Raw genomic sequence first — 142,538 nt, 5'->3', positions numbered from 1 at the left:
TAAAAAAAATTCTTTGCTACGAAAGATACTGATGAAATAGAAAGTGGTAACATAAATCCGTTCAAAAAGAAATCCACATTCAATTCCAGTCATATGAAGGGATGCTTCATCAATGCCTTTCAAAAGATTGTGAATGATGAAATCCGCTCTCTTAAGGATAACCTCCCAGCCCACAAACATAACCTGTCCACTAAAGAGAGGAATGCTTTAAAAGCTTTAGAAACAAACAGTGAAATTATAATTAAACCCACCGATAAAGGCGGGGGGTTTGTTATCTTAGACCGAATCAAATATATGGAAGAGGTGTTTAGACAACTGAAGGATGGGAAGACTTACAAAAAATAAAGAACTGATCCCTCCCAAAAAGTTTTTAAGAATTTTAAAATTTTTATTACCACATATTGAGTTGGGGACTATTACCAGCGATGTAGCAGACTTTCTAATAAAAGAGGACTATTCAGTCCCAGTAATTTATTTACTCCCGAAAGTCCACAAAAGCCTTACAGAACCACCCGGCCGTCCAATCATCGCTGGAACCAACTCCATAACTTCCAACTTGTCATATTTTATTGATCATCACCTACAACCCCTTGTGGTCTGCAATAAATCTTATTTACAGGACACCAAATATTTTTAAATAAAATCAAGTGTCCATTGGGAGGAAAATTATTTTCTTGTAACAGCTGATGTGACGTCCCTTTACACAATCATCAACCATAGGGACGGCATCGAGGCAATAAAAGAGACATCAATTTTATTCTCCATAACAATTATTTTAATTTCGATGGATCATTTTATAACCAAGAAATTGGTACTGCAATGGGGACCAGGTTTGCCCCCAGTTATGCCAATACCTTCATGGCCCGCTGGGAGGACAAAATGGTGTGGCGTGGCGTGGCCATGAATGGGGGGCAAACCTGGTTAGGTGGTGGAGATGTATTGATGACGTTCTTTTTATTTGGAACGGCGAAGAATCCGTTTTAAATGATTTAAATGATTTTTGTGTTTTTTTTAAATTCCAATTCCCTCAATATAAAATTGTCTTTTAATATTAGCAAGACTACTGTTGATTTTCTGGATTTAAAAATATATGTCGAGAACAACTCTCTGGAAACCTCTGTTTTTATAAAACCCTCTGATTCCAATACTTTCATTTACCCTAAAAGCAACCATCTCAAAAGATGGCTTACTAATGTTCCGAAAAGCCAATTTATTCGTTTAAAATGGAATTGCTCAAAAAAAAAAAAGAGTCATATGATAGTAGTAGTATGGTAATGAAACAGAATTTTTTAAATAAAGGTTATAGGAACCAAATATTGGATAATGCCTTAGAAGATGTGGCAAAACTCCCAAGAGAGGAATTATTAGCCCCTAAGGAATCTAGCGACTCAGGAAATACTAATCTTAATGTGCCGATTACTCTACAATATTCTTGTCACCATAAATATGTGGAACAGATTTTCCAGAGGAATTGGAACCTTTTTTTAAAAGACCCTGCCCTAACTACCATTTTGCCACCGAGACCCCGTTTTATATATCGCAGAGCCCCGACAGTCAAAGATAAAGTCGTATCAAGTGCCTTTATGAGCAAAATCTATAGGGGGCCAAATCAGAAGTCAGGGCTTCCATAGATGCGGCGACTGCTCTATGTGTAAAGCCTGTAGTACCACTGAAAAGAAAACCACGGATCTCATTTTAAATAATCAGAATTTTAAGATCAAACAGTTTTTAACTTGCAACTCCAAGTATGCCATTTACGCCATAATGTGCTCATGTAATAAGATATATATAGGGAAAACCACAAGGACCCTTAAGATACGGTGATCGGAACACATCCGTAACATTAAAAGGGCACATATGGACCATCCGTTTTCGATGCACTTTAAACCCCACCACCAGAGTTCACCTAATGGCATTATGGGTTTCTGGGGTCTAGAGCAAGTTAGGGACAATTGGAGACACAATACTAAAGATATCCAATTAGTCAAAAAAGAAATGAGGTGGATCTATGATCTAAACACCCTGTCACCCCATGGTCTTAACTCTGATTTTGAATTAAAATGTTTTTTATAGGTTTTTTAATCATTTTAATGTCTTACTGTTTTTACATTGTTTTTATATGTGATAATATATGCATCTATATATCTTTGTAAAAGTATTGGTATTTATTAATGGTTTGCTTTTCCTACACATATCCCCTTTTTTATATATATATAAATCCTTTCTTGATATTTATATTTGCTCATTTGCACAACTATTATAATAATGCACTTTAGTAAAGCACCCAACTTTAGCATTAATACGCTTTTGGGTTATGCTTGTATTTATTATGTCCCTGCATCTGAGATATTAGGAAGCGATGGATGCGCTCCATTTGCGTTCCATTGGCTTACTTCCGGCATCCGGGATATGAGCACAGACTCAGCACCACACAGACGAGCGGCGTAAGTGACGCATGACGCTAGCGTGCGTGTCACCCGCCGCTCTGTTATGCCCCAAGTGCTAGGTACATCAGAGACTAACGGGGAGGAGGAAAGTGTGCGCTTCAACATGCCGGGTGCGTACATGCGTAGCTTCCGGTACCAGGAACCACTACGGATTGGCCTGTTACATTAGCGGGAGTGACGTATGCGCTCCACGTGCGTGTCACTGGCCGCTTCCGGGTACGCTCTATTAGCCCTAAAAACGGTGATACGTTTAAATTTATTCACCCTAATGCTTATCATTTATTACACTAGGATTAGCGATATGCTTACATCCATTGTGTTGTGGATGGGTACTTATTTGACTAGAGTTCCCAAGTAATATTGGGAACTTCCGGGTTTATCCCCTCCCCATTGTGGGAGCTACCGGTAAGATTGAACTACTGGTATAAATACCACTACTTAGCACATCTTCTCTCCAGCCTTGAAAAAGACAGTGGATCTGTGGAAACGCATTGGTGGAGAGGAGCTGTGCACCTGTATTACCTGTACCATCTGGGGACTACCTGGCTAGCAGTGGATGGCCATACATTGCCTGTTCAGGTATTGCTCCCCTTCTTTGTATATCCATTTGGTGCAGTCTGTTTTTATGCACACTACCCCTGTTATATCCCAATAAAATATTATCTGTACTGAGAGAGAATATATCTGTACTGAGAGAGAACCTTGTTTCCTTTCATGTGACACCGGGAACATTGGAGGTAACCATTGAAATCCCAATAAACATACTGGGACCTAAAGATACCTCGATAGGCTCATCACCACTTGTGTATATGTGAGTACGGTACGAACCTATTGAAAACCCATTCCTATGCACGGAGGGGTTTTCTGAAGAATCCAAAGATACCTTGATGTGGATGTACACGCAGTGTTTCGTGTGAGTGAGGGTACGATATCCTCTTGGGAATCTTTTCTGTTGATCCCCCCCAATCTCTCTATTATTCATATACAGACCCCATACTGATTGCTGTCTTTTTGTTTTCCTCATAATCACATATGAGCCATTGGACAGCCGCCACCTTATTGGGTCAACAGGAATCCAGCGCCCCTTTCACACTGGTTATCTTCCTACGGTTCTGTCCGGATCGGCCGCTACAGACTCAGTGTTACATTTTCTCTGGTGCGAGAAGCCACAAGTGTGACACTCTGATCGCAGCTCCCCCATTGGCTGCATTCTCCGTGTCTATATAATCTCTGGATTTTGTTGCTTTCTAATTGGTTATTAATGTGCCCACTGCTCCTGCTGCAGTCAGGGCACCAGGATGCCCCCCGTTCCCCTAGAGGCCAGGCATCCTGTCACATCTGAGAAATGGCTCCTCCCTCTCTCGATAAATCATTCTCACTCACGGACACCTTCTGTGAGCGCCACGCTGTGGGCAGAGGTGGGGGGCACAGAGATGTGCCGTCCACCTCTGCCCATACCTATGTCAGACCCAGCACAGATTTACTTCTTATAACTGAGGTTCTCAAACTTCGTGTCCAAGACATCCTAATTAGGACCCCAACCATCTGCGCTTAACCATGGATATCCGTATAACCTGGAGCGTTAGGACAGCGCTAGTGATAGAAGCAGAGCCTTTGCTGTGGTACTGATCACTGGAACAGACTCCACATTCCTGCACAAACATTTCTGGGGCCTGGGCCAGAACTTCATGACGTCTCGTTATAGAGGAAGTCTCTACAGAACCCCCAGCACACCCATTACCCCAGGGATATACACATTGATTTCATTGTATAAATACAATACAATACAATTTAATATAATTATACACACAGACACTGGCACAGCCCGCCTCACACACAGACACTGGCACAGCCGGTCACACAGAGCGCTTTATTAGACAGAAAAAAGTCAGTCAATGAAGAGATTGTTCCAGCCCAGCCGGTACGGGAAGCTTGCGTTCCATTCCGTACAGGTCACAGCAGCGGCGCAGGTTTACCTGAAAGTAAAGTAATCAAATTAAAAATGAAAGAAAATAAAGATTAAAAACCTCCACATTACACTGTAAAGCAGACATGTCAAATTTTTGTGGCCTGCAGGATCAAGCGCAAAGCCCCTTTCCAGACGATGAAGCCAGGAGAGGCTTCAGAAGAAAATGTGCGGTAAAACTGCCTCTCCTGGATTAGGCGTTCCCAGTAGTGCATTGTGCGGGTGCACGTGTGACGTCACCGCGCAGGACGGAGGCGGGAAACAGGTGGAGGCGAGTGGCTGCATTGAGAGGGGTCAGAGCGGCCTTAGGAAACCCCCTGCTGGAGGCAGCAGCAGAGAGCAGTGCCAGCGGTAAGATGTCTTATGGGGGCATAGGTGTTACCTGGCGCCGTGGGGGCATAAGTGTTATCTGACGCCATGGGGAGAATTCTGTGTATCAGGCACTGTCAATGGTGGTATATAAGGGGGAATAACAGCCCCTGGCACACACTGATATATAGTATTATTATTGGTACTTGTGTATTATCTGGGCGCCCAATATTTTCATCGGGTCGGAAAAATCGAGTCAATCGCATTGCATGCAACCAAATCGCATGCGATGAATGCGATTTTTCCATAGGAATCAATGTTAAATGGTCCCTGAGACCATTAGGGTCAATGAAATGCCCCCCAGTTGTTTCTATGCCCCCTCATTGTTAATTCCACCCCACCATCAACACCAACCTGAAGCGTGGCAAGCGCAGCGAGCCCGCAAGGGGCGGTGGTACGCGTCCTCCGACCTTTTCATACCCCCACTATCCACGTCGAGTAGATTTTATATAGCGTGGCGAGCGCAGCTAGACCCGGAGGGGACCCGCATTACTTCACTGGTATTACGCGTGCGCTCGCCACGCTTCGGGATCGGTGGCTCACCACACTATATAAAATCAACTTGACGTGGATAGTGGGGATACGAAAAGGTCAGAGGACCCGTACTGCTGCGCTCGCCATGCTTCGGGTTGGCGTTGATGGTGGGGTGGCGTTGATGGTGGGGTGGCGTTAACAATGAGGGGGCCTGGGGGGCATTTCACATTGACCCTAATGGTCTCAGGGAGGGCTAGAGGGCCATAAGTTTGACACTGCTTGTAATGTATGGTGTGTTAGGTGTCAACTGACATTCCCTGTGTCAAATGTGGATTTTGTTTACTCATTCCCTGGGTCAGAATGTGAACCCTAAATAGACACTGATATATAATATAGAGGAGGCGACTGTACAGTGCTGACAATGGGTATATAGGACAATTGAATATAGAACTCTTTTTTTTTTCTTGCGGCCCACACAAGACCTTGGTTATTCGGCCCAGTTGGTATTTTGAGTTTGACATGCCTGCTGTAAAGTAACCAAATCTATTCATAGATTATCCCTTACCATACAGGAAAGGGAAGATTGTAGGGTCTAAGAACTATAAATCTGATCATCCACCTTAAAGCGCAAGTACACACTAGACAGGAGACGCGTATCGGAGGGACAGATCTTGTACGTGGTCTAGTGTGTACACATGATATGCAGGACATCCCGCCGGCCCGGCCATAGCGTGTCACATGACTCCCCCCATGTGACCAAGAATCAGGGAGAGAGCATGAGCTTGCCGCATGCTTGGTCCCTTCTGCGGCAATATTAGGATGGGTACACATTACTACCCCGCTTAACAAGAGTTACTTTTAATTACATTGTGTCCTCGTTACTGTGAGATATCCGCTAAAAATTCCAGTGCCGCTCACAGCGACTTAACCGTATATGTATTTGTTTATACCACAAGAACAGTCGCTGGGAGCGGCGCTGGCATTTCTAGCCGATCTTTTGAGGATTGTTCCCAGCAACATTGAAGGGGTTAATGAACTGCAAGATGGATACTTCTCATAGAGACCGTGTCTGGGATTTCTATAACCTCCCCCCGGAGGGGCAGAGAGAGGCCTCAAACCGTCCCAGGGCTGATCTAGCAGAGTCTACAGGAATGGACGGGCGCAAGCCGGGCCATGCTGGAAGACCTGCCCGTGGTGACGGGGGAGGGGTATAATACGCACCTTGTTTCCAGCCCAGACGCCATCCACCACACGGGCGACTGACGGACGCTCTTCCTGACCTGACAGATAATAATACATGTAAATGTAGAGAAGTGCGCGCACCACTGGGAACATGGCGGAACCAGATCCTGACTGTACCCTTCTCTGCCCCAGTGTCCACAGCAGTCTGATGGGGGTCCCAGTAATTACAGGTACATATGATGAGACTGCGCTGGCCACCACCAGGGATCACACCGCCTCACGCACAATCCTACAACGGGTGGGACAATGTTCTGACAGGGACCTTTAGTGTTCCCATGGATGAAGGGTCTATGACCCGGGGGCCACAGTAACAATGTCTGTAGCCTAGTTACTGATATATTCTGCGGATAAAAGCGCAATGTCTGATTCTTCCATTGGGAACCGTCACCTGTAAATATCGCACTACCGTCTAGGGATGACCATCGATGACTTGAAATCAGGTTATACCTACTCCATGAGCCCCGTGCTGCACTCAGGCGATACAATAATTGGGGGTGATGACTCCATTACTCTAGCCTAGTACATATAATGTGAGGGTCTATGTATAGGACCCCAGGAATGTAAGATGCGTGATAGCGCCAGTAGGAGGAAAGGGGAGGCCGGCGGTGCACCGTATATAGGTGATTATATACAGGATACTTACACCGGGGGTCTGTGCACCGTATATAGGCGGTTATTATACACAGGTTACATACACCGGGGGGTCTGTGCACCGTATATAGGCGGTTATTATACACAGGATACATACACCGGGGGTCTGTGCACCGTATATAGGTGGTTATATACAGGATACATACACCGGGGGTCTGTGCACCGTATATAGGCGGTTATTATACACAGGTTACATACACCGGGGGTCTGTGCACCGTATATAGGCGGTTATTATACACAGGATACATACACCGGGGGTCTGTGCACCGTATATAGGTGATTATATACAGGATACTTACACCGGGGGTCTGTGCACCGTATATAGGCGGTTATTATACACAGGATACATACACCAGGGGTCTGTGCACCGTATATAGGTGATTATATACAGGATACTTACACCGGGGGTCTGTGCACCGTATATAGGCGGTTATTATACACAGGTTACATACACCGGGGGTCTGTGCACCGTATATAGGTGATTATTATACACAGGATACATACACCGGGGGTCTGTGCACCGTATATAGGCGGTTATTATACACAGGTTACATACACCGGGGGTCTGTGCACCGTATATAGGTGATTATATACAGGATACATACACCGGGGGTCTGTGCACCGTATATAGGCGGTTATTATACACAGGTTACATACACCGGGGGTCTGTGCACCGTATATAGGTGATTATTATACACAGGATACATACACCGGGGGTCTGTGCACCGTATATAGGTGATTATATACAGGATACATACACCGGGGGTCTGTGCACCGTATATAGGCGGTTATTATACACAGGTTACATACACCGGGGGTCTGTGCACCGTATATAGGTGATTATTATACACAGGATACATACACCGGGGGTCTGTGCACCGTATATAGGCGGTTATTATACACAGGTTACATACACCGGGGGTCTGTGCACCGTATATAGGTGATTATATACAGGATACATACACCGGGGGTCTGTGCACCGTATATAGGCGGTTATTATACACAGGTTACATACACCGGGGGTCTGTGCACCGTATATAGGTGATTATTATACACAGGATACATACACCGGGGGTCTGTGCACCGTATATAGGTGATTATATACAGGATACATACACCGGGGGTCTGTGCACCGTATATAGGCGGTTATTATACACAGGTTACATACACCGGGGGTCTGTGCACCGTATATAGGTGATTATATACAGGATACACCGGTCCTGTAATACAGACATAGATTAGTGTTATGGTGCTGACGCACTGCACCAGTGGCCCCCAGTAAAGACATTGGGCCCCAGGAACTATTTGAAATAGTCGATGGTTTATGGCCAATGTCAAATACTTTTGCCATCGATAGGGAGAAACAGATGGTTTCCCTCCATCAATGGCACAGCAAAACCAATGTTTTGCTTTTGTTTTTTTTCAATGTGCAGTGACACCCGAGAAGCCCGCCCTTGTTTTGATTGGCCCATAGGCAAATCAGTCAAAATAATGGATGACCATCGATAGATACAAATATGGATCCATTGCATAGTTTAACACCATCGATGGCCATCCTTACTTCCATCTACACACAACAACGCGTTCCTCCTCTCACGTCTTCTATCACCGGCCGTACAGAGCCAATTACTCCTCTACCAGTGTCCCCCTGGCTTCCCCCATCAGACCTAGCACCAGCGCCTGCCACCTGATTGGTCCCTTCTGCAGCGATATTGGGATGGGTACACATTGCTACCCAGCTTAACAAGTACTACAATATACAGTAAGTGTCCCAGCGCTGTTCAATGAACTGCAAGATGGATCCATTTCTACCCCATAAAGACAGTGTCTGGGATTTCTATAACCTCCCCCCGGAGGGGCAGAGAGAGGCCTCAAACCGTCCCAGGGCTGATCTAGCAGAGTCTACAGGAATGGACGGGGCTACCGCAAGCCGGGCCATGCTGGAAGACCTGCACATGGTGACGGGCACACAGGAGGGTGTGCCCGTGAGGTTTTTTTTTTACTTATTATACTTGAACTGTACATTCGAGTGGGCATCAACTGGGAACAGTAGAGCGCAGCGTGACACCTTCCCTGAAACTTGGCAAGGGACGTGGTATACTAAAAACTCATGTGGACTTTATCATGGACCGACCACTGTCTCCTCCACCTTGTGTCTATGTCAACCATTTGTGACGAATTATTGACAGTCAATTCTTTATAGCAGAACTTAACGGAGAGTATGGGGCAATACGCACCTTGTACCCAGCCAAATCCTCATCCGCTACTGGGGAAACCGAAACAACGTCCTGTGGGCAGGGAACAGAGTATAAGAGTCACAATCATCCGCCACCAGGGAAACACAAACCCCTCGTCCTGTGGGCAGGGAACAGAGTATAAACGTCACAATCATCCGCCACCGGGGAAACACAAACCCCTCGTCCTGTGGGCAGGGAACAGAGTATAAGAGTCACAATCATCCGCCACCAGGGAAACACAAACCCCTCGTCCTGTGGGCAGGGAACAGAGTATAAGTGTCACAATCATCCGCCACCGGGGAAACACAAACCCCTCGTCCTGGGGCAGGGAACAGAGTATAAGTGTCACAATCATCCGCCACCGGGGAAACACAAACCCCACGTCCTGGGGCAGGGAACAGAGTATAAGTGTCACAATCATCCACCACCGGGGAAACACAAACCCCACATCCTGGGGCAGGGAACAGAGTATAAGTGTCACAATCATCCGCCACCAGGGAAACACAAACCCCTCATCCTGTGGGCAGGGAACAGAGTATAAACGTCACAATCATCCGCCACCGGGGAAACACAAACCCCTCGTCCTGTGGGCAGGGAACAGAGTATAAACGTCACAATCATCCGCCACCAGGGAAACACAAACACCTCGTCCTGGGGCAGGGAACGGAGTATAAGTGTCACAATCATCCACCACCGGGGAAACACAAACCCCACGTCCTGGGGCAGGGAACAGAGTATAAGAGTCACAATCATCCGCCACCAGGGAAACACAAACCACGTCCTGTGGGCAGGGAACAGAGTATAAGTGTCACAATCATCCGCCACCGGGGAAACACAAACCCCTCGTCCTGTGGGCAGGGAACAGAGTATAAGTGTCACAATCATCCGCCACCAGGGAAACACAAACCCCTCGTCCTGTGCTCAGGGAACAGAGTATAAGAGTCACAATCATCCGCCACCAGGGAAACACAAACCACATCCTGTGGGCAGGGAACAGAGTATAAGAGTCACAATCATCCGCCACCAGGGAAACACAAACCACGTCCTGTGGGCAGGGAACAGAGTATAAGTGTCACAATCATCCGCCACTGGGGAAACACAAACCCCTCGTCCTGTGCTCAGGGAACAGAGTATAAGTGTCACAATCATCCGCCACCAGGGAAACACAAACCCCTCGTCCTGTGGGCAGGGAACAGAGTATAAGTGTCACAATCATCCGCCACCAGGGAAACACAAACCCCTCGTCCTGTGGGCAGGGAACAGAGTATAAGTGTCACAATCATCCGCCACCAGGGAAACACAAACCCCTCATCCTGTGGGCAGGGAACAGAGTATAAACGTCACAATCATCCGCCACTGGGGAAACACAAACCCCTCGTCCTGTGCTCAGGGAACAGAGTATAAGTGTCACAATCATCCACCACCGGGGAAACACAAACCACATCCTGTGGGCAGGGAACAGAGTATAAACGTCACAATCATCCGCCACCAGGGAAACACAAACCCCTCGTCCTGTGGGCAGGGAACAGAGTATAAGTGTCACAAGTTTTGCATCATCAGAATGGACTGTAACAAACTGTAAGGGAAGATCTCACAGATTCCACTCACGTTCCTCTGCCACCCAGCGTTACATGCCACCATATCACAATGAGATTGTGCTGCAGAGCTTGCACTCTACCCATCTGGCTTCAGACGCTCGGCTACAAGAGATGCACACACAGTCCTAAAGCTGAGCTGTGTGCCGGGAATATGCCGGAGACCGTTCTATGGAGGAAGTGACGGCTATCTTGTGTCCCATATCAGTAATACGGTTATTGTCCAATAACATCAGTAAGATCCGGGACCTGACCGGTGTATATTATGGAACAGACTGCTCTATAAGGCCCCTTACCTGTGCCGGATGCCTACGGTCCTCCCTGTACCCTATGGGGGTGTATGACATCAGCGACATCTTCCCGGACAGTGCCCTATATACCGGGTGCAGTCCAATGCTGTTATTCTACCTCCAGCTACCGGTGTGCCCCCAATACACAGAGGACACACAGATGCCACCTCCAGCCCTGACCCCATTTCTACTAATCAGGATCTCTCTCACCCCAAACAGTAATTCTCTTACCCAGGTTACAGCCAGAATATATACATGGGTCTCAATCATTCCAACCAGAGAGTCACCTACGTCTGGGGCATTTACTGTCCTACCAGTGTCTGGGATTTCTATAACCTCCCCCCGGAGGGGCAGAGAGAGGCCTCAAACCGTCCCAGGGATGATCTAGCAGAGTCTACAGGAATGGACGGGGCTACCGCAAGCCGGGCCATGCTGGAAGACCTGCCCGTGGTGACGGGGGAGGGGTATAATACGCACCTTGTGTCCAGCCCAGACGGCATCCACCACACGGGAGACTGGCGGCCGCTCTTCCTGACCTGACAAAATAATAATACATGTAAATGTAGAGAAGTGCGCGCACCACTGGGAACATGGCAGAATCCTTAGTGTTTATTCTAGCACCCGCCATATTTGAAAATCCATGCAGTTCCTGTTCCCTGCCTGGGGTGTCGCTGTCTGCTGTGGTGTTTCTAGCACAGGTCTGGTTTGCACATCAGTGCTGATATATAGACCACACTGTGCTAAAAGCACTACAGCGACACCCCAGGCAGGGAACAGGAACTGCATGGGTTTTCACAGATAGAGGGTGCTAGAATGAACACTAGATCCTCACTATACGCTTCCCTGCCCCCGTGTCCAGAATGGTCTGATGGGGGTCGCAGTAATGACACAGGTACATACGTGTGATGTGTAACAGCGCTAGTTACACGGAGACTGCGCTGGCCACCACCAGGGATCACACCGCCTCACGCACAATCGTACAACGGGTGGGACAATGTTCTGACTTGGGAATACACATTGCTACCCAGCTTAACAAGTACTACAATATACAATAAGTGTCCCAGCACTGTTCAATGAATTGCAAGATGGATCCATTTCTACTCCATAAAGACAGTGTCTGGGATTTCTATAACCTCCCCCCGGAGGGGCAGAGAGAGGCCTCAAACCGTCCCAGGGCTGATCTAGCAGAGTCTACAGGAATGGACGGGGCTACCGCAAGCCGGGCCATGCTGGAAGACCTGCACATGGTGACGGGCACGCAGGAGGGTGTGCCCGTGAGGTTTTTTTTTTTTACTTTTTATACTTGGAACTGTACATTCGAGTGGGCATCAACTGGGAACAGTAGAGCGCAGCGTGACACCTTCCCTGAAACTTGGCAAGGGACGTGGTATACTAAAAACTCATGTGGACTTTATCATGGACTGACCACTGTCTCCTCCACCTTGTGTCTATGTCAACCATTTGTGACGAATTATTGAGTCAGTTCTTTATAGCAGAACTTAACGGAGAGTATGGGGCAATACGCACCTTGTATCCAGCCAAATCCTCATCCGCTACTGGGGAAACCGAAACAACGTCCTGTGGGCAGGGAACAGAGTATAAGAGTCACAATCATCCACCACCGGGGAAACACAAACCCCTCGTCCTGTGGGAAGGGAACAGTGTATAAGTGTCACAATCATCCGCCACCAGGGAAACAAACCCCACGTCCTGGGGCAGGGAACAGAGTATAAGAGTCACATTCATCCGCCACTGGGGAAACCGAAACAACGTCCTGTGGGCAGGGAACAGAGTATAAGAGTCACAATCATCCACCACCGGGGAAACACAAACCCCTCGTCCTGTGGGCAGGGAACAGAGTATAAGTGTCACAATCATCCGCCACCGGAGAAACACAAACCACGTCCTGTGGGCAGGGAACAGAGTATAAACGTCACAATCATCCGCCACCGGGGAAACACAAACCCCTCATCCTGTGGGCAGGGAACAGAGTATAAACGTCACAATCATCCGCCACCGGGGAAACACAAACCCCTCGTCCTGTGGGCAGGGAACAGAGTATAAGTGTCACAATCATCCGCCACCAGGGAAACACAAACCCCTCGTCCTGTGGGCAGGGAACAGAGTATAAGTGTCACAATCATCCGCCACCGGGGAAACACAAACCCCTCGTCCTGTGGGCAGGGAACAGAGTATAAGTGTCACAATCATCCGCCACCAGGGAAACACAAACCCCTCATCCTGTGGGCAGGGAACAGAGTATAAACGTCACAATCATCCGCCACTGGGGAAACACAAACCCCTCGTCCTGTGCTCAGGGAACAGAGTATAAGTGTCACAATCATCCACCACCGGGGAAACACAAACCACATCCTGTGGGCAGGGAACAGAGTATAAACGTCACAATCATCCGCCACCAGGGAAACACAAACCCCTCGTCCTGTGGGCAGGGAACAGAGTATAAGTATCACAGGTTTTGCATCATCAGAATGGACTGTAACAAACTGTAAGGGAAGATCTCACAGATTCCACTCACGTTCCTCTGCCACCCAGCGTTACATGCCACCATATCACAATGAGATTGTGCTGCAGAGCTTGCACTCTACCCATCTGGCTTCAGACGCTCGGCTACAAGAGATGCACACACAGTCCTAAAGCTGAGCTGTGTGCCGGGAATATGCTGGAGACCGTTCTATGGAGGAAGTGACGGCTATCTTGTGTCCCATATCAGTAATACGGTTATTGTCCAATAACATCAGTAAGATCCGGGACCTGACCGGTGTATATTATGGAACAGACTGCTCTATAAGGCCCCTTACCTGTGCCGGATGCCTACGGTCCTCCCTGTACCCTATGGGGGTGTATGACATCAGCGACATCTTCCCAGACAGTGTCCTATATACCGGGTGCAGTCCAATGCCGTGATTCTACCTCCAGCTACCGGTGTGCCCCCAATACACAGAGGCGGCACAGATGCCACCTCCAGCCCTGACCCCATTTCTACTGATCAGGATCTCTCACCCCAAACAGTAATTCTCTTACCCAGGTTACAGCCAGAATATATACATGGGTCTCAATCATTCCAACCAGAGAGTCACCTACGTCTGGGGCATTTACTGTCCTACCAGTGTCTGGGATTTCTATAACCTCCCCCCGGAGGGGCAGAGAGAGGCCTCAAACCGTCCCAGGGATGATCTAGCAGAGTCTACAGGAATGGACGGGGCTACCGCAAGCCGGGCCATGCTGGAAGACCTGCACATGGTGACAGGGGAGGGGTATAATACGCACCTTGTATGGTCACTGCTGACAGGATCCACCATCATCTGGGAGTCTATAAAACAGACAGGTTGAGGTCAAATTAGTGACATAGAACATTTCCCGTCTCTCGAAGTCACGTAACAGAATGTGCAATGCGTTAGTCACTGCTGTCACCTGCTGGTGGGAAATGCCTATCTACGCGTGAGCCGCAGATGTCACATTTAACAATCTGAGGGGAAACCCTTCCATTCCCATTACACAATAACCCCCTCAGTTCTAGAAAACGGGCACAGTCAGGATTTACTAACATCTTCCAAAACCCACCTGAAGGTGATCTCGGTGGTGTCAGGTGATGGCTGCTGCATTGTGTCAGTGGGTTCCTGTGAGGGGTCTTAAAAAAACATTTTCTAGGGTGTCATTACACGCTGCCGGGGACCCCCACATTTCCCTCCTAGTTACCGCCACCAGCTGCCTGCAGCTACGCCACTGGGTTCAGACCTGGTCCCACAGGGAGAACGCTGGACATGGGAGAACACACAATGAATACGGTGACACATTTATAGGGATAGTGCTTATAACGAAACAAAGTATTTAGGCCTCAGTGTCTGGGATTTCTATAACCTCCCCCCGGAGGGGCAGAGAGAGGCCTCAAACCGTCCCAGGGCTGATCTAGCAGAGTCTACAGGAATGGACGGGGCTACCGCAAGCCGGGCCATGCTGGAAGACCTGCCCGTGGTGACAGGGGAGGGGTATAATACACACCTTGTGTCCAGCCCAGACGCCATCCACCACACGGGAGACTGACGGACGCTCTTCCTGACCTGACAAAATAATAATACATGTAAATGTAGAGAAGTGCGCGCACCACATGGCAGAATATTCTAGCACCCGCCATATTTGAAAATCCATGCAGTTCCTGTTCCCTGCCTGGGGTGTCGCTGTCTGCTGTGGTGTTTCTAGCACAGGTCTGGTTTGCATATCAGTGCTGATATATAGACCACACTGTGCTACAAGCACTACAGCGACACCCCAGGCAGGGAACAGGAACTGCATGGGTTTTCACAGATAGAGGGTGCTAGAATGAACACTAGATCCTCACTATACGCTTCCCTGCCCCCGTGTCCAGAATGGTCTGATGGGGGTCGCAGTAATGACACAGGTACATACGTGTGATGTGTAACAGCGCTAGTTACACGGAGACTGCGCTGGCCACCACCAGGGATCACACCGCCTCATGCACAATCGTACAACGGGTGGGACAATGTACTGACGTGGGAATACACATTGCTACCCAGCTTAACAAGTACTACAATATACAGTAAGTGTCCCAGCGCTGTTCAATGAACTGCAAGATGGATCCATTTCTACCCCATAAAGACAGTGTCTGGGATTTCTATAACCTCCCCCCGGAGGGGCAGAGAGAGGCCTCAAACCGTCCCAGGGCTGATCTAGCAGAGTCTACAGGAATGGACGGGGCTACCGCAAGCCGGGCCATGCTGGAAGACCTGCGGAACACACACGCAGCGCTGTTACCCAGATGCAGCACAATACAGGAGATGGGCGGACGACTAGAACGATCCTGGGGGCCGGGCTGTACCCAGTGTATAGATGGTTATTAGAGGAGTCTACTGATATCAGACTTCCCTAGACTGCTCCATAAGCCCCGTGCTGCACTCAGGCGATACAATAATTGGGGGTGATGACTCCATTACTCTAGCCTAGTACATATAATGTGAGGGACTATGTATAGGACCCCAGGAATGACTGTATCGGGACTTTATGTAGGGAATGTAAGATGCGTGATAGCGCCAGTAGGAGGAAAGGGGAGGCCGGCGGTGCACCGTATATAGGCGGTTATTATACACAGGATACATACACCGGGGGTCTGTGCACCGTATATAGGCGGTTATTATACACAGGATACATACACCGGGGGTCTGTGCACCGTATACAGGCGGTTATTATACACAGGTTACATACACCGGGGGTCTATGCACCGTATATAGGCGGTTATTATACACAGGTTACATACACCGGGGGTCTGTGCACCGTATATAGGCGGTTATTATACACAGGTTACATACACCGGGGGTCTGTGCACCGTATATAGGCGGTTATTATACACAGGATACATACACCGGGGGTCTGTGCACCGTATACAGGCGGTTATTATACACAGGTTACATACACCGGGGGTCTATGCACCGTATATAGGCGGTTATTATACACAGGTTACATACACCGGGGGTCTGTGCACCGTATACAGGCGGTTATTATACACAGGTTACATACACCGGGGGTCTGTGCACCGTATATAGGCGGTTATTATACACAGGTTACATACACCGGGGGTCTGTGCACCGTATATAGGTGGTTATTATACCCAGGATACATACATACACCGGGGGTCTGTGCACCGTATATAGGTGGTTATACACAGGTTACATACACCGGGGGTCTATGCACAGTATATAGGCGGTTATTATACCCAGGATACATACACCGGGGGTCTGTGCACCGTATATAGGCGGTTATTATACCCAGGATACATACACCGGGGGTCTATGCACCGTATATAGGCGGTTATTATACCCAGGATACATACACCGGGGGTCTGTGCACCGTATATAGGCGGTTATTATACCCAGGATACATACACCGGGGGTCTGTGCACCGTACATAGGCGGTTATTATACACAGGATACATACAAACACCGGGGGTCTGTGCACCGTATATAGGTGGTTATACACAGGTTACATACACCGGGGGTCTGTGCACCGTATATAGGCGGTTATTATACACAGGATACATACACTGGGGGTCTGTGCACCGTATATAGGCGGTTGTTATACACAGGATACATACACCGGGGGTCTGTGCACCGTATATAGGCGGTTATTATACACAGGATACATACACTGGGGGTCTGTGCACCGTATATAGGCGGTTGTTATACACAGGATACATACACCGGGGGTCTGTGCACCGTATATAGGCGGTTATTATACACAGGATACATACACCGGGGGTCTGTGCACCGTATATAGGCGGTTGTTATACACAGGATACATACACCGGGGGTCTGTGCACCGTATATAGGCGGTTATTATACACAGGATACATACACCGGGGGTCTGTGCACCGTACATAGGCGGTTATTATACACAGGTTACATACACCGGGGGTCTGTGCACCGTATATAGGCGGTTATTATACACAGGTTACATACACCGGGGGTCTGTGCACCGTATATAGGCGATTATTATACACAGGATACATACACCGGGGATCTGTGCACCGTATATAGGCGGTTATTATACACAGGATACATACACCGGGGGTCTGTGCACCGTACATAGGCGGTTATTATACACAGGTTACATACACCGGGGGTCTGTGCACCGTACATAGGCGGTTATTATACACAGGTTACATACACCGGGGGTCTGTGCACCGTACATAGGCGGTTATTATACACAGGATACATACACCGGGGGTCTGTGCACCGTATACAGGCGGTTATTATACACAGGATACATACACCTGGGGTCTGTGCACCGTATATAGGCGGTTAATATACACAGGTTACATACACCGGGGGTCTGTGCACCGTATATAGGCGGTTATTATACACAGGATACATACACCGGCGGTCTGTGCACCGTGTATAGGTGGTTATATACAGGATACATACACCGGGGGTCTGTGCACCGTATATAGGTGGTTATATACAGGATACATACACCGGGGGTCTGTGCACCGTATATAGGTGGTTATATACAGGATACATACACCGGGGGTCTGTGCACCGTATATAGGTGGTTATATACAGGATACATACACCGGGGGTCTGTGCACCGTATATAGGTGGTTATACACAGGATACATACACCGGCGGTCTGTGCACCGTATATAGGCGGTTATTATACACAGGATACATACACCGGCGGTCTGTGCACCGTATATAGGCGGTTATTATACACAGGATACATACACCGGCGGTCTGTGCACCGTATATAGGTGGTTATATACAGGATACATACACCGGGGGTCTGTGCACCGTATATAGGTGGTTATATACAGGATACATACACCGGGGGTCTGTGCACCGTATATAGGTGGTTATATACAGGATACATACACCGGGGGTCTGTGCACCGTATATAGGTGGTTATACACAGGATACATACACAGGGGGTCTGTGCACCGTATATAGGCGGTTATTATACACAGGATACATACACCGGCGGTCTGTGCACCGTATATAGGTGGTTATATACAGGATACATACACCGGGGGTCTGTGCACCGTATATAGGTGGTTATACACAGGATACATACACCGGGGGTCTGTGCACCGTATATAGGTGGTTATACACAGGATACATACACCGGGGGTCTGTGCACCGTATATAGGTGGTTATATACAGGATACATACACCGGGGGTCTGTGCACCGTATATAGGTGGTTATATACAGGATACATACACAGGGGGTCTGTGCACCGTATATAGGTGGTTATATACAGGATACATACACAGGGGGTCTGTGCACCGTATATAGGTGGTTATATACAGGATACATACACAGGGGGTCTGTGCACCGTATATAGGTGGTTATATACAGGATACATACCGTACATACACAGGGGGGTCTCCAGCCTCATCTTGCCTGGCTCAGCCGCAGGTCACCGGTCCTGTAATACAGACATAGATTAGTGTTATAGTGCTGACACTGCACCAGTGGCCCCCGGTAACAGCACGGGACGCACCTGTGACCCCCCCAGTAACGGCACGGGGCGCACCAGTGACCTCCAGTAACGCCACAAGCCGCACCAGTGGCCCCCAGTAATGACCCCAGTGGCCCCCAGTACCGGCATGGGCCGCACACCCAGGCCCGGGTCCCCGCCTCGCTCTTACCTCCGCATGTAGCAGCAGCCGGACTCCAAAAGCCGCATGGATGGATGAGCCACGTGAGCACCACGTGACGCCCAGACCCCTCCCCGGCCTGCACCATGTATCCCCGGCACCTGCCGCTGCACACGGCTCGTTCTCCGCAGTACCGGGACCCCCGGTGACCGGATATTATTATTATTACCCCGCTCTGTACGATCCTATCATCACAATGACCGAAAGGAGAGCCGAGGGGCGGCGGTATAATGAGGAAGCTCCCCCCGGCACATGGTTCCGTCCGAGGCAGCTGCAGTGCTCCCGGTGTACAGCAGGTGGCGGTGTCCCCACATCACTGTAATGTGGCTCTATAGAGAGTGGCTGCAGTGCTCCCGGTGTACAGCAGGTGGCGGTGTCCCCACATCACTGTAATGTGGCTCTATAGAGATCAGCTGCAGTGCTCCCGGTGTACAGCAGGTGGCGGTGTCCCCACATCACTGTAATGTAGCGCTATAGAGTGGCTGCAGTGCTCCCGGCGTACAGCAGGTGGCGGTGCTCCCACATCACTGTAATGCAGCTCTATAGAGATCAGCTGCAGTGCTCCCGGTGTACAGCAGGTGGCGGTGTCCCCACATCACTGTAATGTGGCTCTATAGAGAGTGGCTGCAGTGTTCCCGGTGTACAGCAGGGGGCGGTGTCCCCACATCACTGTAATGTAGCGCTATAGAGATCAGCTGCAGTGCTCCCGGTGTACAGCAGGTGGTGGTGTCCCAACATCACTGTAATGTAGCGCTATAGAGATCGGCTGCAGTGCTCCCGGCATACAGCAGGTGGCGGTGTTCCCACATCGCTGTAATATGGCTCTATAGAGATCAGCTGCAGTGCTCCCGGTGTACAGCAGGTGGCAGTGTCCCCACATCGCTGTAATGTGGCTCTATAGAGTGGCTGCAGTGCTCCCGGCGTACAGCAGGTGGTGGTGTCCCCACATCACTGTAATGTGGCTCTATAGAGATCGGCTGCAGTGCTCCCGGTGTACAGCAGGTGGCGGTGTCCCCACATCACTGTAATGTGGCTCTATAGAGATCAGCTGCAGTGCTCCCGGTGTACAGCAGGTGGCGGTGTCCCCACATCACTGTAATGTAGCGCTATAGAGTGGCTGCAGTGGTGGCGTACAGCAGGTGGCCGTGTTCCCACATCACTGTAATGTAGCACTATAGAGTGGCTGCAGTGCTCCCGGCGTACAGCAGGTGGCGGTGTCCCCGCATCACTGTAATGTGGCTCTATAGAGATCAGTTGCAGTGCTCCCGGTGTACAGCAGGTGGCGGTGCTCCCACATCACTGTAATGTGGCTCTATAGAGAGTGGCTGCAGTGCTCCCGGCGTGGAGCAGGTGGTGCTGTCCCCACATCACTGTAATGTGGCTCTATAGAGATCAACTGCAGTGCTCCCGGTGTACAGCAGGTGGCGGTGTCTCCACATCACTTTAATGTAGCTCTATAGAGAGTAGCTGCAGTGTTTTCCCGACGTACAGCAGGTGGCGGTGTCCCCACATCACTGTAATGTGGCTCTATCTAGATCAGCTGCAGTGCTCCCGGCGTACAGTAGGTGGCGGTGTTCCCACATCACTGTAATGCAGCTCTATAGAGAGTGGCTGCAGTGCTCCCGGTGTACAGCAGGTGGTGGTGTCCCCACATCGCTGTAATGTGGCTCTATAGAGTGGCTGCAGTGCTCCCGGCGTACAGCAGGTGGTGGTGTCCCCACATCACTGTAATGTGGCTCTATAGAGATCGGCTGCAGTGCTCCCGGTGTACAGCAGGTGGCGGTGTCCCCACATCACTGTAATGTGGCTCTATAGAGATCAGCTGCAGTGCTCCCGGTGTACAGCAGGTGGCGGTGTCCCCACATCACTGTAATATAGCGCTATAGAGTGGCTGCAGTGCTCCCGGCGTACAGCAGGTGGCGCTGTCCCCACATCACTGTAATGTGGCTTTATAGAGTGGCTGCAGTGCTCCCGGCGTACAGCAGGTGGTGGTGTCCCCACATCACTGTAATGTGGCTCTATAGAGATCGGCTGCAGTGCTCCCGGTGTACAGCAGGTGGCGGTGTCCCCACATCACTGTAATGTGGCTCTATAGAGATCAGCTGCAGTGCTCCCGGTGTACAGCAGGTGGCGGTGTCCCCACATCACTGTAATGTAGCGCTATAGAGTGGCTGCAGTGGTGGCGTACAGCAGGTGGCCGTGTTCCCACATCACTGTAATGTAGCACTATAGAGTGGCTGCAGTGCTCCCGGCGTAGAGCAGGTGGCGGTGTCCCCACATCACTGTAATGTGGCTCTATAGAGATCAGCTGCAGTGCTCCCGGTGTACAGCAGGTGGCGGTGTTCCCACATGACTGTAATGTGGCTCTATAGAGAGTGGCTGCAGTGCTCCCGGCGTAGAGCAGGTGGTGGTGTCCCCACATCACTGTAATGTGGCTCTATAGAGATCAACTGCAGTGCTCCCGGTGTACAGCAGGTGGCGGTGTCTCCACATACCTTTAATGTAGCTCTATAGAGAGTGGCTGCAGTGTTCCCGACGTACAACAGGTGGCGGTGTCCCCACATCACTGTAATGTAGCTCTATAGAGAGTGGCTACAGTGCTCTGGCGTACAGCAGGTGGCGGTGTCCCCACATCACTGTAATGTGGCTCTATCTAGATCAGCTGCAGTGCTCCCGGCGTACAGTAGGTGGCGGTGTCTCCACATCGCTGTAATGTAGCTCTAAAGAGAGTGGCTGCAGTGCTCCCGTCGTACAGCAGGTGGCGGTGTCCCCACATCGCTGTAATGTAGCTCTATAGAGAGTGGCTGCAGTGCTCCCGGTGTACAGCAGGTGGTGGTGTCCCCACATCGCTGTAATGTGGCTCTATAGAGTGGCTGCAGTGCTCCCGGCGTACAGCAGGTGGCGGTGTCCCCACATCACTGTAATGTAGCGCTATAGAGTGGCTGCAGTGCTCCCGGCGTACAGCAGGTGGCGGTGTCCCTACATCACTGTAATGTGGCTCTATAGAGAGCAGCTGCAGTGCTCCCAGTGTACAGCAGGTGGCGGTGTCCCCACATCACTGTAATGTAGCACTATAGAGTGGCTGCAGTGGTGGCGTACAGCAGGTCGCGGTGTCCCTGCATCACTGTAATGTAGCTCTATAGAGAGTGGCTGCAGTGCTCCCGTCGTACAGCAGGTTGCGGTGTCCCCACATCACTGTAATGTGGCTCTATAGAGAGTGGCTGCAGTGCTCCTGGCGTACAGTAGGTGGCGGTGTCTCCACATCACTTTAATGTAGCTCTATAGAGAGTGGCTGCAGTGCTCCCAGTGTACAGCAGGTGGCTGTGTCCCCACATCGCTGTAATGTAGCTCTATAGAGAGTGGCTGCAGTGCTCCCAGTGTACAGTAGGTGGCGGTGTCTCCACATCACTTTAATGTAGCTCTATAGAGAGTGGCTGCAGTGCTCCCAGTGTACAGCAGGTGGCGGTGTCTCCACATACCTTTAATGTAGCTCTATAGAGAGTGGCTGCAGTGTTCCCGACGTACAGCAGGTGGCGGTGTCCCCACATCACTGTAATGTAGCTCTATAGAGAGTGGCTACAGTGCTCTGGCGTACAGCAGGTGGCGGTGTCCCCACATCACTGTAATATGGCTCTATCTAGATCAGCTGCAGTGCTCCCGGCGTACAGTAGGTGGCGGTGTCTCCACATCGCTGTAATGTAGCTCTAAAGAGAGTAGCTGCAGTGCTCCCAGTGTACAGCAGGTGGCGGTGTCCCCACATCGCTGTAATGTAGCTCTATAGAGTGGCTGCAGTGCTCCCGGCGTACAGCAGGTGGTCGTGTTCCCACATCACTGTAATGTAGCTCTATAGAGAGTGGCTGCAGTGCTCTCGGTGTACAGCAGGTGGTGGTGTCCCCACATCGCTGTTATGTGGCTCTATAGAGTGGCTGCAGTGCTCCCGGCGTACAGCAGGTGGCGGTGTCCCCACATCACTGTAATGTGGCTCTATAGAGTGGCTGCAGTGCTCCCGGCGTACAGCAGGTGGCGGTGTCCCCACATCACTGTAATGTGGCTCTATAGAGAGCAGCTGCAGTGCTCCCAGTGTACAGCAGGTGGCGGTGTCCCCACATCACTGTAATGTAGCACTATAGAGTGGCTGCAGTGGTGGCGTACAGCAGGTGGCGGTGTCCCCGCATCACTGTAATGTAGCTCTATAGAGAGTGGCTGCAGTGCTCCCATCGTACAGCAGGTTGCGGTGTCCCCACATCACTGTAATGTGGCTCTATAGAGAGTGGCTGCAGTGCTCCCGGCGTACAGCAGGGGGCGGTGTCCCCACATCACTGTAATGTAGCTCTATAGAGTGTGGCTGCAGTGCTCCCAGTGTACAGCAGGTGGCTGTGTCCCCACATCGCTGTAATGTAGCTCTATAGAGAGTGGCTGCAGTGCTCCCAGTGTACAGTAGGTGGCGGTGTCTCCACATCACTTTAATGTAGCTCTATAGAGAGTGGCTGCAGTGCTCCCAGTGTACAGCAGGTGGCGGTGTCTCCACATACCTTTAATGTAGCTCTATAGAGAGTGGCTGCAGTGTTCCCGACGTACAGCAGGTGGCGGTGTCCCCACATCACTGTAATGTAGCTCTATAGAGAGTGGCTACAGTGCTCTGGCGTACAGCAGGTGGCGGTGTCCCCACATCACTGTAATATGGCTCTATCTAGATCAGCTGCAGTGCTCCCGGCGTACAGTAGGTGGCGGTGTCTCCACATCGCTGTAATGTAGCTCTAAAGAGAGTAGCTGCAGTGCTCCCAGTGTACAGCAGGTGGCGGTGTCCCCACATCGCTGTAATGTAGCTCTATAGAGTGGCTGCAGTGCTCCCGGCGTACAGCAGGTGGTCGTGTTCCCACATCACTGTAATGTAGCTCTATAGAGAGTGGCTGCAGTGCTCTCGGTGTACAGCAGGTGGTGGTGTCCGCACATCGCTGTAATGTGGCTCTATAGAGTGGCTGCAGTGCTCCCGGCGTACAGCAGGTGGCAGTGTCCCCACATCACTGTAATGTGGCTCTATAGAGTGGCTGCAGTGCTCCCGGCGTACAGCAGGTGGCGGTGTCCCCACATCACTGTAATGTGGCTCTATAGAGAGCAGCTGCAGTGCTCCCAGTGTACAGCAGGTGGCGGTGTCCCCACATCACTGTAATGTAGCACTATAGAGTGGCTGCAGTGGTGGCGTACAGCAGGTGGCGGTGTCCCCGCATCACTGTAATGTAGCTCTATAGAGAGTGGCTGCAGTGCTCCCGTCGTACAGCAGGTTGCGGTGTCCCCACATCACTGTAATGTGGCTCTATAGAGAGTGGCTGCAGTGCTCCCGGCGTACAGCAGGGGGCGGTGTCCCCACATCACTGTAATGTAGCTCTATAGAGTGGCTGCAGTGCTCCCAGTGTACAGCAGGTGGCGGTGTCTCCACATCACTTTAATGTAGCTCTATAGAGAGTGGCTGCAGTGCTCCCAGTGTACAGCAGGTGGCTGTGTCCCCACATCGCTGTAATGTAGCTCTATAGAGAGTGGCTGCAGTGCTCCCGGCGTAGAGCAGGTGGCGGTGTCCCCACATCCCTGTAATGTAGCTCTATAGAGTGGCTGCAGTGCTCCCGGCGTACAGCAGGTGGCAGTGTCCCCACATCACTGTAATGTGGCTCTATAGAGATCAGCTGCAGTGCTCCCGGCGTACAGCAGGTGGCGGTGTCCCCACATCACTGTAATGTAGCGCTATAGAGTGGCTGCAGTGCTCCCGGCGTACAGCAGGTGGCGGTGTCCCCACATAACTGTAATGTAGCGCTATAGAGAGTGGCTGCAATGCTCCCGGCGTACAGCAGGTGGCGGTGTCCCCACATCACTGTAATGTAGCGCTATAGAGAGTGGCTGCAGTGCTCCCGGCGTACAGCAGGTGGCGGTGTCCCCACAACACTGTAATGTGGCTCGGTACTCTTTACCTAGCACGGCGCCCATTGCGGTCATCGCGGGCATTGAATGCACTAAAAAATCTGGTGCGACGCGACCGACGCGATGCCCGCGATTTCCCATAGGGACCAATGTTAAATTTCTCAATTGACCGATTTTACTGTTCAATGCCTCAATTGACACGATTTTTCCATAGGAAACAATGTTAAATGGCCCACAGAGGCTAAATAGGCACCCTGAAGTGTGAAATGGCCCCCACAATTGTTAACGCCACCCCACGATCAACGTGAACCCGAAGCGTGGCGAGCGCAGCGAGCCCGCGAGGGGCGGCGGTACGCGTCCTGCGACCTTTTCATACCCCCACTATCCACGTCGGCGTGGAGTTGAGAATAGAATAGTGTGGCGAGCGCAGCGAGCCCGAAGCGTGGCGAGCCCCGCGAGGGGACGAGGATACCTGTGAAGCCCGCGAAGGGACGCGTTTACCTGTGAAGGTATCCGCGTCCCCTCGCTGCGCTCACCACACTATTCTATTCTCAACTCCACGCCGACGTGGATAGTGGGGGTATGAAAAGGTCGTAGGACGCGTACCGCCGCCGCTCGCCACGCTTCGGGTTGACGATCGTGGGGTGGCGTTAACAATTGTGGGGGCCATTTCACACTTCAGGGTGCCTATTTGGCCTCTGTGGGCCATTTAACATTGTTTCCTATGGAAAAATCGTGTCAATTGAGGCATTGAACAGTAAAATCGGGTCAATTGAGAAATTTAACATTGTTCCCTATGGGAAATCGCGGGCATCGCGTCGGTCGCGTCGCACCCGATTTTTAGTGCATTCAATGGCCGCGATGCCCGCGATTTTTTTACCTGCGATGCCCACGATCAAAATCGTGGGCGCCGTGCTAGGTAGAGTACCTGTGGCTCTATAGAGATCAGCTGCAGTGCTCCCGGTGTACAGCAGATCGTGGTGTCCCCACATCACTGTAATGTAGCTCTATAGAGAGTGGCTGCAGTGCTCCCGGTGTACAGCAGGTCGCGGTGTCCCCACATCACTGTAATGTAGCTCTATAGAGAGTGGCTGCAGTGCTCCCGGTGTACAGCAGGTCGCGGTGTCCCCACATCACTGTAATGTAGCTCTATAGAGAGTGGCTGCAGTGCTCCCGGTGTACAGCAGGTGGCGGTGTCCCCACATCACTGTAATGTGGCTCTATAGAGATCAGCTGCAGTGCTCCCGGTGTACAGCAGGTGGCGGTGTCCCCACATCACTGTAATGTAGCGCTATAGAGTGGCTGCAGTGGTGGCGTACAGCAGGTGGCCGTGTTCCCACATCACTGTAATGTAGCACTATAGAGTGGCTGCAGTGCTCCCGGCGTACAGCAGGTGGCGGTGTCCCCGCATCACTGTAATGTGGCTCTATAGAGATCAGTTGCAGTGCTCCCGGTGTACAGCAGGTGGCGGTGCTCCCACATCACTGTAATGTGGCTCTATAGAGAGTGGCTGCAGTGCTCCCGGCGTGGAGCAGGTGGTGGTGTCCCCACATCACTGTAATGTGGCTCTATAGAGATCAACTGCAGTGCTCCCGGTGTACAGCAGGTGGCGGTGTCTCCACATCACTTTAATGTAGCTCTATAGAGAGTAGCTGCAGTGTTTTCCCGACGTACAGCAGGTGGCGGTGTCCCCACATCACTGTAATGTGGCTCTATCTAGATCAGCTGCAGTGCTCCCGGCGTACAGTAGGTGGCGGTGTTCCCACATCACTGTAATGCAGCTCTATAGAGAGTGGCTGCAGTGCTCCCGGTGTACAGCAGGTGGTGGTGTCCCCACATCGCTGTAATGTGGCTCTATAGAGTGGCTGCAGTGCTCCCGGCGTACAGCAGGTGGTGGTGTCCCCACATCACTGTAATGTGGCTCTATAGAGATCGGCTGCAGTGCTCCCGGTGTACAGCAGGTGGCGGTGTCCCCACATCACTGTAATGTGGCTCTATAGAGATCAGCTGCAGTGCTCCCGGTGTACAGCAGGTGGCGGTGTCCCCACATCACTGTAATGTAGCGCTATAGAGTGGCTGCAGTGCTCCCGGCGTACAGCAGGTGGCGCTGTCCCCACATCACTGTAATGTGGCTTTATAGAGTGGCTGCAGTGCTCCCGGCGTACAGCAGGTGGTGGTGTCCCCACATCACTGTAATGTGGCTCTATAGAGATCAGCTGCAGTGCTCCCGGTGTACAGCAGGTGGCGGTGTCCCCACATCACTGTAATGTAGCGCTATAGAGTGGCTGCAGTGCTCCCGGCGTACAGCAGGTGGCGCTGTCCCCACATCACTGTAATGTGGCTTTATAGAGTGGCTGCAGTGCTCCCGGCGTACAGCAGGTGGTGGTGTCCCCACATCACTGTAATGTGGCTCTATAGAGATCGGCTGCAGTGCTCCCGGTGTACAGCAGGTGGCGGTGTCCCCACATCACTGTAATGTGGCTCTATAGAGATCAGCTACAGTGCTCCCGGTGTACAGCAGGTGGCGGTGTCCCCACATCACTGTAATGTAGCGCTATAGAGTGGCTGCAGTGGTGGCGTACAGCAGGTGGCCGTGTTCCCACATCACTGTAATGTAGCACTATAGAGTGGCTGCAGTGCTCCCGGCGTAGAGCAGGTGGCGGTGTCCCCACATCACTGTAATGTGGCTCTATAGAGATCAGCTGCAGTGCTCCCGGTGTACAGCAGGTGGCGGTGTTCCCACATGACTGTAATGTGGCTCTATAGAGAGTGGCTGCAGTGCTCCCGGCGTAGAGCAGGTGGTGGTGTCCCCACATCACTGTAATGTGGCTCTATAGAGATCAACTGCAGTGCTCCCGGTGTACAGCAGGTGGCGGTGTCTCCACATACCTTTAATGTAGCTCTATAGAGAGTGGCTGCAGTGTTCCCGACGTACAGCAGGTGGCGGTGTCCCCACATCACTGTAATGTAGCTCTATAGAGAGTGGCTACAGTGCTCTGGCGTACAGCAGGTGGCGGTGTCCCCACATCACTGTAATGTGGCTCTATCTAGATCAGCTGCAGTGCTCCCGGCGTACAGTAGGTGGCGGTGTCTCCACATCGCTGTAATGTAGCTCTAAAGAGAGTGGCTGCAGTGCTCCCGTCGTACAGCAGGTGGCGGTGTCCCCACATCGCTGTAATGTAGCTCTATAGAGAGTGGCTGCAGTGCTCCCGGTGTACAGCAGGTGGTGGTGTCCCCACATCGCTGTAATGTGGCTCTATAGAGTGGCTGCAGTGCTCCCGGCGTACAGCAGGTGGCGGTGTCCCCACATCACTGTAATGTAGCGCTATAGAGTGGCTGCAGTGCTCCCGGCGTACAGCAGGTGGCGGTGTCCCTACATCACTGTAATGTGGCTCTATAGAGAGCAGCTGCAGTGCTCCCAGTGTACAGCAGGTGGCGGTGTCCCCACATCACTGTAATGTAGCACTATAGAGTGGCTGCAGTGGTGGCGTACAGCAGGTCGCGGTGTCCCCGCATCACTGTAATGTAGCTCTATAGAGAGTGGCTGCAGTGCTCCCGTCGTACAGCAGGTTGCGGTGTCCCCACATCACTGTAATGTGGCTCTATAGAGAGTGGCTGCAGTGCTCCTGGCGTACAGTAGGTGGCGGTGTCTCCACATCACTTTAATGTAGCTCTATAGAGAGTGGCTGCAGTGCTCCCAGTGTACAGCAGGTGGCTGTGTCCCCACATCGCTGTAATGTAGCTCTATAGAGAGTGGCTGCAGTGCTCCCAGTGTACAGTAGGTGGCGGTGTCTCCACATCACTTTAATGTAGCTCTATAGAGAGTGGCTGCAGTGCTCCCAGTGTACAGCAGGTGGCGGTGTCTCCACATACCTTTAATGTAGCTCTATAGAGAGTGGCTGCAGTGTTCCCGACGTACAGCAGGTGGCGGTGTCCCCACATCACTGTAATGTAGCTCTATAGAGAGTGGCTACAGTGCTCTGGCGTACAGCAGGTGGCGGTGTCCCCACATCACTGTAATATGGCTCTATCTAGATCAGCTGCAGTGCTCCCGGCGTACAGTAGGTGGCGGTGTCTCCACATCGCTGTAATGTAGCTCTAAAGAGAGTAGCTGCAGTGCTCCCAGTGTACAGCAGGTGGCGGTGTCCCCACATCGCTGTAATGTAGCTCTATAGAGTGGCTGCAGTGATCCCGGCGTACAGCAGGTGGTCGTGTTCCCACATCACTGTAATGTAGCTCTATAGAGAGTGGCTGCAGTGCTCTCGGTGTACAGCAGGTGGTGGTGTCCCCACATCGCTGTTATGTGGCTCTATAGAGTGGCTGCAGTGCTCCCGGCGTACAGCAGGTGGCGGTGTCCCCACATCACTGTAATGTGGCTCTATAGAGTGGCTGCAGTGCTCCCGGCGTACAGCAGGTGGCGGTGTCCCCACATCACTGTAATGTGGCTCTATAGAGAGCAGCTGCAGTGCTCCCAGTGTACAGCAGGTGGCGGTGTCCCCACATCACTGTAATGTAGCACTATAGAGTGGCTGCAGTGGTGGCGTACAGCAGGTGGCGGTGTCCCCGCATCACTGTAATGTAGCTCTATAGAGAGTGGCTGCAGTGCTCCCATCGTACAGCAGGTTGTGGTGTCCCCACATCACTGTAATGTGGCTCTATAGAGAGTGGCTGCAGTGCTCCCGGCGTACAGCAGGGGGCGGTGTCCCCACATCACTGTAATGTAGCTCTATAGAGTGTGGCTGCAGTGCTCCCAGTGTACAGCAGGTGGCTGTGTCCCCACATCGCTGTAATGTAGCTCTATAGAGAGTGGCTGCAGTGCTCCCAGTGTACAGTAGGTGGCGGTGTCTCCACATCACTTTAATGTAGCTCTATAGAGAGTGGCTGCAGTGCTCCCAGTGTACAGCAGGTGGCGGTGTCTCCACATACCTTTAATGTAGCTCTATAGAGAGTGGCTGCAGTGTTCCCGACGTACAGCAGGTGGCGGTGTCCCCACATCACTGTAATGTAGCTCTATAGAGAGTGGCTACAGTGCTCTGGCGTACAGCAGGTGGCGGTGTCCCCACATCACTGTAATATGGCTCTATCTAGATCAGCTGCAGTGCTCCCGGCGTACAGTAGGTGGCGGTGTCTCCACATCGCTGTAATGTAGCTCTAAAGAGAGTAGCTGCAGTGCTCCCAGTGTACAGCAGGTGGCGGTGTCCCCACATCGCTGTAATGTAGCTCTATAGAGTGGCTGCAGTGCTCCCGGCGTACAGCAGGTGGTCGTGTTCCCACATCACTGTAATGTAGCTCTATAGAGAGTGGCTGCAGTGCTCTCGGTGTACAGCAGGTGGTGGTGTCCCCACATCGCTGTAATGTGGCTCTAAAGAGTGGCTGCAGTGCTCCCGGCGTACAGCAGGTGGCGGTGTCCCCACATCACTGTAATGTGGCTCTATAGAGTGGCTGCAGTGCTCCCGGCGTACAGCAGGTGGCGGTGTCCCCACATCACTGTAATGTGGCTCTATAGAGAGCAGCTGCAGTGCTCCCAGTGTACAGCAGGTGGCGGTGTCCCCACATCACTGTAATGTAGCACTATAGAGTGGCTGCAGTGGTGGCGTACAGCAGGTGGCGGTGTCCCCGCATCACTGTAATGTAGCTCTATAGAGAGTGGCTGCAGTGCTCCCGTCGTACAGCAGGTTGCGGTGTCCCCACATCACTGTAATGTGGCTCTATAGAGAGTGGCTGCAGTGCTCCCGGCGTACAGCAGGGGGCGGTGTCCCCACATCACTGTAATGTAGCTCTATAGAGTGGCTGCAGTGCTCCCAGTGTACAGCAGGTGGCGGTGTCTCCACATCACTTTAATGTAGCTCTATAGAGAGTGGCTGCAGTGCTCCCAGTGTACAGCAGGTGGCTGTGTCCCCACATCACTGTAATGTAGCTCTATAGAGTGGCTGCAGTGCTCCCGGCGTACAGCAGGTGGCAGTGTCCCCACATCACTGTAATGTGGCTCTATAGAGATCAGCTGCAGTGCTCCCGGCGTACAGCAGGTGGCGGTGTCCCCACATCACTGTAATGTAGCGCTATAGAGTGGCTGCAGTGCTCCCGGCGTACAGCAGGTGGCGGTGTCCCCACATAACTGTAATGTAGCGCTATAGAGAGTGGCTGCAATGCTCCCGGCGTACAGCAGGTGGCGGTGTCCCCACATCACTGTAATGTAGCGCTATATAGAGTGGCTGCAGTGCTCCCGGCGTACAGCAGGAGCGGTGTCCCCACAACACTGTAATGTGGCTCGGTACTCTTTACCTAGCACGGCGCCCATTGCGGTCATCGCGGGCATTGAATGCACTAAAAAATCTGGTGCGACGCGACCGACGCGATGCCCGCGATTTCCCATAGGGACCAATGTTAAATTTCTCAATTGACCGATTTTACTGTTCAATGCCTCAATTGACACGATTTTTCCATAGGAAACAATGTTAAATGGCCCACAGAGGCTAAATAGGCACCCTGAAGTGTGAAATGGCCCCCACAATTGTTAACGCCACCCCACGATCAACGTGAACCCGAAGCGTGGCGAGCGCAGCGAGCCCGCGAGGGGCGGCGGTACGCGTCCTGCGACCTTTTCATACCCCCACTATCCACGTCGGCGTGGAGTTGAGAATAGAATAGTGTGGCGAGCGCAGCGAGCCCGAAGCGTGGCGAGCCCCGCGAGGGGACGAGGATACCTGTGAAGCCCGCGAAGGGACGCGTTTACCTGTGAAGGTATCCGCGTCCCCTCGCTGCGCTCACCACACTATTCTATTCTCAACTCCACGCCGACGTGGATAGTGGGGGTATGAAAAGGTCGTAGGACGCGTACCGCCGCCGCTCGCCACGCTTCGGGTTGACGATCGTGGGGTGGCGTTAACAATTGTGGGGGCCATTTCACACTTCAGGGTGCCTATTTGGCCTCTGTGGGCCATTTAACATTGTTTCCTATGGAAAAATCGTGTCAATTGAGGCATTGAACAGTAAAATCGGGTCAATTGAGAAATTTAACATTGTTCCCTATGGGAAATCGCGGGCATCGCGTCGGTCGCGTCGCACCCGATTTTTAGTGCATTCAATGGCCGCGATGCCCGCGATTTTTTTACCTGCGATGCCCACGATCAAAATCGTGGGCGCCGTGCTAGGTAGAGTACCTGTGGCTCTATAGAGATCAGCTGCAGTGCTCCCGGTGTACAGCAGATCGTGGTGTCCCCACATCACTGTAATGTAGCTCTATAGAGAGTGGCTGCAGTGCTCCCGGTGTACAGCAGGTCGCGGTGTCCCCACATCACTGTAATGTAGCTCTATAGAGAGTGGCTGCAGTGCTCCCGGTGTACAGCAGGTCGCGGTGTCCCCACATCACTGTAATGTAGCTCTATAGAGAGTGGCTGCAGTGCTCCCGGTGTACAGCAGGTGGCGGTGTCCCCACATCACTGTAATGTGGCTGTATAGAGATCAGCTGCAGTGCTCCCGGTGTACAGCAGGTGGCGGTGTCCCCACATCACTGTAATGTAGCGCTATAGAGTGGCTGCAGTGGTGGCGTACAGCAGGTGGCCGTGTTCCCACATCACTGTAAATGTAGCACTATAGAGTGGCTGCAGTGCTCCCGGCGTACAGCAGGTGGCGGTGTCCCCGCATCACTGTAATGTGGCTCTATAGAGATCAGTTGCAGTGCTCCCGGTGTACAGCAGGTGGCGGTGCTCCCACATCACTGTAATGTGGCTCTATAGAGAGTGGCTGCAGTGCTCCCGGCGTGGAGCAGGTGGTGGTGTCCACACATCACTGTAATGTGGCTCTATAGAGATCAACTGCAGTGCTCCCGGTGTACAGCAGGTCGCGGTGTCCCCACATCACTGTAATGTAGCTCTATAGAGAGTGGCTGCAGTGCTCCCGGTGTACAGCAAGTGGTCAGTGTTGCCTTTGTTTTATACTGTACTGTGTGGTCAGGGGCAGCAAGGCGCCCTTGCACAATTTGAAAGCGCTAAATCAAGCCTGCTGGTGGCGGCGAAACTCATAGGGGGACTCGTGTGTCCAAAGTAAACCCCAGTCATGGCCGGAGCTGCTCAGATTGACGTATGTGAGTCCGTGACACTGACCACAGACTGTCGACATGAACTATCAACCAGAAGCAATGGGCGAATACCCGGTCCTGAGGTGTTGCCCTCTGTGCTGCCAAACAAGCAGTTCGCCCCCAGTGCCTCGTATCCCATATGTGCCCATTAGATGCCCCCGGTGCCCCTTATCCCATATGTGCCCTATAGATGTCCCCAGTGTCTCATATGCCATATGTGCCCAATAGATGCCCCCAATACCTCATATCCTGCATGTGCCCAACAAATTCCACCAGTGCCTCGTATCCTGTATGTGCCCAATATCCCGTATGTGCCCAACAAATTCCACCAGTGCCTCGTATCCTGTATGTGCCCAATATCCCGTATGTGCCCAACAAATTCCACCAGTGCCTCGTATCCTGTATGTGCCCATTAGATGCCCCCAGTGCCTCGTATACTGTATGTGCCCATTAGATGCCCCCAGTGCCTCGTATCCTGTATGTGCCCAAAAGATGCCCCATATCTCGTATGTGCCCAATAGATGCCCCATATCTTGTATGTGCCCAATAAATGGCCCCAGTGCCTCATATCACGTATGTGACCAATAGATGCCCCCAATACCTCATATCCTGCATGTGCCCATTAGATGCCCCCAGTGCCCCATATCCCGTATGTGCCCAACAAATTCCACCAGTGCCTCGTATCCTGTATGTGCCCATTAGATGCCCCCAGTGCCTCGTATACTGTATGTGCCCATTAGATGCCCCCAGTGCCTCGTATCCTGTATGTGCCCAAAAGATGCCCCATATCTCGTATGTGCCCAATAGATGCCCCATATCTTGTATGTGCCCAATAAATGGCCCCAGTGCCTCATATCACGTATGTGACCAATAGATGCCCCCAATACCTCATATCCTGCATGTGCCCAACAGATGCCCCCAATACCTCATATCCTGCATGTGCCCAACAGATGCCCCCAGTGCCTCGTATCCTGTATGTGCCCAATAGATGCCTATCCCATATATGCCCAACAGATGCCCCCAGTGCCTCATATCCCGTATGTGCCCATTAGATGCCCAGTGCCTCATATCCTGTGTGTGCCCAACAGATGCCCCCAGTGCCTCATATCCCATATGTGCCCAATAGATACCCCCAGTGCCTCATATCATGTACATGCCCAATAGATGCCCCCAGTGCCTCGTATCCCGTATGTGCCCAACAAATGCACCCAGTGTTGCAGACTGTACTATCCAGCATCATCTCCCAATCTCTCCTGTGACCCCACCACCTGCAATGCTGCTGCAATCCCCAGCGCCGTGACCCCACCACCTGCAATGCTGCTGTAATCCCCAGTGCCGTGACCCCACCACCTGCAATGCTGCTGTAATCCCCAGTGCCGTGACCCCCCCCCACCTACAATGCTGCTGTAATCCCCAGTGCCATGACCCCCCCCCACCTACAATGCTGCTGTAATCCCCAGTGCCGTGACCCCACCACCTGCAATGCTGCTGTAATCCCCAGTGCCGTGACCCCACCACCTGCAATGCTGCTGCAATCCCCAGCGCCGTGACCCCACCACCTGCAATGCTGCTGTAATCCCCAGCGCCGTGACCCCCCACCTGCAATGCTGCTGTAATCCCCAGTGCCGTGACCCCACCACCTGCAATGCTGCTGTAATCCCCAGTGCCATGACCCCACCACCTGCAATGCTGCTGTAATCCCCAGTGCCGTGACCCCACCACCTGCAATGCTGCTGTAATCCCCAGTGCCGTGACCCCACCACCTGCAATGCTGCTGTAATCCCCAGTGCCGTGACCCCACCACCTGCAATGCTGCTGTAATCCCCAGTGCCGTGACCCCCCCACCTACAATGCTGCTGTAATCCCCAGTGCCGTGACCCCACCACCTGCAATGCTGCTGTAATCCCCAGTGCCGTGACCCCACCACCTGCAATGCTGCTGCAATCCCCAGCGCCGTGACCCCACCACCTGCAATGCTGCTGTAATCCCCAGCGCCGTGACCCCCCACCTGCAATGCTGCTGTAATCCCCAGTGCCGTGACCCCACCACCTGCAATGCTGCTGTAATCCCCAGTGCCGTGACCCCACCACCTGCAATGCTGCTGTAATCCCCAGTGCCGTGACCCCACCACCTGCAATGCTGCTGTAATCCCCAGTGCCGTCACCCCACCACCTGCAATGCTGCTGTAATCCCCAGCGCCGTGACCCCACCACCTGCAATGCTGCTGTAATCCCCAGTGCCGTGACCCCACCACCTGCAATGCTGCTGTAATCCCCAGCGCCGTGACCCCACCACCTGCTGTAACCCCCAGTGCCGTGACCCCACCACCTGCAATGCTGCTGTAATCTCCAGTGCCGTCACCCCACCACCTACAATGCTGCTGTAATCCCCAGTGCCGTCACCCCACCACCTACAATGCTGCTGTAATCCCCAGTGCCGTCACCCCACCACCTACAATGCTGCTGTAATCCCCAGCGCCGTGACCCCACCACCTGCTGTAATCCCCAGTGCCGTGACCCTCCCCCCCACCTGCAATGCTGCTGTAATCCCCAGCGCCGTGACCCCACCACCTGCTGTAACCCCCAGTGCCGTGACCCCACCACCTGCAATGCTGCTGTAATCTCCAGTGCCGTCACCCCACCACCTACAATGCTGCTGTAATCCCCAGTGCCGTCACCCCACCACCTACAATGCTGCTGTAATCCCCAGTGCCGTCACCCCACCACCTACAATGCTGCTGTAATCCCCAGCGCCGTGACCCCACCACCTGCTGTAATCCCCAGTGCCGTGACCCTCCCCCCCACCTGCAATGCTGCTGTAATCCCCAGCGCCGTGACCCCACCACCTGCAATGCTGCTGCAATCCCCAGCGCCGTGACCCCACCACCTGCAATGCTGCTGTAATCCCCAGCGCCGTGACCCCACCACCTGCTGTAATCCCCAGTGCCGTGACCCTCCCCGCCCACCTGCAATGCTGCTGTAATCCCCAGCGCCGTGACCCCACCACCTGCAATGCTGCTGTAATCCCCAGCGCCGTGACCCCACCACCTGCAATGCTGCTGCAATCCCCAGCACCGTGACCCCACCACCTGCAATGCTGCTGTAACCCCCAGTGCTGTGACCCCACCACCTGCAATGCTGCTGTAATCCCCAGTACTGTGACCCCACCACCTGCTGTAACCCCCAGTGCCATGACCCCACCACCTGCAATGCTGCTGTAACCCCCAGTGCCGTGACCCCACCACCTGCTGTAATCCCTAGTGCCGTGACCCTCCCCCCCACCTGCAATGCTGCTGTAATCCCCAGCGCCGTGACCCCACCACCTGCAATGCTGCTGTAATCCCCAGCGCCGTGACCCCACCACCTGCAATGCTGCTGTAATCCCCAGCGCCGTGACCCCACCACCTGCAATGCTGCTGTAATCCCCAGCGCCGTGACCCCACCACCTGCAATGCTGCTGTGACCCCCAGCGCCGTGACCTCACCACCTGCAATGCTGCTGTAATCCCCAGTGCCGTGACCCCACCACCTGCAATGCTGCTGTAATCCCCAGTGCCGTGACCCCACCACCTGCAATGCTGCTGTGACCCCTACCACCTGCAATGCTGCTGTAATCCCCAGTGCTGTGACCCCACCACCTGCAATGCTGCTGTAATCCCCACCACCTGCAATGCTGCTGCAATCCCCAGCGCCGTGACCCCACCACCTGCAATGCTGCTGTGACCCCACCACCTGCAATGCTGCTGCAATCCCCAGCGCCGTGACCCCACCACCTGCAATGCTGCTGTGACCCCACCACCTGCAATGCTGCTGCAATCCCCAGCGCCGTGACCCCACCACCTGCAATGCTGCTGTGACCCCACCACCTGCAATGCTGCTGTAATCCCCAGTGCTGTGACCCCACCACCTGCAATGCTGCTGTGACCCCCACCACCTGCAATGCTGCTGTAACCCCCAGCGCTGTGACCCCACCACCTGCAATGCTGCTGTGACCCCACCACCTGCAATGCTGCTGCAATCCCCAGCGCCGTGACCCCACCACCTGCAATGCTGCTGTGACCCCACCACCTGCAATGCTGCTGTGACCCCACCACCTGCAATGCTGCTGCAATCCCCAGCGCCGTGACCCCACCACCTGCAATGCTGCTGTGACCCCACCACCTGCAATGCTGCTGTAATCCCCAGTGCTGTGACCCCACCACCTGCAATGCTGCTGTGACCCCCACCACCTGCAATGCTACTGTAACCCCCAGCGCTGTGACCCCACCACCTGCAATGCTGCTGTATCTGGATCTCTGGTTGTTACATAGAGTCCTCAAGGCCCCCTAGCAGTCCAGGTATTAAGGATATCTATGCTTGAGCACAGATAGTGAAGAGTAAACCGATTGAGGTACTAATTAAGCCACCTGGGCTGAAGCAGGAGATCCTGAAAACCTGGACTGTTAGGTTTCCCTGAGGACGGACTGTGGAAACCCTGCACGACCTGCGATATTCCGATGTTCTCTCAGATTAGATAAAATCACAAAGGTTTATTCCAACGCCACAAATCACATTAAAATGCTCACATATGACACGCAGACCCCAGAAGCATGTGTCAGTACACGAGAGCTACATACGTGCTGCCAGAACATGTATCCTACATGTCAGCATATAATATACCATTTCATGTACACACAGACAGACTCGTCCAGTGCAGGCCGGCCGCATGGAGATTACTGTCTATGGCGCCCCCACTGGCAGGAAATGTGTACTACACAGTTCAAACTGAAATGTCCATGGTTCTGTGACCCAAGGCCTGGCCAAGACCCTCACGATCACCTCTGTCCCCGATGGCTGCAGCTGCATCGCCCCCCCCCCCCCAGAGAGACCCAGCGATCTGCGGCAGATGGGACAAGGGGGTTACAATTCAGAGTTCCATGTTTCCCCTGTAACCCTCCCCTACCCGCAGACGCTGCAGATACAGGGCCCTTGAGCCATGCAGCCGTCGCAGGATACTCGCTCACATCGGGCCATCGTCTCATCATTGCCGACAGAATCTCGCTGGGCTCGGCTACATTGTAATACACGGTATAAGCAGGACCGGGGTCAGGCATTGTAGTGAATGCGGCTGCAGGCATACAGACAAAGGCAGCGATCTCATCATGGCAAGCCAATGGATTTGCTGGTCCTTCACAGATCTACTAGATCATCCACTGGTCCTGGTCCTGCTCCGCTCCCTCCATGTCGGCCTAGGGAAGAGGAGAGAACGTTAGTCACAGACCCCAGCGCTGGATGTACATCGCTTCCCTATAGGTGAGATTCACGCACCTCGATCTCCCCGTCATCTGGAGACTCATTATAATCATTCATCTCGTCCATGTCCTGCATGTCTTCATCATCCTCAGAGTCTTCCTCACTGTCTTCATCATCCTCGTCATCTTCCTCTTCCTCCTCGTCATAAGGCTGGGAAACCGAGGAAAGCCAAGTTACTACCCGGACTAGAGGGGACTCCCGGTTCTGGGATAGACCATGTTTAGGTGGACAATACCACAATCAACCACTAGGGGTGGAAGGCGTCTAGTTAGACCGTGACGGGAGATCGACGCCTGCAAATGATCAACAGGAACAAGGTCCACAGTAGCACGTTCAAGGTTTTCTGGTGCCGAACGTCACAGGGGGCCCCGTGGACACCGTGTATGTGCACAGTGTCCCCCTCACTGCGGTCGCCACGTCCACTCGGATAGTAAACGATGAACCAAAAAAAAAAAAAATGAGTGTGGACCACTTTCCCGTTGATCATTCACAGACGTCACTGTCGGCAACCAAGTCTAGACCTCTAGTGGTCAATCATGGTATTGTCAACCTAAACATGATCCGTCCGCTGCCCAGATACGGGAGGTCATTCTGGATGACAAATTTTGCTGCTTTACGAGCAAACGCCACCCTCTGCCTGCACGTATGCCCTCCCCCGCTGGATGGCGAATGTCCTGCAGGCGTGTGAATGGAACTTGTGCATAAACTTCCATTTGCAGCCTCCCGGAAATAATTTGATTGGCGCTGACCATTGAATGATTTCTGTTTGTGGACAGGGCAGGAAGCTGACACCCGGTGACGTCACCCATGGAAGGCTGGAAGCCGTCCCTGTTTGTATGGGGACCAGCGTTTTCCTGGTGCCAGTGTCACTGAGGAGGCGGGGGGGGGGGGGGGGGGGGGGAGAGAGAGACAGGAAGACTGGGGGTAAGGACAGTGCAGGGGAAGGTACAGCAGGTCTGGGGAGCAGATAGTGTCAATGAAAGGGGGGGGGGGGGGGGGGGAGGGAGGGCACAGCAGCTCTCAGTGACCCTGTACCCAGCGTATGGGGGAGCAGCCAGTGTCACTGAGGGGGAGACAGGAGCACTGGGGTAAGGATAGTGCAGGGGGAGGCACAGCAGCTCTCAGTGACCCTGTACCCAGCGTATGAGAGAGCAGCCAGTGTCACTGAGGGGGAGACAGGAGCACTGGGGGTAAGGATAGTGCAGGGGGAGGCACAGCAGCTCTCAGTGACCGTGTACCCAGCGTATGGGGGAGCAGCCAGTGTCACTGAGGGAGAGACAGGAGCACTGGGGGTAAGGACAGTGCAGGGGAAGGCACAGGAGCTCTCAGTGACCCTGTACCCAGCGTATGGGGAAGCAGCCAGTGTCACTGAGGGGAGACAGGAGCACTGGGGGTAAGGATAGTGCAGGGGGAGGCACAGCAGCTCTCAGTGACCCTGTACCCAGCGTATGGGGAGCAGCCAGTGTCACTGAGGGGGAGACAGGAGCACTGGGGGTAAGGATAGTGCAGGGGGAGGCACAGCAGCTCTCAGTGACCCTGTACCCAGCGTATGGGGGAGCAGCCAGTGTCACTGAGGGGGAGACAGGAGCACTGGGGGTAAGGATAGTGCAGGGGGAGGCACAGAAGCTCTCAGTGACCCTGTACCCAGCGTATGGGGGAGCAGCCAGTGTCACTGAGGGGAGACAGGAGCACTGGGGGTAAGGATAGTGCAGGGGGAGGCACAGCAGCTCTCAGTGACCCTGTACCCAGCGTATGGGGGAGCAGCCAGTGTCACTGAGGGGAGACAGGAGCACTGGGGGTAAGGATAGTGCAGGGGGAGGCACAGCAGCTCTCAGTGACCCTGTACCCAGCGTATGGGGGAGCAGCCAGTGTCATTGAGGGGGTGACAGGAGCACTGGGGGTAAGGATAGTGCAGGGGGAGGCACAGCAGCTCTCAGTGACCCTGTACCCAGCGTATGGGGGAGCAGCCAGTGTCACTGAGGGGAGACAGGAGCACTGGGGGTAAGGATAGTGCAGGGGGAGGCACAGCAGCTCTCAGTGACCCTGTACCCAGCGTATGGGGGAGCAACCAGTGTCACTGAGGGGAGACAGGAGCACTGGGGGTAAGGATAGTGCAGGGGGAGGCACAGCAGCTCTCAGTGACCCTGTACCCAGCGTATGGGGGATCAGCCAGTGTCATTGAGGGGGTGACAGGAGCACTGGGGGTAAGGATAGTGCAGGGGGAGGCACAGCAGCTCTCAGTGACCCTGTACCCAGTGTATGGGGGAGCAGCCAGTGTCACTGAGGGGGTGACAGGAGCACTGGGGGTAAGGGTAGTGCATGTATAGGTACAGCAGCTCTCAGTGACCCTGTATCCAGCGTATGGGGGAGCAGCCGGTGTCACTGAGGGGGAGACAGGAGCACTGGGGGTAAGGATAGTGCAGGGGAAGGCACAGCAGCTCTCAGTGACCCTGTACCCAGCGTATGGGGGAGCAGCCAGTGTCACTGAGGGGGAGACAGGAGCACTGGGGGGTAAGGATAGTGCAGGGGGAGGCACAGCAGCTCTCAGTGACCCTGTACCCAGCGTATGAGGGAGCAGCCAGTGTCACTGAGGGGGAGACAGGAGCACTGGGGGGTAAGGATAGTGCAGGGGGAGGTACACCAGCTCTCAGTGACCCTGTACCCAGCGTATGGGGGAGCAGCCGGTGTCACTGAGGGGGAGACAGGAGCACCGGGGGTAAGGATAGTGCAGGGGGAGGCACAGCAGCTCTCAGTGACCCTGTACCCAGCGTATGGGGGAGCAGCCAGTGTCACTGAGGGGGAGACAGGAGCACTGGGGGTGAGGATAGTGCAGGGGGAGGCACAGCAGCTCTCAGTGACCGTGTACCCAGCGTATGGGGGAGCAGCCAGTGTCACTGAGGGGGAGACAGGAGCACTGGGGGTAAGGATAGTGCAGGGGGAGGCACAGCAGCTCTCAGTGACCCTGTACCCAGCGTATGGGGGAGCAGCCAGTGTCACTGAGGGGGAGACAGGAGCACTGGGGGTAAGGATAGTGCAGGGGGAGGCACAGCAGCTCTCAGTGACCCTGTACCCAGCGTATGGGGGAGCAGCCAGTGTCACTGAGGGGGTGACAGGTGCACTGGGGGTAAGGATAGTGCAGGGGGAGGCACCGCAGCTCTCAGTGACACTGTACCCAGCGTATGGGGGAGCAGCCAGTGTCACTGAGGGGGAGACAGGAGCACTGGGGGGTAAGGATAGTGCAGGGGGAGGCACAGCAGCTCTCAGTGACCCTGTACCCAGCGTATGGGGGAGCAGCCAGTGTCACTGGGGGGGGAGACAGGAGCACTGGGGGTAAGGATAGTGCAGGGGGAGGCACAGCAGCTCTCAGTGACCCTGTACCCAGCGTATAGGGGAGCAGCCGGTGTCACTGAGGGGAGACAGGAGCACTGGGTGTAAGGATAGTGCAGGGGGAGGCACAGCAGCTCTCAGTGACCCTGTACCCAGCGTATGGGGGAGCAGCCAGTGTCACTGAGGGGGAGACAGGAGCACTGGGGGTAAGGATAGTGCAGGGGGAGGCACAGCAGCTCTCAGTGACCCTGTACCCAGCGTATGGGGGAGCAGCCAGTGTCACTGAGGGGAGACAGGAGCACTGGGGGTAAGGATAGTGCAGGGGGAGGCACAGCAGCTCTCAGTGACCCTGTACCCAGCGTATGGGGGAGCAGCCAGTGTCACTGAGGGGGTGACAGGAGCACTGGGGGTAAGGATAGTGCAGGGGGAGGCACAGCAGCTCTCAGTGACCCTGTACCCAGCGTATGGGGGAGCAGCCAGTGTCACTGAGGGGGAGACAGGAGCACTGGGGGGTAAGGATAGTGCAGGGGGAGGCACAGCAGCTCTCAGTGACCCTGTACCCAGCGTATGAGGGAGCAGCCAGTGTCACTGAGGGGGTGACAGGAGCACTGGGGGTAAGGATAGTGCAGGGGGAGGTACAGCAGCTCTCAGTGACCCTGTACCCAGCGTATGGGGGAGCAGCCGGTGTCACTGAGGGGGAGACAGGAGCACTGGGGGGTAAGGATAGTGCAGGGGGAGGCACAGCAGCTCTCAGTGACCCTGTACCCAGCGTATGAGGGAGCAGCCAGTGTCACTGAGGGGGTGACAGGAGCACTGGGGGTAAGGATAGTGCAGGGGGAGGTACAGCAGCTCTCAGTGACCCTGTACCCAGCGTATGGGGGAGCAGCCAGTGTCACTGAGGGAGAGACAGGAGCACTGGGGGTAAGGGAAGTGCAGGGGGAGGCACAGCAGCTCTCAGTGACCGTGTACCCAGCGTATGGGGGAGCAGCCAGTGTCACTGAGGGGGAGACAGGAGCACTGGGCGGTAAGGGAAGTGCAGGGGGAGGCACAGCAGCTCTCAGTGACCGTGTACCCAGCGTATGGGGGAGCAGCCAGTGTCACTGAGGGGGAGACAGGAGCACTGGGGGTAAGGACAGTGCAGGGGGAGATACAGCAGCTCTCAGTGACCCTGTACCCAGCGTATGAGGGAGCAGCCAGTGTCACTGAGGGGGAGACAGGAGCACTGGGGGTAAGGGAAGTGCAGGGGGAGGCACAGCAGCTCTCAGTGACCCTGTACCCAGCGTATGGGGGAGCAGCCAGTGTCACTGAGGGGGAGACAGGAGCACTGGGCGGTAAGGGAAGTGCAGGGGGAGGCACAGCAGCTCTCAGTGACCTTGTACCCAGCGTATGGGGGAGCAGCCAGTGTCACTGAGGGGGAGACAGGAGCACTGGGCGGTAAGGGAAGTGCAGGGGGAGGCACAGCAGCTCTCAGTGACCGTGTACCCAGCGTATGGGGGAGCAGCCAGTGTCACTGAGGGGGAGACAGGAGCACTGGGGGTAAGGACAGTGCAGGGGGAGATACAGCAGCTCTCAGTGACCCTGTACCCAGCGTATGGGGGAGCAGCCAGTGTCACTGAGAGGAGACAGGAGCACTGGGGGTAAGGACAGTGCAGGGGGAGGCACAGCAGCTCTCAGTGACCCTGTACCCAGCGTATGAGGGAGCAGCCAGTGTCACTGAGGGGGAGACAGGAGCACTGGGGGTAAGGGTAGTGCAGGGGGAGGCACAGCAGCTCTCAGTGACCCTGTACCCAGCGTATGAGAGAGCAGCCAGTGTCACTGAGGGGGAGACAGGAGCACTGGCGGTAAGGATAGTGCAGGGGGAGGCACAGCAGCTCTCAGTGACCCTGTACCCAGCTTATGGGGGAGCAGCCAGTGTCACTGAGGGGGAGACAGGAGCACTGGGGGTAAGGATAGTGCAGGGGGAGGCACAGCAGCTCTCAGTGACCCTGTACCCAGCGTATGGGGGAGCAGCCAGTGTCACTGAGGGGGAGACAGGAGAACTGGGGGTAAGGACAGTGCAGGGGAAGGCACAGCAGGTCTGTGACCCTGTACCCAGCGTATGGGGGAGCAGCCAGTGTCACTGAGGGGGTGACAGGAACACTGGGGGTAAGGACAGTGCAGGGGGAGGCACAGCAGCTCTCAGTGACCCTGTACCCAGCATATGGGGGAGCAGCCAGTGTCACTGAGGGGGTGACAGGAGCACTGGGGGAGGCACAGCAGCTCTCAGTGACTCTGTACCCAGCGTATGGGGAGCAGCTAGTGTCACTGAGGGGGAGACAGGAGCACTGGGGGTGAGGATAGTGCAGGGGGAGGCACAGCAGCTCTCAGTGACCGTGTACCCAGCGTATGGGGGAGCAGCCAGTGTCACTGAGGGGGAGACAGGAGAACTGGGGGTAAGGATAGTGCAGGGGGAGGCACCGCAGCTCTCAGTGACCCTGTACCCAGCGTATGGGTGAGCAGCCAGTGTCACTGAGGGGGTGACAGGAGCACTGGGGGTAAGGATAGTGCAGGGGGAGGCACAGCAGCTCTCAGTGACCCTGTACCCAGCGTATGAGGGAGCAGCCAGTGTCACTGAGGGGGAGACAGGAGCACTGGGGGTAAGGGAAGTGCAGGGGGAGGCACAGCAGCTCTCAGTGACCCTGTACCCAGCGTATGGGGGAGCAGCCAGTGTCACTGAGGGGGAGACAGGAGCACTGGGGGTAAGGATAGTGCAGGGGGAGGCACAGCAGCTCTCAGTGACCCTGTACCCAGCGTATGAGGGAGCAGCCAGTGTCACTGAGGGGGAGACAGGAGCACTGGGGGTAAGGGAAGTGCAGGGGGAGGCACAGCAGCTCTCAATGACCCTGTACCCAGCGTATGGGGGAGCAGCCAGTGTCACTGAGGGGGAGACAGGAGCACTGGGGGTAAGGACAGTGCAGGGGGAGGCACAGCAGCTCTAAGTGACCCTGTACCCAGCGTATGGGGGAGCAGCCAGTGTCACTGAGGGGGAGACAGGAGCACTGGGGGTAAGGATAGTGCAGGGGGAGGTACAGCAGCTCTCAGTGACCCTGTACCCAGCGTATGGGGGAGCAGCCAGTGTCACTGAGGGGGTGAACTGAAGAACAGGAGGGAGGGTTAGCCCGGTACATCCCTATGGCAGCGCCTTACCTCAGACGTAGGCTTTCCTATAGGCACTAGGTTGTTGTCCTTCTCGGCTATGCTCTGGAGCTGTGGGACACACACAGATTAGGGGCTGAGGGTACAATACTCCCTAGGATGCCGTTGGGCCTATGACTCACCCAGGCCTGGTGCTGCTGCTCCTGCTGTTGTAGCTCATTCTCATCTACACAGGGACGATCCAGGTTAAACCACAGGGACTCGGTGACTTGTGGGAACAGTGACGGAAACAGCGTGGACATGATCTGTAGGAGAGAACCACGTATCAGCCACGGTTATGGGACATGGCTTCCCTGCTAGAGGTACCACAGAATAGGGACCGACTGCACCTCCTGTATACGGGAAAGCCCCCGAGTGCAGGCGTTACTGTCCGATACACACGTGTAACACAGAAAGTGCATAGATCAGGCATGTCCAAACTATGGCCCTCCAGCTGTTGTGAAACTACAAGTCCCATCATGCCTTGCCACAATTTTGCTATTAGGGAATGCTAAAACCATGGCAAGGCATGCTGGGATGTGTAGTTTCACAACCTCTGGAGGGCCACAGTTTGTACATGCCTGACATAGATGTAACATGCTCCATTGTATGAGCATATACATGGGTATAATGGGGCAGAATAGTGATGTTTGTGCCTATGAAATGTATAGATGAGCACATACATGTAACATTATCACTGGAAGCACATATATGTAACGTGGAGACACTGAGAGCACATACATGTAAGACCATCATTAGAAGCACATATATGTAACATGGATACACTGAGCACATACATGTAACACCCTAACTGGAAGACATACATGTAATACAAAAACACAGCACATACACATGCAACAATGGGACACTGTATGAGCACATACATGTGATATTACACTGAGCCCATGCATATAACATGGGTACATGTTATATAGATACACTTTGGGAGCACATGCATGTAACATGGAGACACTGAGCACATACATGTAATACAGATACAATGACTTACATTACACAGGGTATTTCTCCCGAGTCCAGCTGCTCCCCTGCCTCCAGCAAGATGGCGGATAACGGCCGCCAAGCCACGCCCTCCTACAGACACTGACGATAGAGCGGTGATGGGATAGACCGCCCCACTACTGCCCGTGTGCTGACGTCAGTCCTCCCAGCCACTCCCTCTCTATCATACACAGGCGGACCCCCCGCGCTGCATGCTGGGAAAGCTACACCCAACATGGCAGGATACTTGAAAAAAGTGTTGGGCGGCCGGCTGGCGGATCTTACCGGGGAGGAGTCCGGCTCCTGGGAGTGATGCTGAGTCCGGGACCCGGGGCACCATCAGGCGAGTGTGTGTTACTATTGTTACACTAGTAGTGTGCCTCACCATCACTACCTGTGCCCCCGCCCCTTTATCACCAGTGTGCCTCACCATCACTACCTGTGCCCCCGCCCCTTTATCACCAGTGTGCCTCACCATCACTACCTGTGCCCCCGCCCCTTTATCACCAGTGTGCCTCACCATCACTATCTGTGCCCCGCCCCCTTTATCACCAGTGTGCCTCACCATCACTACCTGTGCCCCCGCCCCTTTATCACCAGTGTGCCTCACCATCACTACTAGTGTCCCCGCCCCTTTATCACCAGTGTGCCTCACCAACACTACCAGTGCCCCCCTCCCCTTTATCACCAGTGTGTCTCACCATCACTACCTGTGCCCCCCCCCTTTATCACCAGTGTGCCTCACCATCACTACCTGTGCCCCGCCCCTTTATCACCAGTGTGCCTCACCATCACTACCTGTAACCCGCCCCTTTATCACCAGTGTGCCTCACCATCACTACTAGTGCCCCCACCCCTTTATCACCAGTGTGCCTCACCATCACTACCTGTGCCCCGCCCCTTTATCACCAGTGTGCCTCACCATCACTACCTGTGCACCCACCCCTTTATCACCAGTGTGCCTCACCATCACTACCTGTACCCCCGCCCCTTTATCACCAGTGTGCCTCACCATCACTACCTGTGCCCCCGCCCCTTTATCACCAATGTGCCTCACCATCACTACTAGTGCCCCCGCCCCTTTATCACCAGTGTGCCTCACCATCACTACTAGTGCCCCCGCCCCTTTATCACCAGTGTGCCTCACCATCACTACCTGTGCCAAGCCCCTTTATCACCAGTGTGCCTCACCATCACTACTAGTGCCCCCACCCCTTTATTACCAGTGTGCCTCACCATCACTACTAGTGCCCCCACCCCTTTATCACCAGTGTGCCTCACCATCACGACTTGTACCCCGCCCCTTTATCACCAGTGTGCCTCACCATCACTACCCGTGCCCCTGGCCCTTTATCACCAGTGTGCCTCACTACCAGTGCCCCCGCCCCTTTATCACCAGTGTGCCTCACCATCACTACCTGTGCCCCCGCCCCTTTATCACCAGTGTGCCTCACCATCAATACCTGTGCCCCCGCCCCTTTATCACCAGTGTTCCTCACCATCACTACCTGTACCCCGCCCCTTTCTCACCAGTGTGCCTCACCATCACTATCTGTGCCGCCACCCCTTTATCACCAGTGTGCCTCACCATCACTACCTGTGCCCCCGCCCCTTTATCACCAGTGTGCCTCACCATCACTACCTGTGCCCCCGCACTGCCCAGACACAAGCTACAGGGTCACAGAGCGGGCACTGCCCAGACACGCGCGTCAGGGTCACAGAGCGGGCACTGCCCAGACACGCGCGTCAGGGTCACAGAGCGGGCACTGCCCAGACACGCGCGTCAGGGTCACAAAGCGGGCACTGCCCAGACACGCGCGTCAGGGTCACAGAGCGGGCACCTGGTTCTAAAAAAAGCCGGGTGCGACTCGGCGTTTTGGTGTAAAAGGGGTATAACTGTACCCTGCCCCTTTCTCATCAGTGTTCCTCACCCTCACTACCTGTACCCCCGCCCCTTTATCACCAGTGCGCCTCACCATCACTACTTGTGCTCCCGCCCCTTTATCACCAGTGTGCCTCACCATCACTACCCGTGCCCACGCCCCTTTATCACCAGTGTGCCTCACCATCACTACCTGTGCCCCCGCCCCTTTATCAGCAGTGTGCCTCACCATCACTACCTGTGCCCCCGCCCCTTTATCACCAGTGTGCCTCACCATCATTACTTGTACCCCTGCCCCTTTATCACCAGTGCGCCTCACCATCACTTCCCGTGCTCCCGCCCCTTTATCAAGAGTGTGCCTCACCATCACTACCCGTGCCCCCGCCCCTTATCACCAGTGTGCCTTGCCATCACTACCCGTGCCCCCGCCCCTTTATCACCAGTGTGCCTCGCCATCACTACCTGTGCCTCTGCACCTTTATCACCAGTGTGCCTTGCCATCACTACCCGTGCCCCCGCCCCTTTATCACCAATGTGCCTCGCCATCACTACCTGTACCTCCACATCTCTGTGACCCTGTAGCGTGTGTCTGGGCAGTGCCCGCTCTGTGACCCTGACGCGCGTGTCTGGGCAGTGCCCGCTCTGTGACCCTGACGCGCATGTCTGGGCAGTGCCCGCTCTGTGACCCTGACGCGCGTGTCTGGGCAGTGCCCGCTCTGTGACCCTGACGCGCGTGTCTGGGCAGTGCCCGCTCTGTGACCCTGACGCGTGTGTCTGGGCAGTGCCCGCTCTGTGACCCTGACGCGTGTGTCTGGGCAGTGCCCGCTCTGTGACCCTGACGCGCGTGTCTGGGCAGTGCCCGCTCTGTGACCCTGTAGCTTGTGTCTGGGCAGTGCTCACTCCGTGACTGTTATTTCTCTCTCCCGGTCACACATTTTACACTATTGTCTCTTATTTTTCAGATTTTCCTAGTACACACCATGTGTGAGCGTCTTCATCTGATTTTCCCATTGCTGTGCCAGTAATCCGCATCCTCCAGGCCGCCCTTTCCTGCTGCTATCTCTGCCACCTACGGGTTCCTCGTTCCTACAGAGTCCTACCTGCAGCTGTGGGGGTGCAGGCATGTCATTGCATCCCCCAACACGGGAGACAGCGACACCACCTCCCTCCTCTCCCCACCTAGCATCTGCCCCACAGGATCGCAGGAGGAGGAAACTCTGCAGCTGAGAGATGGAAGATGACGGCAAGAAGGGGAAAAAGGTAAGAGTCTTTATCTCCTCCACACCTCATATTCTCAGATGTGCCCTGGTGAGGTGACACGTGTGTGTCATGTATCAACTGCTGATTCCTGAATCCCCCTTTCACACCAGCCAAAATTCCCGGGTTGGTCCCTGGAACAACCCTGGACTAGTGCTGGTGTCAAATGGTCCATGATTGAACCCTGCTAGCTACCAGGGTTGGTCCAGGAACCTTCCAGGGTTACTGTCTGGTGTGAAAGGTGCCTGGACATGTCCCTCCTTCCCGTGTTGCCTCTGCTAATGCTGATTGGCTATGCAGGGTAACTTCCTGTTGTGGATTTCCAGAGACACTTAGAAGCATCACACATTAAGATGCTGTGTAAGCTCTGAGGCACAACAGATCCCAGAAATGCTATTTAACCTCAGCCTGCAATGTCTGCAAAGGCCCGCCCCCCCTTCCTCCCTCCTCCCTCTCCGTCCCCCTCCCTCCCCTCCCCCCCCTCCCTCCCCTCCCTCCCCTCCCCCTCTCTAATGACCTCATCTTTGTGGGCCTAAAAAAGTCGATGACATTCTCATAGAAATGCAGGGTCATCCCAGATTCAGTATGAAAGGTGCCAACCCGAGATGTCCCTGCTTCAAAAGCTAGGGTAAACGGGGAACCCAGGAATGTCCCTGCATGTCCTGGAATTTAATTCCCGGGTTGGTCTCTGCATTTCTGGTGTGAAAGGGGTATTACCAGGTGCAGAGGCAGTGACAGTGAGAGAACCATAGTCCCCAGCAGCACAGAGTATATCAGGAGATGAGGGATGTGTCAGTGAGGACAGGGCTGCATGTGACAGGGGCAGTGACATGATGTGAGGAGGGGAATGGAGGCAGCAGGAAGCCACAGACTGAGAGTTATATAGTGGGAGGAGCAGGGTCCCCAGCAGCACAGAGTATATCAGGAGATGGGTGATGTGTCCATGTTTCACTAGAAGGTAGTCGTCTGCCCCACAGCTATGAAACACTTCCTATTGTAAAGTGCACAGATGTTAGGGCATTCTAAAGCTGTGGCAGGGCATGCTGGGATGTGTAGTTCACAGCAGCTGGAGAGCCACTGGTTGGCCAAGCCTGTAGTAGTGAACCTTGTGTGTCGGGAATATTGGTTGCACATACAAAATGACCAGCAGCAGGTGACCAGTCCACAGTGAGACCACCAGTAATGCCAGCCTGGGAACTGGAACCCACGTGACGTGACTACGTAGAGGGACAGCGCCAGAGTGACTGTATACACCTTGGCCTTGTCTGTGTCACTTCTCTGAGGTAGATGTCCGTGTTTCCTGCAGGCTGCGGCCTGGGATTACCTGACCCTCGCTCACGTCTATGCTTTACCTTGTATGGCGGATGTCTTTGTGTATGTCTGTGGCCTGTACATATCCTGGAAGGTAGATTAGATGTCAGGCTGTGCAGGGCTATCAGTGCCTGGTCCTATAGATGTGGGAGGAGCCTCACTGACACAGCAGCACAGAGTGACTGCAGACTGCATGACCTGCATATCACATACTTGCCGACTTTTTTGGCTGTGCAGCCAACTCAGTGGGGCGGGGCCATCGCCGGGAGCTGTGGGCCCGCTTGGTTGGTACAGGGAGCTGTGGGCCCGCCTGGTGAGTGTGGGGAGCTGTGGGCCCTCTTGTTGGTGCAGGGAGCTGTGGGTGCGGGGAGCTGTGGGCCCGCCTGGTGGGTGCGGGCCGCTGTGGGCCCGCCTGGAGGGTGCGGGGAGATTTTTGTCCGACTGGTGGGTGCGGGGAGCTGTGGGCCTGACTGGTGGGTGCGGGCAGCTGTGGGCCCGCCTGGTGGGTGCGGGCAGCTGTGGGCCCGCCTGGTGGATGCGGGCAGCTGTGGGCCCGCCTGGTGGGTGCGGGGAGCTTTGGGTTCGCTGGTTGGTGCCCACAGGATGAATATTATCCCGGGGACAATACCATAACGCCATATATATCCTGGTCTCTCTGGGATGCTGATGATAAACCTGCTAGTGTTTGTGTATATATAATGTATAGCTTCAGTAAGATATACGTAACTGGGCTCTATCACACTGGCACCGGGGGTGACGGGCGCTTCGATACATTGTGCTGAGATATTGTGTCAGCGCCCAGTCTCCTCCCTGAGATACATTGTTCTATATGAGATACTGTGTCAGCGCCCAGTCTCCTCCCTGCGATACATTGTTCTATATGAGATACTGTGTCAGCGCCCAGTCTCCTCCCTGAGATACATTGTTCTATATGAGATACTGTGTCAGCGCCCAGTCTCCTCCCTGAGATACATTGTTCTATATGAGATACTGTGTCAGCGCCCAGTCTCCTCCCTGCGATACATTGTTCTATATGAGATACTGTGTCAGCGCCCATTCTCCTCCCTGCGATACATTGTTCTATATGAGATACTGTGTCGGCGCCCATTCTCCTCCCTGAGATACATTGTTCTATATGAGATACTGTGTCAGCGTCCAGTCTCCTCCCTGCGATACATTGTTCTATATGAGATACTGTGTCAGCGCCCAGTCTCCTCCCTGCGATACATTGTTCTATATGAGATACTGTGTCAGCGCCCAGTCTCCTCCCTGAGATACATTGTTCTATATGAGATACTGTGTCAGCGCCCAGTCTCCTCCCTGAGATACATTGTTCTATATGAGATACTGTGTCAGCGCCCAGTCTCCTCCCTGCGATACATTGTTCTATATGAGATACTGTGTCAGCGCCCATTCTCCTCCCTGCGATACATTGTTCTATATGAGATACTGTGTCAGTGCCCAGTCTCCTCCCTGAGATACATTGTTCTATATGAGATACTGTGTCGGCGCCCAGTCTCCTCCCTGCGATACATTGTTCTATATGAGATACTGTGTCAGCGCCCAGTCTCCTCCCTGCGATACATTGTTCTATATGAGATACTGTGTCAGCACCCAGTCTCCTCCCTGAGATACATTGTTCTATATGAGATACTGTGTCGGTGCCCAGTCTCCTCCCCGCGATACATTGTTCTATATGAGATACTGTGTCGGCGCCCAGTCTCCTCCCTGAGATACGTTGTTCTATATGAGATACTGTGTCGGCGCCCAGTCTCCTCCCTGAGATACATTGTTCTATATGAGATACTGTGTCGGCGCCCAGTCTCCTCCCTGAGATACGTTGTTCTATATGAGATACTGTGTCGGCGCCCAGTCTCCTCCCTGAGATACGTTGTTCTATATGAGATACTGTGTCGGCGCCCAGTCTCCTCCCTGCGATACATTGTTCTATATGAGATACTGTGTCGGCGCCCAGTCTCCTCCCTGAGATACATTGTTCTATATGAGATACTGTGTCGGCGCCCAGTCTCCTCCCTGAGATACATTGTTCTATGTGAGATACTGTGAAGGCGCCCAGTCTCCTCCCTGCGATACATTGTTCTATATGAGATACTGTGTCAGCACCCAGTCTCCTCCCTGTGGCACTGTGGGTACTAGTTGGAGAACGTGGACTGTTAATGTGGTAGTTGCTCTGTGTCCTGGTCTCCCCTCTCCTCCCCCTGTGGCACTGTGGGTACTAGTTGGGGAATGTGGACAGGTAATGTGGGAGTGGCTCTGTGTCCTGGTCTCCCCTCTCCTCCTTCTGTGGCACTGTGGGTACTAGTTGAGGAACGTGGACCGGTAATGTGGGAGTGGCTCTGTGTCCTGGTCTCCCCTCTCCTCCCCCTGTGGCACTGTGGGTACTAGTTGGGGAACGTGGACAGGTAATGTGGGAGTGGCTCTGTGTCCTGGTCTCCCCTCTCCTCCTCCTGTGGCACTGTGGGTACTAGTTGAGGAACGTGGACAGGTAATGTGGGAGTGGCTCTGTGTCCTGGTCTCCCCGCTCCTCCTCCTGTGGCACTGTGGGTACTAGTTGGGGAACGTGGACAGGTAATGTGGGAGTGGCTCTGTGTCCTGGTCTCCCCGCTCCTCCTCCTGTGGCACTGTGGGTACTCGTTGGGGAACGTGGACAGGTAATGTGGGAGTGGCTCTGTGTCCTGGTCTTTCCTCTCCTCCTCCTGTGGCACTGTGGGTACTAGTTGGGGAACGTGGACCGGTAATGTGGGAGTGGCTCTGTGTCCTGGTCTCCCCTCTCCTCCCCCTGTGGCACTGTGGGTACTAGTTGGGGAACGTGGACAGGTAATGTGGGAGTGGCTCTGTGTCCTGGTCTCCCCTCTCCTCATCCTGTGGCACTGTGGGTACTAGTTGAGGAACGTGGACCGGTAATGTGGGAGTGGCTCTGTGTCCTGGTCTCCCCTCTCCTCCTCCTGTGGCACTGTGGGTACTAGTTGAGGAACGTGGACCGGTAATGTGGGAGTGGCTCTGTGTCCTGGTCTTTCCTCTCCTCCTCCTGTGGCACTGTGGGTACTAGTTGGGGAACGTGGACCGGTAATGTGGGAGTGGCTCTGTGTCCTGGTCTCCCCTCTCCTCCCCCTGTGGCACTGTGGGTACTAGTTGGGGAACGTGGACAGGTAATGTGGGAGTGGCTCTGTGTCCTGGTCTCCCCTCTCCTCCTCCTGTGGCACTGTGGGTACTAGTTGAGGAACGTGGACCGGTAATGTGGGAGTGGCTCTGTGTCCTGGTCTCCCCTCTCCTCCTCCTGTGGCACTGTGGGTACTAGTTGAGGAACGTGGACCGGTAATGTGGGAGTGGCTCTGTGTCCTGGTCTTTCCTCTCCTCCTCCTGTGGCACTGTGGGTACTAGTTGGGGAACGTGGACCGGTAATGTGGGAGTGGCTCTGTGTCCTGGTCTCCCCTCTCCTCCTCCTCCTTCTGTGGCACTGTGGGTACTAGTTGGGGAACGTGGACCGGTAATGTGGGAGTGGCTCTATGTCCTGGTCTCCCCTCTCCCCCCTGTGGCACTGTGGGTACTAGTTTGGGAACGTGGACAGGTAATGTGGGAGTGGCTCTGTGTCTTGGTCTCCCCTCTCCTCCTCCTGTGGCACTGTGTGTACTAGTTGGGGAATGTGGACCGGTAATGTGGGAGTGACTCTGTGTCCTGGTCTCCCCTCTCCCCCCTCTGTGGCACTGTGGGTACTAGTTGGGGAATGTGGACAGGTAATGTGGGAGTGGCTCTGTGTCCTGGTCTCCCCTCTCCTCCTCCTGTGGCACTGTGGGTACTAGTTGAGGAACGTGGACCGGTAATGTGGGAGTGGCTCTGTGTCCTGGTCTCCCCTCTCCACCCTGTGGCACTGTGGGTACTAGTTTGGGAACGTGGACCGGTAATGTGGGAGTGGCTCTGTGTCCTGGTCTCCCCTCTACTCCTCCTGTGGCACTGTGGGTACTAGTTGGGGAACGTGGACAGGTAATGTGGGAGTGGCTCTGTGTCCTGGTCTCCCCTCTCCTCCTCCTGTGGCACTGTGGGTACTAGTTGAGGAACGTGGACTGGTAATGTGGGAGTGGCTCTGTGTCCTGGTCTCCCCTCTCCTCCTCCTGTGGCACTGTGGGTACTAGTTGGGGAACGTGGACCGGTAATGTGGGAGTGGCTCTGTGTCCTGGTCTCCCCGCTCCTCCTCCTGTGGCACTGTGGGTACTAGTTGGGGAACGTGGACCGGTAATGTGGGAGTGGCTCTGTGTCCTGGGCTCCCCTCTCCTCCTCCTGTGGCACTGTGGGTACTAGTTGGGGAATGTGGACCGGTAATGTGGGAGTGGCTCTGTGTCCTGGTCTCCCCTCTCCTCCCCCTGTGGCACTGTGGGTACTAGTTGAGGAACGTGGACTGGTAATGTGGCAGTGGCTCTGTGTCCTGGTCTCCCCTTTCCCCCCTGTGTGGGTACTAGTTGGGGAACGTGGCTCGGTAATGTGGGAGTGGCTCTGTGTCCTGATCTCCCCTTTCCCCCCTGTGTGGGTACTAGTTGTGGAACGTGGCTCGGTAATGTGGGAGTGGCTCTGTGTCCTGGTCTCTCCTTTCCCCCTGTGTGGGTACTAGTTGGGGAACGTGGCTCGGTAATGTGGGAGTGGCTCTGTGTCCTGGTCTCCCCTCTCCTCCTCCTGTGGCACTGTGGGTACTAGTTGAGGAACGTGGACCGGTAATGTGGGAGTGGCTCTGTGTCCTGGTCTCCCCTCTCCACCCTGTGGCACTGTGGGTACTAGTTTGGGAACGTGGACCGGTAATGTGGGAGTGGCTCTGTGTCCTGGTCTCCCCTCTACTCCTCCTGTGGCACTGTGGGTACTAGTTGGGGAACGTGGACAGGTAATGTGGGAGTGGCTCTGTGTCCTGGTCTCCCCTCTCCTCCTCCTGTGGCACTGTGGGTACTAGTTGAGGAACGTGGACTGGTAATGTGGGAGTGGCTCTGTGTCCTGGTCTCCCCTCTCCTCCTCCTGTGGCACTGTGGGTACTAGTTGGGGAACGTGGACCGGTAATGTGGGAGTGGCTCTGTGTCCTGGTCTCCCCGCTCCTCCTCCTGTGGCACTGTGGGTACTAGTTGGGGAACGTGGACCGGTAATGTGGGAGTGGCTCTGTGTCCTGGGCTCCCCTCTCCTCCTCCTGTGGCACTGTGGGTACTAGTTGGGGAATGTGGACCGGTAATGTGGGAGTGGCTCTGTGTCCTGGTCTCCCCTCTCCTCCCCCTGTGGCACTGTGGGTACTAGTTGAGGAACGTGGACTGGTAATGTGGCAGTGGCTCTGTGTCCTGGTCTCCCCTTTCCCCCCTGTGTGGGTACTAGTTGGGGAACGTGGCTCGGTAATGTGGGAGTGGCTCTGTGTCCTGATCTCCCCTTTCCCCCCTGTGTGGGTACTAGTTGTGGAACGTGGCTCGGTAATGTGGGAGTGGCTCTGTGTCCTGGTCTCTCCTTTCCCCCTGTGTGGGTACTAGTTGGGGAACGTGGCTCGGTAATGTGGGAGTGGCTCTGTGTCCTGGTCTCTCCTCTCCTCCCCCTGTGGCACTGTGGGTACTAGTTGAGGAACGTGGCTTGGTAATGTGGGAGTGGCTCTGTGTCCTGGTCTCCCCTTTCCCCCCTGTGTGGGTACTAGTTGGGGAACGTGGCTCGGTAATGTGGGAGTGGCTCTGTGTCCTGATCTCCCCTTTCCCCCCTGTTTGGGTACTAGTTGGGGAACGTGGCTCGGTAATGTGGGAGTGGCTCTGTGTCCTGATCTCCCCTTTCCCCCCTGTGTTGGTACTTGTTAGGGAACGTGGACCGGTAATGTGGGAGTGGCTCTGTGTCCTGGTCTCCCCTTTCCCCCCTGTGTGGGTACTAGTTGGGGAACGTGGCTCGGTAATGTGGGAGTGGCTCTGTGTCCTGGTCTCCCCTTTCCCCCTGTGTGGGTACTAGTTGGGGAACGTGGCTCGGTAATGTGGGAGTGGCTCTGTGTCCTGGTCTCCTCCCTGTGGCACTGAGGGTACTAGTTGGGGAACGTGGACCGGTAATGTGGGAGTGGCTCTGTGTCCTGGTCTCCCCTTTCCCCCCTGTGTGGGTACTAGTTGGGGAACGTGGCTCGGTAATGTGGGAGTGGCTCTGTGTCCTGGTCTCCCCTTTCCCCCCTGTGTGGGTACTAGTTGGGGAACGTGGCTCGGTAATGTGGGAGTGGCTCTGTGTCCTGGTCTCCCCTCTTCCCCCTGTGTGGGTACTAGTTTGGGAACGTGGCGCGGTAATGTGGGAGTGGCTCTGTGTCCTGGTCTCCCCTTTCCCCCCTGTGTGGGTACTAGTTGGGGAACGTGGCTCGGTAATGTGGGGGTGGCTCTGTGTCCTGGTCTCCCCTCTCCTCCTCCTGTGTGGGTACTAGTTTGGGAACGTGGCGCGGTAATGTGGGAGTGGCTCTGTGTCCTGGTCTCCCCTTTCCCCCCTGTGTGGGTACTAGTTGGGGAACGTGGCTCGGTAATGTGGGAGTGGCTCTGTGTCCTGGTCTCCTCCCTGTGGCACTGAGGGTACTAGTTGGGGAACGTGGCTCGGTAATGTGGGAGTGGCTCTGTGTCCTGATCTCCCCTTTCCCCCCTGTGTGGGTACTAGTTGTGGAACGTGGCTCGGTAATGTGGGAGTGGCTCTGTGTCCTGGTCTCCCCTTTCCCCCCTGTGTGGGTACTAGTTGGGGAACGTGGCTCGGTAATGTGGGAGTGGCTCTGTGTCCTGGTCTCCCCTTTCCCCCCTGTGTGGGTACTAGTTGGGGAACGTGGCTCGGTAATGTGGGAGTGGCTCTGTGTCCTGGTCTCCCCTTTCCCCCCTGTGTGGGTACTAGTTTGGGAACGTGGCGCGGTAATGTGGGAGTGGCTCTGTGTCCTGATCTCCCCTTTCCCCCCTGTGTGGGTACTAGTTGTGGAACGTGGCTCGGTAATGTGGGAGTGGCTCTGTGTCCTGGTCTCCCCTTTCCCCCCTGTGTGGGTACTAGTTGGGGAACGTGGCTCTGTGTCCTGGTCTCCCCTTTCCCCCCTGTGTGGGTACTAGTTGGGGAACGTGGCTCGGTAATGTGGGAGTGGCTCTGTGTCCTGGTCTCCCCTCTCCTCCCCCCTGTGTGGGTACTAGTTGGGGAACGTTGACCGGTAATGTGGGAGTGGCTCTGTGTCCTGGTCTCCCCTTTCCCCCCTGTGTGGGTACTAGTTGGGGAACGTGGCTCGGTAATGTGGGGGTGGCTCTGTGTCCTGGTCTCCCCTCTCCTCCTCCTGTGTCTGGGATGTCTGACCACTGCCTGGACGTGGATACATGGCCATACTGTGCTGTATCTGGGCTTCCTCTGACTGTCAGGGTGGGGCTGGGAAATAGATTTCGTTCTCACTGGTGAGTTCCTGGGAATTGTCTTTTCCTGCGGTCACAGAAGTGGGGGCTCTTCACCCCCCTCTGCTCCTGTGTATAAGGCCAGGCTGTGCTTACTGTGGAGGGAGAGGATCCAGCTCACTCCGGTGTCCCGCTAGTATTATGGTACGTCTGTCACCATTGGTAGATTACTGCTCCTGCGGCATTGGGGTATATAGGCTCTGCAATGTTGTGTGTATGGATGCAGCCAGGAATGCTCTGCTGCAGAGCATTCACCCAGCCTGGGCTATTGGCTTTCTGCCGCATTAGTAAGACATATGGCGGTTATAGGAGGGAGAGCGGGAATCGCCGCGTGGCGCTGTGACGCCATTGTACACCTGTATATACTGTGATAGGAGCAGTCTGTATCCGGGGAAACCCAGTGCATGGATCCGATCAGGGTTCTCTGCTGCAGTTCACAAATTACAGGCCATGTTTTCAGGATTTCTATCAGCGGAAATGTGTGGTCATTATTGACCAAGGAAAGTGGATGAAATCACCTAAAGAAAACTGAAAACATGACCTGTTGGGGTACAGTGTCTGGCACAATGTTATCCGTATCGCCTGAATGCGCGTATGGACAGAGACTGGCACGCCAAATCTCTGTATGGGCATATGGACAGAGACTGGCACGCCAAATCTCCTGTAGGCTACGTATGGGCAGAGACTGGCACGCCAAATCTCCTGTAAGCTGCGTATGGGCAGAGACTGGCACGCCAAATCTCTGTATGCGCTATATGACCACTAACCTCTCAGCTGTTGTTTAATCCCCCCCCCTCCCCCCCCCCTCCAAAGTAATTTTATAGTCCGCTGAGCAACGTGAGGACACAGCTTCTCCCCAAACTTGGGATATGGTGGAACAAGATGGAGAAACCAAACCTTACTTGGGGGGGTGATAACTGAGATGCCCTGTGACAATGCTAACCACTGTGCCACCATGCTGCCCGTATCACCATGTAGACAGCACTGTGACGTAATCCAGTCCTACAGTCCCACAGGTTCAGGAAAACTAAGGGGTGACCCCAGCGATCTGGCTGCTATTGGGGTGACGCCACGGTGGTTATCTGACATTTATCCCGGGATGTCACAATGAAATCGCAGCTGATAATAAGTCTCTGGAGTGGGCACACGGTGTGACGCCAGGTGCCTGGTACACGTACAGGGATCTGCTGTGATGCACAGGAGACAGGTGGCGTGTTGCCGGAGGAAGCTGTGGTCACCCCCCCCCCTCTGCGCAGTGAGCACTGCCAGACCTGCACGTCTATGTGACTACACACTGCTGCATCTATACCCTCGCTGCAGATGGACGGAGAGGTAGGAGGTACTGCCTGCCTCCATAGCAGGTTGTTGTGTAGGGATTTGGGGAGTCTGAGAGCCGCCTGTCCTCGCAGAGCTCTATCCCTCCGTCTCTCAGCGTGTATGTGGCTGCATGTTGTCATGTCACCTCCCTGTAACTCCTGGTGTCTCTTCCTCTATTTGGTGTGTGTCAGGTGGGGGTCACCCTGGTATACTGCCCACATCCTCAGCTGGCAGGCACCAGGGTACCCCAGGGAGTGGGCGGCGGTGGGAACAAGTTGTAGCCTCTGGGCTGCGGTTTCTCATAGTGACAGACGGAGTCTCTGCGTCCTGTGCGTTCTCCTCGCCTGCACAGATGTGTCTCTGCCTCTCATACGTGGTCAGGCGGCTCGGGTCTCCACGTGGCGGGTGTGTTTGTAGTTCCGCAGCGGCCTTGTGACGCCCGTCCAGTCGATGGTCACCAGGCGGTCGGAGTGTTAGACTCCATGACAGTCCGCTGTGCAGGGGAAGCGGTCATCTATTAGAATTAACTTAGGTCTACAGTCATTAGGTCGACCCCACTAGGTCGACTGGCAGGAAGGTCGACCTGACTTAAGGTCGACATGGGCCAAGGTCGACATGACTTAAGGTCGAATTTGCATAAAGGTCGACATGAGGAAGGTCGACTGGTCATAAGGTCGACATGGGTTTTTCACTGTTTTTTGAGCCGACATGTGCCGACAGGCGGTATTTCATGCACTACCATCCACTAGGGCGTGGTGGGAGAATAAAATAGTGTGCCGCACGCAGCGAGGCACCGTGCCCGAAGCATCGCGAGCGATGTGAGGGTCCGATTCTCATTGCCAACTGTGTCCATGTCGACTGTGTCGACATTCGGATAAAAAAAAACCAGTGAAAAACCCATGTCGACCTTATGACCAGTCGACCTTCCTCATGTTGACCTTTATGCAAATTCAACCTTAAATCATGTCGACCTTGGCCCATGTCGACCTTAAGTCAGGTCGACCTTCCTGCCAGTCGACCTAGTGGGGTCGACCTAATGACTGTAGACCTAAGTTCATTCTGACAGATGTCCCGATTCCCTGTGCAGGGTGACTATTCTGGTCACAGGGAGCAAGGCACGGAGTCTATGGAAGTTTATGGGGGAGATGTACTAAGCCCCAATATAGTGGAGAGAGCGATAAAGTACCAGCCAATGACCCCTCATCACCTTCTAATTTGAAAAATAACCGTAGCTGATTGGTAGGTTATCTCTCCCCAAGGCCCACTCACCAGCCTGCCCAGCATGACCAGTGTACCTTGTCCAGTGGGAGAGTCATGCACTCACCTGTCTGGTGTAACTCTCCAGTGTGTGCGCTCCTGGGAATCCACGTAACCTTACAGACGGTAGAGTCCAGGTCACACAGGTGCTGTGGTAATGGCCGACTGTCCTCTCTCCCAGCAGCCTGGAATTGTGTCCCCATTCAAACGGGTCTTCCAGAAGGGTGAGAAGGGGCGAGACAAGAAGGCGCAGGAGAAGGTGACGGAGCGGCGGCCTCTGCACACTGTGTCCGTGTCCCAGCCCGAGCATTGCGTGGAGCCGGATCTTCTGCTCAACGACTACATCGAGAAAGAAGTCAAGGTAAGGCGGCTCCTGTCAGCCATACTGCCCTCTCTGTGCTAGAACAAGCGCTAAGTCTCATGTTCTCGTATCTCTCTCCCGCCAGTATTTAGGGCAGCTCACCTCTATTCCCGGGTACCTCAATCCTTCCAGCCGGACAGAGATCCTGCAGCTCCTGGACAACGCCAAGGTGGGGGAGCGCTATGGACGCTTATTACAGACCTTCTGGAAAGTTCCATTCTCATACACCGCCTGATATACTAAGCTTTGGAGAGAAATAAAGTATCGGCCAACAGGCTCCAAACTGCCATTTTTAACTTTTGCATGTAACATGACAGTTAGTAGCTAATTTGGCTGCTACCTTATCTCTCTGCAAGTACACTTCCCCAAAACTTTTGTGAGTTTCGATTGGCTACTCAGAGGTGGGAGACCCGATTAGCCGCACCTTTATTTGTCCACCTTCCACACTATGCTCCCTGGGAGTCTGTGGCCAATATATCAGGTGTGGCCCCTATGGGGCCCACTGTATAAAGCATATTATACCTGTATCAAAGTTATGGTTCTCTGTTTGTTATGACAGGGATGGGGAACCCTCGGTCCTCTATCTTTTGTACTACACATCCCAGCATGCCCTGCAACAGTTTGAGCATGGCCAAATCGCAAAATGGTAGCAGGGCATTCTGGGATGCGTAGTCCAACAACAGCTGGAGGGCTGACGGTTTCCCAATCCTGTTCTATGATGTATTTGTGGCCCAATAACTGCTGTGTGTCCTGACACCTGATTTGCTGCTCTGCGTCGGCTCCTTTGGTTGGTTCCCCCTGGTAATGTGCGCAGTGACTTAGCTGTTGCTGAGATATTTGGGAAGCCATAATAACGAATGTTTATATAACTGTAATATGTAGTGTACAGCGCGCGCTGCCTGACGTCTGTAATACCCGGGGCTGATGAAACGGGTCACATAATACATCAGGTAAGTAATAGTTCTCGGGGGTCCTCGGCTGTGCGACACCTTATTCCCCCGTAATCAGAGGAGACGTCACATAGAACCGAGGTGAAACGCGTCGCTGCGCTGTATTATATACATGCAGATTGCCTTGGTACACGCTGTCCTCTAATAGATATCCGTATGTACTGATACCGGGTAACGCAGCGATATATGGAGTGAAATAGGATCTGTATGTTCTGTGCTCCCCACAGAGGAGACGTCACACAGAACCCTGTTCCTCACAGGTGAAACGCGTCGCTGCGCTGTATTGTATACATGCAGATTGCCTTGGTACACGCTGTCCTCTAATAGATATCCGTTTGTACTGATACCGGGTAAGGCAGCGATATATGGAGTGTAATAGGATCTGTATGTTCCGGGCTCCCCACAGAGGAGACGTCACATAGAACCCTGTTCCTCACAGGTGAAACGCGTCGCTGCGCTGTATTGTATACATGCAGATTGCCTTGGTACACGCTGTCCTCTACTAGATATCCGTTTGTACTGATACCGCGTAACGCAGCGATATATGGAGTGTAATAGGATCTGTATGTTCCGGGCTCCCCACAGAGGGGTCCCCCGGCCACCTGCAGTGCTGCGGATTTATCCTACCGATCTACTGTAATAGAGGGTGAGATTTTCAGAAAGTGAGAGATTTGGTGAGAAATCTCCAGGTTTTTTAAAGCGGCGATCATTTACACTGCAAAATCAAACTGATTTTGCACTATAAATGATTGCCGCTTTAAAAAAACTGGAGATTTCTTACCGAATCTCTCACTTTCTGAAAATCTCATCCTATTAAATCTCACCCCCTGTGTCATGTACTGTCAGTGGGTATAATCTCTACAGCTCCCTCCAATCCATCCCCCGTGTACATGCGTCACCCGTGGTAACGGATCTCACTCTGACTGAGAACGTGCTCGCCAGACGTACCATGGTACTTGTCCGAAAGGTCTGTTGCTATTGAAAACTGCTCGGTACTTGTGTAATATCTGGGCGCCCGATTTTGTCATTGTATTGCATCGCATGCAATATAGTGGCATACAATTCATGCAATGCGATTTTTCATTGTAAAGACCAGATATTTAATTGTATAGTCACCCATGGGTGATTTCATACCCCCACTATCCAACTACACATGGAGTTGATTTTATATAGCGCGGCGAGGGGACGCAGAATACATGTAAAGTAATCCGCGTCTGATCGCCACGCTTCGGGCTCGGTGGCTCGCTGCGCTCGCCACACTACATAAAATCAACTCCAGGCGTAGTTGGATAGTGGGGGAATGAAATCACCCATGGGTGACTATACAATTAAAAATTGGGTCTTTACAATGAAAAATCGCATCGCATGCCTTATGTAGTGACATGCAATGATAAAATCGGGCGCCCAGATAATACACAAGTACTGACTGCTCTGCTGGTGGTCCCAGGAACCCCGGTGAGGAGGGGACGTACAGATCCTGTTACACACTGTATTAGGTGTTAGGTATTAGTCCTGTTTACATGTTCATAGATACACAGGCCCTAATTCTGGTTCACTTGCAAAGGCAAATTCCTTCTCAAATGGACAAAACCAGATGTAACATGTGCCCCCCAGCCACAGCAGACCTCTGGTGAGCCCCCCCCCCCAGCCACGGCAGACCTCTGGTGAGCCCCCCAGCCACGGCAGACCTCTGGTGAGCCCCCCCCCCAGCCACGGCAGACCTCTGGTGAGCCCCCCCAGCCACGGCAGACCTCCGGTATTAATTGGTATTAATTATAATTTAATACCATAAGTAGATGCTAACTCACCTGCAATCACCCCTGGAATCAGCCCTGGGGCACTACATGGAACAGCATACCTGCCACTACTGATCATTGTAGTGAGAATTGTCTGTACAGTTGGCGTACGGGGTAACCTCACCCGCTTGCAGGCAGCTCATCCTAGGATATATTGTGTGTAAATCACCAAAGGAGGAAACGCAGACCAACATAACAGGGCAATCCTGAGGGGCTGGTAATGCAGCGAGATGCCCTATTACTGTGATGTATTGTGTGACCTGAGGCTTATTACATACACACCTCAGTACATTTATACAGCAATCGGTTTTTGTGTGTGTTTATCCAGGCGCGAGTGTGTGTGTTTTCCGCGAGTGTGTGTGTGTGTTATGTGTGTGTTATGTGTGTGCGCTCAGTAAGACGCGTACAGAATAACTCTGCGGGAAACTATCGTCTGACCGCGACTTCTCCTAGGCTGATACGTTTGTGTCATTAACCCCTGATGTGCTCTGTACACAGAGACTGCACCAGCTCCCCGCACAGCTGACCCAGGAACATGACGCCGTTATCAGCCTGTCTGCGTACAACGTCAAAGTGGTGTGGCGGGACGGGGAGGACGTAATACTCCGAGTTCCCATTCATGACATCGCTGCCGTCTCCTACATCCGGGACGACTGTCTGCATTTGGTGCTTCTGAAAACGGGTGAGTCGCTGCTTTGTCTTGGGCGTGGAAAGGAGACTGTGTCCCAGGCATGGCGCAGGTCCTGGGGTCTGTGTCCCGGGTGCGAGTGGTGGGGCCCGTGTCCCCAGCTGTGGGTGGCGGGGCCCGTGTCCCAGGCATGCTGCGGATGCTGTCATGGTGGAGGCTGTGTCCTGGGCGTAGCGCGGGGCCTGTGTACTGGGAGTGGTGGGGCTGGTGTCCCGGGCGTGGCACGGAGGCTGTGTCCTGGGTGTGGCTTGGGTCCTGTGTACTGGGGATGGCGCGGGTGGTGCGGGCCCTATGTCCTGGGCGTGGCCTTGAGCATCTCCATAGTGACATCACTGTAGTGGGATTATCGTGGGCTGGGAATTGGAGCATGATATATAGTTTGGATTAGATGCCCAGTGTTGTACTAATGATTATGGAATTGGCGCATGTGTATTACTCCAAACCGCTCTTCTCTTCTACCTCTCGTTGCATGTTAATATTAAGGTGCAAATTGGGGACTATCCTATAGATATAAGGCTATAATAATGCATATACAGACGCTGGTGTGTAACCCATGTGAGAGCGCCTACACAGCGCCAGGTCTCCCGCCAAATGCCGCACGCGGGACCGGTGGACGGGACAACTCTGTAATGTCGCTGGAGGTCCTGTGCCCGGTGCCGCCGTCTAACCACCGATATCTCTCCTTCCGTACAGCACAGGATCCCGGGATCTCTCCCAGCCAGAGCTTGTCCGCCGAGAGTGCCAAAGTCCTCACCTCCGGATCCCTGTGTGAGTGCGGGACGGGCCCGGTAGAATCGTGCTGTCTGGTTATCCTGGCTACTGAGAATAAAGTAATGGCCGCCTCCTTCTCCCAGTGTTACCAGTGTCAACACTGACTGGTCTGCCCAGTGACCGCTCTCCTGTGTCTTCTCTCCCGCAGGCGGCTGCAGAGGAGCTGTGCTCGCTGCTGGGCCAAGTCTTCCAGATCGTCTACACGGAATCCACCATAGACTTCCTAGACAGGGCTATATTTGATGGTGCGTCCACACCCACCCGCCATATGTCCTTACACAGCGGTACGTGAGCAGAGACCGCTCCTCATACTGTACAGAACCGAGCCCCACTTTCTATAATCACATTCATGTTGCTGGAGTTGGGAAGAGCAGCCTGTAGCTGTCATGTCCCGGCTGTTAGTGCAGTGTGTGGGGCAGATGCGGTGTGAGGGCACCAGGACCTGTCCCGGCTGTTAGTGCAGTGTATGGGGCAGATGCGGTGTGAGGGCACCGGGGCCTGTCCCAGCTGTTAGTGCAGTGTATGGGGCAGATGCAGTGTGAGGGCACCAGGACCTGTCCCAGCTGTTAGTGCAGTGTATGGGGCGGATGCGGTGTGAGGGCACCAGGACTGTCCCAGCTGTTAGTGCAGTGTGTGGGGCAGATGCGGTGTGAGGGCACCAGGACCTGTCCCAGCTGTTAGTGCAGTGTGTGGGGCAGATGCGGTGTGAGGGCACCAGGACCTGTGCCAGCTGTTAGTGCAGTGTATGGGGCAGATGCGGTGTGAGGGCACCAGGACCTGTCCCAGCTGTTAGTGCAGTGTAAGGGGCTGATGCGGTGTGAGGGCACCAGGACCTGTCCCAGCTGTTAGTGCAGTGTATGGGGCAGATGCGGTGTGAGGGCACCAGGACCTGTCCCAGCTGTTAGTGCAGTGTATGGGGCAGATGCAGTGTGAGGGCACCAGGACCTGTCCCAGCTGTTAGTGCAGTGTGTGGGGCAGATGCGGTGTGAGGGCACCAGGACCTGTGCCAGCTGTTAGTGCAGTGTATGGGGCAGATGCGGTGTGAGGGCACCAGGACCTGTCCCAGCTGTTAGTGCAGTGTAAGGGGCTGATGCGGTGTGAGGGCACCAGGACCTGTCCCAGCTGTTAGTGCAGTGTATGGGGCAGATGCGGTGTGAGGGCACCAGGACCTGTCCCAGCTGTTAGTGCAGTGTATGGGGCAGATGCAGTGTGAGGGCACCAGGACCTGTCCCAGCTGTTAGTGCAGTGTAAGGGGCTGATGTGGTGTGAGGGCACCAGGGCCTGTGCCAGCTGTTAGTGCAGTGTATGGGGCAGATGCGGTGTGAGGGCACCAGGGCCTGTGCCAGCTGTTAGTGCAGTGTATGGGGCAGATGCGGTGTGAGGGCACCAGGACCTGTCCCAGCTGTTAGTGCAGTGTGTGGGGCAGATGCGGTGTGAGGGCACCAGGACCTGTCCCAGCTGTTAGTGCAGTATATGGGGCAGATGCGGTGTGAGGGCACCAGGACCTGTCCCAGCTGTTAGTGCAGTGTATGGGGCTGATGCGGTGTGAGGGCACCAGGACCTGTCCCAGCTGTTAGTGCAGTGTATGGGGCAGATGCGGTGTGAGGGCACCAGGACCTGTCCCAGCTGTTAGTGCAGTGTATGGGGCAGATGCGGTGTGAGGGCACCAGGACCTGTCCCAGCTGTTAGTGCAGTGTATGGGGCAGATGCGGTGTGAGGGCACCAGGACCTGTCCCGGCTGTTAGTGCAGTGTATGGGGCAGATGCGGTGTGAGGGCACCAGTACCTGTCCTAGCTGTCAGTGCAGTGTATGGGGCAGATGCAGTGTGAGGGCACCAGGACCTGTCCCAGCTGTTAGTGCAGTGTATGGGGCAGATGCGGTAGGACTGTGAGGGCACCAGGACCTGTCCCAGCTGTTAGTGCAGTGTATGGGGCAGATGCGGTGTGAGGGCACCAGTACCTGTCCCAGCTGTCAGTGCAGTGTGTGGGGCAGATGCGGTGTGAGGGCACCAGGACCTGTCCCGGCTGTTAGTGCAGTGTATGGGGCAGATGCGGTGTGAGGGCACCAGGACCTGTCCCAGCTGTCAGTGCAGTGTATGGGGCAGATGCGGTGTGAGGGCACCAGGACCTGTCCCAGCTGTTAGTGCAGTGTATGGGGCAGATGCGGTGTGAGGGCACCAGGACCTGTCCCGGCTGTCAGTGCAGTGTACGGGGCAGATGCGGTGTGAGGGCACCAGGACCTGTCCCGGCTGTTAGTGCAGTGTGTGGGGCAGATGCGGTGTGAGGGCACCAGGACTGTCCCAGCTGTTAGTGCAGTGTATGGGGCAGATGCGGTGTGAGGGCACCAGGACCTGTCCCGGCTGTTAGTGCAGTGTATGGGGCAGATGCGGTGTGAGGGCACCAGGACCTGTCCCGGCTGTCAGTGCAGTGTATGGGGCAGATGCGGTGTGAGGGCACCAGGACCTGTCCCAGCTGTTAGTGCAGTGTATGGGGCAGATGCGGTGTGAGGGCACCAGGACCTGTCCCGGCTGTCAGTGCAGTGTATGGGGCAGATGCAGTGTGAGGGCACCAGGACTGTCCCAGCTGTTAGTGCAGTGTATGGGGCAGATGCGGTGTGAGGGCACCAGGACCTGTCCCAGCTGTCAGTGCAGTGTATGGGGCAGATGCGGTGTGAGGGCACCAGGACCTGTCCCAGCTGTCAGTGCAGTGTATGGGGCAGATGCAGTGTGAGGGCACCAGGACTGTCCCAGCTGTTAGTGCAGTGTATGGGGCAGATGCGGTGTGAGGGCACCAGGACCTGTCCCGGCTGTTAGTGCAGTGTATGGGGCAGATGCGGTGTGAGGGCACCAGGACCTGTCCCGGCTGTTAGTGCAGTGTGTGGGGCAGATGCGGTGTGAGGGCACCAGGACTGTCCCAGCTGTTAGTGCAGTGTATGGGGCAGATGCAGTGTGAGGGCACCAGGACCTGTCCCAGCTGTTAGTGCAGTGTATGGGGCAGATGCCGTGTGAGGGCACCGGGGCCTGTCCCAGCTGTTAGTGCAGTGTATGGGGCAGATGCAGTGTGAGGGCACCGGGACCTGTCCCAGCTGTTAGTGCAGTGTATGGGGCAGATGCGGTGTGAGGGCACCAGTACCTGTCCTAGCTGTCAGTGCAGTGTATGGGGCAGATGCAGTGTGAGGGCACCAGGACCTGTCCCAGCTGTTAGTGCAGTGTATGGGGCAGATGCGGTAGGACTGTGAGGGCACCAGGGCCTGTGCCAGCTGTTAGTGCAGTGTATGGGGCAGATGCGGTGTGAGGGCACCAGGACCTGTCCCAGCTGTTAGTGCAGTGTAAGGGGCTGATGCGGTGTGAGGGCACCAGGACCTGTCCCAGCTGTTAGTGCAGTGTATGGGGCAGATGCGGTGTGAGGGCACCAGGACCTGTCCCAGCTGTTAGTGCAGTGTATGGGGCAGATGCGGTGTGAGGGCACCAGTACCTGTCCTAGCTGTCAGTGCAGTGTATGGGGCAGATGCAGTGTGAGGGCACCAGGACCTGTCCCAGCTGTTAGTGCAGTGTATGGGGCAGATGCGGTAGGACTGTGAGGGCACCAGGGCCTGTGCCAGCTGTTAGTGCAGTGTATGGGGCAGATGCGGTGTGAGGGCACCAGAACCTGTCCCAGCTGTTAGTGCAGTGTAAGGGGCTGATGCGGTGTGAGGGCACCAGGACCTGTCCCGGCTGTTAGTGCAGTGTGTGGGGCAGATGCGGTGTGAGGGCACCAGGACTGTCCCAGCTGTTAGTGCAGTGTATGGGGCAGATGCGGTGTAAGGGCACCAGGACCTGTCCCAGCTGTTAGTGCAGTGTATGGGGCAGATGTGGTGTGAGGGCACCAGGACCTGTCCCAGCTGTTAGTGCAGTGTATGGGGCAGATGCGGTGTGAGGGCACCAGGACCTGTCCCGGCTGTTAGTGCAGTGTATGGGGCAGATGCGGTGTGAGGGCACCAGTACCTGTCCTAGCTGTCAGTGCAGTGTATGGGGCAGATGCAGTGTGAGGGCACCAGGACCTGTCCCAGCTGTTAGTGCAGTATATGGGGCAGATGCGGTGTGAGGGCACCAGGACCTGTCCCGGCTGTCAGTGCAGTGTATGGGGCAGATGCAGTGTGAGGGCACCAGGACCTGTCCCAGCTGTTAGTGCAGTGTATGGGGCAGATGCAGTGTGAGGGCACCGGGGCCTGTCCCAGCTGTTAGTGCAGTGTATGGGGCAGATGCAGTGTGAGGGCACCAGGACCTGTCCCAGCTGTTAGTGCAGTGTATGGGGCAGATGCGGTGTGAGGGCACCAGGACCTGTCCCGGCTGTTAGTGCAGTGTATGGGGCAGATGCGGTGTGAGGGCACCAGGACCTGTCCCGGCTGTCAGTGCAGTGTATGGGGCAGATGCGGTAGGACTGTGAGGGCACCAGGACCTGTCCCAGTTGTTAGTGCAGTGTATGGGGCAGATGCGGTGTGAGGGCACCAGTACCTGTCCTAGCTGTCAGTGCAGTGTATGGGGCAGATGCGGTGTGAGGGCACCAGGACCTGTCCCAGCTGTTAGTGCAGTGTGTGGGGCAGATGCGGTGTGAGGGCACCAGGACCTGTCCCAGCTGTTAGTGCAGTGTATGGGGCAGATGCGGTGTGAGGGCACCAGGACCTGTCCCAGCTGTTAGTGCAGTGTGTGGGGCAGATGCGGTGTGAGGGCACCAGGACCTGTCCCAGCTGTTAGTGCAGTATATGGGGCAGATGCGGTGTGAGGGCACCAGGGCCTGTGCCAGCTGTTAGTGCAGTGTATGGGGCAGATGCGGTGTGAGGGCACCAGGACCTGTCCCAGCTGTTAGTGCAGTGTATGGGGCAGATGCGGTGTGAGGGCACCAGGACCTGTCCCGGCTGTTAGTGCAGTGTATGGGGCAGATGCGGTGTGAGGGCACCAGGACCTGTCCCAGCTGTCAGTGCAGTGTATGGGGCAGATGCAGTGTGAGGGCACCAGGACCTGTCCCGGCTGTCAGTGCAGTGTACGGGGCAGATGCGGTGTGACTGTGAGGGCACCAGGACCTGTCCCAGCTGTCAGTGCAGTGTATGGGGCAGATGCAGTGTGAGGGCACCAGGACCTGTCCCAGCTGTTAGTGCAGTGTATGGGGCAGATGCGGTGTGAGGGCACCAGGACCTGTCCCGGCTGTTAGTGCAGTGTATGGGGCAGATGCGGTGTGAGGGCACCAGGACCTGTCCCGGCTGTTAGTGCAGTGTGTGGGGCAGATGCGGTGTGAGGGCACCAGGACTGTCCCAGCTGTTAGTGCAGTGTATGGGGCAGATGCAGTGTGAGGGCACCAGGACCTGTCCCAGCTGTTAGTGCAGTGTATGGGGCAGATGCGGTGTGAGGGCACCAGGACCTGTCCCGGCTGTTAGTGCAGTGTATGGGGCAGATGCGGTGTGAGGGCACCAGTACCTGTCCTAGCTGTCAGTGCAGTGTATGGGGCAGATGCAGTGTGAGGGCACCAGGACCTGTCCCAGCTGTTAGTGCAGTGTATGGGGCAGATGCGGTGTGAGGGCACCAGGACCTGTCCCGGCTGTCAGTGCAGTGTATGGGGCAGATGCGGTAGGACTGTGAGGGCACCAGGACCTGTCCCAGCTGTTAGTGCAGTGTATGGGGCAGATGCGGTGTGAGGGCACCAGTACCTGTCCTAGCTGTCAGTGCAGTGTATGGGGCAGATGCAGTGTGAGGGCACCAGGACCTGTCCCAGCTGTTAGTGCAGTGTATGGGGCAGATGCGGTGTGAGGGCACCAGGACCTGTGCCAGCTGTTAGTGCAGTGTATGGGGCAGATGCGGTGTGAGGGCACCAGGACCTGTCCCGGCTGTCAGTGCAGTGTATGGGGCAGATGCGGTAGGACTGTGAGGGCACCAGGACCTGTCCCAGCTGTTAGTGCAGTGTATGAGGCAGATGCGGTGTGAGGGCACCAGGACCTGTCCCGGCTGTTAGTGCAGTGTATGGGGCAGATGCAGTGTGAGGGCACCAGGACCTGTCCCAGCTGTTAGTGCAGTGTATGGGGCAGATGCGGTGTGAGGGCACCAGGACCTGTCCCGGCTGTTAGTGCAGTGTATGGGGCAGATGCGGTGTGAGGGCACCAGGACCTGTCCCGGCTGTTAGTGCAGTGTGTGGGGCAGATGCGGTGTGAGGGCACCAGGACTGTCCCAGCTGTTAGTGCAGTGTATGGGGCAGATGCAGTGTGAGGGCACCAGGACCTGTCCCAGCTGTTAGTGCAGTGTATGGGGCAGATGCAGTGTGAGGGCACCGGGGCCTGTCCCAGCTGTTAGTGCAGTGTATGGGGCAGATGCAGTGTGAGGGCACCAGGACCTGTCCCAGCTGTTAGTGCAGTGTATGGGGCAGATGCAGTGTGAGGGCACCAGGACCTGTCCCAGCTGTTAGTGCAGTGTATGGGGCAGATGTGGTGTGAGGGCACCAGGGCCTGTCCCAGCTGTTAGTGCAGTGTATGGGGCAGATGTGGTGTGAGGGCACCAGGACCTGTCCCAGCTGTCAGTGCAGTGTATGGGGCAGCAGCAGCAGCTTTATTTATAAGGCGCCGCAAAGTGTCCGCAGCGCCGTACATAGCAAGCAAAAAACAAATTACAAGGTAACGTACAGGGTGTGTTGAAAAATACAGTATGAATAGGGGTATAGCTGGTAAAACTAAAATCAGCATCAGTTCAGAAGTAGGTGTCAAAATTGTCGAGGAGACTGAAGATGAAGTAGAGGAAGGGAAGAACAGGACAGGAGGACAGGTGAGGTAAAGAGGTAGGGTGAGTACGTGAGGCAGGAGGACCCTACTCATAAGAGATAACATACTAAAAATAGGTGGGTGGACGAACGAAAAAATATAGGATAAGTAGGAACGGAGGGGAACGGAGGCAGGATAGGAGGATCAAAAGAGGTTAGGAGGAGGGATAGGCTAGTCGAAAAAAGTGGGTTTTGAGGGAGCGCTTGAAGGAGGTAAGGGAATCAGAAAGCCTGATGGGTGGCGGGAGGTTGTTCCAGTGCAGGGGGGCAGCGCGAGAGAAGTCTTGGACACAGGAGTGGGAGGAGGTGATTAGGTGAGAGGTCAGTCGGCAGTCAGCGATGGAGCGAAGAGGACGTGAGGGAGTGTGGATAGAGATCAGTGGAGAGGGGTAAGGAGCGGTGGAGGAGGAGAGAGCCTTGTAGGTGGTGGTGAGGAGTTTAAAGAGAACTCGGAAAGGAATGGGGAGCCAGTGAAGAGATAAACAGAGGGGGGAGGCGGAGGTAGAGCGGCGGGAGAGGAAGATGAGCCTAGCAGCAGCGTTAAGAATGGATTGGAGAGGTGCGAGGCGGGTGAGAGGTAGCCCAGAGAGAAGGATGTTGCAGTAGTCAAGGCGGTGTGAGGGCACCAGGACCTGACCCAGCTGTCAGTGCAGTGTATGGGGCAGATGCGGTGTGAGGGCACCAGGACCTGTCCCAGCTGTTAGTGCAGTGTATGGGGCAGATGCGGTGTGACTGTGAGGGCACCAGGCCCTGTCGCATCTGTCAGTGCAGTGTATGGGGCAGATGCGGTGTGAGGGCACCAGGACCTGTCCCAGCTGTTAGTGCAGTGTATGGGGCAGATGCAGTGTGAGGGCACCAGGACCTGTCCCAGCTGTTAGTGCAGTGTATGGGGCAGATGCGGTGTGAGGGCACCAGGCCCTGTCCCATCTGTTAGTGCAGTGTATGGGGCAGATGCAGTGTGAGGGCACCAGGACCTGTCCCAGCTGTTAGTGCAGTGTATGGGGCAGATGCGGTGTGAGGGCACCAGGCCCTGTCCCATCTGTCAGTGCAGTGTATGGGGCAGGTGCGGTAGGTCTGTGAGGGCACCAGGGCCTGTCCCAGCTGTTAGTGCAGTGTATGGGGCAGATGCGGTGTGACTGAGGGCACCAGGGCCTGTCCCAGCTGTTAGTGCAGTGTATGGGGCAGATGCAGTGTGAGGGCACCAGGCCCTGTCCCAGCTGTTAGTGCAGTGTATGGGGCAGATGCGGTAGGTCTGTGAGGGCACCAGGCCCTGTCCCATCTGTCAGTGCAGTGTATGGGGCAGATGCGGTAGGTCTGTGAGGGCACCAGGGCCTGTCCCAGCTGTCAGTGCAGTGTATGGGGCAGATGCGGTAGGTCTGTGAGGGCACCAGGGCCTGTCCCAGCTGTTAGTGCAGTGTATGGGGCAGATGCGGTGTGACTGAGGGCACCAGGGCCTGTCCCAGCTGTTATTGCAGTGTATGGGGCAGATGCAGTGTGAGGGCACCAGGCCCTGTCCCAGCTGTTAGTGCAGTGTATGGGGCAGATGCGGTAGGTCTGTGAGGGCACCAGGCCCTGTCCCATCTGTCAGTGCAGTGTATGGGGCAGATGCGGTAGGTCTGTGAGGGCACCAGGGCCTGTCCCAGCTGTTAGTGCAGTGTATGGGGCAGATGCGGTAGGACTGTGAGGGCACCAGGGCCTGTCCCAGCTGTTAGTGCAGTGTATGGGGCAGATGCGGTAGGACTGTGAGGGCACCAGGACCTGTCCCAGCTGTTAGTGCAGTGTATGGGGCAGATGCAGTGTGAGGGCACCAGGCCCTGTCCCAGCTGTTAGTGCAGTGTATGGGGCAGATGCGGTAGGACTGAGGGCACCAGGGCCTGTCCCAGCTGTTAGTGCAGTGTATGGGGCAGATGCAGTGTGAGGGCACCAGGCCCTGTCCCATCTGTCATTGCAGTGTATGGGGCAGATGCGGTAGGTCTGTGAGGGCACCAGGGCCTGTCCCAGCTGTTAGTGCAGTGTACGGGGCAGATGCGGTAGGTCTGTGAGGGCACCAGGGCCTGTCCCAGCTGTTAGTGCAGTGTATGGGGCAGATGCGGTAGGTCTGTGAGGGCACCAGGGCCTGTCCCAGCTGTTAGTGCAGTGTACGGGGCAGATGCGGTAGGTCTGTGAGGGCACCAGGGCCTGTCCCAGCTGTTAGTGCAGTGTATGGGGCAGATGCGGTAGGACTGTGAGGGCACCAGGGCCTGTCCCAGCTGTTAGTGCAGTGTATGGGGCAGATGCGGTAGGACTGTGAGGGCACCAGGACCTGTCCCAGCTGTTAGTGCAGTGTATGGGGCAGATGCGGTGGGACTGAGGGCACCAGGACCTGTCCCAGCTGTCAGTGCAGTGTACGGGGCAGATGCGGTGGGACTGAGGGCACCAGGACCTGTCCCAGCTGTCAGTGCAGTGTATGGGGCAGATGCGGTAGGACTGTGAGGGCACCAGGACCTGTCCCAGCTGTCAGTGCAGTGTACGGGGCAGATGCGGTAGGACTGTGAGGGCACCAAGGATTGTCCCATCTGTCCGTGCAGTGTACGGGGCGGATGCGGTCGGACTGAGGGCACCAGGACCTGTCCCAGCTGTTAGTGCAGTGTACGGGGCAGATGCGGTGGGACTGAGGGCACCAGGACCTGTCCCTGCTGTTAGTGCAGTGTATGGGGCAGATGCGGTAGGACTGTGAGGGCACCAGGACCTGTCCCAGCTGTTAGTGCAGTGTATGGGGCAGATGCAGTGTGAGGGCACCAGGCCCTGTCCCAGCTGTTAGTGCAGTGTATGGGGCAGATGCGGTAGGACTGAGGGCACCAGGGCCTGTCCCAGCTGTTAGTGCAGTGTATGGGGCAGATGCAGTGTGAGGGCACCAGGCCCTGTCCCATCTGTCATTGCAGTGTATGGGGCAGATGCGGTAGGTCTGTGAGGGCACCAGGGCCTGTCCCAGCTGTTAGTGCAGTGTACGGGGCAGATGCGGTAGGTCTGTGAGGGCACCAGGGCCTGTCCCAGCTGTTAGTGCAGTGTACGGGGCAGATGCGGTAGGTCTGTGAGGGCACCAGGGCCTGTCCCAGCTGTTAGTGCAGTGTATGGGGCAGATGCGGTGTGAGGGCACCAGGACCTGTCCCAGCTGTCAGTGCAGTGTATGGGGCAGATGCAGTGTGAGGGCACCAGGACCTGTCCCGGCTGTCAGTGCAGTGTACGGGGCAGATGCGGTGTGACTGTGAGGGCACCAGGACCTGTCCCAGCTGTCAGTGCAGTGTATGGGGCAGATGCAGTGTGAGGGCACCAGGACCTGTCCCAGCTGTTAGTGCAGTGTATGGGGCAGATGCGGTGTGAGGGCACCAGGACCTGTCCCGGCTGTTAGTGCAGTGTATGGGGCAGATGCGGTGTGAGGGCACCAGGACCTGTCCCGGCTGTTAGTGCAGTGTGTGGGGCAGATGCGGTGTGAGGGCACCAGGACTGTCCCAGCTGTTAGTGCAGTGTATGGGGCAGATGCAGTGTGAGGGCACCAGGACCTGTCCCAGCTGTTAGTGCAGTGTATGGGGCAGATGCGGTGTGAGGGCACCAGGACCTGTCCCGGCTGTTAGTGCAGTGTATGGGGCAGATGCGGTGTGAGGGCACCAGTACCTGTCCTAGCTGTCAGTGCAGTGTATGGGGCAGATGCAGTGTGAGGGCACCAGGACCTGTCCCAGCTGTTAGTGCAGTGTATGGGGCAGATGCGGTGTGAGGGCACCAGGACCTGTCCCGGCTGTCAGTGCAGTGTATGGGGCAGATGCGGTAGGACTGTGAGGGCACCAGGACCTGTCCCAGCTGTTAGTGCAGTGTATGGGGCAGATGCGGTGTGAGGGCACCAGTACCTGTCCTAGCTGTCAGTGCAGTGTATGGGGCAGATGCAGTGTGAGGGCACCAGGACCTGTCCCAGCTGTTAGTGCAGTGTATGGGGCAGATGCGGTGTGAGGGCACCAGGACCTGTGCCAGCTGTTAGTGCAGTGTATGGGGCAGATGCGGTGTGAGGGCACCAGGACCTGTCCCGGCTGTCAGTGCAGTGTATGGGGCAGATGCGGTAGGACTGTGAGGGCACCAGGACCTGTCCCAGCTGTTAGTGCAGTGTATGAGGCAGATGCGGTGTGAGGGCACCAGGACCTGTCCCGGCTGTTAGTGCAGTGTATGGGGCAGATGCAGTGTGAGGGCACCAGGACCTGTCCCAGCTGTTAGTGCAGTGTATGGGGCAGATGCGGTGTGAGGGCACCAGGACCTGTCCCGGCTGTTAGTGCAGTGTATGGGGCAGATGCGGTGTGAGGGCACCAGGACCTGTCCCGGCTGTTAGTGCAGTGTGTGGGGCAGATGCGGTGTGAGGGCACCAGGACTGTCCCAGCTGTTAGTGCAGTGTATGGGGCAGATGCAGTGTGAGGGCACCAGGACCTGTCCCAGCTGTTAGTGCAGTGTATGGGGCAGATGCAGTGTGAGGGCACCGGGGCCTGTCCCAGCTGTTAGTGCAGTGTATGGGGCAGATGCAGTGTGAGGGCACCAGGACCTGTCCCAGCTGTTAGTGCAGTGTATGGGGCAGATGCAGTGTGAGGGCACCAGGACCTGTCCCAGCTGTTAGTGCAGTGTATGGGGCAGATGTGGTGTGAGGGCACCAGGGCCTGTCCCAGCTGTTAGTGCAGTGTATGGGGCAGATGTGGTGTGAGGGCACCAGGACCTGTCCCAGCTGTCAGTGCAGTGTATGGGGCAGCAGCAGCAGCTTTATTTATAAGGCGCCGCAAAGTGTCCGCAGCGCCGTACATAGCAAGCAAAAAACAAATTACAAGGTAACGTACAGGGTGTGTTGAAAAATACAGTATGAATAGGGGTATAGCTGGTAAAACTAAAATCAGCATCAGTTCAGAAGTAGGTGTCAAAATTGTCGAGGAGACTGAAGATGAAGTAGAGGAAGGGAAGAACAGGACAGGAGGACAGGTGAGGTAAAGAGGTAGGGTGAGTACGTGAGGCAGGAGGACCCTACTCATAAGAGATAACATACTAAAAATAGGTGGGTGGACGAACGAAAAAATATAGGATAAGTAGGAACGGAGGGGAACGGAGGCAGGATAGGAGGATCAAAAGAGGTTAGGAGGAGGGATAGGCTAGTCGAAAAAAGTGGGTTTTGAGGGAGCGCTTGAAGGAGGTAAGGGAATCAGAAAGCCTGATGGGTGGCGGGAGGTTGTTCCAGTGCAGGGGGGCAGCGCGAGAGAAGTCTTGGACACGGGAGTGGGAGGAGGTGATTAGGTGAGAGGTCAGTCGGTGGTCAGCGATGGAGCGAAGAGGACGGGAGGGAGTGTGGATAGAGATCAGTGAAGAGAGGTAAGGAGCGGTGGAGGAGGAGAGAGCCTTGTAGGTGGTGGTGAGGAGTTTAAAGAGAACTCGGAAAGGAATGGGGAGCCAGTGAAGAGATAAACAGAGGGGGGAGGCGGAGGTAGAGCGGCGGGAGAGGAAGATGAGCCTAGCAGCAGCGTTAAGAATGGATTGGAGAGGTGCGAGGCGGGTGAGAGGTAGCCCAGAGAGAAGGATGTTGCAGTAGTCAAGGCGGTGTGAGGGCACCAGGACCTGTCCCAGCTGTCAGTGCAGTGTATGGGGCAGATGCGGTGTGAGGGCACCAGGACCTGTCCCAGCTGTTAGTGCAGTGTATGGGGCAGATGCGGTGTGACTGTGAGGGCACCAGGCCCTGTCGCATCTGTCAGTGCAGTGTATGGGGCAGATGCGGTGTGAGGGCACCAGGACCTGTCCCAGCTGTTAGTGCAGTGTATGGGGCAGATGCAGTGTGAGGGCACCAGGACCTGTCCCAGCTGTTAGTGCAGTGTATGGGGCAGATGCGGTGTGAGGGCACCAGGCCCTGTCCCATCTGTTAGTGCAGTGTATGGGGCAGATGCAGTGTGAGGGCACCAGGACCTGTCCCAGCTGTTAGTGCAGTGTATGGGGCAGATGCGGTGTGAGGGCACCAGGCCCTGTCCCATCTGTCAGTGCAGTGTATGGGGCAGGTGCGGTAGGTCTGTGAGGGCACCAGGGCCTGTCCCAGCTGTTAGTGCAGTGTATGGGGCAGATGCGGTGTGACTGAGGGCACCAGGGCCTGTCCCAGCTGTTAGTGCAGTGTATGGGGCAGATGCAGTGTGAGGGCACCAGGCCCTGTCCCAGCTGTTAGTGCAGTGTATGGGGCAGATGCGGTAGGTCTGTGAGGGCACCAGGCCCTGTCCCATCTGTCAGTGCAGTGTATGGGGCAGATGCGGTAGGTCTGTGAGGGCACCAGGGCCTGTCCCAGCTGTCAGTGCAGTGTATGGGGCAGATGCGGTAGGTCTGTGAGGGCACCAGGGCCTGTCCCAGCTGTTAGTGCAGTGTATGGGGCAGATGCGGTGTGACTGAGGGCACCAGGGCCTGTCCCAGCTGTTATTGCAGTGTATGGGGCAGATGCAGTGTGAGGGCACCAGGCCCTGTCCCAGCTGTTAGTGCAGTGTATGGGGCAGATGCGGTAGGTCTGTGAGGGCACCAGGCCCTGTCCCATCTGTCAGTGCAGTGTATGGGGCAGATGCGGTAGGTCTGTGAGGGCACCAGGGCCTGTCCCAGCTGTTAGTGCAGTGTATGGGGCAGATGCGGTAGGACTGTGAGGGCACCAGGGCCTGTCCCAGCTGTTAGTGCAGTGTATGGGGCAGATGCGGTAGGACTGTGAGGGCACCAGGACCTGTCCCAGCTGTTAGTGCAGTGTATGGGGCAGATGCAGTGTGAGGGCACCAGGCCCTGTCCCAGCTGTTAGTGCAGTGTATGGGGCAGATGCGGTAGGACTGAGGGCACCAGGGCCTGTCCCAGCTGTTAGTGCAGTGTATGGGGCAGATGCAGTGTGAGGGCACCAGGCCCTGTCCCATCTGTCATTGCAGTGTATGGGGCAGATGCGGTAGGTCTGTGAGGGCACCAGGGCCTGTCCCAGCTGTTAGTGCAGTGTACGGGGCAGATGCGGTAGGTCTGTGAGGGCACCAGGGCCTGTCCCAGCTGTTAGTGCAGTGTATGGGGCAGATGCGGTAGGTCTGTGAGGGCACCAGGGCCTGTCCCAGCTGTTAGTGCAGTGTACGGGGCAGATGCGGTAGGTCTGTGAGGGCACCAGGGCCTGTCCCAGCTGTTAGTGCAGTGTATGGGGCAGATGCGGTAGGACTGTGAGGGCACCAGGGCCTGTCCCAGCTGTTAGTGCAGTGTATGGGGCAGATGCGGTAGGACTGTGAGGGCACCAGGACCTGTCCCAGCTGTTAGTGCAGTGTATGGGGCAGATGCGGTGGGACTGAGGGCACCAGGACCTGTCCCAGCTGTCAGTGCAGTGTACGGGGCAGATGCGGTGGGACTGAGGGCACCAGGACCTGTCCCAGCTGTCAGTGCAGTGTATGGGGCAGATGCGGTAGGACTGTGAGGGCACCAGGACCTGTCCCAGCTGTCAGTGCAGTGTACGGGGCAGATGCGGTAGGACTGTGAGGGCACCAAGGATTGTCCCATCTGTCCGTGCAGTGTACGGGGCGGATGCGGTCGGACTGAGGGCACCAGGACCTGTCCCAGCTGTTAGTGCAGTGTACGGGGCAGATGCGGTGGGACTGAGGGCACCAGGACCTGTCCCTGCTGTTAGTGCAGTGTATGGGGCAGATGCGGTAGGACTGTGAGGGCACCAGGACCTGTCCCAGCTGTTAGTGCAGTGTATGGGGCAGATGCAGTGTGAGGGCACCAGGCCCTGTCCCAGCTGTTAGTGCAGTGTATGGGGCAGATGCGGTAGGACTGAGGGCACCAGGGCCTGTCCCAGCTGTTAGTGCAGTGTATGGGGCAGATGCAGTGTGAGGGCACCAGGCCCTGTCCCATCTGTCATTGCAGTGTATGGGGCAGATGCGGTAGGTCTGTGAGGGCACCAGGGCCTGTCCCAGCTGTTAGTGCAGTGTACGGGGCAGATGCGGTAGGTCTGTGAGGGCACCAGGGCCTGTCCCAGCTGTTAGTGCAGTGTATGGGGCAGATGCGGTAGGTCTGTGAGGGCACCAGGGCCTGTCCCAGCTGTTAGTGCAGTGTATGGGGCAGATGCGGTAGGACTGTGAGGGCACCAGGACCTGTCCCAGCTGTTAGTGCAGTGTATGGGGCAGATGCAGTGTGAGGGCACCAGGCCCTGTCCCAGCTGTTAGTGCAGTGTATGGGGCAGATGCGGTAGGACTGAGGGCACCAGGGCCTGTCCCAGCTGTTAGTGCAGTGTATGGGGCAGATGCAGTGTGAGGGCACCAGGCCCTGTCCCATCTGTCATTGCAGTGTATGGGGCAGATGCGGTAGGTCTGTGAGGGCACCAGGGCCTGTCCCAGCTGTTAGTGCAGTGTATGGGGCAGATGCGGTAGGTCTGTGAGGGCACCAGGGCCTGTCCCAGCTGTTAGTGCAGTGTACGGGGCAGATGCGGTAGGTCTGTGAGGGCACCAGGGCCTGTCCCAGCTGTTAGTGCAGTGTACGGGGCAGATGCGGTAGGTCTGTGAGGGCACCAGGGCCTGTCCCAGCTGTTAGTGCAGTGTATGGGGCAGATGCGGTAGGACTGTGAGGGCACCAGGGCCTGTCCCAGCTGTTAGTGCAGTGTATGGGGCAGATGCGGTAGGACTGTGAGGGCACCAGGACCTGTCCCAGCTGTTAGTGCAGTGTATGGGGCAGATGCGGTAGGACTGTGAGGGCACCAGGGCCTGTCCCAGCTGTTAGTGCAGTGTATGGGGCAGATGCGGTAGGACTGTGAGGGCACCAGGGCCTGTCCCAGCTGTTAGTGCAGTGTATGGGGCAGATGCGGTAGGACTGTGAGGGCACCAGGACCTGTCCCAGCTGTTAGTGCAGTGTATGGGGCAGATGCGGTGGGACTGAGGGCACCAGGACCTGTCCCAGCTTTCAGTGCAGTGTATGGGGCAGATGCGGTAGGACTGTGAGGGCACCAGGACCTGTCCCAGCTGTCAGTGCAGTGTATGGGGCAGATGCGGTAGGTCTGTGAGGGCACCAGGCCCTGTCCCAGCTGTCAGTGCAGTGTATGGGGCAGATGCGGTAGGTCTGTGAGGGCACCAGGCCCTGTCCCAGCTGTCAGTGCAGTGTATGGGGCAGATGCGGTAGGTCTGTGAGGGCACCAGGACCTGTCCCAGCTGTCAGTGCAGTGTACGGGGCAGATGCGGTAGGACTGTGAGGGCACCAAGGATTGTCCCATCTGTCCGTGCAGTGTACGGGGCGGATGCGGTCGGACTGAGGGCACCAGGACCTGTCCCAGCTGTTAGTGCAGTGTACGGGGCAGATGCGGTGGGACTGAGGGCACCAGGACCTGTCCCTGCTGTCCGTGCAGTGTACGGGGCAGATGCGGTGGGACTGAGGGCACCAGGACCTGTCCCGACTGTCAGTGCAGTGTATGGGGCAGATGCGGTGGGACTGAGGGCACCAGGACCTGTCCCAGCTGTTAGTGCAGTGTACGGGGCAGATGCGGTGGGACTGAGGGCACCAGGACCTGTCCCAGCTGTTAGTGCAGTGTACGGGGCAGATGCGGTCGGACTGAGGGCACCAGGAGCTATGTGTGACCCTTGTACTCTGCTTATTGCAGATGACTCGTCCAGTAAGATGGAGGGGAAGGAAGCCTACGATGAAGTCGGTGCCTTGTAAGTAACGTTATTATCACTACACACCAGCGGGTTCTATAGTGGTGGCCCCTGTGCACCGATTTTGCCAGGTCGCTCGGCTGGATGTATGACACCAGGAACGCTATATTGATGTGGCGGGTTCTGATTGGTGTACAGCTTCGTACAGGGCTGCATATAACAAGTTTTACCAAGCAGAACGGTCAGATGGATGTCGGCCATGTTGCTCTGCCTGTGACACTTGTGTGGCAATGGGGCCACTATTTTTTGTGCGAGTAGACAGAGTTCCACGCTGCTCTGAGGGCGAGGAAGGGGCAGCCACGGCAGCACAGGGTACGGAATGTGGTGGTTACGGCCGTCTAGACGTACACAGGCGATCACTGTCGCACGGATATGGAGCCTAATTCCCACCTGATCGCAGATCAACTTTGTTCTCAAAATGGACACAACCATGCTGCACTGCAGGGGGGCAGATTTAACATTTGCAGAGAGTTAGATTTGGCGGGAGTTATGTTGTTTCTGTGCAGGGTAAATACTGGCTGCATTATTTTTACACTGCATTTTTAAATTTCAGTTTCAACACACCCCACCCAAATCTAACTATTTCTCTGCACCTGTTACATCTACCCACCTGCAGTGCAGCATGGTTTTGTTCTGAGATCAGGTCTGAATTAGGCCCTTGAGGTAGGCGCGCAGCATCCCTGCTTACAGTCAAACATGCACATGGGCACAAATGACCAAATTCCTCCACCAGACCCCTCCTGTGTGTATGCCTGTCCCGGGGTGTGGCCCTCGTCCAGGTGCTGACTCCGGTGTAATCTGCTTTCCCGCTGTGTTCCCTGCAGCTCCTTTCAGGGCTCCGTGGATGGTGACAGGAATTCTCCTCATAACAAGACGGCCAGTGAGAGTGAGCTGAGCGCCACGGCGGCGGAGCTGCTGCATGACTATATGATGACGGTAAGGCCGCGTACACCGGACAGGATAGGCCGCTGTAAGGTCACATGACTGCTACAGTCCGCGCCTTCACCTTATTTCTAGTGTCCTACAACCTGCTGCAATGGGAGCCCAAATCCTGGTGATACCTGCGACGCCCTAGGGTGGATCCACCGGTCGTAGTGCCACGGGATCCACGGGGTCTCACCACAGGCTGCGTCTGGTCGCTGATCTTTGTGTTCTGATTTCACAGTTAAGAACCAAACTTTCCTCACAAGAAATCCAGCAGTTTGCGATGCTCATCCACGAGTACCGGAACGGTGCCTCCATCCACGAGTTCTGTATCAATCTGCGCCAGCTGTACGGGGACAGCAGGAAGTTTCTGCTGCTCGGTAAGTATAGAGCGGTGCTCGGCGACTAGTGGCTTGTGGCCGCTGCTTAGCGCGTGTGGATTCCTGGAGCAGGGATGGGGCCGTGGGAGAGAGAGGGGAGCAGGGACTAGGCCGTGGGAGGGAGCAGGGACTAGGCCGCAGGAGGGAGAGGGGAGCAGGGACGGGGCCGCGGGAGGGAGAGGGGAGCAGGGACTAGGCCGCTGGAGGGAGGGAGCAGGGACGGGGCCATTGGAGGGAGAGGGGAGCAGGGACTAGGCCGCTGGAGGGAGGGAGCAGGGACGGGGCCATTGGAGGGAGAGGGGAGCAGGGACGGGGCAGGGATGGGGCCACAGGAGGGAGAGGGGAGCAGGGACTAGGCCGCAGGAGAGAGCAGGGACTGGGGCCGCGGGAGGGAGAGGGGAGCAGGGACGGGGCAGCGGGAAGGAGAGGGGAGCAGGGATGGAGCCGCGGGAGGGGGGAGCAGGGCCGAGGGAGGGGGAGGAGGGACGGAGCTACAGGAACCTTTGGAGAACTTGTGTTTCAGGGGGTTGGGATCATTGGTTTGACCACAGGAAGGTCCACAGGCTTTAGGTCGTCACCCTCAAAAGGTCAATATGGGTTTAGGTCAACAGGGTCATTAAGTCGATGCAAGTATAAGGTGGGTTTTTCCATGTCCCCCTCACCCCCCCCCCCCCCCCCCCCCCAAATGTTGACACAGTTGGCATGGACAATGTGTCAGGCACGGTGCCCACTCGCCATGCTTCGGGCATGGTACCTCGCTACACTTGGCACACTATTTTATTCTACCTCCATGCCCTAGTGTCCGTCTGTTGACCGTCTTGTGGTGGGCCTAGTGAGCGTATACCGGTCCTGTGGTGGGCCTAGTGAGCGTATACCCGTCCTGTGGTGGGCCTAGTGAGCGTATACCGGTCCTGTGGTGGGCCTAGTGAGCGTATACCCGTCCTGTGGTGGGCCTAGTGAGCGTATACCCGTCCTGTGGTGGGCCTAGTGAGCGTATACCGGTCCTGTGGTGGGCCTAGTGAGCGTATACCGGTCCCGTGGTGGGCCTAGTGAGCGTATACCCGTCCTGTGGTGGGCCTAGTAATTGTATTCCCGTCCTGTGGTGGGCCTAGTGAGCGTATACCGGTCCTGTGGTGGGCCTAGTGAGCGTATACCGGTCCTGTGGTGGGCCTAGTGAGCGTATACCCGTCCTGTGGTGGGCCTAGTGAGCGTATACCCGTCCTGTGGTGGGCCTAGTGAGCGTATACCCGTCCTGCGGTGGGCCTAGTGAGCGTATACCGGTCCCGTGGTGGGCCTAGTGAGCGTATACCCGTCCTGTGGTGGGCCTAGTGATTGTATACCCGTCCTGTGGTGGGCCTAGTGAGCGTATACCCGTCCTGTGGTGGGCCTAGTAATTGTATTCCCGTCCTGTGGTGGGCCTAGTGAGCGTATACCCGTCCTGTGGTGGGCCTAGTGAGCGTATACCCGTCCTGTGGTGGGCCTAGTGAGCGTATACCCGTCCTGTGGTGGGCCTAGTGAGCGTATACCCGTCCTGTGGTGGGCCTAGTGAGCGTATACCTGTCCTGTGGTGGGTCTAGTGAGCGTATACCTGTCCTGTGGTGGGTCTGGTGAGCGTGTACCCGTCCTGTAGTAGGTCTGGTGAGCGTGTACCCGTCCTGTGGTGGGTCTGGTGAGCGTACGCCCGTCCTGCGGTGGGTCTGGTGAGCATATGCCTGTCCTGTGGTGGGTCTGGTGAGCGTGTACCCGTCCTGTGGTGGGTCTGGTGATTGTATGCCCGTCCTGTGGTGGGTCTGGTGAGCATACGCCCGTCCTGTGGTGGGCCTGGTGATTGTATGCCCGTCCTGTGGTGGGTCTGGTGAGCATACGCCCGTCCTGTGGTGGGCCTAGTGAGCGTATACCCGTTCTGTGGTGGGCCTAGTGAGCGTATACCCGTCCTGTGGTGGGCCTAGTGAGCGTATACCCGTCCTGTGGTGGGCTTGGTGAGCGTATACCCGTCCTGTGGTGGGCCTGGTGAGCGTATACCCGTCCTGTGGTGGGCCTGGTGATTGTATACCCGTCCTGTGGTGGGTCTAGTGATTGTATACCCGTCCTGTGGTGGGCCTAGTGAGCGTATACCCGTCCTGCGGTAGGTCTGGTGAGCGTATACCCGTCGTGGGCCTAGTGAGCGTATACCCGTCCTGTGGTGGGTCTAGTGAGCGTATACCGGTCCTGTGGTGGGTCTAGTGAGCGTATACCGTCCTGTGGTGGGTCTAGTGAGCGTATACCGTCCTGTGGTGGGTCTAGTGAGCGTATACCGTCCTGTGGTGGCCTAGTGAGCGTATACCCGTCCTGTGGTGGGTCTAGTGAGCGTATACCATCCTGTGGTGGGCCTAGTGAGCGTATACCCGTCCTGTGGTGGGCCTAGTGACCGTATACCGTCCTGTGGTGGGCCTAGTGACCGTATACCGTCCTGTGGTGAGTCTAGTGAGCGTATACCGTCCTGTGGTGAGTCTAGTGAGCGTATACCGTCCTGTGGTGGGCCTAGTGATTGTATACCCGTCCTGTGGTGGGCCTAGTGAGCGTATACCCATCCTGTGGTGGGCCTAGTGAGCGTATACCCGTCCTGTGGTGGGCCTAGTGCGCGTATACCCATCCTGTGGTGGGCTTAGTGATTGTATACCCGTCCTGTGGTGGGCCTAGTGAGCGTATACCGTCCTGTGGTGGGTCTAGTGAGCGTATACCCGTCCTGTGGTGGGCCTAGTGAGTGTATACCCGTCCTGCGGTGGGCCTAGTGAGCGTATACCGTCCTTTGGTGGGCTTAGTGATTGTATACCCGTCCTGCGGTGGGCCTAGTGATTGTATACCTGTCCTGCGGTGGGCCTAGTGAGCGTATACCGGTCCTGTGGTGGGCCTAGTGATTGTATACCCGTCCTGCGGTGGGCCTAGTGATTGTATACCCGTCCTGCGGTGGGCCTAGTGATTGTATACCCGTCCTGCGGTGGGCCTAGTGACTGTATACCCGTCCTGCGGTGGGCCTAGTGATTGTATACCCGTCCTGTGGTGGGCCTAGTGATTGTATACCCGTCCTGTGGTGGGCCTAGTGATTGTATACCCCTCCTTTGGTGGGCTTAGTGATTGTATACCCGTCCTGTGGTGGGCCTAGTGATTGTATACCCCTCCTTTGGTGGGCCTAGTGATTGTATACCCGTCCTGCGGTGGGCCTAGTGATTGTATACCCGTCCTGCGGTGGGCCTAGTGATTGTATACCCGTCCTGCGGTGGGCCTAGTGATTGTATACCCGTCCTGTGGTGGGCCTAGTGATTGTATACCCGTCCTGTGGTGGGCCTAGTGATTGTATACCCGTCCTGTGGTGGGTCTAGTGAGCGTATACCCGTCCTGCGGTGGGCCTAGTGATTGTATATCCGTCCTGTGGTGGGCCTGGTGAGCGTATACCGTCCTGTGGTGGGTCTAGTGAGCGTATACCCGTCCTGTGGTGGGTCTAGTGAGCGTATACCCGTCCTGTGGTGGGTCTAGTGATTGTATACCCGTCCTGTGGTGGGCCTAGTGAGCGTATACCGTCCTGTGGTGGGCCTAGTGAGTGTACGCCCGTCCTGTGGTGGGCCTAGTGATTGTATACCTGTCCTGCGGTGGGCCTGGTGAGCGTATACCGTCTTAGGTTGTGATCTTGCAGCTGTCTCTTCCTCCCGCGCAGGTCTCCGGCCATTCATTCCCGAGAAGGACAGCCAACACTTTGAGAACTTCCTTGAAACCATCGGTGTGAAGGACGGACGGGGGATAATCACAGACAGCTTCGGGAGGTACAGACGGACCATGAGCACCGCCTCGAACTCCACCACAAACGGCAACGGTGCAGCGGAGGGCTCAGACGACCAGTCGGCTCCATCAGAAGGAGACGAGTGGGATCGCATGATCTCTGACATCAGTAACGACATTGAGGCCCTGGGCTGCAGCATGGACCAAGACCTGCCCCCAGGACCCGCTAACTGTTCATGATGACCGTGGGATCTCCTCACCAGCATGTCCAGTCGTTCTTCCAGGGCCCTATGGGGGCATTCCACCTGCCACGTTTTACATTAACCCCATGGGCATTTATTTGTATGGGTCACCGTAACTTTACCTTAAGTTATCCGAGAGCGAGAGACGATGGTGCCCAAGTTTTGTTGGGCCTGTAAAGGGTACATGAGAGACGGGAGAAGTTTTGTATCCTGAAGTGCATTTGTTACACCACCCCCTATATGCTGACCCCCCTGCGCCCAGCCGGCGGGGGTCTGTACCATGAAGTGACTCTTTTCTACTTTGCACACGGACCCTGTTCATTGTTACACTCGGATCTGACATTTGGCTGCAGAGAAGATGTTTACCGCAATGTGAATCTGTGAAGTGCGCCGGCCGGCTCGCCGCTGGCCCCTGAAGGAATGAGCGCGGACTTTGTGTTCCATGTTGATGATTGCTGTGCGCTTGTGTTTTACTTCCCCTCAATGTGTACTGTTGTATATGATGTACTCACCAGTGTTTGCAGTCCCGAGACCCTGCATTTACAAGGACAGGGTCAGCGGGCAAGGAGGGTATTGCTTGTGGGAACCGATGGCGCCCCCGTGGTAGGGCGGGCACACGAGCTGGATCTCAGGCTTGTAGCCCGGGGTACACACGTTGTATTTATATTGTTTTGTTACACGGTTTATACAATGTCTATGCTGTTTACAAGGATTGGCCAGTCATGCTGCTCGTATGTTACAGCGCTGCGTGGATCCCAGCTCCACCACTTGTCTTAGGAATGACGTTTCCGCCCCAGTGCCAAAGCTTGTCTCTGCGCAGCGGCTTGGGTATAACAATACGTATATACATTTATATTTTTCACTTACATACTCGTGGCGTATAGAGGGGTTCAGGGCAATTGAAGGGGTTTTGTGCACTGTGTGCGGCATGTTCAGAGGTTTTTTATTGTATAATCCACCTGTCTTGGCGCAAAGCACGGAGACACAGGTGACGAGTACCTGTGCGCTGCCCGGGTGCCCGTTTTCCTGCGGCAGAAGAACACGGGGCTTCCCTGCTAGCTTGTAATAGTTGCCTTCTCCACCAGCGTCTCTGCCATGGTGCGTGACCAGGGCGGGTAAGATGGCTCACAGAAGTGGGTTTATTGGTCAGCACTGGCAGAATGTAGGACCACAATATCGTCCTCACTAAATGCAATCCTCAGGGGTTCCATGAAGTACCTTCCTGTTGGCAGCCCGTAAACTTTTCTGCCACTGCTGCATTTGGGATGGGGGCAGAACACAGTCACTTTAACTTTAATTAATAATTTTGGATGGATCTTGAAGCCAGATTCTTCCCCCAATTTTATACGTGATGGTAACTATTTTGTGGGCAGCGGGGGTCATAGATTGAGACAAGTAGGTATAATGTCGCCCAGCGGGGGCTTCTGGGTACTATACGTCGCTGTAGTATTTCTTACCTTAGTCCGTGCCGGTTTGCGTTCCGCTGCGTCCGTGACGTAGATTAGCTGAGGGAAGGGACGCATTCCGTGTTACCTGTGCCTCCTCCACATCCCCAGATTGTTGTTCCTCTCCACGCCAGGGCACAATCCCCGGCAGCCAGCATTACTTAGGTAGTTTCTGTAGGGTTTGATGTTTTTGTGTGTGCGCTTCTCCCGGCGCGACGGGACCAGACCGAAGCGCTGATCTGTTTTTTATTTTGATGGTTATTCATTGCTTTTATATTTTTTGTTACACCACTGTGTGTGTATGCTTCATTTTGTATGTGCTATTTTTATCTGTAAATACATGAGTGCGTCAATACAGCGCCTGGTGTCATTGTGTCATCCCCTACGTCGGTGGTCCCAAACCTTTCTCCGTCACGGCGTAAATGAGTATCGGAATTATTTCACGGCACCCTGGGGCCAAAAGTTTATGATTATTGAGCGATTCAGAAAAAAAAAAAGTAAATTGTGTTTGTGTCGTCCGTGGCTTGTGGTGAGGAACCAGGTTACAGGGTGCATCCATATGGCATCACCAGCACTGCCAGTGTCTCTACGCACCCCAGCGTGCCACGGCTCCTTGTTTGGGAACCACTGCCCTTCGCGGCTCATCCCTGACACTGCCTATTTTAGTGATGGGAACCACATTCATCGCTGGATACAGAAGCAATGAAAGCACTTATATATACACACACACACACACCCCACGTTTAGCCATGTATTTGCTCCCCGCACATTTCTCTGGGGGTCCTCTCACTCTTCTTGTGCAGGCGGCTCCAGGACTCCTCGATGTCCCAGCTGCCGATATAACATCCCTCCTTGGGGTTTCCCTGGTATCTGGGACGCTTCAGAACAGTCCATTGGATACGAAAATACTTTTTAACGTCAACAATTTTCTAGAAGGATTTAAAAAATAAATAAAAAATAACCCTTAAATAGCGCTGATATTTCTGGGAGTGGTCACCAGTGGTTCCTTCAGCTCATCGCTAGAGCTGGTTACGGGGGGGACTAGAAGGCACCATAAAGGTCGGTCACAACCTCAAATTTGGAACCATATTGTATACATACCTCCCAACATGGCCCTCTCCAGGAGGGACACAATGCTCTGCTCCTGGACTTTCCTCTTTATTTGTGAATGCCATCACCTGTGTGGAAACACCTTTCTTATCAAGTTACCTGTTCAAAACAGGTGCTGGCAGTCATACAATAAGAGAGAAGTCCAAAAACAGAGCACTGTGTCCCTCCTGGAGAGGGGCATGTTGGGAGGTATGTTGCATATAACAGAATTATATACTTGTATGATGATCTAGACCAGGGGCAGCTAACTCCAGTCCTCGAGAGCTAACAACAGTTAATGTTTTCCAGATCTCCTCACAGAATGACAAGTGATGTAATTATTTCCACCTGTGGATCTTTTAAAATGTGTCAGTCAGTGATGAGTGCACCTGCGAGGTGAGCTGGAAAATGTGCACTGTTGGTAGCTCTCGAGGACTGTGTCACGGATCACAGAGGAGGACACTACCTGTGTGAGAATTTGACTTTACCTGAGCAGAGGCGCGGAGTCTAACCGTGCCAAGGGTTTTCTGCCAGTGACCCCTCCAAGCGGGATTTGGGCTTTTTCGGCGCCTGGCACGTCGGTCGCGGCCCTCTGCCCAGGCTTTTCGTACAGGTGCTGGTTACACTGGAAGTAGCAGTAGTCAGACAAGGGTTTAGCAGGTGCAGGTCACAGGTATAGCCGGGTCGGTAGCAAATAACAGATGGCTGGAGGTACACAAGGATTATATATATATAGATGCTGTATACGTCTATAATATGGACGCTAGGTATAAATCATGCCCTAGTATAACCCACGGACACATAACAGGTAGGTGCTATAAATTGATAGCATCATCCGGGGAGTATGTCCTGGATTTGGGGGATTCCGGCCACGGTTAAGGCATTGCCCCTTATCCCTGTACAACCCCATAACATCAGTGACGTCTGGCACAACGTGGGTGTAAGAGGCAAGGTTTATTGAGCAGCAGCATCATTGGTGCGTCCTAGTAGGAGTATACGCAGGTCTAAGAGAGCGCGGCAGGTAATGAGGAGCTGAGTATCTCTAGAGTGTGACCGATAAGAGGCGTCTGTAGGATCCAGGACCACAATCACCCCAGCAGCTACATTGTTAATTCCTGCAGAGAGACATGGAAACCCATTAGGCACAGAAGCTGACACTTTAGACATACCTCAGTATCCTTTCCGCCATGCACTATATGAAGGAGACTGCCCGTAATAATCTGACAAATGTTTATGTACAACGTACACAAGTAACTGTTATCCAAGTCCTGGTCTGATAATACTGGGGATATCTCACAGACTCTGAGCTTCTATTGGGGGCTGTCAGCCCATGTGTTGTGTTGTAATGACGGACAGTTCTCCTGACCATAGACCACACTGGGTCACACAGTCTCTGATCTTCTATTGGGGGCTGTCAGCCCATTGGTTGTGTTGTAATGATTGACTGTTCTCCTGACCATAGACCACACTGGGTCACACAGTCTCTGAGCTTCTATTGGGGGCTGTCAGCCCATGTGTAGTAATGACGGACAGTTCTCCTGACCATAGACAACACTGGGTCACACCGTCTCTGAGCTTCTATTGGGGGCTGTCAGCCCATTGGTTGTGTTGTAATGACGGACAGTTCTCCTGACCATAGACCACACTGGGTCACACCGTCTCTGATCTTCTATTGGGGGCTGTCAGCCCATTGGTTGTGTTGTAATGATTGACTGTTCTCCTGACCATAGACCACACTGGGTCACACAGTCTCTGAGCTTCTATTGGGGGCTGTCAGCCCATGTGTAGTAATGACGGACAGTTCTCCTGACCATAGACAACACTGGGTCACACCGTCTCTGAGCTTCTATTGGGGGCTGTCAGCCCATTGGTTGTGTTGTAATGACGGACAGTTCTCCTGACCATAGACCACACTGGGTCACACCGTCTCTGAGCTTCTATTGAGGGCTGTCAGCCCATGTGTTGTGTTGTAATGACGGACAGTTCTCCTGACCATAGACCACACTGGGTCACACAGTCTCTGAGCTTCTATTGGGGGCTGTCAGCCCATTGGTTGTGTTGTAATAACGGACAGTTCTCCTGACCATAGACCACACTGGGCACATCATGTACTTACTGTGAATGTACATTTCCTAATCTGATTAAGAGCCATTGGAAAAGACAAATGACTTTGGAATGGATTCCCCTACACTCCAATATCGGAGAAGTAAATGAACATTAATATAATCTTCAGTGTGTTATAATACAATTAACCAGTAGCCAAACTAACCCAAAGATAAACCTGGTACTTCGAATGTTCCTCTATACCTGCAGCAATGAGATCTTCTCACTATTGGGCCGAGATTCTTACCATAATGGCGTTGACAATGTCGTTGTTGTTGTGCCTGAGCGCCCGCACTGCTTTCACTCGTGATACGTTGGCTTGTGCCATCACCAATTCAATATCCCGCACCTCCAAACCAGTCTCATCCACCTGCGGCAAGAAAGACAATGACGTCTAACACACGCTGGATGGGCCGGAGCGCGGGAAAATGTCAGTGCATAAAGTCTGCTGCGGCCAGACACAGAGACATTCATAAGCACATTTATTTAAGGAGCTAGTTACACCTAACTGGGAGGGACTACGGGACAGGACGCACAATGGGAGACAGGACAGAGGCCTACAGATAACGCACCAAGTGCTGGGAGCAAGGAACCAGTTATACCTTACTGGGAGGGACTGCGGGACAGAACGCGCAATGAGAGACAGGACAGGGGCCTACAGATAACGCACCCCCGCGCTGGGAGCAAGGAGCCAGTTACACCTTACTGGGAGGGACTGCGGGACAGGACGCACAATGGGAGACACTACAGAGGCCTACAGATAACGCACCCCGTGCTGGGAGCAAGGAGCCAGTTACACCTTACTGGGAGGGACTGCGGGACAGGACGCACAATGGGAGACAGGACAGAGGCCTACAGATAACGCACCCCCGCGCTGGGAGCAAGGAGCCAGTTACACCTTACTGGGAGGGACTGCGGGACAGGACGCACAATGGGAGACAGGACAGAGGCCTACAGATAACGCACCCCGTGCTGGGAGCAAGGAGCCAGTTACACCTTACTGGGAGGGACTGCGGGACAGGACACACAATGGGAGACAGGACAGAGGCCTACAGATAACACACCCCCGTGCTGGGAGCAAGGAGCCAGTTACACCTTACTGGGAGGGACTGCAGGACAGGACGCACAATGGGAGACATGACAGAGGCCTACAGATAACGCACCCCCGTGCTGGGAGCAAGGAGCCAGTTACACCTTACTGGGAGGGACTGCGGGACAGGACACACAATGGGAGACAGGACAGAGGCCTACAGATAACACACCCCCGCGCTGGGAGCAAGGAGCCAGTTACACTTTACTGGGAGGGACTGCAGGACAGGACGCACAATGGGAGACATGACAGAGGCCTACAGATAACGCACCCCCGCGCTGGGAGCAAGGAGCCAGTTACACCTTACTGGGAGGGACTGCAGGACAGGACGCACAATGGGAGACATGACAGAGGCCTACAGATAACGCACCCCCGTGCTGGGAGCAAGGAGCCAGTTACACCTTACTGGGAGGGACTGCAGGACAGGACGCACAATGGGAGACATGACAGAGGCCTACAGATAACGCACCCCCGTGCTGGGAGCAAGGAGCCAGTTACACCTTACTGGGAGGGACTGCGGGACAGGACACACAATGGGAGACAGGACAGAGGCCTACAGATAACACACCCCCGCGCTGGGAGCAAGGAGCCAGTTCCACTTTACTGGGAGGGACTGCAGGACAGGACGCACAATGGGAGACATGACAGAGGCCTACAGATAACGCACCCCCGTGCTGGAAGCAAGGAGCCAGTTACACCTTACTGGGAGGGACTGCAGGACAGGACGCACAATGGGAGACATGACAGAGGCCTACAGATAACGCACCCCCGTGCTGGGAGCAAGGAGCCAGTTACACCTTACTGGGAGGGACTGCGGGACAGGACGCACAATGGGAGACAGGACAGAGGCCTACAGATAACGCACCCCCGCGCTGGGAGCAAGGAGCCAGTTACACTTTACTGGGAGGGACTGCAGGACAGGACGCACAATGGGAGACATGACAGAGGCCTACAGATAACGCACCCCCGTGCTGGGAGCAAGGAGCCAGTTACACCTTACTGGGAGGGACTGCGGGACAGGACACACAATGGGAGACAGGACAGAGGCCTACAGATAACACACCCCCGCGCTGGGAGCAAGGAGACAGTTACACCTTACTGGGAGGGACTGTGGGACAGGACGCACAATGGGAGACAGGACAGATGCCTACAGATAACGCACCCCCGCGCTGGGAGCAAGGAGCCAGTTACACCTTACTGGGAGGGACTGCGGGACAGAACGCGCAATGAGAGACAGGACAGAGGCCTACAGATAACGCACCCCCGCGCTGGGAGCATGGAGACAGTTACACCTTACTGGGAGGGACTGCAGGACAGGACGCACAATGGGAGACAGGACAGAGGCCTACAGATAACGCACCCCCGCGCTGGGAGCAAGGAGCCCGTTACACCTTACTGGGAGGGACTGCGGGACAGAACGCGCAATGAGAGACAGGACAGAGGCCTACAGATAACGCACCCCCGCGCTGGGAGCATGGAGACAGTTACACCTTACTGGGAGGGACTGCAGGACAGGACGCACAATGGGTGACAGGACAGGGGCCTACAGATAACGCACCAAGTGCTGGGAGCAAGGAACCAGTTACACCTTACTGGGAGGGACTGCGGGACAGAACGCGCAATGAGAGACAGGACAGGGGCCTACAGATAACGCACCCCCGCGCTGGGAGCATGGAGACAGTTACACCTTACTGGGAGGGACTGCAGGACAGGACGCACAATGGGAGACAGGACAGAGGCCTACAGATAACGCACCCCCGTGCTGGGAGCAAGGAGACAGTTACACTTTACTGGGAGGGACTGCGGGACAGGACGCACAATGGGAGACAGGACAGGGGCCTACAGATAACGCACCCCCGCGCTGGGAGCAAGGAGCCAGTTACACCTTACTGGGAGGGACTGCGGGACAGGACGCACAATGGGAGACAGGACAGAGGCCTACAGATAACGCACCCTGCGCTGGGAGCAAGGACCAGTTACACTTTACTGGGAGGACTGCGGGACAGGACGCACAATGGGAGACAGGACAGAGGCCTACAGATAACGCACCCCGTGCTGGGAGCAAGGAACCAGTTATACCTTACTGGGAGGGACTGCGGGACAGGAAGAACAATGGGAGACAGGACAGGGGCCTACAGATAACGCACCCCGCGCTGGGAGCAAGGAGCCGATTATACCTTACTGGGAGGGACTGCGGGACAGGGCGCACAATGGGAGACATGACAGAGGCCTACAGATAACGCACCCCCGCGCTGGGAGCAAGGAGCTAGTTACACCTTACTGGGAGGACTGCGGGACAGGACGTACAATGGGAGACAGGACAGAGGCCTACAGATAACGCACCCCCGCGCTGGGAGCAAGGAGCCAGGTATACCTTACTGGGAGGGACTGCGGGACAGGACACACAATGGGAGACAGGACAGGGGCCTACAGATAACGCACCCCAGCGCTGGGAGCAAGGAGCCAGTTACACCTTACTTGGAGGGACTGCGGGACAGAACGCACAATGGGAGACAGGACAGAGGCCTACAGATAACGCACCCATGCGCTGGGAGCAAGGAACCAGTTACATCTTACTGGGAGGGACTGCGGGACAGGACGCACAATGGGAGACAGGACAGAGGCCTACAGATAACACACCCCGTGCTGGGAGCAAGGAACCAGTTACACTTTACTGGGAGGGACTTCGGGACAGGACGCACAATGGGAAACAGGACAGAGGCCTACAGATAACGCACCCCCGCGCTGGGAGCATGGAGACAGTTACACCTTACTGGGAGAGACTGCGGGACAGGACGCACAAGGGGAGACAGGACAGAGGCCTACAGATAACACACCCCCGCGCTGGGAGCATGGAGACAGTTACACCTTACTGGGAGAGACTGCGGGACAGGACGCACAATGGGAGACAGGACAGAGGCCTACAGATAACGCACCCCCGCGCTGGGAGCAAGGAGCCAGTTACACCTTACTGGGAGGGACTGCGGGACAGGACGCACAATGGGAGACAGGACAGAGGCCTACAGATAACGCACCCCGTGCTGGGAGCAAGGAGCCAGTTACACCTTACTGGGAGGGACTGCGGGACAGGACGCACAATGGGAGACAGGACAGAGGCCTACAGATAACGCACCCCGTGCTGGGAGCAAGGAGCCGGTTACACCTTACTGGGAGGGACTGCGGGACAGGACGCACAATGGGAGACACTACAGAGGCCTACAGATAACGCACCCCGTGCTGGGAGCAAGGAGCCGGTTATACCTTACTGGGAGGACTGCGGGACAGAACGCGCAATAGGAGACAGGACAGAGGCCTACAGATAACGCACCCCCGCGCTGGGAGCAAGGAGCCGGTTACACCTTACTGGGAGGGACTGCGGGACAGGACACACAATGGGAGACAGGACAGAGGCCTACAGATAACACACCCCCGTGCTGGGAGCAAGGAGCCAGTTACACCTTACTGGGAGGGACTGCAGGACAGGACGCACAATGGGAGACATGACAGAGGCCTACAGATAACGCACCCCCGTGCTGGGAGCAAGGAGCCAGTTACACCTTACTGGGAGGGACTGCGGGACAGGACACACAATGGGAGACAGGACAGAGGCCTACAGATAACACACCCCCGCGCTGGGAGCAAGGAGCCAGTTACACTTTACTGGGAGGGACTGCAGGACAGGACGCACAATGGGAGACATGACAGAGGCCTACAGATAACGCACCCCCGTGCTGGGAGCAAGGAGCCAGTTACACCTTACTGGGAGGGACTGCAGGACAGGACGCACAATGGGAGACAGGACAGAGGCCTACAGATAACGCACCCCCGCGCTGGGAGCAAGGAGCCAGTTACACCTTACTGGGAGGGACTGCAGGACAGGACGCACAATGGGAGACATGACAGAGGCCTACAGATAACGCACCCCCGTGCTGGGAGCAAGGAGCCAGTTACACCTTACTGGGAGGGACTGCAGGACAGGACGCACAATGGGAGACATGACAGAGGCCTACAGATAACGCACCCCCGTGCTGGGAGCAAGGAGCCAGTTACACCTTACTGGGAGGGACTGCGGGACAGGACGCACAATGGGAGACAGGACAGAGGCCTACAGATAACACACCCCCGCGCTGGGAGCAAGGAGCCAGTTACACTTTACTGGGAGGGACTGCAGGACAGGACGCACAATGGGAGACATGACAGAGGCCTACAGATAACGCACCCCCGTGCTGGGAGCAAGGAGCCAGTTACACCTTACTGGGAGGGACTGCAGGACAGGACAGAGGCCTACAGATAACGCACCCCCGCGCTGGGAGCAAGGAGCCCGTTACACCTTACTGGGAGGGACTGCGGGACAGAACGCGCAATGAGAGACAGGACAGAGGCCTACAGATAACGCACCCCCGCGCTGGGAGCATGGAGACAGTTACACCTTACTGGGAGGGACTGCAGGACAGGACGCACAATGGGTGACAGGACAGGGGCCTACAGATAACGCACCAAGTGCTGGGAGCAAGGAACCAGTTACACCTTACTGGGAGGGACTGCGGGACAGAACGCGCAATGAGAGACAGGACAGGGGCCTACAGATAACGCACCCCCGCGCTGGGAGCATGGAGACAGTTACACCTTACTGGGAGGGACTGCAGGACAGGACGCACAATGGGAGACAGGACAGAGGCCTACAGATAACGCACCCCCGTGCTGGGAGCAAGGAGACAGTTACACTTTACTGGGAGGGACTGCGGGACAGGACGCACAATGGGAGACAGGACAGGGGCCTACAGATAACGCACCCCCGCGCTGGGAGCAAGGAGCCAGTTACACCTTACTGGGAGGGACTGCGGGACAGGACGCACAATGGGAGACAGGACAGAGGCCTACAGATAACGCACCCTGCGCTGGGAGCAAGGACCAGTTACACTTTACTGGGAGGACTGCGGGACAGGACGCACAATGGGAGACAGGACAGAGGCCTACAGATAACGCACCCCGTGCTGGGAGCAAGGAACCAGTTATACCTTACTGGGAGGGACTGCGGGACAGGAAGAACAATGGGAGACAGGACAGGGGCCTACAGATAACGCACCCCGCGCTGGGAGCAAGGAGCCGATTATACCTTACTGGGAGGGACTGCGGGACAGGGCGCACAATGGGAGACATGACAGAGGCCTACAGATAACGCACCCCCGCGCTGGGAGCAAGGAGCTAGTTACACCTTACTGGGAGGACTGCGGGACAGGACGTACAATGGGAGACAGGACAGAGGCCTACAGATAACGCACCCCCGCGCTGGGAGCAAGGAGCCAGGTATACCTTACTGGGAGGGACTGCGGGACAGGACACACAATGGGAGACAGGACAGGGGCCTACAGATAACGCACCCCAGCGCTGGGAGCAAGGAGCCAGTTACACCTTACTTGGAGGGACTGCGGGACAGAACGCACAATGGGAGACAGGACAGAGGCCTACAGATAACGCACCCATGCGCTGGGAGCAAGGAACCAGTTACATCTTACTGGGAGGGACTGCGGGACAGGACGCACAATGGGAGACAGGACAGAGGCCTACAGATAACACACCCCGTGCTGGGAGCAAGGAACCAGTTACACTTTACTGGGAGGGACTTCGGGACAGGACGCACAATGGGAAACAGGACAGAGGCCTACAGATAACGCACCCCCGCGCTGGGAGCATGGAGACAGTTACACCTTACTGGGAGAGACTGCGGGACAGGACGCACAAGGGGAGACAGGACAGAGGCCTACAGATAACACACCCCCGCGCTGGGAGCATGGAGACAGTTACACCTTACTGGGAGAGACTGCGGGACAGGACGCACAATGGGAGACAGGACAGAGGCCTACAGATAACGCACCCCCGCGCTGGGAGCAAGGAGCCAGTTACACCTTACTGGGAGGGACTGCGGGACAGGACGCACAATGGGAGACAGGACAGAGGCCTACAGATAACGCACCCCGTGCTGGGAGCAAGGAGCCAGTTACACCTTACTGGGAGGGACTGCGGGACAGGACGCACAATGGGAGACAGGACAGAGGCCTACAGATAACGCACCCCGTGCTGGGAGCAAGGAGCCGGTTACACCTTACTGGGAGGGACTGCGGGACAGGACGCACAATGGGAGACACTACAGAGGCCTACAGATAACGCACCCCGTGCTGGGAGCAAGGAGCCGGTTATACCTTACTGGGAGGACTGCGGGACAGAACGCGCAATAGGAGACAGGACAGAGGCCTACAGATAACGCACCCCCGCGCTGGGAGCAAGGAGCCGGTTACACCTTACTGGGAGGGACTGCGGGACAGGACGCACAATGGGAGACAGGACAGAGGCCTACAGATAACGCACCCCGTGCTGGGAGCAAGGAACCAGTTACACCTTACTGGGAGGGACTGCGGGACAGGATGCACAATGGGAGACAGGACAGAGGCCTACAGATAACGCACCCCGAGCTGGGAGCAAGGAGCCAGTTACACCTTACTGGGAGGACTGCGGGACAGGACGCACAATGGGAGACAGGACAGAGGCCTACAGATAACGCACCCTGCACTGGGAGCAAGGAACCAGTTACACCTTACTGGGAGGGACTGCGGGACAGGACGCACAATGGGAGACAGGACAGAGGCCTACAGATAACACCCCCCCGTGCTGGGAGCAAGGACCAGTTACACCTTACTGGGAGGGACTGCGGGACAGGACGCACAATGGGAGACAGGACAGAGGCCTACAGATAACGCACCCCCGCGCTGGGAGCAAGGAGCCAGTTACACCTTACTGGGAGGGACTGCGGGACAGGACGCACAATGGGCAACCAGACAGAGGCCTACAGATAACGCACCCCGTGCTGGGAGCAAGGAGCCGGTTACACCTTACTGGGAGAGACTGTGGGACAGGACGCACAATGGGAGACAGGACAGAGGCCTACAGATAACGCACCCCCGTGCTGGGAGCAAGGACCAGTTACACCTTACTGGGAGGGACTGCGGGATAGGACGCACAATGGGAGACAGGACAGAGGCCTACAGATAACGCACCCCCGCGCTGGGAGCATGGAGCCAGTTACACCTTACTGGGAGGACTGCGGGACAGGACGCACAATGGGAGACAGGACAGAGGCCTACAGATAACGCACCCCCGCGCTGGGAGCAAGGAGCCAGTTACACCTTACTGGGAGGGACTGCGGGACAGGACGCACAATGGGAGACAGGACAGAGGCCTACAGATAACGCACCCCGTGCTGGGAGCAAGGAGCCGGTTACACCTTACTGGGAGGGACTGCGGGACAGAACGCACAATGGGAGACATGACAGAGGCCTACAGATAACACACCCCCGCGCTGGGAGCAAGGAGCCAGTTACACCTTACTGGGAGGGACTGCGGGACAGGACGCACAATGGGAGACAGGACAGAGGCCTACAGATAACACACCCCCGCGCTGGGAGCAAGGAGCCAGTTACACCTTACTGGGAGGACTGCGGGACAGGACGCACAATGGGAGACAGGACAGAGGCCTACAGATAACGCACCCCCGCGCTGGGAGCAAGTTACACCTTAATGGGAGGGACTGCGGGACAGGACGCACAATGGGAGACAGGACAGAGGTCTACAGATAACGCACCCCGTGCTGGGAGCAAGGAGCCGATTATACCTTACTGGGAGGGACTGCGGGACAGGACGCACAATGGGAGACATGACAGAGGCCTACAGATAACACACCCCTGCACTGGGGGCAAGGAGCCAGGTATACCTTACTGGGAGGGACTGCGGGACAGGATGCACAATGGGAGACAGGACAGAGGCCTACAGATAACGCACCCCGCACTGGGAGCAAGGAAACAGTTACACCTTACTGGGAGGACTGCGGGACAGGACGCACAATGGGAGACAGGACAGGGGCCTACAGATAACGCACCCCCGCGCTGGGAGCAAGGAGCCAGTTACACCTTACTGGGAGGGACTGCGGGACAGGACGCACAATGGGAGACAGGACAGAGGCCTACAGATAACGCACCCCCACGCTGGGAGCAAGGAGCCAGTTACACCTTACTGGGAGGGACTGCGGGACAGGACGCACAATGGGAGACAGGACAGGGGCCTACAGATAACGCACCCCCGCGCTGGGAGCAAGGAGCCAGTTACACCTTACTGGGAGGACTGCGGGACAGGACGCCCAATGGGAGACAGGACAGAGGCCTACAGATAACGCAACCCCGCGCTGGGAGCAAGGAGCCAGTTACACCTTACTGGGAGGGACTGCGGGACAGAACGCACAATGGGAGACAGGACAGAGGCCTACAGATAACGCACCCCGCGCTGGGAGCAAGGAGCCAGTTACACCTTACTGGGAGGGACTGCGGGACAGGACGCACAATGGGAGACAGGACAGGGGCCTACAGATAACGCACCCCCGCGCTGGGAGCAAGGAGCCAGTTACACCTTACTGGGAGGACTGCGGGACAGGACGCCCAATGGGAGACAGGACAGAGGCCTACAGATAACGCACCCCCATGCTGGGAGCAAGGAGCCAGTTACACCTTACTGGGAGGGACTGCGGGACAGAACGCACAATGGGAGACAGGACAGAGGCCTACAGATAACGCACCCCGCGCTGGGAGCAAGGAGCCAGTTACACCTTACTGGGAGGGACTGCGGGACAGGACGCACAATGGGAGACAGGACAGAGGCCTACAGATAACGCACCCTGCGCTGGGAGCAAGGAGCCAGTTACACCTTACTGGGAGGACTGTGGGACAGGACGCACAATGGGTGACAGGACAGAGGCCTACAGATAACGCACCCCGCGCTGGGAGCAAGGAGCCGATTATACCTTACTGGGAGGGACTGCGGGACAGGACGCACAATGGGAGACAGGACAGAGGCCTACAGATAACGCACCCCATGCTGGGAGCAAGGAGCCGGTTACACCTTACTGGGAGAGACCGCAGGACAGGACGCACAATGGGTGACAGGACAGAGGCCTACAGATAACGCACCCCGCGCTGGGAGCAAGGAGCCAGTTACACCTTACTGGTAGGGACTGCGGGACAGGACGCACAATGGGTGACAGGACAGAGGCCTACAGATAACGCACCCCGCACTGGGAGCAAGGAACCAGTTACACCTTACTGGGAGGACTGCGGGACAGGACGCACAATGGGAGACAGGACAGAGGCCTACAGATAACGCACCCCCGCGCTGGGAGCAAGGAGCCAGTTACACCTTACTGGGAGGACTGCGGGACAGGCCGCACAATGGGAGACAGGACAGAGGCCTACAGATAACGCACCCCCGTGCTGGGAGCAAGGAGCCAGTTACACCTTACTGGGAGGGACTGCGGGACAGGACGCACAATGGGAGACAGGACAGGGGCCTACAGATAACGCAGCCCGTGCTGGGAGCAAGGAGCCGGTTACACCTTACTGGGAGGACTGCGGGACAGGACGCACAATGGGAGACAGGACAGGGGCCTACAGATAACGCAGCCCGTGCTGGGAGCAAGGAGCCGGTTACACCTTACTGGGAGGACTGCAGGACAGGACGCACAATGGGAGACAGGACAGGGGCCTACAGATAACGCACCCCCGCGCTGGGAGCAAGGAGACAGTTACACCTTACTGAGAGGGACTGCGGGACAGGACGCACAATGGGAGACAGGACAGAGGCCTACAGATAACGCACCCCCGCGCTGGGAGCAAGGAGCTAGTTACACCTTACTGGGAGGGACTGCGGGACAGGACGCACAATGGGAGACAGGACAGGGGCCTACAGATAACGCACCCCGTGCTGGGAGCATGGAGCCAGTTACACCTTACTGGGAGGACTGCGGGACAGGACGCACAATGGGAGACAGGACAGAGGCCTACAGATAACGCACCCCGCGCTGGGAGCAAGGAGCCAGTTACACCTTACTGGGAGGGACTGTGGGACAGGACGCACAATGGGAGACAGGACAGAGGCCTACAGATAACGCCCCCCCGCGCTGGGAGCAAGGAGCCAGTTACACCTTACTGGGAGGGACTGCGGGACAGGACGCACAATGGGAGACAGGACAGGGGCCTACAGATAACGCACCCCCTGCGCTGGGAGCAAGGAGCCAGTTACACCTTACTGGGAGGGACTGCGGGACAGGACGCACAATGGGAGACAGGACAGGGGCCTACAGATAACGCAGCCCGTGCTGGGAGCAAGGAGCCGGTTACACCTTACTGGGAGGGACTGCGGGACAGGACGCACAATGGGAGACAGGACAGAGGCCTACAGATAACGCACCCCCGTGCTGGGAGAATGGAGCCAGTTACACTTTACTGGGAGGGACTGCGGGACAGGACGCACAATGGGAGACAGGACAGAGGCCTACAGATAACGTACCCCCGTGCTGGGAGCAAGGACCAGTTACACCTTACTGGGAGTGACTGCGGGACAGGACGCACAATGGGATACAGGACAGGGGCCTACAGATAACGCACCCCCGCGCTGGGAGCAAGGAGCCAGTTACACCTTACTGGGAGTGACTGCGGGACAGGACGCACAATGGGAGACAGGACAGAGGCCTACAGATAACGCACCCCCGCGCTGGGAGCAAGGAGCCAGTTACACCTTACTGGGAGTGACTGCGGGACAGGACGCACAATGGGAGACAGGACAGAGGCCTACAGATAACGCACCCCCGCGCTGGGAGCAAGGAGCCAGTTACACCTTACTGGGAGGGACTGCGGGACAGGACGCACAATGGGAGACATGACAGAGGCCTACAGATAACGCACCCCCGCGCTGGGAGCAAGGACCAGTTACACCTTACTGGGAGGGACTGCGGGACAGGACACACAATGGGAGGCAGGACAGAGGCCTACAGATAATGCACCACTGGGTGTTTGCTGCTCATAGTGGACCTCACCTCCTCCTCATCCTCACTCTCCTCTTTGATGGTCAGGGTGGGAGCGGTCTCTGTGATTAGCGGGGAATGTTCCATCGGGACCTTGAACTTCTCAGCAGCTGCTTTGTGGACTTGCTGTGAGAGGTCTTCGATCTGGTGCAGGGAAAAGAGACAGATCGTCAGCTCTACTGGCCTCCAGTACCATCTCCGAACAGGACCTGTCCCCTCATTCACCTCTCCAGCTCTCTCTATGTCCTCCCTGGTGTCACCGTAGTTACTTACACCTAACACTTTTAAGACTGAGCGTATCCATACCCCCCGTGCAGTCCCTCCTCCCCACATGCAGTCCCTCTCCCCCACATTCTGTCCCTCTCCCCACATTCTGTCCCTCTCCCTACATTCAGTCCCCCTCCCCACATGCAGTCACCCTCCCCACATTCTGTCCCTCTCCCCACATTCTGTCCTTCTCTCCACATTCTGTCCCTCTCCCCACATTCTGTCCTTCTCCCCACATTCTGTCCTTCTCCCCACATGCAGTCCCCCTCCCCACATGCATTCCCCCTCCCCACATGCATTCCCCCCTCCCCACATGCAGTCCCCCCTCCCCACATGCAGTCCCCCCTCCCCACATGCAGTCCCCCTCCCCACATTCAGGTCCCCCTCCCCACATTCAGGTCCCCCTCCCCTCATTCAGGTCCCCCTCCCCACATGCAGTCCCCCCTCCCCACATGCAGTCCCCCCTCCCACATGCAGTCCCCCCTCCCCACATTCAGTTCCCCCTCCCCACATTTAGTTCCCCCTCCCCACATGCAGTCCCCCCTCCCCACATGCAGTCCCCCCTCCCCACATTCCGGTCCCCCTCCCCACATGCAGTCCCCCCTCCCCACATGCCGTCCCCCTCCCCACATCAGAGCATGATACATGTGGGCCTATATATTATCCCGCTGTAGTGCCATATACAGTAAATAACCGGCTTATTCCCGGATCAGACTGACCACAGGCTGCATATGATGGAATCTATGGTCATTATGCATTATATTATACAGATACAGACACCATATTTTGTGTCCACCATTGTCATGTCAACCTTTTTGACCATAAGTACCCTAAGATGAGGCCAGAGCAGGGCACAACTCACCTTGGCCTCCCCGAACACGATGTAGATGTCGGACGCGGGGCTCTTGAAGACGTCCGGCTTGGTGATCACAAATAAGATGTTTTTGGATTTCCGGATGGTGATCCTGGTGACGCCATGTATCTGTCGGAGACCCAGTTTGGACATGGCCTGGGAGTAGGGAGCAAGAACAGAGCATGTGATTACATCTAGATCAGGGGTGGGCAACTTGTGGCAGACATGCTGGAACCTGTAGTTCTACAACCACAGTGTGCCACAGGTTGGGTGACTGATGACATATCAATCATTGGCCTCTTGGTGAGGTCTTCCGTTGTGGACTGTTTGTGGCTTACCAACCACAACCTGTAAAATGGCAGTTAGGAGCTGGCTGGTACTTTCCCTCCAGCCTCCCTATCTCCAGGGGGTAATTCAGTCCTGATTAGATGGCTGCAAATTCCCACGGTGGACGATTATCCGTATACTGTGCGTGCACTGTGGATGGGGAGACAGGGCGGTGTGGATGGGGGAGACAGGGCGGTGTGGATGGGGGGAGACAGCATTGTGGATGGGGAAAGACAGGGCGGTGTGGATGGGGGAGACAGGGCGGTGTGAATGGGGGAAGACAGAGCGGTGTGGATGGGGGGAGACAGCGGTGTGTGGATGGGGGAAGACAGAGGTGTGGATGGGGGAAGACAGGGCGGGGTGGATGGGGGAGACAGGGCGGTGTGGATGGGGGAGACAGAGCGGTGTGAATGGGGGAAGACAGAGCGGTGTGGATGGGGGAGACAGGGCGGTGTGGATGGGGGAGACAGCATTGTGGATGGGGGAAGACAGAGCGGTGTGGATGGGGGAGACAGGGCGGTGTGGATGGGGGGAGACAGCATTGTGGATGGGGGGAAGACAGAGCGGTGTGGATGGGGGAGACAGAGCGGTGTGAATGGGGGAAGACAGAGCGGTGTGGATGGGGGGAGACAGCGGTGTGTGGATGGGGGAAGACAGAGGTGTGGATGGGGGAAGACAGAGCGGTGTGGATGGGGGAGACAGGGCGGTGTGGATGGGGGGAGACAGCATTGTGGATGGGGGAAGACAGAGCGGTGTGAATGGGGGAAGACAGAGCGGTGTGAATGGGGGAAGACAGAGCGGTGTGGATGGGGGGAGACAGCGGTGTGTGGATGGGGGAAGACAGAGGTGTGGATGGGGGAAGACAGAGCGGTGTGGATGGGGGAGACAGGGCGGTGTGGATGGGGGAGACAGAGCGGTGTGAATGGGGGAAGACAGAGCGGTGTGGATGGGGGAGACAGGGCGGTGTGGATGGGGGGAGACAGCATTGTGGATGGGGAAAGACAGAGCGGTGTGGATGGGGGAGACAGAGCGGTGTGAATGGGGGAAGACAGAGCGGTGTGGATGGGGGAGACAGGGCGGTGTGGATGGGGGGAGACAGCATTGTGGATGGGGGAAGACAGAGCGGTGTGGATGGGGGAGACAGGGCGGTGTGGATGGGGGGAGACAGCATTGTGGATGGGGGAAGACAGAGCGGTGTGGATGGGGGAGACAGAGCGGTGTGAATGGGGGAAGACAGAGCGGTGTGGATGGGGGGAGACAGCGGTGTGGATGGGGGAAGACAGAGCGGTGTGGATGGGGGAGACAGGGCGGTGTGGATGGGGGGAGACAGGGCGGTGTGGATGGGGGAAGACAGAGCGGTGTGAATGGGGGAAGACAGAGCGGTGTGGATGGGGGGAGACAGCGGTGTGTGGATGGGGGAAGACAGGGCGGGGTGGATGGGGGGAGACAGCATTGTGGATGGGGGAAGACAGAGCGGTGTGGATGGGGGAAGACAGAGCGGTGTGAATGGGGGAAGACAGAGCGGTGTGGATGGGGGGAGACAGCGGTGTGTGGATGGGGGAAGACAGAGGTGTGGATGGGGGAAGACAGGGCGGTGTGGATGGGGGAGACAGAGCGGTGTGAATGGGGGAAGACAGAGCGGTGTGGATGGGGGAGACAGGGCGGTGTGGATGGGGGGAGACAGCATTGTGGATGGGGGAAGACAGAGCGGTGTGGATGGGGGAGACAGGGCGGTGTGGATGGGGGGAGACAGCATTGTGGATGGGGGAAGACAGAGCGGTGTGGATGGGGGAGACAGAGCGGTGTGAATGGGGGAAGACAGAGCGGTGTGGATGGGGGGAAGACAGAGCGGTGTGGATGGGGGAAGACAGAGAGGTGTGGATGGGGGAGACAGAGCGGTGTGGATGGGGGAAGACAGAGATGTGGATGGGGGAAGACAGAGCGGTGTGGATGGGGGGAAGACAGAGCGGTGTGGATGGGGGAAGACAGAGAGGTGTGGATGGGGGAGACAGAGCGGTGTGGATGGGGGAAGACAGAGATGTGGATGGGGGAAGACAGAGGTGTGGATGGGGGAAGACAGAGGTGTGGATGGGGGAAGACAGGGTGGTGTGGATGGGGGAAGACAGAGCAGTGTGGATGGGGGGAGACAGAGTGGTGTGTATGGGGGAAGACAGAGTGGTGTGGATGGGGGAAGACAGAGCGGTGTGGATGGGGGTAGACAGCGGAGCGAATGGAGGATGACCGAGAGAAGATGGGGGAACAAAGAGCGGAGAAGATAGGGCAAGACAGAACAGCATGGATGGGGAAAGATGGAGCAGTGGATGGGGAAGACAACGGTGTGGATGGGGGGGGGAAGACAGCGGTGTGGATGGGGGGAAAGAAAGACCGGTGTGGCTGGGGAGGGGGGGGGGTGGAGACAGAGCGGTGTGGCTGGGGGGGGGGAGACAGAGCGGTGTGGATGGGAGGGAAGACAGAGCGGAGGGGGGGAGACAGAGCGGTGTGGATGGGGGAAGACAGAGCGGTGTGGATGGGGGAAGACAGAGCGGTATGGATGGGGGAAGACAGAGCGGTGTGGATGGGGGGAAGACAGAGCGGTGTGGATGGGGGAAGACAGAGCGGTGTGGATGGGGGAAGACCGAGCGGTATGGATGGGGGAAGACAGAGCGGTGTGGATGGGGGGAAGACAGAGCGGTGTGGATGGGGGAAGACAGAGCAGTGTGGATGGGGGGAGACAGAGCGGTATGGATGGGGGAAGACAGAGATGTGGATGGGGGAAGACAGAGGTGTGGATGGGGGAAGACAGAGGTGTGGATGGGGGAAGACAGAGCGGTGTGGATGGGGGAAGACAGAGCAGTGTGGATGGGGGGAGACAGAGCGGTGTGTATGGAGGAAGACAGAGTGGTGTGGATGGGGGAAGACAGCGGAGCGAATGGAGGATGACAGAGAAGATGGGGGAACAAAGAGCGGAGAAGATAGGGCAAGACAGAACAGCATGGATGGGGAAAGATGGAGCAGTGGATGGGGAAGACAGCGGTGTGGATGGGGGGGTAGACAGCGGCGTGGATGGGGGGAAAAAAAGACCGGTGTGGATGGGGAGGGGGGGTGAAGACAGAGCGGTGTGGCTGGGGGGGAAGACAGAGCGGTGTGGCTGGGGGAGACAGAGCGGTGTGGCTGGGGGGGAAGACAGAGCGGTGTGGCTGGGGGGGGGGAGACAGAGCAGTGTGGATGGGAGGGAAGACAGAGCGGAGGGGGGGGAGACAGAGCGGTGTGGATGGGGGGGGAGACAGGGCGGTGTGGATGGGGGAAGACAGAGCGGTGTGGCTGGGGGGGGGGGGGGAGACAGAGCGGTGTGGATTGGGGAAAAAACATTCAATGGTGAGAGACTGTGGCTGGTTCTCCCCTGTGTGCACAGCTGTGAACGTATTCGCTGCTGTGCACAGGGGCAGAGGGAGGGGGATCAGGTGTGGATGGGGCCCACGGAGTGGTGCTGATGGCGGGGGTTACAGCGGCATGGCTAGGGCACCTATCATTGTCCTCAGTTGCACAGACTGACAGATTTGGGAATTTGCATCTCCGCATCTGTGTGAGTGACCTCGTTCCCTATAACATACCCTATCAGGTTACAGCGACACATACATGATAACATGTATGTATGTATGTATGTATGTATGTATGCGCTTAGCGATCCTCCCCCTTTTGCCTGCGTATCAGGGCGGTGTCTGAGCGATGCCCCTATTGTGCCAGCTTATCAGGGTGGTGTCTGAGCAATGCCCCCTTGTATCAGCGTATCAGGGTGGTGTCTGAGCGATGCCCCCCTTGTACCAGCGTATCAGGGTGGTGTCTGAGCGATGCCCCCCTTGTACCAGCGTATCAGGGTGGTGTCTGAGCGATGCCCCCCTTGTCCCAGCGTATCAGGGTGGTGTCTGAGCGATGCCCCCTTGTACCAGCGTATCAGGGTGGTGTCTGAGCGATGCCCCCCTTGTACCAGCGTATCAGGGTGGTGTCTGAGCGATGCCCCCCTTGTACCAGCGTATCAGGGTGGTGTCTGAGCGATGCCCCCCTTGTGCCGGCGTATCAGGGTGGTGTCTGAGCGATGCCCCTCTTGTACCAGCGTATCAGGGTGGTGTCTGAGCGATGCCCCCCTTGTACCTGCGTATCAGGGTGGTGTCTGAGCGATGCCCCCCTTGTACCAGCGTATCAGGGTGGTGTCTGAGCGATGCCCCCCTTGTACCAGCGTATCAGGGTGGTGTCTGAGCGATGCCCCCCTTGTACCAGCGTATCAGGGTGGTGTCTGAGCGATGCCCCCTTGTACCAGCGTATCAGGGTGGTGTCTGAGCGATGCCCCCTTGTACCAGCGTATCAGGGTGGTGTCTGAGCGATGCCCCCCTTGTACCAGTGTATCAGGGTGGTGTCTGAGCGATGCCCCCCTTGTACCAGCGTATCAGGGTGGTGTCTGAGCGATGCCCCCTTGTACCAGCGTATCAGGGTGGTGTCTGAGCGATGCCCCCCTTGTACCAGCGTATCAGGGTGGTGTCTGAGCGATGCCCCTCTTGTACCAGCTATCAGGGTGGTGTCTGAGCGATGCCCCCCTTGTACCGGCGTATCAGGGTGGTGTCTGAGCGATGCCCCCTTGTGCCAGCGTATCAGGGTGGTGTCTGAGCGATGCCCCCTTGTATCAGCGTATCAGGGTGGTGTCTGAGCGATGCCCCCTTGTGCCAGCGTATCAGGGTGGTGTCTGAGCGATGCCCCCTTGTGCCAGCGTATCAGGGTGGTGTCTGAGCGATGCCCCCTTGTACCAGTGTATCAGGGTGGTGTCTGAGCGATGCCCCCCTTGTACCAGCGTATCAGGGTGGTGTCTGAGCGATGCCCCTCTTGTACCGGCATATCAGGGTGGTGTCTGAGCGATGCCCCTCTTGTACCAGCTATCAGGGTGGTGTCTGAGCGATGCCCCCCTTGTACCGGCGTATCAGGGTGGTGTCTGAGCGATGCCCCCTTGTACCAGTGTATCAGGGTGGTGTCTGAGCGATGCCCCCCTTGTACCAGCGTATCAGGGTGGTGTCTGAGCGATGCCCCCCTTGTACCAGCGTATCAGGGTGGTGTCTGAGCGATGCCCCTCTTGTACCAGCTATCAGGGTGGTGTCTGAGCGATGCCCCCCTTGTACCGGCATATCAGGGTGGTGTCTGAGCGATGCCCCCTTGTACCAGTGTATCAGGGTGGTGTCTGAGCGTTGCCCCCCTTGTACCAGCGTATCAGGGTGGTGTCTGAGCGATGCCCCCTTGTACCAACATATCAGGGTGGTGTCTGAGCGATGCCCCCTTGTACCGGCGTATCAGGGTGGTGTCTGAGCGATGCCCCCCTTGTACCAGCGTATCAGGGTGGTGTCTGAGCGATGCCCCCTTGTACCAGTGTATCAGGGTGGTGTCTGAGCGATGCCCCCCTTGTACCAGCGTATCAGGGTGGTGTCTGAGCGATGCCCCCTTGTACCAACATATCAGGGTGGTGTCTGAGCGATGCCCCCTTGTACCGGCGTATCAGGGTGGTGTCTGAGCGATGCCCCCCTTGTACCAGCGTATCAGGGTGGTGTCTGAGCGATGCCCTCCTTGTACCAGCGTATCAGGGTGGTGTCTGAGCGATGCCCCCTTGTACCAGTGTATCAGGGTGGTGTCTGAGCGATGCCCCTCTTGTGCCAGCGTATCAGGGTGGTGGCTGAGCGATGCCCCCTTGTACCAGTGTATCAGGGTGGTGTCTGAGCGATGCCCCCCTTGTACCAGCGTATCAGGGTGGTGTCTGAGCGATGCCCCCCTTGTACCGGTGTATCAGGGTGGTGTCTGAGCGATGCCACATCTATGTCCTGAGCTCAGCTTTCTCACTCATGTATTATTCACTCACCTTCCTGGCCTTCTTCTCGCTGCGGCTCTGCTTGGCCTTGCTGATACATTCCTCCCCGGAGGCTACGCAGTGAGCCAGCTGGTTCTGCAGGAGCACAAATGGATGGTCCATGAGATGAGGCTCAGACGGAGACACCCCCCCCCTGCCCAATGCAGTGATAGGAGTGTCAGCTAATTGTTTCACAGCGGTAATGCTCCAATATCTCGGCACTTCCATCTGTCCTCTCCGGCTTATAGAAGACAGGGGCGCAGAATGCACCAGGCCGTACCATCAACGACTCGGCCTCTGTGTGTGGAAGCACAACAAGTCCCAGCATAGGACAGACACTGCTGACATCACTGCTAGGACACTGTTCTTAGGATGATCTATGATAAGTAATGATGACATCACGGGACGTGGGGCCTAATTCATGTATGTACGCAACACAGCGTTTATAGGCAGACTACGCACGTGCTACAAATCGCATTGCCGTGGTGGCTGTATTTATTCATATAAGGGCATCAGCGTCACTTGCCGCCATTAGGGACGTATTCATCAGTCTGAATTATCGTAGCCGCGGGGAAATGTCATCGCCTGTCCCCAGCCTTAGTGATCCATTATTACACAGATGTAATGATGCCACGTCTGCCATATTTACCCCGACTAGTCCTGGCGCCATTCCTAGGCCCCATAACCCAGAGGAGAGATTGGAGGACCACAGACCGTACCTGGTTGGATGATGTCCGCGGCTCTACCGGATCTGGCCCCTCCAGCTCCGGGAGAGAGTCCTCATTGCTTTCAGTGTCGTTGCAGGAGCCTGGAGCAAACACACAGATAACGCAGATATTATTACAGGAACGTCATACAGAGAGATTGCTGCCTTCTCTACCTGCCTGCAGCCGGGCAGTGTGTGGCTGCCAACGTGCTGATTGGGGGATGGCTGGATCTCTCCACCAATCAGAGTGCACCATTCTCTTCCTGCAGCCGGGCAGTGTGTGGCTGCCAACATGCTGATTGGGGGATGGCTGGATCTCTCCACCAATCAGAGTGCACCATTCTCTTCCTGCAGCCGGGCAGTGTGTGGCTGCCAACATGCTGATTGGGGGATGGCTGGATCTCTCCACCAATCAGAGTGCACCATTCTCTTCCTGCAGCTGGGCAGTGTGTGGCTGCTAACATGCTGATTGGGGGATGGCTGGATCTCTCCACCAATCAGAGTGCACCATTCTCTTCCTGCAGCTGGGCAGTGTGTGGCTGCCAACATGCTGATTGGGGGATGGCTGGATCTCTCCACCAATCAGAGTGCACCATTCTCTTCCTGCAGCTGGGCAGTGTGTGGCTGCCAACATGCTGATTGGGGGATGGCTGGATCTCTCCACCAATCAAAGTGCACCATTCTCTTCCTGCAGCCGGGCAGTGTGTGGCTGCCAACATGCTGATTGGGGGATGGCTGGATCTCTCCACCAATCAGAGTGCACCATTCTCTCCCTGCAGCCGGGCAGTGTGTGGCTGCCAACATGCTGATTGGGGGATGGCTGGATCTCTCCACCAATCAGAGTGCACCATTCTCTTCCTGCAGCCGGGCAGTGTGTGGCTGCCAACATGCTGATTGGGGGATGGCTGGATCTCTCCACCAATCAGAGTGCACCATTCTCTTCCTGCAGCCGGGCAGTGTGTGGCTGCCAACATGCTGATTGGGGGATGGCTGGATCTCTCCACCAATCAGAGTGCACCATTCTCTTCCTGCAGCCGGGCAGTGTGTGGCTGCCAACATGCTGATTGGGGGATGGCTGGATCTCTCCACCAATCAGAGTGCACCATTCTCTTCCTGCAGCCGGGCAGTGTGTGGCTGCCAACATGCTGATTGGGGGATGGCTGGATCTCTCCACCAATCAGAGTGCACCATTCTCTTCCTGCAGCCGGGCAGTGTGTGGCTGCCAACATGCTGATTGGGGGATGGCTGGATCTCTCCACCAATCAGAGTGCACCATTCTCTTCCTGCAGCCGGGCAGTGTGTGGCTGCCAACATGCTGATTGGGGGATGGCTGGATCTCTCCACCAATCAGAGTGCACCATTCTCTTCCTGCAGCCGGGCAGTGTGTGGCTGCCAACATGCTGATTGGGGATGGCTGGATCTCTCCACCAATCAGAGTGCACCATTCTCTTCCTGCAGCCGGGCAGTGTGTGGCTGCCAACATGCTGATTGGGGGATGGCTGGATCTCTCCACCAATCAGAGTGCACCATTCTCTTCCTGCAGCCGGGCAGTGTGTGGCTGCCAACATGCTGATTGGGGGATGGCTGGATCTCTCCACCAATCAGAGTGCACCATTCTCTTCCTGCAGCCAGGCAGTGTGTGGCTGCCAACATGCTGATTGGGGGATGGCTGGATCTCTCCACCAATCAGAGTGCACCATTCTCTTCCTGCAGCCGGGCAGTGTGTGGCTGCCAACATGCTGATTGGGGGATGGCTGGATCTCTCCACCAATCAGAGTGCACCATTCTCTTCCTGCAGCCGGGCAGTGTGTGGCTGCCAACATGCTGATTGGGGGATGGCTGGATCTCTCCACCAATCAGAGTGCACCATTCTCTTCCTGCAGCCAGGCAGTGTGTGGCTGCCAACATGCTGATTGGGGGATGGCTGGATCTCTCCACCAATCAGAGTGCACCATTCTCTTCCTGCAGCCGGGCAGTGTGTGGCTGCCAACATGCTGATTGGGGGATGGCTGGATCTCTCCACCAATCAGAGTGCACCATTCTCTCCCTGCAGCCGGACAGTGTGTGGCTGCCAACATGCTGATTGGGGGATGGCTGGATCTCTCCACCAATCAGAGTGCACCATTCTCTTCCTGCAGCCGGGCAGTGTGTGGCTGCCAACATGCTGATTGGGGGATGGCTGGATCTCTCCACCAATCAGAGTGCACCATTCTCTCCCTGCAGCCGGACAGTGTGTGGCTGCCAACATGCTGATTGGGGGATGGCTGGATCTCTCCACCAATCAGAGTGCACCATTCTCTTCCTGCAGCCGGGCAGTGTGTGGCTGCCAACATGCTGATTGGGGGATGGCTGGATCTCTCCACCAATCAGAGTGCACCATTCTCTCCCTGCAGCCGGACAGTGTGTGGCTGCCAACATGCTGATTGGGGGATGGCTGGATCTCTCCACCAATCAGAGTGCACCATTCTCTTCCTGCAGCCGGGCAGTGTGTGGCTGCCAACATGCTGATTGGGGGATGGCTGGATCTCTCCACCAATCAGAGTGCACCATTCTCTTCCTGCAGCCAGGCAGTGTGTGGCTGCCAACATGCTGATTGGGGGATGGCTGGATCTCTCCACCAATCAGAGTGCACCATTCTCTTCCTGCAGCCGGGCAGTGTGTGGCTGCCAACATGCTGATTGGGGGATGGCTGGATCTCTCCACCAATCAGAGTGCACCATTCTCTTCCTGCAGCCGGGCAGTGTGTGGCTGCCAACATGCTGATTGGGGGATGGCTGGATCTCTCCACCAATCAGAGTGCACCATTCTCTTCCTGCAGCCAGGCAGTGTGTGGCTGCCAACATGCTGATTGGGGGATGGCTGGATCTCTCCACCAATCAGAGTGCACCATTCTCTTCCTGCAGCCGGGCAGTGTGTGGCTGCCAACATGCTGATTGGGGGATGGCTGGATCTCTCCACCAATCAGAGTGCACCATTCTCTTCCTGCAGCCGGGCAGTGTGTGGCTGCCAACATGCTGATTGGGGGATGGCTGGATCTCTCCACCAATCAGAGTGCACCATTCTCTTCCTGCAGCCGGGCAGTGTGTGGCTGCCAACATGCTGATTGGGGGATGGCTGGATCTCTCCACCAATCAGAGTGCACCATTCTCTTCCTGCAGCCGGACAGTGAGTGGCTGCTAACATGCTGATTGGTGGATGATTGGCGATATCCACCAATCAGAGTGCTTACAGCCATTCACTGTATGGAAGCATAAGGAGAAGGGGCACATTATTGTTATTATTACTTTGTAATGTATTCCTGTGAATGAACAGTCATTGCTTTGCCCTGAGCCTAACAATCTGTTAGTAAGTCCCTGGCTCGGTCCCTTTTTCAGGATGCCCAGTGTCCCATATTTTGCAGAGACCATGTTGGGAGGAATGAGATAACACTATAGGTGATCTATACTATAGGCTGGAGGGGGGAGAGTCTACATTATAGGCTGGAGGGGGGAGAGTCTACATTATAGGCTGGAGGGGGGAGAGTCTACAGGGATGCGGTCATTTGGTCTACTGCATTATGGTCGACAGTCATTAGGTCGAATCCATTAGGTCGACATGCTAAAAGGTCGACATGACTCTAGGTCGACATGGGAACAGGTCGACATGATTCTAGTTCGAAAGGTCATTAGTTCGACAGGTCATTAGTTCGACAAGGTCATTAGTTCGACATTGTCTATGTCGACATTCACAAGGTCGACATGGAGTTTTTCACTGTTTTTTGAGCCGACATGTGCTGACAGGCGGTATTTCATGCCCTACCATCCACTAGGGCGTGGTGGGAGAATAAAATAGTGTGCCGAGCGTAGCGTGGCACCGTGCCCGACGCATTGCGAGCGCAGCGAGCGATGCGAGGGGATGCAGTGCACTTTAAACTGTGTCCATGTCGACTGTGTTGACATTCAGGTAAAAAAACAGTGAAAAACCCCATGTCGACCTTGTGAATGTCGACATAGACAATGTCGAACTAATGACCTTGTCGAACTAATGACCTGTCGAACTAATGACCTTTCGACCTAAAATCATGTCGACCTTTTCCCATGTCGACCTAGAGTCATGTCGACCTTTTAGCATGTCGACCTAATGGATTCCACCTAATGACTTTCGACCATAATGCAATAGACCAAATGATCCCAACCCAGGGGGGAGAGTCTACATTATAGGCTGGAGGGGGGAGAGTCTACATTATAGGCTGGAGGGGGGAGAGTCTACAAAATGTCTGTATGAAATATGTCTCTCATATACATAACATAAGGTATAATGTATAGGAGACAGAACTGAGAACTCTAGGCCTGCATACTGCACCTCTTGTTAAGACGCCTGTCTCTTCTTGCTGTTAGCTGCTATCTGGGTCAGACTTGGCAGGAGAAGCCGCCGCCCTCATACCGCATGTCGTTACCACAATCATGCTGGGGATTTGATCTGCCGGCCAAGGATGGGTTCCAGGAGACTGGACCCCCCCCCTTGCATTTGCCAATGTATATGGCCCTTTGAGTTAACAGGCCCCTACTGTTCTTGCCAAAAGTTTTTATGCCCCCCCCCTGCCCCCCACCCCCCCCCCCTCCCCAGCCCCTCTTACCTCGGTGACTTAGTGCCTCGCAGCCTCGCTGCCTCAGGAGAGGTTTGGTGATGCCCAGCAGGGTGACGGCGGAGGATTCGGTCAGCAGCTGCATCTCCGGGCCCCTGGAGGTCAGCTCACTGTCACTGGATGAGCTGGGCTCAGATGGGGGGCAGGCCAGCTGGATTCTCTTTCCCGTCTGGCCTGGGGCTCTTGGGCACCGGCTGGATAAAGGGGTATCTGTGCTCAGAATGGGGGGCACGGAGCTACTTTCAAGAACTGCTGTAAATGTGTAATAACAATGTGGTCAGTGACTTTCTGTAACTAATACATGAATATAATCACATTGTACTTATCAAGGGGAGGATTGGGGCTGATTCTGGAGTATAACTACAAAGGTAAAAACCATTCCCCCCAAAACCCCCTCTCCTGGTTGGCTCATTGATGCTGAGACTATGGAACTAGAGGACGGCACAGAGACAGCTGGTAACACAGAGCTCTGAGGTCTATAGGGTTCCTCTGTTCTTCCTGGGCTTGTGTTTGACTCCTGCTGGGCAAACAGGGATCCAACCGTGAGTACAGGGGATCAGCCGTGAGTACAGAGGATCCGCCGTGAGTACAGGGGATCAGCCGTGAGTACAGGGGATTCGATGTGAGTACATGGGATCCGCCATGAGTACAGGGAATCCACCGTGAGTACAGGGGATCCGCAGTGAGTAGAGGGGATCCGCCGTGAGTACAGGGGATCCGCAGTGAGTAGTGGGGATCAGCCGTGATTACAGGGGATCAGCCGTGAGTACAGGGGATCCAACCCAAAGTACAGGGGATCTGCCGTGAGTACAGGGGATCAGCCACGAGTACAGGGGATCAGTCGTGAGTGCAGGGGATCAGCCGTGAGTACAGGGGATCAGCCGTGAGTACAGGGGATCCAACCCAGAGTACAGGGTATCTGCCGTGAGTACAGGAGATCAGCCGTAAGTACAGAGGATTAGCCGTGAGTACAGGAGATCAGCTGTGAGTACAGGAGATCAGCCGTGAGTACAGGGGATCCGCCGTGAGTACAGGGGATCAGCCGTGAGTACAGGAGATCAGCCGTGAGTACAGGGGATCAGCCGTGAGTACGGGGGATCCGCCGTGAGTACAGGGGATCTGCTGTGAGTACAGAGGATTCGCCGTGAGTACAGGGGATCAGCCATGAGTACAGAGGATCAGCCGTGAGTACAGGGGATCCGCCGTGAGTACAGGGGATCCGCCGTGAGTATACAGGGGTTCTGCTGTGAATATGGGTTGAAGGTGTGTGTAAAGGGGATCAGCCGTGAGTAGAGGGGATCTGCCGTGAGTACAGGGGATCCGTAGTGAGTACAGGGGATCCGTAGTGAGAACAGGGGATCCGCAATTAGTACAGGGGTTCTGCTGTGAATATGGGGTGAAGGCGTGTGTACAGGGGATCCGCCGTGAGTAGAGGGGATCCGTAGTGAGTACAGGGGATCCGTAGTGAGTACAGGGGATCCGCCGTAAGTACAGGGAATAAGCCGTGAGTACAGGGGATCCGCCGTGAGTACAGGGGATCCGCCGTAAGTACAGGGGATCCGCCGTAAGTACAGGGGATCTGCCGTGAGTACAGGGGATCCGCCGAGAGTACAGGGAATCTGCAGTGAGTACAGGAGATACGTAGTGAGTACAGGGGATGAGCCGTGAGTACAGGGGATCCGCCGTGAGTACAGGGGATCCGCCGTAAGTACAGGGGATCTGCCGTGAGTACAGGGGATCCGCCGAGAGTACAGGGAATCTGCAGTGAGTACAGGAGATACGTAGTGAGTACAGGGGATCCGCCGTGAGTACAGGGGATCAGCCATGAGTACAGAGGATCAGCCGTGAGTACAGGGGATCCGCCGTGAGTACAGGGGATCCGCCGTGAGTATACAGGGGTTCTGCTGTGAATATGGGTTGAAGGTGTGTGTAAAGGGGATCAGCCGTGAGTAGAGGGGATCTGCCGTGAGTACAGGGGATCCGTAGTGAGTACAGGGGATCCGTAGTGAGAACAGGGGATCCGCAATTAGTACAGGGGTTCTGCTGTGAATATGGGGTGAAGGCGTGTGTACAGGGGATCCGCCGTGAGTAGAGGGGATCCGTAGTGAGTACAGGGGATCTGCCGTAAGTACAGGGAATAAGCCGTGAGTACAGGGGATCCGCCGTAAGTACAGGGGATCCGCCGTGAGTACAGGGGATCCGCCGAGAGTACAGGGAATCTGCAGTGAGTACAGGAGATACGTAGTGAGTACAGGGGATGAGCCGTGAGTACAGGGGATCTGCCGTGAGTACAGGGGATCAGCTGTGAGTGCAGGGGATCAGCCGTGAGTGCAGGGGATCCAACCCAGAGTACAGGGTATCTGCCATGAGTACAGGAGATCAGCCGTAAGTACAGAGGATTAGCCGTGAGTACAGGAGATCAGCCGTGAGTACAGGGGATCCGCCGTGAGTACAGGGGATCAGCCGTGAGTACAGGAGATCAGCCGTGAGTACAGGGGATCAGCCGTGAGTACGGGGGATCCGCCGTGAGTACAGGGGATCTGCTGTGAGTACAGAGGATTCGCCGTGAGTACAGGGGATCAGCCATGAGTACAGAGGATCAGCCGTGAGTACAGGGGATCTGCCGTGAGTACAGGGGATCCGCCGAGAGTACAGGGAATCTGCAGTGAGTACAGGAGATACGTAGTGAGTACAGGGGATCCGCCGTGAGTACAGGGGATCAGCCATGAGTACAGGAGATCAGCCGTGAGTACGGGGGATCAGCCGTGAGTACGGGGGATCCGCCGTGAGTACAGGGGATCAGCCATGAGTACAGAGGATCAGCCGTGAGTACAGGGGATCCGCCGTGAGTACAGGGGATCCGCCGTGAGTATACAAGGGTTCTGCTGTGAATATGGGTTGAAGGTGTGTGTAAAGGGGATCAGCCGTGAGTAGAGGGGATCTGCCGTGAGTACAGGGGATCCGTAGTGAGAACAGGGGATCCGCAATTAGTACAGGGGTTCTGCTGTGAATATGGGGTGAAGGCGTGTGTACAGGGGATCTGCCGTGAGTAGAGGGGATCCGTAGTGAGTACAGGGGATCCGTAGTGAGTACAGGGGATCCGCCGTAAGTACAGGGAATAAGCCGTGAGTACAGGGGATCCGCCGTGAGTACAGGGGATCCGCCGTAAGTACAGGGGATCCGCCGTAAGTACAGGGGATCTGCCGTGAGTACAGGGGATCCGCCGAGAGTACAGGGAATCTGCAGTGAGTACAGGAGATACGTAGTGAGTACAGGGGATGAGCCGTGAGTACAGGGGATCCGCCGTGAGTACAGGGGATCTGCAGTGAGTACAGGAGATACGTAGTGAGTACAGGGGATCAGCCGTGAGTACAGGGGATCTGCCGTGAGTACAGGGGATCCGCCGAGAGTACAGGGAATCTGCAGTGAGTACAGGAGATACGTAGTGAGTACAGGGGATCCGCCGTGAGTACAGGGGATCAGCCATGAGTACAGAGGATCAGCCGTGAGTACAGGGGATCCGCCGTGAGTACAGGGGATCCGCCGTGAGTATACAGGGGTTCTGCTGTGAATATGGGTTGAAGGTGTGTGTAAAGGGGATCAGCCGTGAGTAGAGGGGATCTGCCATGAGTACAGGGGATCCGTAGTGAGTACAGGGGATCCGTAGTGAGAACAGGGGATCCGCAATTAGTACAGGGGTTCTGCTGTGAATATGGGGTGAAGGCGTGTGTACAGGGGATCCGCCGTGAGTAGAGGGGATCCGTAGTGAGTACAGGGGATCTGCCGTAAGTACAGGGAATAAGCCGTGAGTACAGGGGATCCGCCGTAAGTACAGGGGATCCGCCGTGAGTACAGGGGATCCGCCGAGAGTACAGGGAATCTGCAGTGAGTACAGGAGATACGTAGTGAGTACAGGGGATGAGCCGTGAGTACAGGGGATCCGCCGTGAGTACAGGGGATCAGCTGTGAGTGCAGGGGATCAGCTGTGAGTGCAGGGGATCAGCCGTGAGTGCAGGGGATCCAACCCAGAGTACAGGGTATCTGCCGTGAGTACAGGAGATCAGCCGTAAGTACAGAGGATTAGCCGTGAGTACAGGAGATCAGCCGTGAGTACGGGGGATCCGCCGTGAGTACAGGGGATCAGCCGTGAGTACAGGAGATCAGCCGTGAGTACAGGGGATCAGCCGTGAGAACAGGGGATCTGCCGTGAGTACAGGGGATCTGCCGTGAGTACAGGGGATCAGCCATGAGTACAGAGGATTAGCCGTGAGTACAGGGGATCCGCCGTGAGTACAGGGGATCAGCCATGAGTACAGAGGATCAGCCGTGAGTACAGGGGATCCGCCGTGAGTACAGGGGATCCGCCGTGAGTATACAGGGGTTCTGCTGTGAATATGGGTTGAAGGTGTGTGTAAAGGGGATCAGCCGTGAGTAGAGGGGATCTGCCGTGAGTACAGGGGATCCGTAGTGAATACAGGGGATCCGTAGTGAGAACAGGGGATCCGCAATGAGTACAGGGGTTCTGCTGTGAATATGGGGTGAAGGCGTGTGTACAGGGGATCCGCCGTGAGTAGAGGGGATCCGTAGTGAGTACAGGGGATCCGTAGTGAGTACAGGGGATCCGTAGTGAGTACAGGGGATCCGCCGTAAGTACAGGGAATAAGCCGTGAGTACAGGGGATCCGCCGTGAGTACAGGGGATCCGCCGTAAGTACAGGGGATCCGCCGTGAGTACAGGGGATCCGCCGAGAGTACAGGGAATCTGCAGTGAGTACAGGAGATACGTAGTGAGTACAGGGGATGAGCCGTGAGTACAGGGGATCCGCTGTGAGTACAAGGGATAATCCGTGAGCACAGGGGATTCGCAGTGAACACAGGGGAACTGCCGTGAGTACAGGGGATCCGCCGTGAGCACAGGGGATCAGCCGTGATTACAGGAGATCCGCAGTGAGTACAGGAGATCTGCAGTAAGTACAGGGGATCAGCTGTGAGTAGAGGGGATCCGCAGTGAGTACAGGGGATCTGTGGTCTGACAGTCTACCTCCTCTGAGGGCATCTACTGCACTATGTTCTGGACCTGACCCCAGGGAGACCTTAGCTAGCATGAGGGCAGATTTATACAATGAACCAGATTTACCTGATGGAAGCTTTTTGGTAAGCAGGGTTTCAGAAGCAGCCGGAGGGGTGACCACCCTTTGATCATGGGGGCTTCCTCCAGATGTCACAGTAGGCACTTTACTCACAGCAGAGCATAGGGTGGTTGCTTCTAATGCATATTTAGGAGGGCTTAGTGCAGTTTCAGTCTGGGGGGCAACATGCAGAGATAACTGATGCTCAGAGTCCACCGGCTGAGCCCGGGTATTAGAACGACCCTTCTGCTCATCGGCCAGGTTCTTGGTGTTGTGGTGAGAGGTCCTCAGCACCTCACTAAACATACTATTTACACATCTGTCCCGTTTCCTGTTATCACTGTGCACCTCACTTTGATGCATATCATGTGGCGACTGATCAGGAACCTTCTGTAATTCAAGGCCAATGCTTACCCCCACCTGGCCTTCACCATTGTTCCCTTGGGTATGTCCATCTTTAGAAGAAATGCTCCCCTCCTTCTTTTTCAATGTAGATTCCACTCCAGTTTTTGCTGGGGCTCCAGGATTTGCCTGGCCTACCCAAACTATTGACTGCTTTGGCGAATCGCAGACATTTCTGACCGCCTGTGTCCGTGTGGCTGCAGATTTTGCCATAATCTGCTTGTTTTGTGATAGAACCTTAGCACTGTCCTTCTCGATGCCAGTGGTAACTTTACTAGAGGGTGTGGAAGAGCTGGTCTCTGTAGAACTCATCCGAATGCTGAGATCCAAAGCCTCCAGCTTGCCAAACGAACCTTGAAGCAACTCGGACATCTCTTGGAAGTCCGTGGATGTTTCCACTTTCTCCGTCCATGTTGTGGAAGCAGCTTGCCTTGTGACATCACAAGATCTGTGCACTTGGCACGTATCCCCCGATAGATGTTGTGATGCCTCGAAAATGGAAAGTGTGTCCCTCAGTTTGTGTTTGGGATCTACTAATATCCTGGACACACCGTGATTATGCTCTGAGAGAACATTGCTGTAGATATTTGTACTACTACATATGTGGTCTCTGGAAATTGTACAAGAATCAGGGTTATCTAATTTCCTGACAGCAACACACTCTTTGGCATCTGTAGAGTTGTTTTGTATGGGGCCAGGCTTTTCTGAAATAACTTTTCCTGGTGACCTCTTGAGAACATCTGGAGGAAGTGAAGAACAAGGCTGGTTGAGCTGGCTAGAGGTTCCGTCTCCACCAGCTCCACACTTTATATCAGTTGAAGTACCGGAGTCTTGATTATGCAACCTGTTTCCTAAAGTGATATTTTCACCAGCTGTGTTTTGTTCAAATTCCCATTGATTTGCTAGCTGCGAAAATTTGGGGGATTTACCATCTGGGCCCACGCTTGGTTGACTGTCACCCATAACACTCCTCTTCAATTCTGCACCTGAGGTTTTTGCCTGCCGCAAATCAGCGAGACCACCATCAGCAGACGGTTGGCTACCTCCATGTTTCTTGGACTGTTTGTTGCCCCTAAGGCACTTTCGATCTGGTGGTTCCTTACTCCCAGGATGGTCACGTAGGTCAATGGACTCTTCAATTTTGGACACTTTTCTCCCGCAACTAGTTTCTGGCATCTGGTTCTCCACGAGACCTACTGTAGCTACATCAATGAGGCCTGGAGAGTGTTCATCCAGCACTTCTCTTGCTGAAAAATAAGGGCATTTTTTAAAAGTACCCTGAAATACACTAAACGTTTGAAGTTGCTCTGAGGTTTCCATGAGCAGATTGGCCTCCTGTGATTGCACTGATTTGGTTGATAGATCTGTGGGTTTATCTAAAGTTAAATGTGGTGGAAGAGAGTTTATTGGCTGCGTTGGTTGCACCTGGACTGTATCGGCAATGTCATATGTTTTGCTACAGCTGAATATTTTTTTATTTGGGGGAACATTGAAGTCTGTCCTATCAGGGACAGCGCTGTATGAAGAATTATTTTGATTGGCCTTTGAGGGAGTTTCACCTGTATTGTGACTATTAGAATTTTCCTTCAAGTCTGCATTAATCAGGGATGTTTCTGGTTCTTTATCACAAGTATCGGTTCTATCTGAATGCTGGCATATCTCATGTTTCTTCTCTAGAATTTCACTTTCTAGACGGCTAAGTATAGTCGGATTTTCCATAAAGCTTGTTTGCACCATAAGTCCCCCAAGATGTGTGTGCGCTTTCTCTATTTGTGTACCTTCCTGCAATGCTGCAGGTGTTGTATCTGTGGTGCAGGATGACTTGTGCGTAATGTGATTAGCAGCTACCTCTTGTTGTCTATGTATTTGAGCCAGGAGTGATGGGCGGTCCAGTGGTACCTCATCTACCGAATCCTCCTCAGAATCATAACATGCAAACAGGCACTCTTCGTCAGGTTTATCCTCTACGTGGGCATCTTTATTTCTACGTTGTGACCCAGATTCTGGTGTTGTGCCTTCTTTTTGTCTCTGCGAAGCTTGTGATTCCTCATTATATTTTTCCTCCAATTCTAAAGTAAATGTTGACTGTGTGTCCTCGTCTGAGACTTTGGGGGCATCTGTGTCCCTCTGTGATGTTGGCTGTTCTGCATCTTCATCATCCTGACACTGAGCTGTGAAATAGTTACCGTCCTCAGCCAGCTGCACCGCCATGGAGGACAGCCTTCCGCTTACATAACACTCTTTGTCTTCCTCTTGGTGGCTTTGCCCGATCGAACTTAGAGGTGGAAGAGTATCAAGCTCTTCATCGGTATCGAAGCAAGCAATTAAACATTCGCCCACATTGCTAATCCCTGCTGCAAGTACATGGTCCATATCTGATGATGATGATGATGGAGATGATGGTTCTTCTGCTACACTATCGGACCACATCCTCATAGCTCTTTCTTCTAATCTCATGGATAATTCTGGATTTACAGAATCAGACCCAGTTTCCACTCCCGTTGTTAACACTACACTTCTTCTCAGGTCTTCCCCATACATCTCATGGTGTGCATTGCTGGCGGAAGAGTCTTCTATCTCACTCGAAATGTCTTGAGTCTTTATAGATTCTGGAATCAAGACACAGTCTGCTACATGGCATAAAGCCTCATGTTCATCCTCACTACTTAATTCTTTCTCTTTATTTGCAGAAGCAGCTTCACTGAGGTTGTCATTTCCCTCCAGATGTGGTTTATCAGGTCCAACCACACCTGCACCATTCACACCAAGAGCTGTGAAGGCTGCTTCTTCGTCATCAGTGTCAGATAGGTCTGATGATGTTTCCATCTCACTCTCACACCCAGAGTTAGAGGTTTCAGGTTGGGCTGTGGCAGGGGCCTCTGCGGTACTAGGGGCTGCATCAGTGGCTACAGCATACTCCTCTGTGCCGTACCGCTTGTCATCCTCATCTCCGTTATAAGAGGCCGAGTCTGAGGACTCTGATGTATCATCTTGGTAAGCGAAGGACTCATCAACCCCTTCATTGATGGAAGTCTCAGACAGTGAATGGAGATATGAGGCAGAGGTACTACTATCATCATCATCATCATCATCATCATCATCACTGCTACCATCTTCTTCTTCCCCCAAAACCACCTCGCTTTCAGCTGATTCTCCTTGAGGGAACAATGTGATTTCCATGGACTCCGCTTCAAAAACCAGACTTCCTTGGAATGGCAGCATGAAAGCAGGAATCATGTGGTCATTTTCAGTGCTCGGCAGGCTGACTCCTGGTAATTCAGAATACGTTTCAGTTGAGCTTGAAGAGTGTAGGGTGCTATCAATATCAGAAGAACAGCTAGCCTGAGATGCTTGCTGGGCCTCCTCTACTTCTTGAACAATGGAGGCAGCAGTATTAATATATTCAGGACACAGAGGAATGCTAGTAAAGGATGGTAAAAAGTCAGTTTCCCATTCATCTTCATCCTCATCCTCGACACTGGACTGTATATCACTAGGGTACCCATCTAAGAGCTCCACATTGGCTGGAGAGAAGTCTTCAGGGTCTAGGTCTCCATCATATAGTTCTGGAAGGTCTTCATCTAACATGTCAGGGGACATGCAACAGGGGTCCACGCAAAGACCTTCCCCATGAGGTGCCATGTGGTCTTGATAAGGAATAGGAGATTCAACTGTGTCCACCTCAGCCATCAAGTTTGGAGAACAGGAGGGAGAGCCACTAGAGGTGACTGAAGAGGTCCAGCTACCCCCTTCTGCAGTGATGTAGGACCCCGAAGGTGATGTGGGAGGAGAAGACATGTCATTTTCAGTGTCATACTGCTCATCGTGTAGAACAGTTTTTGAGAAGGAACGCTGTCTAAACTGGGTATATATGCTTTTCACTGGTGTGGATGGAGCAGTGGTGAACAGGTCGGAGTCTGCAGACCTGGAGTGTAATGATGGGACTTCCCTTTCGGTGGAGCTGTAGGGTGACTCTTTGGTGGGTTTGACAAATGAAGGCACATCAGCTACTGATTCGCCCTGAGAAAATAGGCCATCGCTCAAAGCATACTCTAGGCGGGTCTCTTTGTATTCAAAGTGCAAATTGTCAGAAGACTCCACGGCATCCCCACTGTCCCATCCTAAATTCCCCACAGACGTTTCAGCTTTAGGATGATGTAAGTGCGTTACTGCTTCATCCGACATGTCCTCAGGAATAGCCTGGTTCTCAGGAGCCATGGTGTCCACCCTGCTTACAATTCCTGTTTCCTCAGGGCTACAAGACGTCTCTTCCCCCATAACGATTCTTGTATCGAGAGTGTCAGGGTTTACAACCTCAGAAGGAGACCGTTCTATGACTTCTTCTATTTCCTCCACCTCTGGAGCTACAGATGACTCATCTGGCACCATGCAGTCCAGGTGCAGGATGCCGGTGGTGCTCCCAGCAGATGCCTCACTGCTTGCCCCTTCTGGCTGAGGTCTGTCTCCTTCTTTGGACTCCAGGTCTGAAGATACCAGCTCATCGTTGGTGGCACATGATGGGCTCGCCAGCAGAGGTTCCTCCAAAGGGCTTAGACACTTGGGGGTGGCAGAGTCACTACTCGGGGTTGATGCTGTGGAAGTTACGGGGGATAAACCTGAAATAACAAAACAAACATATTTTAGGCATCAATTAGTATCTGAGTACAGTATATATACAGTATATATATACATAGATATATATCTAATATATTATTGTAATGGGGCAGGGCTTAATACTGTCAAGCTCCACCCTGGAAATGTCTCGTCTCCCGGAGAGGAGAGACAATAAGTCATTGATTATGGGTCACAGGCGGTAGCTGGCACTGGCTGTGTGCCATACAATTGGCGCCAGTAGCGCAGGCGCAGACCAGTGGAGGTCACCTGCTCCGTGGAATCGGGTACAGCAAGTCACATGACGAGGGATAGAAACATCTCCCCACAGAACCTGAGCTGCAGCCCAAAGAGATAACCGATGTTACAGATGCTGGAGGGAGGGGGTCGGCCTACTCCTTGTGTCCAGTACAACAGGAACTGTCCGGTGGGATCGGTAATACCCCTTTTACACTAAGCTTTTCACCCGGGTTATTGCCAGGTTAACAGGGGTCACAACTCTGTGTAAAAAGGGTTACTTTGGGTCCAGTGACCCAGGAATCGAGCCCCTTTCAGGGTTGGTCCAAGGAAAGACCCAGGTTAATGGCATTTTAAATGTCATGGAACAGGCCCGGTTTGAAACCATAGGGGCTATCCAGACCTGATTGCATGGCCGCCCCGTCAGAGTGACATCCCGCCCTGTGCAAGCCTGCAAAATGTTTGTAAAAGTAATGCAGCCCTGCGATTGGCTGCAAATCCATTCGCAACCGATTACCATCTAATGATTTCTCCGCTGTGCGCAGTCCAGAACTTACTCAGCGGCTGTGATAGACTCAGGCTGATCGGGGGCGGAGCCGATGTCACAGACCCTCCACGATAACACCGGGCCACCAACTTGCAACCAGCCAGCAAACAAAATAGATGCTGGATCTTATGGTGGAATGGCCTTGCGCACGCACGCTACATTCTGTACACATGTGCAGTCCTTCTATAATTGTCCAGCCTGAGTTTTCCTGTCTTCTGGTAATGGACTGTCTGTGGCCCCCGGTGGTGAGTCTGTGCCTTTGCAACTCAATTCTGTGTGGGTTGCTCTATGCACCAGGCTGTTGTTTAATTAGCTCGTTATCTCAGTCTCAGCTGGCAGCATTAGGACTGGGGGGCTGGGCTGGATCTTTCCCAGGTGATTGGTCCCCTGACCCCTTTTAAGGGATTCAGTCCAGCACAGCCCCGTCGGTGATAGTTCTAGCTTCTACAGTTATCCACCTGCCTCTGGTCAGCTTGTTCCTGATTCCTGTTGGTCTGGGTTCTTTCCTGGAGTTTCCACTCAGCAGCTTCTGTTCTGAGCTATCTGCCTGCCTGCTGCCTGCTACCTCCTGGCTCTGGCCGGTTTCTGGTGTCCAGCTTTCTGGAGGCCCATCCAGCCCAGCTGCTCTCATTTTAGTTCCATAAGTTCCCCGTTAGGAGTATTGGTTACAGTCCATATTTTCTGGTTTGACCATTTACTGTATTTTGGTTACTACCTCTCAGGTGCTACCTGAGTGGGCCACATCTTTTGAGTCATGCTGTACTGTAACCAGGAGTCAGACTATGCTGTAACAGGAGTCAGGCCATGCTGTAACCAGGAGTCAGGCTATGCTGTAACCAGGAGTCAGGCTATGCTGTAACCAGGAGTAAATGCTGTACTGTAACCAGGAGTAAATGCTGTACTGTAACCAGGAGTAAATGCTGTACTGTAACCAGAAGTCATGCTGTACTGTAACCAGGAGTCATGCTGTACTGTAATCGGAACACATATTGCACACTAACCAGGAGTTTGACTTATTGTTCACACTAGGCTGTTTTAGCTGGGTGCCATGCCCTGCCTGATTTTTAAAGGGCAAAATGTGCCTTGTCCCTCTAGCAGCGCCATGCTAGAACAGCATGCTTTCTGCCCCCACCGGTGTGCATGGGGAAGCCCAGCACCATTGTAGATGCATGGGCCCTTCCCCGGCAGTTACTACGGCGGGGCTTAGCCTGCCCCCATTGATTAAGTTAGCGGGTGGACATGCCCACTTTGCTGACATCAGTTCACCGGACCCGCCCACTTTGGTTAATGTTGCGGCCTGGGCTGCCCCTTTGGTAATGGCAGCAGGCCTGGTCAACCCCTTTCATTCTGCAGTCTGCCCAGTTCCTAGAAGAAACACTACTGACTACATTGTAACCAGTATCCATGTTGTACTGTAACTAGGAGTCATGCAGTACTGTAACCAGAAGACATGGTGTACTGTAACCAGTAGACATGGTGTACTGTAACCAGGAGACAGACTATACTGTAACCAGGAGTCATGCAATACTATAACCAGGAGCCATGCTATACTGTAACCAGGAGATATGTTGTATTGTAACCAGGATTCATGGTGTACTGTAACCAGGTGTCAGACTATGCTGTAACCAGGTGTCAGACTATACTATAACCAGGAATAATGATGTACTGTAACCAGGATTCATGTTGTACTGTTATCAGGAGTCAGTCTATGCTGTAACAGGAGTCAGACTATATTGTAACCAGGAGTCAGGCTATGCTGTAACCAGGAGTCTGGCTATGCTGTAACCAGGAGTCAGGCTATGCTGTAACCAGGAGTCAGGCTATGCTGTAACCAGGAGTCAGGCTATGCTGTAACCAGGAGTCAGGCTATGCTGTAACAGGAGTAATGCTGTACTGTAACAAGAAGTAATGCTGTACTGTAACCAGAAGTTATGCTGTACTGTAACTGAAGTCAGACTATGCTGTAGCCAGGAGTAATGCTGTACTGTAACCAGAAGTTATGCTGTACTGTAACCAGGAGTCAGACTATGCTGTAACCATTTGTCATGATTTACTGTAACAAGGAGACATGATGTACTGTAACCAGGAGTCACACTATGCTGTAACCAGGAGTCACGCCGTACTGTAACCAGGAGTCATGCTGTTCTGTAACCAGGAGTCATGCTATACTGTAACCATGGGCCATGCTGTACTGTAACCAGGACTCAGACTATACTTTAACCAGGATTCATGCTGTACTGTAACCAAGAGTCAGACTATACTGTAAACAGGAGACATTCTGTAATGTAACCAGGAGTCATGCTATACTGTAACCAGGAGTCATGCTATAGTGTAACCACAAGTAAAAAAATGCTGTAACCATGAGTCATGCTATACTGTAACGATGAGTCATGCTGTACTGTAACCGAGTTAAACTATAATGTAACAAGGAGTCAGACTATGCTGTAACAGGAGTCATGCAGTACTTAACCAGGAATCATGCTATACTATAACCAGGACATATGCGGTACTGTAACCATGAGTCCGACTATACCATACACAGGAGTCATGATGTACTGTAACCAAGAGTCAGACTATACTGTAACCATGAGTCCGACTATACCATACCCAGGAGACATGCTGTACTATAACCAGGAGTCCGGCTGTACTGTAACCAGGAGTCCGGCTGTACTGTAACCAGGAGTAATGCTGTACTGTAACCAGGAGTCCGGCTGTACTGTAACCAGGAGTAATGCTGTACTGTTGGCAGGAGTTATGCTCTACTATTACCAGGAGTTATGCTGTACTGTAACCAGGGGACATGCTGCACTGTTACCAGGAGTCAGACTATACTGTAACCACGAGTCAAAAAATACTGTAACCATGAGTCATGCTGTACTGTAACCAAGAGTCAAACTATAATGTAACCAGGAGTCAGACTATGCTGTAACAGGAGTCATGCAGTACTTAACCAGGAATCATTCTATACTGCTGTACTGTAATGAAAAGTCATGCTGTACTATAACCAGGAGTCATGATGCACTGTAACCAGGAATCATGCTATACTATAACCAGGAATCATGCTATACTATAACCAGGACATATGCGGTACTGTAACCATGAGTCCGACTATACCATACACAGGAGTCATGATGTACTGTAACCATGAGTCCGACTATACCATACCCAGGAGTCATGCTGTACTGTAACCAGGAGACATGCTGTACTGTAACCAGGAGACAGGCTATACTATAACCAGGAGTCCGGCTGTACTGTAACCAGGAGTAATGCTGTACTGTTGGCAGGAGTTATGCTGTACTGTAACCAGGGGACATGCTGTACTGTTACCAGGAGTCAGACTATACTGTAACCAGTATTCTATACTGTTATGCTATAATGTAACCTATACAGGAGTTATGCTATACTGTAACCAGGAGCCATGCTGTACTGTTACCAGAAATCATGCTGTACTGTAACCAAGAGTAATGCTGTACTGTAACCAGGAGTCAGACTGCTGTAACCAGGAGTCAGACTGCTGTAACCATTAGTCATGATTTACTGTAACCAGGAGACATGCTGTACTGTAACCAGGAGTCACACTATGCTGTAACTAGAAGTCACGCTGTACTGTAACCAGGAGTCATGCTATACTGTAATCATGGGCCATGCTGTACTGTAACCAGGACTCAGACTATACTTTAACCAGGATTCATGCTGTACTGTTACCAGGACTCATGCTGTTCTGTAACCAAGAGTCAGGCTATACTGTTAACAAGAGACATTCTGTAATGTAACCAGGAGTCATGCTATACTGTAACAACGAGTCATGCTATAGTGTAACCACGAGTCATGCTATAGTGTAACCACAAGTAAAAAAATGCTGTAACCATGAGTCATGCTATACTGTAACGATGAGTCATGCTGTACTGTAACCGAGTTAAACTATAATGTAACAAGGAGTCAGACTATGCTGTAACAGGAGTCATGCAGTACTTAACCAGGAATCATGCTATACTATAACCAGGACATATGCGGTACTGTAACCATGAGTCCGACTATACCATACACAGGAGTCATGATGTACTGTAACCAAGAGTCAGACTATACTGTAACCATGAGTCCGACTATACCATACCCAGGAGACATGCTGTACTATAACCAGGAGTCCGGCTGTACTGTAACCAGGAGTCCGGCTGTACTGTAACCAGGAGTAATGCTGTACTGTAACCAGGAGTCCGGCTGTACTGTAACCAGGAGTAATGCTGTACTGTTGGCAGGAGTTATGCTCTACTATTACCAGGAGTTATGCTGTACTGTAACCAGGGGACATGCTGCACTGTTACCAGGAGTCAGACTATACTGTAACCACGAGTCAAAAAATACTGTAACCATGAGTCATGCTGTACTGTAACCAAGAGTCAAACTATAATGTAACCAGGAGTCAGACTATGCTGTAACAGGAGTCATGCAGTACTTAACCAGGAATCATTCTATACTGCTGTACTGTAATGAAAAGTCATGCTGTACTATAACCAGGAGTCATGATGCACTGTAACCAGGAATCATGCTATACTATAACCAGGAATCATGCTATACTATAACCAGGACATATGCGGTACTGTAACCATGAGTCCGACTATACCATACACAGGAGTCATGATGTACTGTAACCATGAGTCCGACTATACCATACCCAGGAGTCATGCTGTACTGTAACCAGGAGACATGCTGTACTGTAACCAGGAGACAGGCTATACTATAACCAGGAGTCCGGCTGTACTGTAACCAGGAGTAATGCTGTACTGTTGGCAGGAGTTATGCTGTACTGTAACCAGGGGACATGCTGTACTGTTACCAGGAGTCAGACTATACTGTAACCAGTATTCTATACTGTTATGCTATAATGTAACCTATACAGGAGTTATGCTATACTGTAACCAGGAGCCATGCTGTACTGTTACCAGAAATCATGCTGTACTGTAACCAAGAGTAATGCTGTACTGTAACCAGGAGTCAGACTGCTGTAACCAGGAGTCAGACTGCTGTAACCATTAGTCATGATTTACTGTAACCAGGAGACATGCTGTACTGTAACCAGGAGTCACACTATGCTGTAACTAGAAGTCACGCTGTACTGTAACCAGGAGTCATGCTATACTGTAATCATGGGCCATGCTGTACTGTAACCAGGACTCAGACTATACTTTAACCAGGATTCATGCTGTACTGTTACCAGGACTCATGCTGTTCTGTAACCAAGAGTCAGGCTATACTGTTAACAAGAGACATTCTGTAATGTAACCAGGAGTCATGCTATACTGTAACAACGAGTCATGCTATAGTGTAACCACGAGTCATGCTATAGTGTAACCACAAGTAAAAAAATGCTGTAACCATGAGTCATGCTATACTGTAACGATGAGTCATGCTGTACTGTAACCGAGTTAAACTATAATGTAACAAGGAGTCAGACTATGCTGTAACAGGAGTCATGCAGTACTTAACCAGGAATCATGCTATACTATAACCAGGACATATGCGGTACTGTAACCATGAGTCCGACTATACCATACACAGGAGTCATGATGTACTGTAACCAAGAGTCAGACTATACTGTAACCATGAGTCCGACTATACCATACCCAGGAGACATGCTGTACTATAACCAGGAGTCCGGCTGTACTGTAACCAGGAGTCCGGCTGTACTGTAACCAGGAGTAATGCTGTACTGTAACCAGGAGTCCGGCTGTACTGTAACCAGGAGTAATGCTGTACTGTTGGCAGGAGTTATGCTCTACTATTACCAGGAGTTATGCTGTACTGTAACCAGGGGACATGCTGCACTGTTACCAGGAGTCAGACTATACTGTAACCACGAGTCAAAAAATACTGTAACCATGAGTCATGCTGTACTGTAACCAAGAGTCAAACTATAATGTAACCAGGAGTCAGACTATGCTGTAACAGGAGTCATGCAGTACTTAACCAGGAATCATTCTATACTGCTGTACTGTAATGAAAAGTCATGCTGTACTATAACCAGGAGTCATGATGCACTGTAACCAGGAATCATGCTATACTATAACCAGGAATCATGCTATACTATAACCAGGACATATGCGGTACTGTAACCATGAGTCCGACTATACCATACACAGGAGTCATGATGTACTGTAACCATGAGTCCGACTATACCATACCCAGGAGTCATGCTGTACTGTAACCAGGAGACATGCTGTACTGTAACCAGGAGACAGGCTATACTATAACCAGGAGTCCGGCTGTACTGTAACCAGGAGTAATGCTGTACTGTTGGCAGGAGTTATGCTGTACTGTAACCAGGGGACATGCTGTACTGTTACCAGGAGTCAGACTATACTGTAACCAGTATTCTATACTGTTATGCTATAATGTAACCTATACAGGAGTTATGCTATACTGTAACCAGGAGCCATGCTGTACTGTTACCAGAAATCATGCTGTACTGTAACCAAGAGTAATGCTGTACTGTAACCAGGAGTCAGACTGCTGTAACCAGGAGTCAGACTGCTGTAACCATTAGTCATGATTTACTGTAACCAGGAGACATGCTGTACTGTAACCAGGAGTCACACTATGCTGTAACTAGAAGTCACGCTGTACTGTAACCAGGAGTCATGCTATACTGTAATCATGGGCCATGCTGTACTGTAACCAGGACTCAGACTATACTTTAACCAGGATTCATGCTGTACTGTTACCAGGACTCATGCTGTTCTGTAACCAAGAGTCAGGCTATACTGTTAACAAGAGACATTCTGTAATGTAACCAGGAGTCATGCTATACTGTAACAACGAGTCATGCTATAGTGTAACCACGAGTCATGCTATAGTGTAACCACAAGTCAAAAAATGCTGTAACCATGAGTCATGCTGTACTGTAACCAAGAGTCAAACTATAATGTAACCAGGAGTCAGACTATGCTGTAACAGGAGTCATGCAGTACTTAACCAGGAATGATTCTATACTGCTGTACTGTAATGAAAAGTCATGCTGTACTATAACCAGGAGTCATGATGCACTATAACCATGAATCATGCTATACTATAACCAGGACATATGCTGTACTGTAACCATGAGTCCGACTATACCATACACAGGAGTCATGCTGTACTGTAACCAGGAGACATGCTGTACTGTAACCAGGAGACAGGCTATACTATAACCAGGAGTCCGGCTGTACTGTAACCAGGAGTAATGTTGTACTGTTGGCAGGAGTTATGCTCTACTATTACCAGGAGTTATGCTGTACTGTAACCAGGGGACATGCTGTACTGTTACCAGGAGTCAGACTATACTGTAACCAGTATGCTATACTGTTATGCTATAATGTAACCTATACAGGAGTTATGCTATACTGTAACCAGGAGCCATGCTGTACTGTTACCAGAAATCATGCTGTTCTGTAACCAAGAGTAATGCTGTACTGTAACCAGGAGTCAGACTGCTGTAACCATTAGTCATGATTTACTGTAACCAGGAGACATGCTGTACTGTAACCAGGAGTCACACTATGCTGTAACTAGAAGTCACGCCGTACTGTAACCAGGAGTCATGCTATACTGTAATCATGGGCCATGCTGTACTGTAACCAGGACTCAGACTATACTTTACCCAGGGTTCATGCTGTACTGTTACCAGGACTCATGCTGTTCTGTAACCAAGAGTCAGGCTATACTGTTAACAGGAGACATTCTGTAATGTAACCAGGAGTCATGCTATACTGTAACCACGAGTCATGCTATAATGTAACCACAAGTCAAAAAATGCTGTAACCATGAGTCATGCTATACTGTAACCATGAGTCATGCTGTACTGTAACCAGGAGACATGCTGTACTGTAACCAAGAGTCAAACTATAATGTAACCAGGAGTCAGACTATGCTGTAACAGGAGTCATGCAGTACTTAACCAGGAATCATTCTATACTGCTGTACTGTAATGAAAAGTCATGCTGTACTATAACCAGGAGTCATGATGCACTGTAACCAGGAATCATGCTATACTATAACCATGCTATACTATAACCAGGAGTAATGCTGTACTGTAACCAGGAGTAATGCTGTACTGTTGGCAGGAGTTATGCTCTACTATTACCAGGAGTTATGCTGTACTGTAATGAAAAGTCATGCTATACTATAACCAGGAGTCATGATGCACTATAACCATGAATCATGCTATACTATAACCAGGACATATGCTGTACTGTAACCATGAGTCCGACTATACCATACACAGGAGTCATGATGTACTGTAACCATGAGTCCGACTATACTGTAACCATGAGTCCGACTATACCATTCCCAGGAGTCATGCTGTACTGTAACCAGGAGACATGCTGTACTGTAACCAGGAGACAGGCTATACTATAACCAGGAGTCCGGCTGTACTGTAAACAGGAGTAATGCTGTACTGTTGGCAGGAGTTATGCTCTACTATTACCAGGAGTTATGCTGTACTGTAACCAGGAGACATGCTGTACTGTTACCAGGAGTCAGACTATACTGTAACCAGTATGCTATACTGTTATGCTATAATGTAACCTATACAGGAGTTATGCTATACTGTAACCAGGAGCCATGCTGTACTGTTACCAGAAATCATGCTGTACTGTAACCAAGAGTAATGCTGTACTGTAATCAGGAGTCAGACTGCTGTAACCATTAGTCATGATTTACTGTAACCAGGAGACATGCTGTACTGTTACTAGAAATCATGCTGTACTATAACCAGGAGTCAGACTATAATGTAACCAGGAGTCATACTGCTGTAACCAAGAGTAATGCTGTACTGTAACCAGGAGTCAGACTGCTGTAACCATTAGTCATGATTTACTGTAACCAGGAGACATGATGTACTGTAACCAGGAGTCACACTATGTTGTAACTAGAAGTCACGCCGTACTGTAACCAGGAGTCATGCTATACTGTAACCATGGGCCATGCTGTACTGTAACCAGGAATCAGACTATACTTTAACCAGGACTCATGCTGTTCTGTAACCAAGAGTCAGACTATACTGTTAACAGGAGACATTCTGTAATGTAACCAGGGGTCATGCTATACTGTAACCAGGAGTCATGCTGTACTGTAACCAGGAGTCAGACTATAGTGTAACCACGAGTCATGCTGTACTGTAACCAGGAGTCAGACTATACCGTATTCAGGAGTCAGACTATACTGTAACCAGGAGTAATGCAGTACTGTAACCAGGAGACATGTTGTACTTTTACCAGGAGTCAGACTATGCTGCACTGTAAATATACTGTGCTACATTATCGAAAAACGTTTCCACCATCCAAATTCTGTGGTACCCATATTTACAGAAACTCCTAGACCTCTCTTCTACCATATACACAGAGTACCTGTCTATGTGACACCTGGATACATCCCCTCTCCCGGATACCCGGAGTAACCATCTCTGTGAAACCCGGATACATCCCCTCTCCCGGTTACTCGTAGTAACCGTCTCTGTGACACCCGGATACATCCCCTCTCCCGGATACCTGGAGTAACCATCTCTGTGACACCCGGATACATCCCCTCTCCCGGTTACTCGTAGTAACTGTCTCTGTGAAACCCGGATACGTCCCCTCTCCCAGATACTCGGAGTAACCATCTCTGTGACACCCGGATACGTCCCCTCTCCCGGTTACTCGTAGTAAACATCTGTGTGACACCCGGATACGTCCCCTCTCCCGGATACCCGGAGTAACCATCTCTGTGACACCTGGATACATCCCCTCTCCCGGTTACTCGTAGTAAACATCTGTGTGACACCCGGATACGTCCCCTCTCCCGGATACCCGGAGTAACCATCTCTGTGACACCCGGATACATCCCCTCTCCCAGATACTCTGAGTAACCGTCTGTGTGACACCCGGATACATCCCCTCTCCCGGATACCCAAAGTAACCATCTCTGTGACACCCGGATACGTCCTCTCTCCCGGATACCCAGAGTATCCATCTCTGTGACACCCAGATACATCCCCTCTCCCGGTTACTCGTAGTAACTGTCTCTGTGAAACCCGGATACATCTCCTCTCCCGGATACTCAGTGTAACCGTCTCTGTGACACCCGGATACGTCCCCTCTCCCGGATACCCGGAGTAACCATCTCTCTGTGACACCCGGATACATCCCTCTCTCCCGGATACCCGAAGTAACCATCTCTGTGACACCCGGATACGTCCCCTATCCCGGTTACTCGTAGTAACTGTCTCTGTGAAACCCGGATACGTCCCCTCTCCCGGTTACTCAGCGTAACCGTCTCTGTGACACCCGGATACGTCCCCTCTCCCGGATACCCGGAGTAACCATCTCTCTGTGACACCCGGATACGTCCCCTCTCCCGGATACTCGGAGTAACCGTCTCTGTGACACCCGGACACGTCCCCTCTCCCGGATACTCGGAGTAACCATCTCTGTGTGACACCCAGATACATCCCCTCTCCCGGATACTCGGAGTAACCATCTCTCTGTGATACCCGGATACGTCCCCTCTCCCGGATACTCGGAGTAACCATCTCTCTGTGACACCCGGATACGTCCCCTCTCCCGGATACCCGGAGTAACCATCTCTCTGTGACACCCGGATACGTCCCCTCTCCCGGATACCCGGAGTAACCATCTCTCTGTGACACCCGGATACGTCCCCTCTCCCGGATACCCGGAGTAACCATCTCTCTGTGACACCCGGATACGTCCCCTCTCCCGGATACCCGGAGTAACCATCTCTCTGTGACACCCGGATACGTCCCCCCTCCCGGATACCCGGAGTATCCATCTCTGTGACACCCGGATACGTCCCCTCTCCCGGATACTCAGCGTAACCGTCTGTGTGACACCCGGATACATCCCTCTCTCCCGGATACCCGAAGTAACCGTCTCTGTGACACCCGGATACGTCCCCTCTCCCGGATACTCTGAATAACCGTCTCTGTGACACCCGGATACATCCCCTCTCCCGGATACTCGGAGTAACCGTCTCTGTGACACCCGGATACGTCCCCTCTCCCGGATACCCGGAGTAACCATCTCTCTGTGACACCCGGATACGTCCCCTCTCCCGGATACCCGGAGTAACCATCTCTCTGTGACACCCGGATACGTCCCCTCTCCCGGATACCCGGAGTAACCATCTCTGTGACACCCGGATACATCCCCTCTCCCGGATACTCGGAGTATCTATCTCTCTGTGACACCCGGATACGTCCCCTCTCCCGGATACTCGGAGTAACCATCTCTGTGACACCCGGATACGTCCCCTCTCCCGGATACCCGGAGTAACCATCTCTGTGACACTCGGATACGTCCCCTCTCCTGGATTACCGGAGTATCCATCTCTCTGTGACACCCGGATACATCCCCTCTCCCGGATACTCGGAGTAACCATCTCTGTGACACCCGGATACGTCCCCGCTCCCGGATACCCGGAGTATCCATCTCTCTGTGACACCCGGATACGTCCCCTCTCCCGGATACCCGGAGTAACCATCTCTCTGTGACACCCGGATACGTCCCCTCTCCCAGGTACCCGGAGTAACCATCTCTGTGACACCCGGATACATCCCCTCTCCCGGATACTCTGAGTATCTATCTCTCTGTGACACCCGGATACGTCCCCTCTCCCGGATACTCGGAGTAACCGTCTCTGTGACACCGGATACATCCCCTCTCCCGGATACTCGGAGTATCTATCTCTCTGTGACACCCGGATACGTCCCCTCTCCCGGATACCCGGAGTAACCATCTCTGTGACACCCGGATACATCCCCTCTCCCGGATACTCGGAGTATCTATCTCTCTGTGACACCCGGATACGTCCCCTCTCCCGGATACTCGGAGTAACATCTCTGTGACACCCGGATACGTTCCCTCTCCCGGATACTCGGAGTAACCATCTCTGTGACACCCGGATACGTCCCCTCTCCCGGATACCCGGAGTTACCATCTCTCTGTGACACCCGGATACATCCCCTCTCCCGGATACCCGGAGTATCCATCTCTCTGTAACACCCGGATACGTCCCCTCTCCCGGATACCCGGAGTAACCATCTCTGTGACACTCGGATACGTCCCCTCTCCCGGATACCCGGAGTAACCATCTCTCTGTGACACCCGGATACATCCCCTCTCCCGGATACTCGGAGTAACCGTCTGTGTGACACCCGGATACGTCCCCTCTCCCGGATACCCGGAGTAACCATCTCTGTGACACTCGGATACGTCCCCTCTCCCGGATACCCGGAGTATCCATCTCTCTGTAACACCCGGATACGTCCCCTCTCCCGGATCCCCGGAGTAACCGTCTCTGTGACACTCGGATACGTCCCCTCTCCTGGATACTCTGAATAACTGTCTCTGTGACACCCGGATACGTCCCCTCTCCTGGATTACCGGAGTATCCATCTCTCTGTGGCACCCGGATACGTCCCCTCTCCCGGATACCCGGAGTAACCGTCTGTGTGACACCCGGATACATCCCCTCTCCTGGATACTCGGAGTAACCGTCTCTGTGACACCCGGATACGTCCCCTCTCCCGGATACCCGGAGTATCCATCTCTCTGTGACACCCGGATACGCCCCCTCTCCCGGATACCCGGAGTAACCGTCTCTGTGACACCCGGATACATCCCCTCTCCCGGTTACTCATAGTAAACATCTGTGTGACACCCGGATACGCCCCCTCTCCCGGATACTCTGAGTAACCGTCTATGTGACACCCGGATACGTCCCCTCTCCCGGATACCCGGAGTAACCATCTCTCTGTGACACCCGGATACGTCCCCTCTCCCGGATACTCTGAGTAACCGTCTATGTGATACCCGGATACGTCCCCTCTCCCGGATACCCGGAGTATCCATCTCTCTGTGGTCCTTTTAGTACCTGATTCCTGTTTGCCCTTCTCTGTGTCTTCTATATGATTGTGCCCTGAGCTGCCCATCACTGTGATATCCATATTGTCTGATGCACTGGTGCCCAGACTGGCAAGCATGTTGGCATGTGTGACTTACTGGTACCAATGCCACCTGTCTCACCAGTATACAAGGTCTGTCTCTTATTGGTAAATAAATGAAAGACGTGGGTCTTGCAGACCCCCTGTGTACCCAATGTGTCGCCCCTTACTGGTGCCCAGGCTACCCATCCCTGACACTAATAACTAATATCCCTATATCCCCTATGTGATAGGTACCATGAGGATTTTGGGCACTGGCTTCATAGCTCGGTCCTCAAGGACACCTAACGGGTCATGTTTTCTAGGTCGCCTGGCAGGTTCACTGTGTGTCACATTTCACACCTCTTCAGGTGACCTGGAAAACATGTACTGTCAGGGTTCCTGCTTGTGCCCGGCTGCTGAGTACAGAATTAGGTAAGTGGGTCACTGCGGTGCCCATGGGCCGAGGCGTAGAGCACAGACGCACAATAACCCCCATTATCTCCAGTCTCCCCCTCTATGAATGACCAGGTCTGGGTGCATTACCATCCTGCAGCTGCTGGGTGCAGCTGATGGTGCCCTGGCCCAGGCTGGCACTGACGTAGGAGGATGATGCCATGCCAGGCAGTCATTATCCCTGTAAGTGATGGTAATCCTGAGGCTGTGGGCCTGGGGAGGATGACATGCTGCAGCCAGGTGCACAGACCCCCCTCCCCCATGTCAGCCTGTTCCCCCCCACCCCACCCGGGTCCTCCTGCCAGGTACACAGCCCCCCCGTGCCAGCCTGATCCCCCCCCCACCCCACCCGGGTCCGTCCTGCCCCGGGCCCCCCTCTCACCTCCTGCAGCCAGGTACACAGCCCCCCGTGCCAGCCTGATCCCCCCCACCCCACCCGGGTCCTCCTGCCCCGGGCCCCCCTCTCACCTCCTGCAGCCAGGTACACAGCCCCCCGTGCCAGCCTGATCCCCCCCACCCCACCCGGGCCCTCCTGCCCCAGGCCCCCCTCTCACCTCCGGCAGCCTGCACGCTCCGGACATCTTTGTGCGCAGCCCCGTCCTCCTGCCTGGCTTCCCCCGGCATCTTCCCGGCTCCTGCCTGCGGTGAGTCCCGGCGTGTCGCTCCGGGGACAGGGGGCGGATGAATGGATGGAGGGTGTCTCTCTATGGAGCTGGATGCTGAGGACGCATCTGCATTATCCCCGGTGCTGCTGCTGGGAGGAGGCTGCGCACTGAGCTCCGCTCTGTCAGTGATAAGGAGCGCTGTCATGCTGCATGACGTCACGGCCGGGGGGGGGGGGGGGGGAGCCCATCATGCAGAACTACTGGGGGCAGGAGGGTGTGTGCAGAGCACTGCGGAGGAGAAGGCATCCCCAATTATGTGTGTCCCCCCCTCCTATTATATATCCCCCCTCCTATTATATATCCTATATATCCCCCCCCCTCCATTATGTGCCCCCCTCCTATTGTGTCACCCCCTCCTATTATGTGTCCCCCCTATTATGTGTCGCCCCCCCTCCTATTATATATCCCCCCCCCTATTATGTGCCCCCCCCCTCCTATTATGTGTCACCCCCTCCATTATGTGCCCCCCTCCTATTATGTGTCACCCACCCCCTCCTATTATGTGATACCCCCTCCTATTATGTTGTGTCACCCCCCCTCCTATTATGTGCCCCCCTATAATATGTGTCCCCCCCCTCCTATTATGTGTCCCCCCTCCTATTATGTGTCCTTCCCACTCCCATTATCTGTCCCCCCCTCCTATTATGTGCCCCCCTCCTTCTATGTGTCCTTCTCCCTCCTATTATGTGCCCCCCCTCCATTATGAGACACCCCCTCCTAATATGTGTCACCCCCCCCCCCCTCCTATTATGTGTCACCTCCCTATTATGTGCCCCCTACTGCACCATTCAGGCACATTAACCCTTTGCCGGAGAGGCACAATGGGGCCGTAGCCCCAAATCATCCATCTGTGGTCCATTCAGCGTCCAGGAGGGTCAATGGGGAGCACCCTACATTGTCCTGCGTCAGCTACGTGCTGGGATGCGGGTGTAAGGGGCCCTGCACCAGGGTATATACGGGGGGTATATAGAACTATTGCCCTGAGTGTATCTGCCTGGCGGGGGTTTGCCAATATTCCACCCCCACTATATGCCCGATACGAAACATTTATAATTATATCCGAAATATAAGTAATAATGGTACTTGTGTACTAGCACGGTGCCCATCGCATCGCAGACCATAAGGCATGCGATGCAATGGCAGCCGATGTTATACAATTTTAAATTGTAAACCATCGTATTGTATGCCATTCTATCGCATGTATGTGATTTAAAATTGTATAAGCACCCTAATGGGGCTTACAATGTTAAATGCACCCCCACGCCACCCCCACTATGAA

At 54.7% G+C, this 142,538-nt stretch overlaps 3 protein-coding genes, 1 long non-coding RNA gene and 7 other non-coding genes across 26 annotated transcripts; 1 reads left to right on the top strand and 10 right to left on the bottom strand.

Moving 5' to 3' along the window:
• Positions 1 to 4,222: 4,222 nt before the first annotated feature.
• On the bottom strand, positions 4,223 to 19,720 carry LOC146079890 (uncharacterized). Of its 13 annotated transcripts, XR_014474769.1 has the most exons (9): positions 19,449 to 19,466; positions 19,165 to 19,225; positions 15,292 to 15,350; positions 14,854 to 15,047; positions 14,560 to 14,602; positions 12,799 to 12,849; positions 11,749 to 11,807; positions 9,387 to 9,437; positions 4,223 to 4,423 (listed from the first exon to the last, which is right to left on the bottom strand). It is a non-coding gene; the product is annotated as an uncharacterized LOC146079890 (long non-coding RNA). The 13 variants fall into 13 exon arrangements; XR_014474768.1 differs by lacking the exons at positions 14,560 to 14,602; positions 14,854 to 15,047 and adding an exon at positions 6,478 to 6,536 and having other exon boundaries at positions 19,449 to 19,715; XR_014474772.1 differs by lacking the exon at positions 9,387 to 9,437.
• LOC146005913 (small nucleolar RNA SNORA9) lies at positions 6,320 to 6,447 on the bottom strand. Its single transcript, XR_014444073.1, has one exon. It is a non-coding gene; the product is annotated as a small nucleolar RNA SNORA9 (small nucleolar RNA).
• Positions 8,972 to 9,104, bottom strand: LOC146005908 (small nucleolar RNA SNORA9). The gene has a single exon (XR_014444068.1). It is a non-coding gene; the product is annotated as a small nucleolar RNA SNORA9 (small nucleolar RNA).
• LOC146005912 (small nucleolar RNA SNORA9) lies at positions 11,586 to 11,718 on the bottom strand. The gene has a single exon (XR_014444072.1). It is a non-coding gene; the product is annotated as a small nucleolar RNA SNORA9 (small nucleolar RNA).
• LOC146005907 (small nucleolar RNA SNORA9) lies at positions 12,383 to 12,515 on the bottom strand. Its single transcript, XR_014444067.1, has one exon. It is a non-coding gene; the product is annotated as a small nucleolar RNA SNORA9 (small nucleolar RNA).
• On the bottom strand, positions 14,397 to 14,529 carry LOC146005910 (small nucleolar RNA SNORA9). Its single transcript, XR_014444070.1, has one exon. It is a non-coding gene; the product is annotated as a small nucleolar RNA SNORA9 (small nucleolar RNA).
• LOC146005911 (small nucleolar RNA SNORA9) lies at positions 15,129 to 15,261 on the bottom strand. The gene has a single exon (XR_014444071.1). It is a non-coding gene; the product is annotated as a small nucleolar RNA SNORA9 (small nucleolar RNA).
• On the bottom strand, positions 15,908 to 16,040 carry LOC146005909 (small nucleolar RNA SNORA9). The gene has a single exon (XR_014444069.1). It is a non-coding gene; the product is annotated as a small nucleolar RNA SNORA9 (small nucleolar RNA).
• Positions 19,721 to 37,951: 18,231 nt separating the features above from the next.
• Positions 37,952 to 46,399, bottom strand: ANAPC15 (anaphase promoting complex subunit 15). The gene is made up of 5 exons (XM_083186575.1): positions 46,245 to 46,399; positions 45,379 to 45,501; positions 45,248 to 45,307; positions 38,750 to 38,884; positions 37,952 to 38,670 (listed from the first exon to the last, which is right to left on the bottom strand). Exons 2-5 carry the CDS (start codon positions 45,496 to 45,498, stop codon positions 38,623 to 38,625), a joined length of 363 nt encoding a protein of 120 aa, XP_083042701.1. The 5' UTR covers positions 45,499 to 45,501; positions 46,245 to 46,399; the 3' UTR covers positions 37,952 to 38,622.
• A 1-nt stretch (position 46,400) lies between these two features.
• On the top strand, positions 46,401 to 88,771 carry CCM2 (CCM2 scaffold protein). 4 transcript variants are annotated; one of them, XM_083186568.1, is made up of 11 exons: positions 46,401 to 46,577; positions 49,079 to 49,376; positions 60,840 to 61,019; positions 61,105 to 61,188; positions 64,264 to 64,447; positions 65,147 to 65,283; positions 65,373 to 65,469; positions 81,620 to 81,674; positions 82,499 to 82,610; positions 82,840 to 82,978; positions 86,670 to 88,771. In XM_083186568.1, exons 2-11 carry the CDS (start codon positions 49,347 to 49,349, stop codon positions 86,969 to 86,971), a joined length of 1,320 nt encoding a protein of 439 aa, XP_083042694.1. In that variant the 5' UTR covers positions 46,401 to 46,577; positions 49,079 to 49,346; the 3' UTR covers positions 86,972 to 88,771. The 4 variants fall into 4 exon arrangements, with proteins under 4 accessions (XP_083042694.1, XP_083042691.1, XP_083042692.1 ...); XM_083186565.1 differs by having other exon boundaries at positions 46,403 to 46,577; positions 65,373 to 65,508; XM_083186566.1 differs by having other exon boundaries at positions 46,403 to 46,581; positions 65,373 to 65,508.
• Positions 88,772 to 90,442: 1,671 nt separating this feature from the next.
• Positions 90,443 to 141,400, bottom strand: LOC146079873 (uncharacterized). The gene is made up of 9 exons (XM_083186547.1): positions 141,149 to 141,400; positions 121,392 to 126,401; positions 116,247 to 116,507; positions 111,645 to 111,733; positions 110,938 to 111,021; positions 104,730 to 104,876; positions 103,613 to 103,744; positions 91,858 to 91,980; positions 90,443 to 90,622 (listed from the first exon to the last, which is right to left on the bottom strand). Exons 1-9 carry the CDS (start codon positions 141,216 to 141,218, stop codon positions 90,608 to 90,610), a joined length of 5,931 nt encoding a protein of 1,976 aa, XP_083042673.1. The 5' UTR covers positions 141,219 to 141,400; the 3' UTR covers positions 90,443 to 90,607.
• Between the last annotated feature and the right edge of the window lie 1,138 nt (positions 141,401 to 142,538).

This window comes from Crinia signifera, chromosome 5 (assembly GCF_055691185.1).
Source record: "Crinia signifera chromosome 5, ASM5569118v1, whole genome shotgun sequence".
Taxonomy (NCBI): domain Eukaryota; kingdom Metazoa; phylum Chordata; class Amphibia; order Anura; family Myobatrachidae; genus Crinia; species Crinia signifera.
The sequence above is the reverse complement of the archived record's forward strand: the minus strand, read 5'-3'. Positions and strand labels throughout refer to the sequence as shown.

Bases quoted from the DNA above. Each gene is read 5' to 3' on its own strand.
- LOC146079873 (XM_083186547.1), bottom strand. From the start codon at position 141,218: ATGCCGGGGGAAGCCAGGCAGGAGGACGGGGCTGCGCACAAAGATGTC. The intron at 103,745-104,729 runs GTGAGTTGTGCC...TCCCTGCACCAG, and splicing joins TCGTGTTCGGGGAGGCCAAG to ATCGAAGACCTCTCACAGCA. The intron at 91,981-103,612 runs GTGAGGTCCACT...TTCTTGCCGCAG, and splicing joins AGAGTGAGGATGAGGAGGAG to GTGGATGAGACTGGTTTGGA.
- CCM2 (XM_083186565.1), top strand. From the start codon at position 49,347: ATGGAAGATGACGGCAAGAAGGGGAAAAAG. The intron at 61,020-61,104 runs GTAAGGCGGCTC...CTCTCCCGCCAG, and splicing joins ACATCGAGAAAGAAGTCAAG to TATTTAGGGCAGCTCACCTC. The intron at 61,189-64,263 runs GTGGGGGAGCGC...CTCTGTACACAG, and splicing joins AGCTCCTGGACAACGCCAAG to AGACTGCACCAGCTCCCCGC.
- ANAPC15 (XM_083186575.1), bottom strand. From the start codon at position 45,498: ATGTCCACGCTGTTTCCGTCACTGTTCCCACAAGTCACCGAGTCCCTG. The intron at 45,308-45,378 runs GTGAGTCATAGG...TGTGTCCCACAG, and splicing joins AGCAGCAGCACCAGGCCTGG to CTCCAGAGCATAGCCGAGAA. The intron at 38,671-38,749 runs GTGCGTGAATCT...CCTCTTCCCTAG, and splicing joins CAGATGACGGGGAGATCGAG to GCCGACATGGAGGGAGCGGA.